The 139,469-nt window shown below is 49.4% G+C and overlaps 7 protein-coding genes and 2 long non-coding RNA genes across 15 annotated transcripts in view; 6 read left to right on the top strand and 3 right to left on the bottom strand.

Moving 5' to 3' along the window:
- FOSL1 (FOS like 1, AP-1 transcription factor subunit) overlaps nt 1-12,048 on the top strand; it is a 17,866-nt gene extending 5,818 nt beyond the window's left edge. For 2 of the 3 annotated variants that reach the window (XM_083478002.1, XM_083478004.1), the window contains exons 2-4: nt 3,988-4,239; nt 8,124-8,231; nt 9,400-12,048. In XM_083478002.1, the coding sequence (XP_083334128.1) occupies nt 3,988-4,239; nt 8,124-8,231; nt 9,400-9,888 (849 nt within the window). In that variant the 3' untranslated portion in view covers nt 9,889-12,048. The remainder of the gene's footprint in view (nt 1-3,987; nt 4,240-8,123; nt 8,232-9,399) is intronic. The other variant, XM_083478003.1, reaches the window with a different exon arrangement.
- Nucleotides 12,049-17,611: 5,563 nt separating this feature from the next.
- Nucleotides 17,612-23,668, bottom strand: CCDC85B (coiled-coil domain containing 85B). The gene has a single exon (XM_083478032.1). The coding sequence runs from the start codon at nt 20,213-20,215 to the stop codon at nt 19,544-19,546; it is 672 nt and encodes a 223-aa protein (XP_083334158.1). The 5' UTR covers nt 20,216-23,668; the 3' UTR covers nt 17,612-19,543.
- A 2,172-nt stretch (nt 23,669-25,840) lies between these two features.
- FIBP (FGF1 intracellular binding protein) lies at nt 25,841-34,042 on the top strand. The gene is made up of 11 exons (XM_083477995.1): nt 25,841-26,003; nt 27,233-27,400; nt 28,328-28,526; nt 29,483-29,609; nt 29,916-30,016; nt 30,388-30,521; nt 31,243-31,351; nt 31,694-31,757; nt 32,029-32,115; nt 32,521-32,618; nt 33,697-34,042. The coding sequence occupies exons 2-11, from the start codon at nt 27,316-27,318 to the stop codon at nt 33,764-33,766; spliced, it is 1,074 nt and encodes a 357-aa protein (XP_083334121.1). The 5' UTR covers nt 25,841-26,003; nt 27,233-27,315; the 3' UTR covers nt 33,767-34,042.
- A 1,574-nt stretch (nt 34,043-35,616) lies between these two features.
- EFEMP2 (EGF containing fibulin extracellular matrix protein 2) lies at nt 35,617-59,032 on the top strand. 4 transcript variants are annotated; one of them, XM_083477952.1, is made up of 12 exons: nt 35,617-35,641; nt 43,922-44,009; nt 45,890-45,938; nt 47,604-47,837; nt 49,839-49,961; nt 50,696-50,812; nt 52,905-53,024; nt 54,444-54,563; nt 54,857-54,983; nt 56,164-56,359; nt 57,601-57,805; nt 58,622-59,032. In XM_083477952.1, exons 2-11 carry the CDS (start codon nt 43,926-43,928, stop codon nt 57,760-57,762), a joined length of 1,332 nt encoding a protein of 443 aa, XP_083334078.1. In that variant the 5' UTR covers nt 35,617-35,641; nt 43,922-43,925; the 3' UTR covers nt 57,763-57,805; nt 58,622-59,032. The 4 variants fall into 4 exon arrangements, with proteins under 4 accessions (XP_083334078.1, XP_083334075.1, XP_083334076.1 ...); XM_083477949.1 differs by lacking the exon at nt 35,617-35,641 and adding an exon at nt 36,911-37,522 and having other exon boundaries at nt 43,918-44,009; XM_083477950.1 differs by lacking the exon at nt 35,617-35,641 and adding an exon at nt 37,362-37,522.
- Nucleotides 59,033-62,772: 3,740 nt separating this feature from the next.
- MUS81 (MUS81 structure-specific endonuclease subunit) lies at nt 62,773-80,627 on the bottom strand. The gene is made up of 16 exons (XM_083477938.1): nt 80,381-80,627; nt 79,557-79,704; nt 78,478-78,599; nt 75,423-75,521; nt 75,081-75,161; nt 73,684-73,772; nt 72,729-72,905; nt 71,781-71,885; nt 70,498-70,625; nt 68,952-69,064; nt 68,374-68,490; nt 67,393-67,488; nt 65,853-65,975; nt 65,020-65,123; nt 63,744-63,827; nt 62,773-63,394 (listed from the first exon to the last, which is right to left on the bottom strand). Exons 1-16 carry the CDS (start codon nt 80,492-80,494, stop codon nt 63,328-63,330), a joined length of 1,767 nt encoding a protein of 588 aa, XP_083334064.1. The 5' UTR covers nt 80,495-80,627; the 3' UTR covers nt 62,773-63,327.
- A 51-nt stretch (nt 80,628-80,678) lies between these two features.
- On the top strand, nt 80,679-85,247 carry LOC310694686. The gene is made up of 2 exons (XR_014519783.1): nt 80,679-80,818; nt 82,812-85,247. It is a non-coding gene; the product is annotated as an uncharacterized lncRNA (long non-coding RNA).
- Nucleotides 85,248-97,044: 11,797 nt separating this feature from the next.
- Nucleotides 97,045-104,569, top strand: CFL1 (cofilin 1). Of its 2 annotated transcripts, none has more exons than XM_083478041.1 (4): nt 97,045-97,276; nt 100,058-100,365; nt 101,635-101,711; nt 103,675-104,569. In XM_083478041.1, exons 1-4 carry the CDS (start codon nt 97,274-97,276, stop codon nt 103,785-103,787), a joined length of 501 nt encoding a protein of 166 aa, XP_083334167.1. In that variant the 5' UTR covers nt 97,045-97,273; the 3' UTR covers nt 103,788-104,569. The 2 variants fall into 2 exon arrangements, with proteins under 2 accessions (XP_083334167.1, XP_083334168.1); XM_083478042.1 differs by lacking the exon at nt 103,675-104,569 and adding an exon at nt 101,808-101,867 and having other exon boundaries at nt 97,048-97,276; nt 101,635-101,755.
- LOC310694690 lies at nt 104,335-113,396 on the bottom strand. Its single transcript, XR_014519790.1, has 2 exons — nt 105,418-113,396; nt 104,335-105,381 (listed from the first exon to the last, which is right to left on the bottom strand). It is a non-coding gene; the product is annotated as an uncharacterized lncRNA (long non-coding RNA).
- Nucleotides 113,397-121,174: 7,778 nt separating this feature from the next.
- Nucleotides 121,175-125,193, top strand: CD248 (CD248 molecule). Its single transcript, XM_083476881.1, has one exon. It carries the CDS (start codon nt 121,316-121,318, stop codon nt 123,485-123,487), a length of 2,172 nt encoding a protein of 723 aa, XP_083333007.1. The 5' UTR covers nt 121,175-121,315; the 3' UTR covers nt 123,488-125,193.
- The last annotated feature ends 14,276 nt before the right edge of the window (nt 125,194-139,469 follow it).

The following is a 139,469-nucleotide window of genomic DNA, read 5'->3' as shown; positions in this document are numbered from 1 at the left end:
TACCAACATGCCTCAGGGAAAGGCAGAGGCTACTGGGGAAGTAGGTCAAGGGGTGTGTGAAAAGGGCACTGGGTGCGTAATTCCGGGGGGTAGAGAGGCAGCTGTCTCCTCTCTGCCCTGGGGCTTAATGGCTCCACTGTGCGGTGGGGGAATAGACTGGGAACTGAGCTCTGCTGCAGTCCTTCCTTTGACTATGTGAGGTGACAAGTGTTCCTGAGCATGTGCAGAGGGCCACCATGCAGCCTCACACAGCTGGGATATGAGGGGAAAGGCAGATTGTTATCCCAAAGCAGTTCGGCTCCAGAGGTGGGAAATAAAAAAAGCAGCTTGTTCCTGCAAGATTGAGAGATGGTCACCGGCTTGGATGACTTGTCAAAGAGAGCTAGACAAATATCATGGGGAATAACGGTTAATAATGGCGGCTAGCTGCTATGGCTGTGCTCTCTCTGCCTCTGAGTAACCCTTGTTGGGCACTGCAAGCCGGGAAAGTTGCATTGCGCTCTGGTTCCTGTTTGGTGACCTCTCCCAGGCATCGAGATGGGACGCGGGTGGCGCTGTGGGTTAAACCACAGAGCCTAGGGCTTGCCGATCAGAAGGTCGGTGGTTTGAATCCCCATGACGGGGGGAGCTCCCTTTGCTTGGTCCCTGCTCCTGCCAACCTAGCAGTTCGAAAGCACATCAAAGTGCAAGTAGATAAATAGGTACCACTCCAGCGGGAAGGTAAATGGCGTTTCCGTGTGCTGCTCTGGTTCGCCAGAAGCGGCTCAGTCATGCTAGCCACATGACCCGGAAGCTGTACGCCGGCTCCCTCGGCCAGTAAAGCGAGATGAGCGCCACAACCCCAGAGTCTGTCACAACTGGACCTAATGGTCAGGGGTCCCTTTACCTTTACCTTTTACCCAGGCATCTATTTGACCACTGACAGGGCAGGATGCTGGACTTGCTGGGCAGTTGGCCGGATCCAGCAGATCTCTTTTCATATTCTCTGTTCCTTAAGTATCTTGGGCAGGCAAGGGCTCTGTCTTCCAGGAAATTATCTTGCACGAGGTTCATGGAAACGAATCTCCCATTATTGTGCAACTCTTCCTGGTCCTAGAATCATAGAATCGTCTATGGAAGGGAACCACGAGGGTCCAGTAGTCTAACCCCTTGCCACGCAGAAATCTTCTGCCCACGACCCTGAGGTTAAGAGTCTAGTGCTCTACCCATCGAGCTATCCTATGCACATGGTTTGTGCAGGAGAAGGTTACCAGTGGATTGGGCCCTGCGGGTCAAGTCTGCCGCTGTCCCGAAATCTACAGCCTGTGTTTAAAAAAGTTCCATATGCTCAGAGACTTTGCTTCTGTTCATTGGGGGATATAGGAAGCTCAGAGCACTTTAGATGTCCCTTTTATGAAGAGGCAGGTAGTGAGACCATTGATCCCCTCTGGTGAGGCTCACTGACCTCTCAAAAAAGCAAAAATTTGACCTTTTCCTGTTAGGCAAAGATCATAAGACGACCCGGATGGTCGCCAGATTCTGTGTACAGATCTGTAGGCGCAGACCATCCCCCAATCCAAACTAGTTCATTAAGAAAATCCCCAAACTCGGTTCCATGGGTGACTCTGGGTCATCTCTCTGTGGTAGCTTATCTTAAGTGTCTATATGCTTATTGCATTTATAACTTTTAAATTTATTGTTGTACATTGTTTTAAATGTTTGTTTTCCTTCTGGGGTTGTACCCCCAAGTGTGTTTTATAATCTGGTCTCCGACCGTAATAAATTATCTGTCTGTCTGTCTATCTATCTACAGCCTGTGTGAGATGGGAGAAGGGCTTCCAGATTTAAGAGGCCATTTGATGCCTGGGAGGTTCTGGCAACCTTGAATTTATTTTCTATGAGGGTATCCGTATAAGGCTATTGGTGGCTCCCAGTGGCTCTGCTGTTGGAAGGTAGCAAGCAAATTGCTTGGAATTATAATGGGGGGCTAATCTAGTTGCCAGGTTAACTTATGTTCTTATGCTATTTGATTTTTTATTTAACGTTTGAAAATTGATTGTACTGTTTTCACTGTTGTTGTTTGCACCACTGGGCACCTTTGGTGGGGTGGAAATTGAAGGAAGGAAGACATTCACATTTTCATTGCTATGATGAAGAGAGGCTTGTTCTCTTTTCAGAAGAAGCCCTTGTTATCGAAGAATAGAATTCCATAGTTGGGTCTATGTCCATCAGTGGCGTGCGGGTCAGCGGACTAGGTGGACAAGGCTAGTTCCCTAAATGTTCTCTTGGTGCTTCCTTCCCAAAGCCCAGGAAGCTTCTATCTGGTTTAGGGAGGGAGGTACAATACGCACACATGGGACGTTGTTGTGATGTTGTGACATTGTGACGTCACCAGGGCCGGATTTAGGTTTGATGAGGCCCTAAGCTACTGAAGGTAGTGGGGCCCTTTATAGGTCCAACAAATTGCCGCTGTTTTTTGTGTTGAATATATGCTATATGGTAATTTATGGACCTAATAGGTATCTAAAGCCGTTTGCACATATTGCCACGCAACCAGTCCATGCAGAATGTGGGCACCCTATTTTAGGGAGCAAGCTAGCAGGCGGGGCTCCTTACTTACATCATAGGAGCCTACACAACACAAAACACTGTTGCTGTATGTAGTTTTTATTTTATTTGTTTTTTATCTTATATTTTGGAAATGTACATCCAGGGTTTTTTTCATTATTTTGGGGGGGGGGGGCCAAGAGAGTGGGGCCCTAAGCTATAGCTTGTTTAGCTTATACGTAAATCCGGCACTGGATGTCACTCTTGTGACGTCACCCCTCCGATTGCCCTCACAAGCTGGTTCCCTCTGGCGCTAACTGTTCCCCTACGAAAAATTTCACCACACGCCACTGTTTATCCATGCTACCCTGAACATGCCCAATCTCGTCTGATCTCGGAAGCTAATCAGGGGCAGGTCTGGTTAGTACTTGGATGGGAGGATTGTAGAGGATCATCTATGCAGAAATATTTTGCCCAATGTGGGACGCGAACCCATGACCCATAGATTAAGAGTCTTGTGTTCTACTGACTGAGCTATGGGCCCAGTTGCACCTGCATGCCTCTGTGCTTGGTTTTGAAACTCAGCCAGTTCCAAAAGCTATGGAGGTGAAGTCAATGCAAAAGGGGGCAAGAGAAGCCTGCCTTTTAAAAAAGGGAGAAGTATGGTTTTTTAAATTATTTTGTGTAGTAAAATGGAGATGAGGTGGCAAAATACTTCTCTCCTCTGCCAGCAGCTTCACTGTCATTGGTCAGACCATCGGAAGGGAGGAGTAAATTAGTAATCTGGATGAGAATTTGAGTAGAGCAACCTTCACCAATGTAGTGTTTTGGACTACAACTCCCATCAGGCATGCAACATGACTGCCAGCCGCGGCTGATGGGAGATGTAGTCCAAAACATCTGGAGGGAACCTTATTGGTGAAGTCTAGGGTAACATGTCCAGCAACCTTCCCCTGACCTGGTGCCATTTTAATTTTGCTAAGCTCGTGATTTGCTGCGCCCCCCTGCTCCAGCAGGGTTAAAAGGGGGGCAAGGGGGGGACTTCCTTTTGAGGCAGGCATGCAAAACCTCAGAACATACAAAGCGCTTGAAAGAGTGCCTTTAGGCATGCCCAGAGTGCAGTCTCTAAAATGGCCAATCTGTTGCAGTCCAACTCATCTGGAAGGCACCAAGGACTCAGCTGTACAGCTGCAAATATAATGTTTTAAGTGCATTATACAAATGTGACACTAGATGGCGATGGTGAGCTAATGGCAAATTCAATTTTTCTTAAAATGCATTTTCACAGCGGTTTTTTATACATGTCTAGATTCCACCCAGGCTGCGAAAGGAGGCTGTACGGAGTGCCTTTTCCTCCTAGGAAAGTTTGTGCGCTCGTTGGTGGCTTCTGAGCTCCGGCAGATCTCTCTGCAGAGACACCCAAGCTCTGTTTGTGACCCTCTTTGTCTTCTTCCCCTCCAGCAGAAGTACCCGTCTGATCCCGGGGCTGGCAGCAGCAGCAGTGCCGCCGCCGGCTTTGTCCCCAACCTCAACACCATCACCACCAGCCACGACCTACAGTGGATGGTTCAGCCCACCATCATGGGCGCTTCTCCAGGAATCCCCCCTTACCCACGACCCTACCGTTGCCCGCACTATCCTCCAGGCATTCGGCCGGGTGTGATCCGCACTGCTGGGCCAATCCTGACACCGCGGAGGCGTCATTCGGAGCATGTGAGTATTGGGGGGTGGGCAGGGAGGGAATGTGGAAGGCCCAGTGGGTAGATGACAGCAGAAGGTTCCTGAAAAATATGTGAAGCTTAGTGCATTTGTGCAGCGACATTTCAGTGTGGCAAAGATCTGCTGTTGCCTCCTAGATAGAGGAGGTTAAAAAGGAGGGAAGAGACTCTGAGGGCAGGCTTGGAACATGCAAAGAATGCACAAGAGACAGGATTAAGAGGCCTGAAGCACTTAAAAGATTTTGGTGCCCCCATATATGTCAAAATACAGTGGTACCTCAGGTTACAGACGCTTCATATTACAGACTCCGCTAACCCAGAAATATTACCTCAGGTTAAGAACTTTGCTTCAGGATGAGAACAGAAATCGCTCAGCGGTGACAGCGGGAGGCCCCATTAGCTGAAGTGCTTCAGGTTAAGAACAGTTTCAGGTTAAGAACGGACCTCCGGAACGAATTAAGTTCTTAACCCGAGGTATCACTGTATAAGCAAATAATAAACCGCAAAATGAAATTCTATTAAAAAACAAAAAAAAACCTACAATAAGATGGATAAGAATCTTTGGTTTTGTATACAGTGGTACTTTGAGTTACAAACGCCTCAGGTTACAAATGCTTCAGGTTACAAACTCTGCTAATCTGGAAGAGTTACCATGAGTTGAGAACTTTGCCCCAGGATGAGAACGGAAATCGTGTGCCGGCAGCGCAGCGGCAGCAAGAGGCCCCATTAGCGAAAGCCCGCCTCTAGTTAAGAACAGTACCACTGTACTTCTACTTTATATTTGAAAAAATGTTCTCCTGCTTTTTCTTATGGCATTGACTTTGATCAGGTCCTCAGCAGGGTGCGGGGCACCTAAGCCGCCTAAGCTCTTAACTATCTACCTGTTATTAAATAATAAATAATTTTGATCAAGCTAGAAAAAACAAAATACACATATACCTAGGTATTACCGAAATGTATACCTACTGTTTCACTAAAGGACTTTTGACTTCGTGCGCTCATATACCAAAGACGCACTGCACCAGCAGCGGCGCTTGTCATTCACAACGATGCCGTGCATGCGAAATTAACTCTTGCATCAAAATATTATGTTACGTATTGTATTGAGCTGCTATGCGGCAGTGGGGTCAGTGGAACCTTTGACACAATGTTTCTCCTAAGTCGGTGCCCAAACAATACTTATAAGTTTGTGTGTGGTGGCGCTAATTAGGGGGCTAAACTAAATTTGGGGGTGCTGGGTGGGTCTTTGCAGCCCAGCGGCACATAGGCTAAAGAGAGCCCTGGTCCTCAGAATGAATATTACGTAGTACATCTGCTCCTATGCTTGGTAGAGAGAGAAGGCATCCAGCCTGCCTTGTTGCATAGTTCTTCCGCTGGGATTTTTTAATAAACTTCAACTGAGAAAAGAAACACTCAGCTGAGTAATTTATGACCATTAACGTTAAAAATCCGGCAATGAAAATTTCCCTGCTTCCCTTGATGCCCTAAGCCAGCCTTTCTCAACCTGTGGGTCTCCAGATGTTGTTGAACTACAAATCCCATCACCCCTAGCTAGCAAGGCCAGAGCTCAGGGATGATGGGAGTTGTAGTCCAACAACATCTGGGGACCCACAGGTTGAGAACCACATGGGTGGGCAAACTAAGGCCCGGGGGCCAGATGTGGCCCAGTCGCCTTCTAAATCCAGCCCGCGAACGGTCCGGGAATCAGTGTGTTTTTACATTAGTAGAATGTGTCCTTTCATTTAAAATGCATCTCTGGGTTATTTGTGGGGCATAGGAATTCGTCCATCGCCCCCCCCCCAAAAAAATTATAGTCCGGCCCCCTGATGAAAAACTTTGCTGACCCCTCATCTAAAGCATGCTCTTTGGGAAACATTTTACTCCATTTTGGAACAAGAATGTGCTTCTCAAGCACTTGTTGCCCCTTCATGGCCACAGAAACCATTTTCTTAGGTCTACTCCTATGAGGTTGGGCCCAGGGATGTTGCAGGGCTGTGTCACCCACACGAGGTGGCCATATGTCCGGAATTTCCCGGAGATAGCTGGGATCCGGCCATCGGAAACAGTGTCCTGGCGGAAATCGCTGAAATGTCTAGGAAAATTCAGATGTATGGCAACTAATGCCGGAAGTCTAGATTTCCCCTGATTTCCTTAAAAATAGCTCCAAAACTTCATTTTATTATGTTAGATTTTGCAAAAAAAAAAAAAAAAAAAAAGGTCAGCTTTGGGCAAAACTAAAACTTTGGTTAGAGTGTGTTGCTGATAATATGGGTGCCTTATTCCATTGCAGGGGGGTTGGACTAGATGATCTGTGGGATCCCTTCCAACTCTAGGATTCACCTTTATACATATATAAAGGTGAGGTTGGAACAGCCTGGTTGCAAGGTGTGGCGTCCTATGGGTGGACTAACTAAGGGGAGGGGAGCACAGAACATGATACAAGCTGACATCCTTTGAAACACCCAACTGCATGGGCAGACAGCTGGGATAGAAATTCCCATGTTAAGCAAGATGATAACACAAAGGGATGTACTCTGGGAAGAAAACCAGCCCTGCACATTTCAAAGTCTTCATGTGTACATAGCTTTGTATATCCTCAGCATGTTGATAAACTCAGCAGGCCTGCACTCTGGACATGGCCAAAGGCTCTCTTGTCAGGGTTGGATTAACCATTATGCAAAATAAGCATGGGCTTAGGCCAGGGGTCAGCAAACATTTTCAACAGGGGACCTGTCCACTGTCCCTCGGACCTTGTGGGGGGCTGGACTATATTTTTTTGGGGGGGAATGATCAGCCCATAGTGTGGGGTGGGGATTATGTCATGTGCACAGTACCCCTGAAATGCACCTGCGTCCAGCACTGAATGAACATGATCACGCAGTCTGTAGATGCCTCAAGAGGGCCTCTGGGCATGCACAGAGTGCAGGCCTGCTAAACCTTGGCACATGCAAGGAAAGTGCAAGAGGGCGCTTCCAGCAGAGTCCAGTCTCCAAAAACGGCTGAGCCACTAGTGTAAATTAAACATGGCCTGCTTTTTGATCTGCCTGGTGGGATCTTTCATAGCCGTGCAACAGGCATGGGTTTGACATCTATCTCTTTTTGATGGCCTGGAGAGGCGGCAGCAGGAGGGGGCCCTGTTTAGCTCTTTTCTGCCCATCACATAGCTGCAGAAGGGCACAGAAGCAGTACTGGAAGAAAAGGACACATATTTTCACTAGAGATTCGCTAGAGATTCAGGCCAAGATGCTGTTGGTGGACCATCTCAGCTGCGTTTCCGTAGGCACTTGCGCCCTCTGCTGTCCATGAAGCGCATAGACGGTACTCCAGTTTGGAGAGAGAGCTGCCTCCAGTCATAGACTTGTGGAATTATAGAGTTGGAAGGGATCCTGAGGATCATCTACTCCAGGGTCTCTCAAACTTGGGTCTCCAGCTGTTTTTGAACTACAATTCCCATCATCTCTGACCACTGATTCCACTAGCTAGGGATGATGGGAGTTGTAGTCCAAAAACAGCTGGAGACCCAAGTTTGAGAGACCCTGATCTAGTCCAACCCAATATGCAGCTGTCCCATCCGGGGATCAACCTTGCAACCTTGGCATTATCAGCACCAGCTGAGCTATGATGAGTCAACTTCCTGTTTAAATCAACTCAGTTCAGGACCATGTGGACTAGCAACTTTATTTCAAGGGGGAAAGGCCATAGCTCAGCGGTAGAGCACCTGCTTTCCATGGAAAAGGTTCTGGGTTCAATCCCTGCCATCTCCTAGGTAGGGCTTGGAGAGACTCCTGTCTGAAACTCTGGAGACAAAACTGAGCTAGGTGGATGAATGGGGTTTGTGATTTGGTGTGAAGCAGCCTCTGATGTGCCCGTCTTCTGCAGCTGACACCCGAGGAGGAGGAGCGGCGGCGGCTGCGGAGGGAGAGGAATAAGCTGGCAGCAGCCAAGTGCCGGAATCGCCGGAAGGAATTAACAGACACCTTGCAAGCCGTAAGTGACTCTCCCATGCTCTCCCTGGTACTTCTGGAAGATGGACTCTTTTATTTAGTTATTTAGTGTTTGCACCCCAATCTTCAGTCCCCCTCCCAAAAAAGGCTCCCAGAGCAGATTGCACAGAATCAGAACCAAGACAATCAATACCAACAGGCATACAATCTTCTTTTTTTTTTACATAATCCTATTTACTGATTTTTCACAAAGAAAACAAGAATCTTTACAAATTTTAACATAAGCCGTAAGTTACTTTATCCATTGACTTCCCATCCTCCACTTCCATGGTTTCCATAAGGTAAAGGTAAAGGGACTCCTGACCATTAGGTCCAGTTGTGACCAACTCTGGGGTCGTGGCGCTCATCTTGCTTTACTGGCCGAGGGAGCCGGCGTACAGCTTCCGGGTCATGTGGCCAGCATGACTAAGCCACTTCTGGCGAACCAGAGCAGCGCACGGAAACGCCGTTTACCTTGCACTTATCTACTTGCACTCTGAGGTGCTTTCGAACTGCTAGGTTGGCAGGAGCAGGAACCGAGCAATGGGAGCTCACCCTGTCATGGAGATTTGAACCACTGACCTTCGGCAAGTCCTAGGCTCTGTGGTTTAACCCACAGCGCCACATATTTACCCTTAAATGCTGCTTATTTCACCTATACCATTCAATGCATTCCACTGGACCTATTTGTCTTAATAATAAGATTGCTCCTATTTCCAGTCCTGTTCGCGTTTTCAGCTACCTATAGTAGTTCTTTAAATACTCAGTGGGAAGTTTCCAGTCCCCGCGAAATACAATTTACAAAAACAGACAGAGAGCCCTCTTAGTGAAGTGGTAGAAGCAATAGGTGGCCCCCTGGGCCTTCATACCTGGCCCTTGATCCTCTCCAGAGGCCCCAACCCTCCCCGGTCTTGCTTGGCACTCTCCTTGCCTGAAGTATCATCCTTGAACTCTGACCAGGCCTCTTGGTTCACCAGCTGTGGCGGCTGTTTTGCTTCTGGCCCCACCCACCACTGGCTTGTGGCCCCTGGAGATTGCCTAGAAAGGAATGTGAAGAGGGTCTTCTACACTCTGCCCTAGGGCGTGTTATTGTACTCAACAGTTCCCTTTTGCCTGTTTCTCTCCTGCCCTCTTTGAAAAAGTTAAGAAATCTGCATTTTCCCCCTCCCCAGGAGACGGACCAGCTGGAGGCTGAGCAATCTGGGCTGAAGAAGGAGATTGCGGAACTGCAGAAGCAGAAGGAGCGGCTGGAGCTGGTCCTGGAGGCTCATCGACCGGCCTGCAAAGTCCCTGAGGAGTCCTCGGGGGAAGAGGAAGAGGGCCAAAGCCGGCTGGGGACCCTCGCCCAGCTTCCGGTCAAGCGGGAGTCCCCGCCAGGCCCCAGCGCCCCTCGACGAGCGGCTCCAGTGCCGCCCAGCATCACTCTGCCCCCCAGCGGCCTGCTGGAGCCAGAGGCTCTGCACACCCCGACCCTGATGCCCACGCCGTCCCTCACCCCCTTCACCCCAAGCCTGGTCTTCACCTACCCCACACCGGGGGACCCCGATGGCCCCTCGGGCTCTGGCTTCCCGCACGAGGCCTGCTCCTCTGCCCACCGGCGCAGCAGCAGCGGCGACCACTCCTCCGATTCGCTCAACTCCCCCACCTTGTTGGCGCTCTGAGGACCAGGAGGGACACCCTGGCTCCGTGGCGGGACAGTCCGGAGAGCGGCGCCTCCAGACCGTTGTGGTTTCTAGGCTGCTTCTGCCCAGGGTTGGGTTTTTTTTTTTTTTTTTTGCTGCCAACGGGTCTCCTGGTCATCTGTATACATACCTCATTCGGGGTCCTTGCCTCCTCTGCTGGCCGGAGACCTCGCAGGCCTCTCGTTCTGCCGCCTGCGCCCAAGTGCTTGGAGTCAAGTTGCCGGTCCTCAAGAAGGACCAGACCATCTTCCCTCCCACCCTACCAGAACTCAAGTCATTCCTTGTTTCTCCTTGCTGGTGGCCGAGGCAGGACAACCATCTCTTTGTGGGGTGGGCTCTAGTTTGGGATTTCCTGCTTTGGCCAAGGGGGTGGAACTCAATGGCCTCAAATGTCCCCCTCCAATTGTTTTATGACTTTTCACAACACTTAAAAAACACACACACAACCCTTACCCTTGATATCCTAGTGGTTTTAGAATAAACAAGCCTTTTGCTGTGCACCTTTCCACTTCCTTTTCTCAAACTATTGTAGAATCTGCTTTCTTCAAAGCCCAGGCATAGAAACAATGATGTTAATCTTCCGTGAACCACCAAATTATTTCCCATCTCCTGAATGAGGTGGGATACCCTTATGTCGCCCAGGGGTGGAGCTGGTTGAAGACAGATTTTTTTTATTATAAACTCACATGTCCCACTGCTTTGCCTTGTCTTAATGTCTCATTTAGTTAATTTGGGTGTTGTTTTGCTCTTCTACGAGGGTGCATCCTTTGTCAACAAAGCCTGTGGCAAAACGAAGGCGGCAACTTCATTGGTTCGGAACAATTATCCTACTAAAGATGAACAGGAGGAGTGTTTGTTGTGCTGTTGGGAGGGCAGGAGGAGAGGAATCCCCTGCGAATTGATCAGGCAGCTGATCAAAGTCTCCTTTAGCACAAACCACAAGTCTGGGTTTGTGGAAGGGATTTTTCTGAGGGAAAATATGGGGAGCCTTATGGGCTCTGTGGATATCAGGGAATCTGGATCTGTCTATCCTGGGTACAGGAAAGTTTGCTTTGTAGAATTGAAAAGCTTGAGCTTTCTAGAAGACAAACACCCAAGTTCCTAGTCCTCATGAGCCGCTGGTTAAAAATAGAGAGTGGAGTCGAAATTCCTCAGATGTTTTAAAAATAACGCTTGGGGGTTTCTTTTTCTTGCCTCCCGGGAAAAGGTCACTTTGAAGATTTCTCCCAAAATATTGTCTGCCATCCCCACCCCCAGTTTTTCTCCCACAATACCCTGGGGCAACGCTAGTTTGGGGCATTATGGGGGATGTAAAATGGTAATCTGGGTGCCCACAGTTGGCAGACAAGATAGAAGTTCTGGTACTGTCGTGTGACAGGTGAACCCCAGATACCGAGAAACAGGATCTCCCCTCTACCTGGAGAAATTCAGTGAAATTTGTGCCCCCAATTTATTTGCCTGCACAGAATGGGGAAACATGGCAGGGCCAATGTTTTGGCAAAGGCTAAAAAGTAGCATCAGTAGAGGAGTGTTTTCCCTCAGCTTCTGTTGCCTATGCTCTGATAACCTCCTGTGTTAGATTACTGCAATGCGGTATACATGGAGCTGCCCTTGAAGGTTGTTCGGGAACTGCAGCTAGTGCAGAATTTAGCAGCTGGATTGCTGACCCCGGAGGCAAGATGGTCTGAGCATGTATCACAAATCCTCAAGGACCACTACCCACATGAACCAACTTGCACACTCCACATTGTGGAGGATGGCAACATGGGAACGGGCCTTTTCGGTGGTGGCTCTCTGCATCTGGAATGCTCTCTCTCGGAGGAAGCACGCCTGGCGCCCCGATTGCCTGTCCTCAGGAGCCCAGTAAAACGATTTCTGTTTACTCAGGCAGGCGTTTGGTTCTTAACCAGAAGAGTACCTAGTTATGTCTGCGGCCTCTTTTTGTGCTCATTGTCTTCAATGTGGTGGGATTTGTTCATATATATATATATGTGATTGTCTTGGATGAGCACTTTAGGCTTATTGCTATTTTTTATATTTGGTTTTCATGGCTTCTTCCTGTTTTTTTATTATGCAAGTCGCTTTGAGATGCTTCGGCGTAAAAAGTGACCAATAAAAATTAACACAAATATATATATAAAACACACGGCATGTGCTTTATTTGCAAGTGAGGAGTGGGGTGAGGATCTCCTTTCTTTGGGGGCTGAAGAGTGAACATCAGGATGAGACCAAAAGCCCATCCAGTCCAGCATTCTCTTTGCCACAACTAGATGCCTCTAGAGTCTAGGCCACCAGAGGAAACTGAAAGCAAGAGCCCCAGTAGCTGATACTCAGATACACTGCCTCTGCAGCTGAAGGTTTCATACAGCCCTCAATAAACTGTTCTTCCTGCCACATTTGCCTTGAAAGTTGCTTCTCTCAGCCTCTATACCCCACCCAGAAAAGGGGAATCTGACTTTCCTTGCTTTTCAGAAGCTGACTTCTGCCAAGTCAGTTTCGGGACCTTTTTCTGAGCAAACTACCACCACCACTGAAGAACGGGCCTGGCCCTAAATCAGAGGTGATCAACTTCAGGTCTAGGGGCCAACGGTGACCCTCCAGGACTCACTCTTTCTGGCCATGGGGACTCTATGGCCCTACCACAAACCCCACTACTCTGAAAATCTCCTCTGCAAGAGACTTTTGTGCTTTGGCAAATCATCTCTTTGCCCGGCCAGCCAAGAAAGGTTCCTTTGGGCAGCTCCCACCTGCAGTTGCACAGAGAGTGCTTCATACCATGGTGGATTTCCTCCACATCAGCTTGTGGAAACAACTCGGGGCTTTTTTGGTGGGAAGCGATATAGGTAAAGGTAAAGGGACCCCTGACCATTAGGTCCAGTCGTGACCGACTCTGGGGTTGTGGCGCTCATCTTGCTTTATTGGCCGAGGGAGCCGGTGTACAGCTTCCGGGTCATGTGGCCAGCATGACTAAGCCGCTTCTGGCGAACCAGAGCAGCGCATGGAAACGCCGTTTACCTTCCCGCCGGAGCGGTACCTATTTATCTACTTGCACTTTGACGTGCTTTCAAACTGCTAGGTTGGCAGGAGCAGGGACTGAGCTCATGCCGTTGCGGGGATTTGAACCACCGACCTTCTGATCAGCAAGTCCTAGGCTCTGTGGTTTAACCCACAGTGCTACCCATGTCCCTTGGGAAGCGATATACACCTTTTAAATTAAAACCGAAACCTTCTGCACACTCCACGGCGTGGGGCCACGGCAGATTCCTTCTCTCCAGCAGGGCGGGAACATCTGAGGTTAGAACTCACACACTCACAAGCCAGCCCTTTTTGAGCCTGGGGAGATCCAGTTGCAGAGCAACAAGCATGTCCGGTGATTGTTGAGGTTGACTCCTTGTTATCGGAGAGCCAGGATCCGGCCATCTGCTTCCTGGCTGGAGACCCTTTGTCTCCACTTTGGCTGGGCAGGAAGCAGAGGGTGGTGGGGGTTGTGGACAGGGGCTCTTCCTTGCTTGCTCTCTCTTTTCAGCCTTGCGGGTTGGTTCTTGACAACGGCAAAATGAATTTTTTTTTTGGGGGGGGGGACATGCTGACCAGCGCTTGTGCCATGTCCGCAGGGTGCCTTGTTCCCACAACGGCAAAAGTAGGAAACACAGAAGCAGTGGTACCATCAGAGTAGGGATCTGGGGGCAGATTCGGGGGGCCCTTTCAGCAGAATGGGCACAGGGGTCCCCAAACACAACAGTGCAAGGGCGATCGTCACCAACACAGGACGGTTTTACAGTGGTGCCTCGGGTTACAAACACTTCAGGTTACAGACTCCGCTAACCCAGAAGAACAGTGGTACCCAGTGGCGTAGCGTGGGAGGTGCAGGGGGGGCTGGCCACACCGGGCGCAACATCTGGGGGTTAGGGTTAGGGGGTGCAAATCCACGGGTTAGGGGGCGCAAATTCCTTGCCTTGCCCCGGGTGCTGACAACCCACGCTACGCCACTGGTGGTACCTCGGGTTAAGAACTTAATTCATTCTGGAGGTCTGTTCTTAACCTGAAACTGTTCTTAACCTGAGGTACCACTTTAGCTAATGGGGCCTCCCGCTGATGCAGCTGTGTGATTTCTATTCTCATCCTGAAGCAAAGTTTTTAACCCGAGCTACTAAGTCTGGGTTAGCGGAGTCTGTAACCTGAAGTGCCTGTAACCCGAGGTACCACTGTAATACCTTGGGTTAAGAACTTTACCTCAGGATGAGAACAGAAATCGGCGGCAGCAGGAGGCCCCATTAGCTAAAGTGGTACCTCAGGTTAAGAATGGTTTCAGGTTAAGAACGGACCTCCGGAATGAATTAAGTTTGTAACCAGAGGTACCACTGTATAGGCCACTTTCTGTAACACAGTGGTCTCAAGGCACTCTAAATACACATCCTAATATACAGAATAATAGAACTGCAGAGCAGAAGAGACCCTAAGGATCATCTGCTCCAACCCCCTGCAAGGAATATGCAGCTGTCCCATACGGGGATCAAACCTGCAACCTTGGCATCAGCACCACGCTCTAACCAATATAGTTGAAAGCCATACCTGCAAAACAATGGCAACTCAGCAAAGAAAGACGTGGGCACCAAATGCTTAGGGCAGGAATAGGCAACATGGATCCAGGGATGATGGGAGCTGGAGCCCAACAAATGTCTGAAGGATGTCAAATGGGCTTCTCCCGGCTCAGAGAAACAAAGTCCTCACCTTTGACCCCAAACAAAGTCCTCACCAAGACCCCAAAGTGCAAAAGCCACTGGTGGGCGGCTGCAAGGAATCTTTGGCCTTCCAGATGTTGCTGAACAACTCCCAGCCAGCGTGGCCAAGGGCCAGTGTTGGGGGGGGGGTGAGGAGCTGCCATTTGGCAGTATCTGGAAGGCCACAGGTCCCCCACACCTGCTCTATGGGAGAATGCTTGTTCAGGGAGGGAATACGCCATGTCACTTGTTCCATGTCTCTGATACACAAAATATGAGTATACACAGCTGACGAAGCCTTTCAGGGCGAAACAAGGTATTATTCTGGGAATCCTTGTCTTAAGTTCTTTCGTCTGATACCTGCAAACAACTACACTTTGCAAAGGCATATGTGGAACATTACAAAGAAAAAGTTCATTTTCTGCAAATACTGCTTCTTAAAGTTGTCGCGTCTGACATTGTATTCGTAAAGACATATGTGGAACACAAAAAAGCTTCTATTTGGACATTACGTATATAGGAACTGATCTACAGTACAGTGGTACCTCAGGTTAAGTACTTAATTCGTTCCGGAGGTCCATACTTAACCTGAAACTGTTCTTAACCTGAAGCACCGCTTTAGCTAATGGGGCCTCCCGCTGCTGCTGCACCACCGGAACACGATTTCTGTTCTCATCCTGAAGCAAAGTTCTTAACCTGAAGCACTATTTCTGGGTTAGCGGAGTCTGTAACCGGAAGTGTATGCAACCTGAAGCGTATGTAACCTGAGGTACCACTGTATTTGTATTTCCTGTTCAAAATGTTGGTCTTTAATTGCTTCTACTTAATTTGATAATGCGAAAAGAGGTATGTTTATATGATGTATAAAGAATTTATATAGTTAAACACAGCCAGTTATATTGTGGGTGCTATTGTTCAGGGAGGGGAGCAGCAAGACCACCAACCCCAAAGATACTAAGTGTGTCACGTGTAGAGAGTCGCAGACGTCAGCTTAACACACCCTCTTCTCCAATGGTCTCTGTGTTTAAAGAGCTCAAGTTGGCCTGCACGGTTCTTTGCCTCCTCATTTTGACAAAAGCTGTTGAGGTCCTTTTTGCAAAATCTAAAAAAACCCACCATTTTATTTTATTTTTAAAAAGGAAATTCACCAAAATCTACACTTCTGACATGGGTTTCCATCCAGGGGCACTGTTTCCAGTGACTGAATCCCGGTTATGTTTAGGAAATGCCAGACATATGGCAACCCTACCTCATTAAATCCCCCATAACAACCCTGTGAGTTAGGTGGAGAAAAGACAGGGACTGGCCCAAGATGAGTTTTGCGACCAAGTGGGGTCTTGAACCCTGGTCTCCTCGGTTATCTAACCACTACACTGCTTTAGGGAACCTACTGCATACTGTGGCTGAATGGACGCTGTAAATCCAGTCCTTCTAGGCTCTAGCCACTATACCACACTGCCATGGGGGAAGGGATCTTTTTAAGCCTTTGGGAGCTGCCTCAAAACTCCCCAGCCAGCAACCTGCCAGGAATGCATTCCACCCCATCTCCACCGGCCTCTGAGGAACATTTCTCTCTTATCCGGTTTTCTATCCAACCCGCCCCCCCCCCCAGCCCACCATGGCTGGCCTTCTCCTGACCCCGGTGCACTAGGATTAAGTTTAGTACTGGAGGAAGGAAGAAGCACAGCGCCCATTTCTCTCTTCCACACCCCTCCTCCCGCCGCCCTCCCTGAACAAGCAGCTGAAACGTGGGCAGGAGGACGGACTCTGCCACTAACTTCACGCACAAAACATGGGAGCTTCCAGACGGTTGCCGTTTCCGTGTGAGATGCAGTCATGATCTGGCAAATTCAGGTTTCAGAATGAAAGCCAGTACAGAATGAAAGCCCAAACCCTCCCCCCCCCGGTGTTTTCGTAAGAAGGGAAGTACAGTGGTACCTCGGGTTACATACGCTTCAGGTTACAGACTCCGCTAACCCAGAAATAGTACCTTGGGTTAAGAACTTTGCTTCAGGATGAGAACAGAAATCGTGCTCCGGCAGCGCAGCGGCAGGAGGCCCCATTAGCTAAAGTGGTGCTTCAGATTAAGAACAGTTTCAGGTTAAGAACGGACCTCCGGAATGAATTAAGTACTTAACCCGAGGTACCACTGTAACAGGGAAATGTGGAAATGCGGGATAACTCTTGAGTTGATGAAGTGCTGTCTGACCTCTCCACAAAAATCAGGATGAATGTTCAATAAACTGGCTGACTAGAATTGACTTTTACGGGGTGGGGTGTGTGTGGCATTTTGGTAACAAGGCATCCCTTGAGCTTCAAATCCATACAAAACACAAGGCATTATTCTCCCCACACCACCCCAGCTGCAAAGCTGATAGATGGGAGTTGTAGTTCAAAACATCTGCAGTGCACCAGGTCAAGGAAGGCTAGGCAAAATAGGAATAAATTGACCCTACACATGTGCAAAGTACTCTTAATAGTTTAGGGATAGTTTTCACACAAGCTTCCAACACAAAGCCATCCACGCCTACTCAGAAGTCACACAGAGTTCAATGCAGCTAGAATTCCTACAAAAATGTGTGCAGGAACGCAACCTAAATATGCTCTGTTTAGTTGTTAATTATGTTTTACAGAATGTGGAAAACCCCTGGAATTATTTATATATATATATATATATATATATATATATATATATATATATGCACTTGCTGTTTATTTAAGATGTTGTAAACTGCTTAAGAGTTTTGTTAAATATAAGCAGTACTGTATATAAATTAATTAATTAAGTTTCCCTCTATGGAACTACTAAGCACTCGAGGGGTTTAGACCTCCAGACAGCAACACACACTTGCACAAATTAACACTCTCTCTCTCACCCACACACACACACACAATTTGCTCCACACCGAGTAGCTGGCTGATAAAAGAGCTTAAAAAGAGTACCAGAAATCAGGACATACATGAAGCAGAATGAGGCCCTCTCCAAAAGTGACAATTTAATACATTTATTAACACCCTGAAAGAAAGAGGAGATTGCTCAAGTCCTGGGTTTCTTTTCAGGGCGGGAGGGGGGGTGTATCCTTTCCATTCTGAGGGTGACAAACATAAACATCATAAAATGGATATCCTCCGCGCCGTTTGCTACACCCTGGAAAGGAGATGGAGCAAGGAGACGTGGTTGGGGCATGGATGCCTTTTCCCCAGCCTCTGTGTCCTGTAGTCCCAGGATGTTGACAAAAAGAAACACTATTAACAGAGGCAGACGTTTCTTCCAGGTCTCTCGTGTTACACAGAGTTCTGTGCATGGTGGAAGCTTGCTGCTTTCACCACCATTTCTCCAACAAAGAGCAGCATCCCAACAATTTCTCATCCTCTCTCCACGGGGGACCATCGCAGCAGCCCCTCACGGAAAGGTTAAAATATCCTCCACCCTTCCAGCATATATCCTGCCACAAAGGGCCTAGTGTTTCAAGTGGAGGAGAGTTCCAAGGACCACCACGTTTAACCATGTTCTCAGTCAAAACTCAATCATGGAAGCTATTGCTATTCAGAAGTTCACTTTCAAGTTGCGGGGAGTCGTTGGCTCGGGGACCCAGCAGCCAACTCCCCCCTCCCCCCACGATCCCTGTTTATTCCCTAAGGAGCAGGAGAAGGGCGCATTTTCAAAAACAGGATAATGGTTCCTTTTGAGGTCCTACCCTCCAAAGAGAGAGAGTTGCAGCCTCTTGGATCCTGCTCCAATACGAGGTCCCCAAATAGTTTTTGAGGGGCCATTGTTGTCAAGGGATGGTGGTGTTCCCTCCAGGCAGTTCCAGTCAACTGAGCCGCTGGGTTCCTTTCCAATTTCAATAAATGAGAGGAGCGGGGACAGAAGCATGCAAAGTGGGGGGGGGGGGGAATTCCTGAAAAATCCTGCAGTGTGGACTCTCTCATCCCCTCTTGCACAAGAAACCTGCCTTCTTAGGCACTCCAGCCAAATTCAGACGCCACAAAAGCACCACCTCCAAACACCCCCCCTCCCTTCGAAGCAGCCAGGATCAAATTATTATCACTGCTGCTTTCCCCTATCCCCCTCCAACCCTGTGTACACACAGAATCGTGAGAGTTGCAAGGGACCCCCCCAGGGTCATCTAGTCCAACCCCCTGCAATGCAGGAAATCCAATTTGAAACCTGCTTAGCTTTGCAAAGGTCCTAGCAGTTTTATTGCTGCACAAGGAGGAGACGCACACAGTGGAGGATTTTTCCCGGGCAGGAAGAAAGAGGCTCATCGCCCACACCTCTCCTTTCAAGAGGGGAAGCCCACTGCCAGAATCAGCGCACCATTTCTAAATACTGCCAAGTGCAGCCATGGAATTGAAGACGCCCCTCCAAAAGCGTGCTACCTTCCCCCCCCTCCTTCGCTACCCTTGCTGTACCCGACCTTGCTAGATTGGAACAATTGCCCCATTTCCATTGGGACGATTTAGAAGTCCCTGTTTCTCCAGGGGAATGTTAGGATGTCAGCCACGGGGGTGGCAAGATGGGGGTGGGAGGGGCCCTCCAACATATTTTATGGCTTTATTTTAAAAAACGAAACACCGCCTTGTAATCAATCCAAAAGCTCTGTACACTGGCCAGAGTTATGGCTTTATATATTTTTTGAAAAAACAAGAGCTCTGTGTGATGTCGAAGCTTGCTGCGTTCACCGATGCAGCATGGACCACACAGGAACCACTTTTTAAGAAAACGGAAAAAAACCGGTGGCAATAAATTAAATGCATCCACCGTTGCCCTGCTTTGGGATGGGGGACGGGGACGGGCGGGTTCTCGTCTCCCCGAGGCGACAGGGGCTGGGGATGGGAAGAGAAGGCGAGGAAGGCCGGGCGCCCTGTCTTGGCTGACCCGAGTCGACGGGCCGGGCGGCGCGAGGGGTTCAGTCGTCGGGGGTGCAGGCGGGGTGCAGCTGGTCGGGGCTGCCGACGCTGCCGGTGCTGGAGCTGCCGTCGCCCAAGTCGCGGGGCCCGCAGGGCAGGTTGAGCTCGGAGGAGCCTCCGCCGGGGCTGGGGCTGGCGTCGGGCCGGGCGGAGGCGCACTCCTCCTCCAGGGCCAGGCAGAGCTCCTTGAGCTCCAGGTTGTCCTTGGCCAGGCGCTCCTGGAGGCCCTCGAGGCCGGCCAGCTTGCGCAGGCACGCGGCCACCTCGTCGCGCAGCACCTGCGCCGCGTGGTGCCCGAAGAGCTGCCAATGTCGCGCCAGGCGCTTGGCCTTCAGGCGGTCCTCGTCGAGGAAGCAGCACAGGTCGCGCAGCTCGCGGTTCTCGGTCTGCAGGCGCCCGTTGACGGCCTTCAGCTCGCGGATCTCGCGGAGGTGCTCCTGCAGCTGCCGGTTGACGCCCTGGATGAGCCGGCCGCGCTGCACCAGCGCCGCCAGCTTCTCGGCCTCCTCGTGGCGCAAGCGGCGCACCAGCTCCTCCTTGCTGCACACGCCCAGCTCGGCGTCGCTCAGCTCGGCCAAGGCAGGGCAGCAGACCCCCGGCGTCGTCGGAGGCGTCTCCGGGCTCTGGGGGGGTCCGGCCGGCGGCGCGGCCTCGCGGGCGGCGGGGAACATCGCCGGGGCGCACAGAGGACTCGCTCCTCCGCGGCGCGCTCACCTCCAGCCAAGGCGCAGCAGCAGCGACATCTTGCACGATTCTCCTCCTCGCCCTGTTCAGCAGCAGCAGCAGCAGCAGGACATCCTGCCCGGCGGCGGAGATTCCCCTCTCTCCTTCCTCCTGCTGCTGCTGCTTCCCCGGGATAACGGGACGCACGGACGGGAGGCCCGCCAAATGAGCGACGCCAAAAGCCGACGCGCTGCCTCGGCGTTGCAAATGCACGGGTTAAACGGTAGGGGAGCAGGTGCATGGTTGCGAGAGGGGCGCCTGCGCCGAATGGGGGCGGAGTGGGGTGGGGGTAGAGGAGAGAGAAAGGAAAGGGGGGCGGGCGGACATAGGGGAGCGTTAGCGGGTGTGTGAATGCACGGACTCCCCTTCTGGAAGGGGCGAGAGGGGCGGTGGCGGGATGCAAAGGCTGGCAGAGAGAAGGAAGCAGCAGCAGGAATGCATTTGCAGCAGCTTCGGAATCCCGTCCAAGCGCCCGGCCGGGCGCCTCCCTCCCGCCGGCAGAAGGATTAAGAGGCCGCGCAAATGGCTTTAATCCGGATTAATGAAGACCGCCGCCGCCATCACTCAGAGGCCCTGGCTTCCCTTGTACAAAATCATGAAGCCAGTGATCATAAGGCCGCGAGGCTCGGCAAAGCGCAGCACAAGCAAAAACCTTTCCAGAATGCAAAGGAGACGGGGGGGGGGGAGAGAAAAAACTGCACCCGCTTTAATTATGGTGGATTAACTGGCAGGACTCCAGCAGCATCGCATTCTCCCCTGTTCGTGTCTACTGGGGTGTAAACCCCGTTGACTTCAGCTGCATTTGCGGCTAGGCAGGTCCCGCTGAATTGACCCTATGCAGCTAGCTAGGATTTACTTCTGAGTGGACAGTATTAAGGTTACAGGGGCTCAGATTGAAATAATTGGTCTAAGATATTCATTATCTTCGTTGACTGTCCATGAGTTCCAAAGAGGAAGAAAAAAAGGTTCTCTGTCCACTTTCTCCATGCCATTTTGCATAATTTAATAAGCTACCTCTTGCTCGTCTTTTCTCTAAACGAAAAAGTTCCAAACGCTGCAACCTTTCTTCATTACGTAGTCGCTATACCCCCCCCCCCCATAATTTTGGTTGCCCTTTTCCAAAACTTTCCCGTTATCCTTTTTCAGGTGAGGCGAACAGACCTGGGCACTACAATATTCCGAAGGCAGTCGCACCATTATGATGCCTGCAGTTTCATTTGTAATTCCTTTCCTAATGATCCCTAGAGTGGAGTTTGCTTTTCTCACAGCTGCTGCCCAGTGGGTCAACATCCTCATCAAGCTATCCATTAGGACCCCCAAGGTCTCCTTCCTGGCCAGTCACTGCCAATTCAGACCCCATGTGAAGTTCAGTTTTTTGTGTGTGTGCCAACATGCACCAGTTTGCACTTGTATACATTGAACTGCATTTGCCATTTTGCCACCCCTTCACTCAGCTAGGAGAGAGGTCTTTCTGGAGACCTTCACAGTCATTTTTTTTCCAATAACCCTGTACGTTTTAGTATCACTAGCAAAGTTGGCCACCTCATGGCTCACCCATCTTGATCGTTTGTGCACAAGTTCCCAAAGCCAAATCTTTGAGGGAATTCCACTTTCTAGTCCTCTCCATTTAGAAAACTGTCCGCCTATTCCTGCTTGCTGCTTCCTCCAATTAACAGGTTCCTGATCCACAAGGGGCTTCCTGGAGAAGCTTCACCTGTTGAACTGTTACACTGACACACTGCTATGAATGGGACAGGAGTCCTGCCAGAAATTGTAGGCGGGAGGGAACAGATCCAAGATTCTGGAATGCCTGTGTGACGTGGGGGTGGGAAAAGCCTTTGTCTTCAGCTGGGTTTTTTGGCACTGGGACTGGTGCCATCAGATGTGGGGCGCGTCTCCAATGGGTCACATGCTGCACACCGCCCCCCTTTTGGAAGAGAAAGGAGAAACCCACAAACTCCATGGAGAGCAAAGTCAGGCACTGCTTCTAGGGTGCTTCCAGGGGCAGTCAGTGCAGGATATATTGTTTATGGCACTTGCTGGCTTCATTGAAAAGCTCTCCAAGGAACTTGCAGAATTCTAGAATTACTGGGGAGATGGGGCAAACCTCAGCGGTGGTAGTAGCAGCACCTTTGCATGCAGAAGATACCAGGAATCTCCAGGTAGGGTCGGACAGTGGCGTAGCGTGGGGCGGGTGCACGGGGGCAGTTGCCCTGGGCACAAATTTGTTCAGGGAGCACAATTTCAACACCCAGTGCTGCCTCAATACAGCTGCACGCTTCCATCGCTGGGCTCCGTTGAAAACAGCTTCTTCAAGTGAACCAGAAAGTGACCTCTCCAAACAATGGAACAACTCTCCTTTTTTTACTTCTGTGGCTGCGACCTCCTGGGTGATGCGGGCACCATTAGGCAGTTGAATGCGCATGCATACTCCGTCTGTTTCCCTCCCTCCTACCCAGCCTTCCACATGGCCACAGGCACTGGCAACCATGCTATGTCACTGCCTCTTTAGGAGAAGGAGGCACCATCCCAGCCCCAAAGGCCCGGCCCCTGCACGGCTTGCCTCTGCAGGACATCTGTCATGGAGGCGCCTCGTTGCACCCTCTTGCACCCTCTCAGAATCCAGTGGCATCGGAGAGCTCTGTTCACCCTCTGCACCCCACCCCTGGCATCAGCCTATTGATGCCCAAATGATTAAGGTTTTAAATGACAATTTTAGGTTATATTTTAATAATCGAAATTTAATATATATATTTAACTGCCGCTATATCTGAATTGATTCTGTTATACCCAATTGCAATCCAGTGTATTCCTGTTGTGTTTTATGATTTTTCTGATATTGTAAGTGAGCTGGGAACTGGTCTGTGACCGTGATAATAAAATTCAACAGATGGCAAAGCAGCTCTAAACTCTGCCATTTCACAACACCCAGAAGGAACTTCCTGAAGCAGCCTCCTCACTCTACCTAATGACAGGATCAGGTTCCTGTGCATTTCTAGGGACTGGCCTGTTGGTCTATGCAGAATTCAGATGAGCTTTGCTGGCTGATGGTGGCATGTAGACTAGATCACATTGAAAGAGAAGCATGTGAATGAACTCCGATATGAACCCCCAACGGTCATCTGGTCCATCCCCCTTCAATGGAGGAATCTCAACTAGATCATATATGACAGGTGGATGTCCAACCTTTGCTTAAAAACCTCCAAGGAAGGTGAGTCCAGCACCAGAGTGAAGTATTTAATTAGCCATTTCTGGCAGTCCTGCTCTCAGAGTGCACCTTTCATATTTCTGTATCTCATTATTCAATATTTAAGCTTACAGAAGATTCAGAAGTTTTCAAAGCCTAACGGCATGCTTAGCAGCAGGTATTACACAGTGTCAGAAGACATTAGAGAGAATCTAACATCTCAAGCTTAATGGTTCGTGGCACCATTTTAGGTGCTTGGGGAGCGGGAACAGGAGGAGGGCGTTGACTGCATTTGGGTTTCTCTCTCCAGTCCTAATGCTTCGGAGGCTAACTAATTTGTTGCATCATTTGCAAAGGCCCCAGCAGAGGCATACCTGGGCTCCCTTGTGGCCTTGCCAAGGAGCTGCATTGGTGGCCCCTATGCCTAGCATCCTCCATAAGGAGATATATCTGTGCCACTGAAGCTGGGAGAGACCATAGGCCAGAAACTCCAAAAGTGTGCTTTTCAGCATCTTTCGCACTGCGCCAGTGACTTCCTTCGCAGCCACTGGGGTCTGCTGTGCTCCTCCTCCTCCTCGATGGTCCATCTGCCTGCTTGCCCTCTGCTCACTGCTTTGTCTTCTGCCTCCTTCCTCCATTGCTTTCTTTTTCTTCCTGCCACCACTCTCTCCATCTTTCTTCCCTCTGAGCTCCGCTGGCTGCTCTGTTCACACTTCTAATAGTGCCATATACCAGCCACCGGATTCCTTTGCTGAGGCACCCAGAGGAGTCCGTGTGCCTTGCCTGGCCCACCCAGAGCAGCGGCCTGGGGAGTGCACAGATGGCCAGGTGGGCTCCTAGCCCAGACCCTCCTATTTTCCAGGAACAGTCTCGGATTTACAGAAGCTGACCCAGTTTCTGATTTGATCCTGGACTGTCCTGCTTTTCCTTAGGACGTCCCTATTTTCTTTGGAGAAATGTTGGAGGGTATGGAGTTATGCAACCCCCAAGCCCAGGAGATAAGTAACTACAGTATACAAGAACACATCTGAAGGCAGCCCTGTGTAGGAAAGTTTTTAAATGTGCAATGTTTTATTTTGTTTTCATATATGTTGGAAGCCACCCAGAATGGCTGGGGCAGCTCAGTCAGATGGGTGGGATATAATAATAATAATAATAATAATAATAATAATAATAATAATAATAATATTTCATCAGGGAAATGTTGGAGGTTATACTAACCAGGGGTCAGTAACCCTTTTCAGCCATGGGCCAATGCACCCTCCCTCAGACCATGTGGTGGGCCGGATTATATTTTGAAAAAAAAATGAACGAATTCCTATGCCCCACAAATAACCCAGAGATGCATTTTAAATAAAAGGACACATTCTACTCATGTAAAAACACGCTGATTCCCGGACCGTACGCGGGCCGGATTGAGAAGACGAATGGGCTGCATACGGCCTTAGGTTGCCTACCCCTGTACAGTGGTATCTCGGGTTAAGTACTTAATTCGTTCCAGAGGTCCGTTCTTAACCTGAAACTATTCTTAACCTGAAGCACCACTTTAGCTGATGGGGCTTCCCGCTGCCGCCGGAGCACGATTTCTATTCTCATCCTGAAGCAAAGTTCTTAACCCAAGGTACTATTTCTGGGTTAGAGGAGTCTGTTACCTGAAGCGTATGTAACCCGAGGTACCACTGTACTAACCGCTCCAAGCCCGATTGGAGAGGCATGGTTTTTGCGCGCCCCTCCCCCCGCGCCCGCACCCTTGGTGGAGGGGAACTTAGACAGCCCCTAGGTATGCCGCTGGGTGCCAGAGAATTAGAGACATTTGTAGAGGATAAGGCTATCAACGGTTACTGAGCACGATGGCCATGTTCTCCTTCCAGTGTCGGAGGCAGTGAAGTGCCTCTGAATCCAGTCGCAGGGAATCGCAAATCGGGAGCGTTGCTGTAGCACTCAGGTCCCGCCTGTGGGCTTCCTAAAAGAGGCATCTCGTTGGCCTCTGTGAGAAAGCGATGCTGGACTAGACGGGCCCCAGCAGCCAGGGTCTTAGAATCATGGAATTGGAGAGTTGGAATAAAGGGACCCCCAAGGGCCATCCAGTCTAACCCCACCTCCGCAATGCTTGCGTTCTTACCTCCGCGTTCGCAAATAAAGCACGCAAATAAGACACAGTGCTGCGCACCGAAAAAAAATGTGTTACAAGCGAATAAATGATGCTTCCAGCCCCGGAGAAGGTATAAAAGCAAAGCACCAATGCAGGCGTAACGAGGCTCCTGGTCCTCAGCCCATCGCTGCATCCCAGCGCGCTTTAACGCTTTGATGCCAGTTCCCAATACCGCGCCAGTCACAAAGATGGCAGCGAGGGCGCGTGCGCAGAGAGAGACTCCGGCATGTACGTGACCCGGAAGAGGATCGCTCCGGCGGGGTCATGTGCAAAGGCTCTATCCAACTCAGGGGCAGCTGAAAGGGAGCCGGTACCAGTTGCTGGAAGGGGGCGAATGGCCGGCGCGAGGAGAGGGGCTCGGCGCCCGGGTTCTCTTGGAGGGCGAGAGCCGACCCAGGTTTGCCGAGTGGCCGGAGGAATCGGAGCTGCTGGGTTTACTATGCAAAAGGGAGGGGAGGGGAAATGGGGTGGGTGGGGGCTATGGGGTTTGCTCTCTCCGCCACCCCGTAGGATTTAGTGCTGCAGGCTGGGTGACTCTGAACACGTGCAGAGTGCCAAGAGAAGGGGAAATGTGAAGGTTCTGAGTGTTTTCTCGTTTCCCCCACATAAATTCTGGTGCCACAGGCTGGGTGCCTCTGAGCACGGGCAAAGTGCCAGGGGAAGGGGGGAATGCGAAGGTGCTGGACTTTGCCATTTCTCCCCCAAAATGTCTGGTGCTCCTGACTAGGTGCCTGCGAGCATGTACAGAGTGCCACCTTTCTTGGGCAAAGCCATTTGGATCTTTTCCCAAGGGCAGTGTGCTTCTGGGGACGGGCAGGTTGTCTTTCTTTTCAGACGGGGTGGGCGGGCATGAAGGCTGAGTCCGTGTTCCTCACTCTACCCCTGCTGCAAAGTGCTGTCCTTTCTTCCTTTTTTATTATTAATTTTTTTTTATCCTACAGAATATAAAGTACAATAAACATTGAATACTCTTTCTCTCTCTCTCTGAGTGTATTTACATCTCTTCCTGTTGTGTGTTGTTACCACTCTTTCTGTACCACTCTTTGATTTAAAATGCACAGGGCAAATTACAATTCATTAAATTGTAAGGTTGGGGGGAAACAATAAACCAGCAGTAACCAAGGAAGTGACGGCCATGACGGTAGGATTCTGGGTCTGGGAGGCACCCTTGGGTGAAGATGGAGTGCTGTCAAATATGTTGGGTGTAAGCCATGACCCTTAGATGAGTATTACTCATGAACTGGGAGCACTGCTGCCAGAGGCAGTATGGTCCCATCCATTCTTTAACAGTCATGGCTTCCCCCAAAAGAATCCTGGGAACTGTAGTTTATTAGAGGTGCTGGGAACTGCAGCTCTCCGAGGGGGTCTCCTAGCAACTCTCAGCATCCTTAACAAACCACAGTTCCCAGGATTCTTTGGGGGAAGCCATGACTCTAAGATGTGGACGTGATCTATGCCCCTGAGCATGAGACCAGTTGTGGGGATTGTGGGAAAGGCTATTTATTGTGTCCTGGGCTTCCCAGAGGCATCTGTTTGGCCACTATGAGAACAGGGGGTTGGGACTATGTGGCCCTTTGGCCTGATCCAGTAGCCAAGCTTTCCTGATGTTCATTATTGTCCCGACAGCTGCCTGTCTGATCTCCTGAGACCCGGTTTGGGAAGTAGTGCCAGATCCCAAAGTTCTCCAAGAGAACTTGATTACCTGGGCCATGACGAGCAACCTGGACATCTTTGTGGGCAACACCACCCTGATTGATGAGGAGGTCTACCAACTCTGGCTGGATGGCTACACAGGTAAGGCTGGATCCCTGTTTTTTGTTCTCTCATTCATTCACAGGTAGGGTGTAATGGTTTAAGTCACAGAGGTGGATAACCTTTTCCAGTCTGAGGGCCACATTCCCTTCTAGGCAGACTTCTGGGAGCCGCACGCCAGTGGTAGTCACAATACCTCTCTCCATATGAATTTACCTGGACCCTGAGATCATCTTCTGAGGCCTTTCTTCATGTGCCTTCTCTATGAGAGGTCTGGAGGGTGGCAACACGAGAACGGGCCTTTTCTGTGACGGCCCCTCGCTTGTGAAATGCTCTCCCTAGGGAGGTTCTCCTGGTGCCTTCATTATGCGCCTTTAGGTACCAGGCAAAAAATGATCCTTTTTACCCAGGCCTTTGGCTGATTAACACCCAGTGCCTTTTAAAAATGTGTTGGGAGGGGGGTTATTGGGTTCGGCTGGCTGACATTTTTTACCTGGCGCCTAACGATGTCTTCTTCTTTGGCGATCACTCGTAGCCGAGTAAAATTGTCTTCCATAATATAATGAAGGCAGTAGCTGAACCTCTCTGGGGAGAGCATTCCACAAACGGGGAGCCACTGCAGAAAAGGCCCCTTCAACGGAACAAAACAAAACAAAACATAAACCCTGGAGAGCCAGTGCAGACAATATGGAGCTAGATAGACTCATTGCTGTGCCCTGACATAAGGCAGTTTCCTATTGTCCTGAAGGAAAGTGGGAGCAGAGAGTCATGAATGGGGTTATAAGCTGTATTTCTGGAATGGCGGCTCTCCAAGTGATTTGGGGCTACAGCTCCCTGACCCCTGGTCCTGCTGCTGTAAGTTGCAACCCCACTGCACCCAGAGGGGCCTGACAGGCTTCCCCACCCCCTTCTGTGGATTTCACCCATCACATGTTTCCGGATACGGACACTTGCCTCCTGCCCCCGCAGTGAACGACGCGGTGACGCGCCGCATCCGCAGCGGGATCCTGGAGCAGACGGGGGCCACGGTTGATGTGCTCCAGAGCGACACCATGGACCACTACCGCACTTTCTACATGCTGGAGCGCCTCCTGCACTCGCCTCCCAAGCTGCTGAACCAGCTGCTCTTCCAGATCCCCCCTTGTCGCCAGACCATGCTGATCGAGAGGTGGGGCAGGGCAGCTGGCGAAGAAGCCAAGGGTGGCGCGGGCGAGGGGGCAGGGATGTTAAGGGGGAGCCAGAGGGGGGATTGGGGCAGGATTCTTGGTGGAGGATCCCTTGGGGGAAAGGCAAAGGTTGGAGGGTGAGGCAGGAGTATTCATACATCAGCATGGGTTGATTGATCGATTGAATTTCTATGCCACTTTTTTCTTCTTTTCTATTTTTCAATAAAGAATACAGTCAAACCTCGGTTGCTGAACGTAATCCGTTCTGGAAGCCCATCCGGCTTCCAAAATGTTTGACAACCGAGGCACAGCTTCTGATAGGTTGCAGGAGCTTCCTGCACTCAAGCAGAAGCCGTGCCGGATGTTTGGCTTTCAAAATACATTCAAAAACCAGAACACTTACTTCCGGGTTTGTGGCATTCAGGAGCCGAAACGTTCCAAAACGGAGGTGTTTGGGAGCTGAGGTTTGACTGTGTGTGTGTGTGTGTGTGTGTGTGTGTGTGTATGAATTTCTGTGCCACTTCAAATGAATCCTGCAGTGGCTTACAAACAATAAATAACAATAACATGATACAACATCACCTGTGCAGAACAAACCATATAAAATAATTAACAAACCACCAATAAAACAATTACAATCTATGAAACGCTATTGACACAGCAGTTACTAATAATAAGCTGAGTCACAAGTACAGCAAAAGTCATAGGATTAACAGATCAATATGGTGTTTATCTATAAAGCAATATCAACGCTATTGACAAAACAGTAACTAAAAATGAGCTAAGCATCTCAATTACAGCAGAAGATGTATTAACAGATCCATATGGCATCTATAAAACAATATAGGGCAGCAGGGAATGATGGGAGTTGTAGTCTGGCTGTATCGGGAGGGCCACAGGTACTAAGCTTACCTTCTGTTGTCTTGTCCTCTTCCTTGCCTGCCCCTTCTGGCGGCAGGTATTACGCCTTCGACGAGGCCTTTGTACGGGAGGTGCTGGGCAAAAAGCTCTCCAAAGGCACCAAGAAAGACCTGGACGACATCAGCGTCAAAACCGGGGTGACCCTCAAGAGTTGTCGGCGGCAGGTAATCTCTCGTCCCTTTGTGGGTGGCAGGGGGACCCCATGGAACACCTCTGACTCTTTTCCCAGGATGCCTGGGCAGGGTGGAAATAAAAGGGCACTGCCTGGGTGTCAGAAGTGTAGGAATGTCGCACAGGGCACCTTTTCCCCAACCTGGCACCCTCTGGTTGTTCTGGACTACAATTCCAACCACCCGCTTTCTCAAAAGATTTATCAGAGGTTGCTAGTCCTGCGTTTCCCTTGGTGAGGCTGTTGAACCTATTTAAGCCTGTGGTGTCGATGAGGCCTGTCTGTTTCTGCTCTGTTTCAGTTTGACAATTTCAAGCGGGTCTTTAAGGCCGTGGAAGAGCTCCGCGGGTCTCTGGTGGAAAACATTCAGCAGCATTTCCTGCTCTCGGACCGGTTAGCCGGGTAAGGGGCAGCGGGAGGGCACTGTGCCCTGGGATTTTTGTTTGTTCATTTCAGTATATTTAAATATATTATCTTCCGATCTCAGGGCAGGTAGCAAATCAGTTTATGTTCAGGCAACCTAAGAAATGTGTCTAAAATCAGCTGTACGAAACATCAGACCTAACAACCTTCTATGGGGCCAGGCCAGCTCCTTACAGCAGCAGAGGACACTCAAAGGAGCCCCACAACATGGTTGTGTGAGGCCCTTGACTTGTCTAGGATGTTCCACAAAAAAGGTTTATGGGGTGACAGGGAGGCAATGGCTAAGATTTAGTGGAGTGGCTTTCTTAGTAGCATTAAACCTCCCCTCTATCTGTCCATCCGCCCCACAGGGACTATGCAGCCATCGTTTTCTTCGCCAACAGCCGATTTGAGACAGGCAAAAAGAAGCTGCAGTACCTGACGTTTGAAGACTTTGCGTACTGTGCTGAGCAGATGATTCAGAACTGGACTTTGGGGGCGGTGGGTGAGTTTTGGACCCACGTAGCAAGATTCTCGTCCTCGTGTTTGTGAAGCGGAAACTGGGAAGTTACGCCACCTTTCCTTATATCCGTCTTGGAAAAGATTTGTGGTTTGTCTGGAGGGAGCCAAATTGTGGGTCCAGGCATGCCAAGTAGGATGGGGAATCCTTTTTGATCTTCATCTCCCTGCTCCCAGCCCCACCACACACACATGCTCAGCAGGTCTACTTTGCAAGGTCAGTGGGGCCACCCACCTGTCAAAGTTGACTCGCGGGGGTCAGGAGGGAGATTGCTTCTAACTCCTCCTTCGTCATCTGACATGCAGGCAGCTCAATCCTGCTTCATCCAGCTGCATCGCTGTCTGGGGTCGTGGGTCTGAGTCCCACATTGGGCAAAAAGATTCCAGCGTTTTAGGGGGTTGGACGAGATGATCCTTGGGGTCACTTCCAATGCTACAATTCTGTGACATCGCCTATGACATCAGGTGTGGGGCTCCTGGGCATGGCTTGAAGGAAACAGTCTCACAGTCCAGCTGGAGAGGCCCAGCGGACTAAGTTCGGCCTTTGGGTCATCGATTCTCCACCGCCATGCTAAGCCAAACCGTGACTTAGCTCAGCAGCAGAAGGGCTGTAGAAAGAGCAAAATGTCTCCTCCCTGGGAGACCTGGGCATTTGTCCATTTGTGTCCAGCCTCTCTCTCCAAATGCCCTCTGTCTTGCCTTGGCAGATACAAACGTGGATGATATGGATGTCGACCTGGACAAGGAATTCTTGCAGGGCCTGAAGGAGCTAAAGATTCTGATTGCTGACAAAGACTTGTTAGATCTGCACAAGAGGTACCTCGGATGCAGCCTTGGCCGAGTGGGGTGGGGGCTGTTTGCAAAACAACCAGGACGTGGTTGCAGCAAAGGGGAATTTGGCACTTTGCCATTTGCTCTTTGAGGTTTCAGGGCTAGAGCCCGGGTTGTAGGGAGCCTACATCTCCTCCTAGATGTTAGACTACAACTCCCATCAGCCACAACCAACATGGCCAATGGCCAGGGACAATGAGAGTGCAGTAGCTTCTGGAGGGCCCCAGGAACCCCCACCCTGCTTCTAGAGCCCTAATCATAAGCCACCGTAAAATAAGACACTTAAGGCCTTCTCTGACCTCTCCTCCTTATTCCCTCCCCATCCAGTTTGGTGTGCACAGCCTTGCGGGGAAAGATTTCTGTGTACAACGAGGTGGAAGCTAATTTCAAGGTATGGCATGGAGGAACCCTCACTGGGATACATTCTTTAGTTTCGGGACCCTCTTTCCAGCAGCTCCTCCCTCCCTCCAAGTGGCTGATGCGAACTTTGCGCTTGATATTTGTTGGTGCACTTGGCCTGCTACTTCTACTCCTGGCCATCAGAGGGGGCTGTTGTCCTTTGGAAAATCTCAATCCCCCCCCCCCCAGACACAAACTGGGGTGGGGTGGGTTGGCAGCAGCATAAGAAGGCTCTCTTGTGACCCTTCCGTTAACCCTTGCAGAACCTCTCCCGAGCCCTGATCAACATTGCCTCAAAGCTCACCCACAGCAAAGATGTCCGTGACTTTTTTGTGGATCTGGTGGAGAAGGTAAGCAGTCTCCCCCCCCCCCATCTGAGCACCCCCTCCCGCCAGTGGATCGTGCCTGAATCACTGTGGATGGAGGCTGGGATGTCAAAATAAAAAATAAAAAATCACCAATGAATTAAATGATGATTAAATGTGTTTAGAGCCTAAGCATGCCTGCCACTTTTCAGAGTATAAGAAGGCAGGTCCTTGTCCCAAGGAGCCAACAATTAGAAAAAAAATCATATAGGGATAAAAAAACAGAGGTGTGTGGACCAGGGACAGGGGGCATGGCTGGGGAGGGGACGCGGGGAGGGTCCTGAGGGTCATGCAGAGAGACTTGGAGGCCCTCATTTGTTCCTCAGGCCTGAGGTCCTGTGAGATGTGCTGCCGCACTCTTGCCTTGACGCTTGTCATCTCCCATTGCAGTTTGTTGAGCCTTTTCGGTCGGACAAATGGAGCCCAAACGACGTGCGTCTCTTTCTGACACAGTACACGGCTTGTGCTCACACACTGGATGCCTTCAGGTTTGTAGGAACGCCAGCACCCAACCAGCTCCCAACACCTGGATTCTCCTCTGTTCCCTCCCTCCCCACCTTTGCCAATGAATTGTTTACTTTCACTAGTAAAGCCTTATATAATTGTCCTTTTCTTTGCCTTTATACTTGCCCTTCTTCCTGCAAAACAGCCCCCCTCCGTATTTTTTTTTTTAGGGGGAAAGATCCCACTCTCAGTCTTCCAGTAAAAACATTTTCTCCCTTTCTCACACAGGATCGCTTCCAAATAAGTTGTATTTAAAGCAGGTCCACTGACATGACTTAAGCTAGCCATGTCCATTAATTTCAACCGGTCTACTCTATAAGTAGGGCTAACTTTTGCAAAAGACCCACACCTTTTGAGTAAAACTGTGGGATCTGCTAACACAAGATAACCACCAGCTTGGACAGCTTTAAAAAGCTGTTCAGAAAGATGCTTAGGAGGTTGAGGTAATTTTAATCCATATTAGTATTTTAACTATTGTATGTTTTAAAAGTAGTGTTTTGATTTCCCCCCTTGCATTTTACCGCTTCAACTTTTGTAAACCGCTTTGAGGGTGTTTAATTTTTTGTTTTATTTTTTTTTACAGCCAAACAGTGTATAAATTTTATGACATAAATAAACAATAAAAGCTCAGACAAGTTGCTGGAGGGCAAGGTGATGCGCTAACTGCAGGATCACTGTGCCAGTATCACTGAATACCAGTTATTGGGAGGCAAGAGTGGGAGAGGGCTATTGTCCTCCTCTCATAAGACAAGCCCTGATGGATCAGGCCCATTGCCCATCTAATCCAGCATCCTTGTTCTCATTCTGGACATTAGATGCCAATGGGATGCTTGAAAGCAGGACCTGTGTGCCACGGCGACTCTCCCCAGCAACCGGTAGAAACTTAACAGCCTCCAACAGTGGAGGGGAGAACATAGCCATTGTGGCTGGTAGCCACAGATTAGCAGCCTTCCGTTCCATGAATTTGCCAAATCCCCTCTTAAAGCCATCCAAGATGGCGGCCATCAGGTCATATTGTCCTGCCATCTGGTTAACCTCTTTCCCCCTCTCCTTCTCCTGCAGGCATCAAGCTCTCTGGGAAAGATACATGGGGACGCTGAAAGCTTGCCTTCTGAAGATGTACCATGACTGAGCTCTGCACTTAGTTCTTTATTTTTTCGGGGGGGGGGGAGGGGAGGAAATCACCTTTAGGTGCAACAAGTTCCAGGCAAAAGAGAACCCGGAGCCCTTCTTCAGGGGAGACGTTTGCTGTTCGCTTGCTGGCTGCGGCTGTCCTGCACAGACACACACAGTTGTGTGTCCACACATGGCGCGACCACCAAGTTTCACTCTTTTCTCTCTACATCTTCAGCAATTAAGGGTTAAAACTGTTGTTGGCGTTGAGAAATAAAGGAGGAGTCCTCACGGATGTTGCTTGATTTGTCTGATTCTGGATGGCCTGACTGTGAATAGGCCCCATGGCAAATCTATCTATTTTTCCTTCTCTTGTTTTCTTGTTTTCCCCATGTTGAGTTACGTTCTCCATGCTTCCACAACCATTTGCAATATTTTGTTGCAAACTGTTCGCTAGCATTATGATGTAACTTTCCCCTCATCTCCAATGTTTGTATGCGATTCTGCCAAACGCCCACATTTTTGCAAAGCAATTTTTTTGCTAATATAATACAGTTGCGGGGTTTTGGTTTTGGTTTTTATTTTCATGAACCCATGGGCGCTTTCCCTCAGTCTGTGCATTTTTTATACACATAACTTGCCTGGACATTGCAAAATTTGGAGAGGTGCAGATTTCAAAGGCTGCCTGTGTTTCGCTTCTCATATAGTTTTGGAAAGTGGAGCATTGGATAGGTTCACCTTTTAAATGTAAACTGAATCATAGTCCCTCTCCCCGACTCCCACATTTCCTACTTAAGAGCATTTGATCTGAGGTATCTTGAATTTTCTCTTCAGCACATCAAACCAGTGTGCATCTTTACTACATAGGAAGCTGCCCAGAGCCAGACGCTTGGTGTATGTAGCTCAGGGCTGTGAACCCATGGGGTAGGGGGCAGATGCTTCCTTCTAGACCTTTCCTCCTGGCCTTTGGGACTCTCCCCAAGCCACCTTGTGTCCAGTGTGGCATAATGGTTATAGAGTGTTGGGCTAGGACCTGGGAGAGCCGGGTTCAAATCCTTTCTCAGCCATGAAGCTTGCTGGGTGACCTTGGGCCAGTCACTGCCTCTCAGACTAATCTACCTCACAAGGTGGTTGTGAAGATGAAATGGGGAGGAGGAGAACGATATGCACCACCTTGAGGTCCTTGGAAGATAAAGGTGATATATAAATGCAATAAATAAAATATTAATGACTCGTGCATGCCTGCATGGGGGAATAGAGTGCTGTGTGTGAAACTGACCTACTGTACATAGGTAAATTTGCCTGTTTCCCCCCCTTTGTCCCTGGTGGGTTCTGACTACTCTTCCTCCACCCCCACCCCCAATTTTTCAAATTAATTTTCCAAATTTATAACAAACCTATCAACAAATAAGAGAAGAAAACATCAAAAAACAAACAAGCAAACATAAATCCTAACTGTAATAATTCCACTTTTGTTAACATTGTTGGGTGACTTCCTCGAATCCCCCTGGCTGAATTTCCATATATATCATTGTAGCAGTTTTCCAAAACTAATTTCCCCTAAAATTTACTTAATCAATTAACCCCTTTTCTTTCTTATCATTTTAACTTTAAACATATTAATCTATAACATCACATATTTAAATCCTAAGCCAATCCAATACTTGCAAGTAATTCCATTTAAGTTATCTTAACATTTCTTCCATTCCTCCTGGTACTCCTCCTCCTTCTGGTCACAGACTCTTCCGGTCAGATCAGCTAGCTCCCAAAAGTCCATCATCTTCATCTGCCACTGACTACTTTTCCTTTTACATCCTGTACAGCCCTGTACATCTCACCCCCTCCTGCGCACCTGCCCTGCTGGAGGAGACAGAAATCGGGATGTTACAGGCAGGTTAATCGTGCCCCCCAGCCAGCTGCCTCCCTTCCTCATTCCTTTCTAGCAACCCTGCGGGCGGGAACAGTTTTCTCTCCACCATTGCACCTGGCATGGGCCTGCAAGGAGTTCTCTGTAGCAGAGGAGAAGCAGGAAGCCAGATTCTAGGCCTAGTGATCAGATGGGAGCAGGGCCTAGCAGTGAGGCAGAGCTGGTGGGGCAGAGTGGAGGGGTGGGGTGCCCTGCCTTTTACCCACCAACCCCAATTCCACTTTGTGGATATGGAGAAGTGCGGTTACTCAGGAGTAAAAGGGATTCTAGTTTCACAAGTTCCACAGGCCCAAGTTGGGGAGGCAGTAGGGACAGACTAAAGGTCGTGGTTCGGTGCTAGAGCATCTGTTTTTCAGCGATAAGGCCCTGAGTTCAGTCCTCTGCATCTCCAGGTGAGGCTTGGAGTGATTCCCAGCCTGACACCCTGGACAGTTGCTGCCAGTCAATGTTGACATTCACTGAGCTAGATCAGCCAATGGTCTGAACTGATAATGAGGCCTGTTCCCATATTCCTATTTAAGTCAGCATCGCCACCCATAAAAAACAGGTTTGTTTCATGTGTATGTCATGAAATTCTACTCAGTATTGATCCAGAGCAGAACTCCAGTGTATAGTTAGCAGGGTAAAACTTAAACATGTTGCAGGATTCCCAAAAAAACAGACTAGCGGCAATTATATTTCATCCAACAGAGCTTGACTGCTACTGAAAGCAAATGAGCATAATGGTCACAAATCCAATACATTCAGGATTGGCCCTGTCCATAAGAAATCCACTTACAGCAGACTTAACTTAAACTTACAATAACTTATAAAACTAAACCTTAATCCTATATACAGAACACCACACCAGAAAGAAGAGAGATGGAAAGAGAAAGTCTGGGGTCTGGGATTGCCACCATGGAAGGGCAAGGGAGAAACGGCGGTGGGGGTAGATATTATTGGCGAAGGATTTTGCGATGCGGTGATGCTTGAATCCCTTCCAATCTACGCCCCATCCCAAGGGACATGGGTAGGGTGAGCAGGGATTACCCACCTCCATCACTGGTGCTGTGAGCAATAAAATGTGATAAAATAAATGACAATAAAAGCAATTTTCAATCCAATATAAATTTATTTATATTGGGATTTAAAAACAAACAAACAAACAAAAAAACACTTAATATTTATTTCATTTCATTTGTGAAAATTTTCCCCAAAGCAGGTTTTTAAAAATCAAGTACAATGGCATCTAACATTTCCCTTCGTGCAGCTCCCTTGAAATGCAGTGGAAGCCATTCCTAGGGCGAAGATGTCCTCTTTCTGTCGTTGCTCACAGATTTCGTTACAGTTCTTCCGCTCCATCCATCGAAGCCCGCTCTTGCGCCTTGAGGACTAGAAAGATGCTTTTGCGAAGACGGCGCTCAGGCTTCCAACGCTGCCCTGGGCCGATTCCTGCGCCCCTGGGGCAACTGGCAAGAGGAAGGCGTGATACCCTGGCCCAAGCCAGATGGTCCCATGGCACCGGGGCGCCGACCTGAACGCGCGCTTTCTGCCCGGGCGTGCCTTTGGGATTCAACCCTGCTGCCCTTTGCAGGGGAGGCTGGGCGATGATGGCTGCGAACAGCTGGCCAGGAAAGGGTGTTCTCTGGGAGCTAAGTGGAACCAGATGTTGGGTGGAATCCTTTTGGCAACTCCGGCTGCCTGGCGGGGGGCCAGGAATTCAGCGTGGGGGGCTGGAGAGGGGAGCCAGCGCACAGTCTCCCAGGGAGCCCGCGCCTAACACTTCGCGCTCTGCACGCAGCCGGGATCGGGGCGCGATTGGAGAAGGCAAGAGAGAGTGCCGGGGGGTGCCAGGCGGCTGCCAGCGTGGTGAGTGACGGGATGTGGGGTTTGGGGGTGGGGAGGGAGAAGGGGCTGGAGGAAGAAGGAGAAGGCCCGGGCCTGAAAGAGAGAGAGAGAGCGCCAGAGGAAAACATCCCTGCGCACTCTCCCAAAGTTGGTGATCCCATCCTGGGGAGAGCCCAGATTCATTGCCGTGGGAGGTGCCAGGCAGGCCCCCTCTCACTGTGCCAAGCCAAAGATGTTTGAGGAGGGGGAGAGAGACCTGATGCTTCCTTTGAACTAAGTGAAAAGTTTCAAGGTGCCTTCTTACATCGGAGACAATGTAGGATCTCGGCTTCTCCAGGGATCACTTTGCTTGCCCCCACCCCCGGCACCCTGTGCCCCTCTCTCGCTGGGTGAAGGTGGCGGCTCCGTCTAGGCTTGTTTTGCCCTCCTGAATTGCTTCTGAAGTTTTTCTCCGCCCAGGGCCAGCCAGCCTTCCAGGACTGTCCAGCCCAGCTTCGGAAACCACAGAGTTTCTTGGGGGGGTACGGAGAGAAAAGCTGAAGGGCTCTGTGGCAGTTGCACATGTGAAAAAGTCCAAAATGTCTCTGGCGTGCTCTCTGCTCAGCTGGTGGGGAAGGTTGGCCTCTGATCTATAGCCTGTGCTAACCAATGTCTTACCCATACTATATATATATATATTTAAAGCGATGCCTCCTTAACAGCCAGGGCTTTCCTCAAATAAACCTGGGAACTGTAGTTTTCTAAGAGAGTTGTTAAGAGGCTCCTGTGCCCGTCACGGAGCTTCAATTCCCAGCTGTGGTGTACCTCACCGTAACTATGCCGGTGCAAAACAGTGTTAGGTCCAGATTAGGTCGTCATATTTAGAATTAGAATTAAATAAGAAAGTTTGCTGTCAGTGGTGCTTGGTAACATTCGACTTGGTAGGGCTGCAGTTTTAAACCCTGCTGTTTTCATCACAATAGGAGGACTTCATATAGCACTTATTTAGAAATGTGTTCCACATGTATATTAAGATCAGCTTCCTCAAAAATAGAGAACACTGCAAGTGGGGCAGAAGAGATAATATAGCAAATCAAAATTGTATTGATTGCTTTTAAAACTGCATTTCTTTTCAAACTGATTTCTTTTATTCCTCCCCCCCCCCCAAAAAAAAAGAATATATGATTCAGTAACTGGGCCAGCATCTTGGGAAAAGAGAAAGGTTGATGTACAACAGACATTGGGGAGTTATACACCATTTATGAATTGCATGTAGGAACAATTCCTTACATTTTGCTGAAACGGAGTGGAGAGGGGGCTTAGCCCACATTCTCTGCCAGGTGTTGTCCTCTGTGTCCCAACCCATGTCTTGGCTCCATGCTAATCTTAAACCAAGCTGCTTATTCGGTTCCTGTTTCAGTGAAAGTTTACATAACCCAGAAACCAAACCCTTCGAGTTTTTAGAAGTGGATATAATTTAAGCTCTCAAAATTGGTCGACTTATGGGTCGCAGTGCATTTTCATTGAGCTGTTGTTTAAAAATGCAAACATTTGATGCCATGACAACCGTGGGATAGAGGTAGGCCTCAGTTTCTTCTCCATTTCCATCTTCATTGTGGGTTTGCTATTTTTTTATAAAAATCACAGAGACAGTAAAGTCTCCTAACCCTCCACTCACCCAGATCAAATGTGTGGTTCTGGAAGTCAAAGGAGTTAGAGGAAGATTCTGGACAAGGATTCCAAGCCACCAGTACCAACACTGATACGTCACTTGTAAGAGCCTATTATGAAAGTGAGTTTTATTCTTGAGATCGGATGATAAAAACAAGAATGCACTAAAGGGAATGCCATTTACCTGCTCAGATTTTTGGGGTGTCCACGACTTAGTACCACCCTCATTAATCAAAGAGAGGATATGTCTCAGCTGGCTAGCCAAATAATATAGCTGTAAATTAGGTAAATCCCATCCACCCTCTAACCAAACAATAAACCATTCCCCCCACCCCGATTCTCAGAGATTTTTCATCAAAGGGAAATGGATTAATGTTTTTCTGCCAAATCCTAAACTGAGTAGAGGGAATTGATGTATTGAATTACTCCTACACATCCATTGCCAGAACACTAAACACACGAAAGCTTTTGAAATGTGAGGAACACTTGTTTCTAGTCGCATGCGGTTTTCCTCACTGCAAAAATCAGTTTTATTTTTTTCATTATCCAAAAGATTTCCTTTTCTAAATTAAAAGAACAAAGTATTCCAACCAACGAAAATGATTGTTTCATTTGATCCAGCATGGCTCCGTCCTGAAAATGTGAAGTAATAATCTGTTTATGTGCACCAGAGCAATTACAGTGTCTTTTTGCTTGTGCACAATGTCCACCTTTTTCTCTCGCTCCTGACTTCTAGGGCACCCTCGCCGTCTTCCCCCTGCCCGCAATGTCCCATATGAATCTCTTTGCTCTTTGTCTCCCACCTGCTGACCTGAGCTTTGCAAAAAAGCAAAGCTCTTCGGACTTCAGCTCTTATTTTGAGGGGTGAGTGAGTCACCGTTCTCACCAGGGTGGAGTTGGCACTGGGTGAGGAAGAGGCTTCCTGGGCACCAGGAAAAGTCCTGCACCCATGGGTGCCATCTCGGTGACCCCAGCTAGGCGCATTTGTCCCAGACAAATGTGCAGCCTTTGACTTGACGGTGGTGGAAAGTCGCTCGCCCTCTGTCCTCATTTGCCCCCAAGGAGACTCCTTCTGGTGACCTGGAACTCCCAGGGCCTCGTCTCTTTCTTGGCACCCATGGAGGTGCCCTATTCAAACATCGGCACCCCTGCTTTCCTCCGAGAGGCTGGCTGTCGCCTCATCCACTCTTCCTGCGAGACCCAGAGGATGCTTGATGATGGGGTTTAGCCATCCCCGAGGCAAAACTCAGCGAGTTGGCTGTATTTTAGGTATATATACATTAGCCCAAACAAGGGTTATATTTAGCACTGCCTGGAGACCATTTCTGCCTTGAAGCAACATTCAACACACGGGGCCCTTTCATCACCTGAAAGAGGTGCATTCCTGCAATAACAAGCCAAGACCCAGACCTGCATTTATTCCTAACTACTCCTTTGATACTGACTCAATTCTAGTGCTCAGGGGACGGTGCAATTGCAAGTGGGGAGGAGAGCTGTTCTTGCCCTCGGATCCTGTTTGCAGGGGGTGGGCATGTGATTGGCCCCTGTGCTGGGCGAGATACTGGTGTCTTAGTTATATGTTTTTAGGTGCCAGGCAAAAAACGTTCCTCCTAATTGGCCAGGCCTTTGGCTGATTAATATTTGACAGCCTTTTAAATGTGTTTGTGGGAGGGGGGTATTGCTATGTTGTTTTAACTGTTTATTTGTTGCTTTTTCCTTGTATTTTTATTTTTGAGATATTTTGATGAAGGGTGGTATATCAGTCAATCAATCAATGATGGCTCCTCTTCTTTATGCTAGGTTCCCCATCACCTCTCTGATGGAATGTTATCTCTGCCTTGCCAGGTTTTGTTCTGTTTTTAATGAAAGGCTGGAGGAGGAGGAGGAGGAGGCAGAGCTGGATTGGAGTCAGGGACTGGCAGGGAGTCAGGGGCCTGATCCGAGTCAGGGAGGTGACATGCCCGATATCTGCAACATGAAAAGGGACAAACCTTTTGGTCTACGGTTTTTAAAGCAATCAATACAATTTTGAACTGCTATGTTATTCCTCCTGCCCACCTTGCAGTGCTATCTATTTTTGAGGAAGCTGATCTTAGAGTATATAATAAAAAGCTAGCTGTTCTGTTTGGGATGGCACAATGGCTCGTTTCTGGAGAGATCCAAATGGAGCCAATACTTCTTTTTGGTATTCTGAAGTTTGGGAACTTCATTTAGAAAAGTTGACCAACAAACTATGAATTTCCAGAGGGAAAATGCGAAAAGGATAGATTTTCAGGGGTTTGGTTTGATTTTATTAAATATATCATGGTCTGTTACCTCCCTCTGCTTGTTATCAATGGATTGGGTTGAGTAAAAAATATATTTTTCCTCTTTTAAGATTAATCCCACCCATGACAGCAGTGGGTTTTATTTTATTTTACCTTTAAAAGTATACCCAGCCTTTTATTCTCTGGTACCAGCCTGATGTGTCTTTTTCTTGCTGTCGTTGTGGTTAGCTCAATAAAGAAACAAAACAAAATAGAGGAGTTTTCTGCTCCAATTCCAGTGAAATAATAAAGAAGGGTGAGCATGAGAGGGCCTTGCCATTGTCCTTCTACTGTTAGTAGCACCTGAACTGCAAATTTGGGAGCCCATATTTCATGCTAGGGTGCTGCTAGGCAGGGGATTAATATTTCAAATGGGTCTGTCAGTTATCGCAAACAGACCGTTGGCAACAGGTGATTTTTTTAATTAAAAAAGGTTCTGGATTTTCCACAAAAATAGTAAATTTGAATTAAACGGGGGAGGGAATTAGAGTGGCGCTTGTGGGTTAAACCACAGAGCCTAGGACTTGCCAATCAGAAGGTCGGCGGTTCGAATCCCCGCGACGGGGTGAGCTCCTGTTGCTCGATCCCTGCTCCTGCCAACCTAGCAGTTCAAAAGCACCTCAAAGTGCAAGTAGATAAATAGGTACCGCTCCGGCGGGAAGGTAAACGGCGTTTCCATGCGCTGCTCTGGTTTGCCAGAAGCGGCTTACTCATGATGGCCACATGACCCGGAAGCTGTACGCCGGCTCCCTCGGCCAATAAAGCAAGATGAACACCACAACCCCAGAGTCGGCCATGACTGGACCTAATGGTCAGGGGTCCCTTTACCTTTTATGTTGATGCCAACGCAGTCATGTGGGCACTGCGAACAGCTTGCATGAATGAGGAGAGCACCACTCCTGCAATAAACACCCCTCTGGAAGCAACCCTAGTCGCAGCCATCCTTGCTTCTACAGTAAGATATATTGGATTTCTGTTTTAAATCGCAGTGATCATTTCTAAATTGTTGCCCACGCATATAAAATGTTGATCTGCAGATTCTGAAGCTAAGTCTGGATCAGGAAGCTTGTTCTTCTAATCCCTGGGGGCTGGGAGCTCCCTGTACTTACTTTTCTGGGGTACTTCACTGGAAGCTGCAGGGGGGATTACAGTGGACTTTGCATCATACACTGGCTGATGCGGTATAGTGGCTAAGAGACTAGCTCATGGCTTGTCTGGAGAGAGGACATTCTCCCTAGCCACACCCCCTCTCTGCAGGCCACACCCCTCACTGCCACTGCTTTGCACCCTCCTTTAGTTCCGACCCCCCCTTTCCCCTAGCTCAGGGGTCTGCAACCTTTAAGACAAAAAGAGCCACTTGGACCTGTTTCCGAAGAAAAAAAAACTGGGAGCCGCAAAACTCGTCATTATAAAAATAACTTTTTTGTCACTTTTTTATTATTTCTTTGTTTGACCCCTCAGAATTACTCCTCCTCATAGAAATAAACATTAAATTAACAAGTTACCTTTTTGTGTGTGTGTGTTCTTCACTCCCCTTCAAAACAGTGACCAGCGTACATGCCCCTTACAATGTAGCGGGCGGGCGGGAAGGTGATGTCGGGACGGTGTGTGACTAACGCACGCACCGCCCCCATGCGACGTCACAGCCAGTATAGCGCCCACCACAGTGGGGAGTGTCGGGGCACACAATGTGCCTCCTCCCCTTGCTAGTATCCGCCCCGGAGCCGCGGCAAAGGTGTAAAAGAGCCACATGCGGCTCTGGAGCCGCGGGTTGCAGACCCCTGCCCTAGCTGGAATATACCGTAATTTTCTGTGTATAACACGCCTCCATGTATAAGACACCCCCTACTTTGGGGGACTCCAAATTATGAAAATATTACTATCCGTGTATAAGAAGACCCCCCCATTTTTAACATTCTTTTAAAGTAAAAAAAAACTAGTCTTATACACGGAAAAGTACGGTAAATTCTGCCCCTGCCTTTTGCTTGCATTGAAGGAAGGAGAGAGAGAGAGAGGTCTGTGTGCAGAAACTGGTCTTTTGCAGCCCTCTCTGGCACTGCATGCAAAGCAGGATCGTTTCCTTTAAAATCTCGTATTTCAATTTCCCCCCTTTTCTCCTCTACCTTATGAACAGCTCCTGAGAACTCAGAAGCCTGCCTATCCCCAACTTGGGTACAAGCACCTTGAGTTGCCACCTGGGCATAATATCCACCCATTCTTCTTCTTTTCAGTCCTGCTCAGCCCTGTAAAGGTTTTCTCTTGGGGAGAGATGAGCTCTGCACATGCACAGAGGCTCTTAGTGTCTCAGTACTATGGAGAGCAGCCAAAAAGCAGCCTCCCTTTTGGGACATAGAAAGGCGGTCACTTGGCACCCCACTTTGCGTCTTGCCTACCATTCGGGCAAATAACTGCTGCGTGCTGTCACTGCCCTTAACCTCTAACCGGCCTCCTTTCCCCCAGGCAGAACAATGAGGTCTGTTTCATGTCTCCTCTTGGCAACGCTTCTGAGAGCTGCAGTTTCACAGGAACTGGAGGAACCCGACACTTACACGGTAAATGGCCTGGGCCTCCCACCATGCCGGAGTGGATGCTGTAGGGCAGGGGGGGTTCCAGCTGCAACACAGGCATGCAGACATACACACAGAGGTGCGCCCAGGAGGTGGTTCTTAATGCTGCTCAGCTTCGATGCAAGAGATGCATCCTCATCTGGGGTGGAGCATGACAGGGGCTAGAGAGCCAGCATGGCAGTGAAAGAGGTGGACTAGGAGAACAGGGGGAACCTGAGTTCAAATCCCCACTTGGCCGTGAAGCTCACTGCATCATCTGCCACAGACTTTATCTCTCACCATGGCGTAACTCATAGGGCTGTTATTTGGGTAATATGGAGGGAGGATGCTACCTTGAGCATCTTGGAGGAAAGGCGGGCTACCAATGTCACATGTCACAGTGTGGAGTGCTTCTGTTTATAGGGTGCCAGCTGCCAAGCCAGCCATGCCTCCTTGCAGGATACTCCCATTCCATTGCCCTCCTACCCCCAACAGAGTTCCCATAAACCCTCAATAGTCAGTAAGCATTCCATGCTATCTGGGTATCTGGACTGCTTTGGAGCCCCGTCATTCCAACCCTTTCTGGTTTTTGTTTTCTAAATACAGTGGTACCTCGGGTTACAGACACTTCAGGTTACAGACTCCACTAACCCAGAAATAGTACGTCAGGTTAAGAACTTTGCTTCAGGATGAGAACAGAAATCATGCTCCGGCGGAGCGGCAGCAGTGGGAGGCCCCATTAGCTAAAGTAGTACCTCAGGTTAGGGACGTGGGTGGCGTTGTGGGTTAAACCACAGAGCCTAGGACTTGCCGATAAGGTGGTCAGCGGTTTGAATCCCCGTGACGGGGTGAGCTCCAGTTACTCGGTCCCTGCTCCTGCCAACATAGCAGTTTGAAAGCACGTCAAAGTGCAAGTAGATAAATAGGTACCATTCCGGCAGGAAGGTAAATAGCATTTCTGTGCGCTGCTCTGGTTCGCCAGAAGTGGCTTAGTCATGTTGGCCACATGACCGGAAGCTGTACACCGGCTCCCTCAGCCAATAAAGCGAGATGAGCGCCGCAACCCCAGAGTCGGCCATGACTGGACCTAATGGTCAGGGGTCCCTTTACCTTTACCTTTTACCTCAGGTTAAGAACAGTTTCAGGTTAAGAACAGACCTCCGGAATGAATTAAGTTCTTAACCCGAGGTACCACTGTATGTTTTTGTAGTTCTGCAAACCTTGGAGTCTGCCCCCCTCCTCCAGCCTGCTGGTCCCTCCCTCTTGGGTGTGGGTGGGGATGATGTGGCTGCATAATGACTACACACTAGGAGCCCTTATTAGTGTATAGGATGATATAACAATTTGGTGCAAATGAAGATGGCCCAACAGTCTCATAGAAGGGGGGCCTGTACCCCCCTCCACCAAACTATTTTGGGGGCACAGGACTGGGGTGCACAAAACTCTGGATATACAGTAATGCCTCTGAGCAAGCGTAGGCCGGAAAATAGAAAGGCGCTCCTGCCCCTTTAATAGTGCACTCCTTGACATGCCCTGTTCTACACTACTATTAAAGGGGCAGGAGCTCCACCCTATTTTGCCTTAGCAGTGGTGATGGTGGTTTCTAGGTCAGTGTTGTTTCTGGGTTAGAGCTGCACACATGCCAGGCCTTAGCCCCAGAATACATTTTCGATATGTTCTGTAATACGTTGGCTCTTAATGGCCACTAAATATTCATGGGTAGACCAAAAAGGAAGAGGACTTGCAAGACAGAAGATGGTGTTTTAAGCAGGACTGAGCGTCCTTCACCGGTTGTCTTGCGGTGTGGCAAAGGGGATGGTAGTCCCCAAGTCGGGGGCCTGATTGATATCTTTAACTCATTCCTATATGTCCTCCCTCTGCCCTAGGAATGCACTGACGGCTACCAGTGGGATGCGGAGAGTCAACATTGCAAAGGTACAGCCTGGCATTCCAGATAGCCATCTTGTTGAGGACAGGAATGGGGAAATTGGACAGTTTGGGTTTCTTTTGGTTCCTTAATCTTTCCATTTTAAGGTTTTGTGTTTTTTTAAAAAAGAAAACTCCTCTTGAAAATTTGTGCACATGCGTGAGGTCAAACTGTGGACCGAAATGCGTGTATTAGTATAAACGCACATGAAAATTGTTATAGTTTGCCTTCATACATGTTGTTTTCCCAGTTATCGTAATTTTTTTGCATGCTTTTCTCACTTTGGTGCACAATTTCCCCACCAAACATTTTCCCATGTTTTTGTGTGTGTTCCTTGGTTGAAGAACCACATTTTTAAACAAGGGGGGTGGGGACTGCGAATCTTGAGGGACAGTTTGGTTTCGGTTTGCATATTGGCTTAGGAAGTGCAAGTACAGTGGTGTCCGCATTAACATGTGAGCAGAGCAAATCTCTTCCTCGTACCTGGTTGGGGGAATAATACGCATTGTGGGAGGAAGGCTGTAGGTCAACCTGGGGTGAGCCTCCCATCCTCTTGGGTGTCTTTGTTGGCATCCTAGTGCCTAGAGACCAAGGATGGGGAACCTTGGGCCCAGGGACCAAATGTGGCCCTGCAGCACTCTCTTGGCTGGCCCTTGGGTCTCTCCCCAGCCACACCCCCTAACTGCCCAGGCTCCCCACCTTTCTTGAGTGTTTTTCTCTGGCCATAATGTGTCCTTGCATGCTGACGAAAACCTCTTTCTGGCCTGGGTGGAAGCTAGAGAGAGTCTGTAGAAACCAGCCTACAGGCAAAATTTACATCTGTAGCCCTGCCCCTTTTTACCTCTGTCCAACCACTGCTGTCCTGCGGCCCTCAGGAGATTGCCCAGAAGGGAATGTGGCCCTCAGGCTGTGGCACAGGCTGGGTAAGCAGCAGTGTTAAAAGCTCAGATACATCAGCCAGGCACCAAATGGCTCCTTAAACCAAGGTTTCAATCACCAAAACAGAATGTCTAAAGTCTTATAAAGTCTTATTTTTCAAAAGATGGATTGACTGTGATTGATTAACATCTGGCTGGTTCAGATGACAGCCTTAAGCCTCGGTTAAGAACTTTGAGAACTTAAAGAAGAAAAGTCCCTTGATCCAAAGACAGTCAACATATATATTGGCCTCTTCCGACTTCTTTTTTTTAACAGCGACTGCACAGTCGCTGCTCTGGCTGCACAGAGAAAGTATTTGGGTTCCTGGAATTCATTCCAATTGTGCAGATAAAATATAAGTGTTAGAATTCTACAGTATGTGGGATTAGTGTGTGAATACAGTCCAGAACCAAGATCTTAGATGATGGAGATGTCATGCGCCATCCTGGCACCCAGGCATCCTCACTTGGTCGCAAGTGGTTGGAAGCTAGGTGCAAAAGGCGCCTGGCTAATTTCAAACACTGGTTCCTAAGTGGTGACAGTGGCAAGGAGTTCAGGCATCGCTGGGGTTGTCTTGGCCTAAGGCCTCCACTGAACGTGGAAACAGCGTTGGCTAGGATGTCTCCCACAGCGAGCTGGAACTGACAAGAAGAAGGAGGGAGCCTGGGTGCCTACCTCCCCCCCCGTCTCCCCCTTATCCTGCCCCCACCTGATTCTGCTTCCTTCCTCTTCCTCCCACGCCACCCGCCTGCCAGATGTGAACGAGTGCGAGACCATCCCCCATGCCTGCAAAGGAGAGATGAAGTGCATCAACCATTATGGGGGGTACCTGTGCCTCCCCCGCTCGGCCTCTGTGATCAACGACGTGAACTCCGAAAGGGCCCCTCCTCCCAGTCCCCCCAGGCACAGGCCCCCCCAGCAGGCCCAGTACTTCGTACAGAACAACTGCCCCCAGGGCTACGAGCCGGACAGACAAGGATCCTGCATGGGTAAGTAGGGCGACAGCAGCAACCCGGAGGGCGAGGGAAGAGGGAGATCTCAGGGCACTGGGGATGTTTAGCCTGGAGGAGAGGAGACTTGAGAGGGGGGGACATGATAGCCATTAGATAGATAGATAGATAGATAGATAGATAGATAGATAGATATCTGAAGGGCTGTTGTCCCATGGAAGATGGAGCAAGCTTGTTTTCCGCTCCTCCAGTGAGTAAGACCCAAACTAACTGATTCAAAATAAAAGAACGGCGATTCCGACTAAACATTAGGAGGGACTTTCCAGTGGTAAATGCTGTTTGACAGTGGAACGGACACTCTCAGAAGGTGGTGGAGGTTTTTAATCAGTGGTTGGATTCTTCTTAAGGGACGCGGGTGGCGCTGTGGGTTAAACCACAGAGCCTAGGACTTGCCGATCAGAAGGTCGGCGGTTTAATCCCCGCGACGGGGTGAGCTCCCGTTGCTCGATCCCAGCTCCTGCCAGCCTAACAGTCTGAAAGCACGTCAAAGTGCAAGTAGATAAATAGGTACCGCTCCGGCGGGAAGGTAAACGGCGTTTCCGTGCACTGCTCTGGTTCGCCAGAAGCGGCGTAGTCATGCTGGCCACATGACCCGGAAGCTGTATGCCGGCTCCCTCGGCCAAGAAAGCAAGATGAGCGCCGCAACCCCAGAGTCGGCCATGACTGGACCTAATGCTCAGGGGTCTCTTTACCCTTTACCTATACCTGGATTCTTCTTCTTTCTTTGGCAATCACTCATAGCCAAGTAAGATTGTCTTCCATAAACACGGTTTTAACAGTGAGTCCGTAAGTGACTGTGGAGGCCAATTCTGGATCCACATGTCCTTCCACAGTGCGGACATTGGTTTCTGGGCAGGAGTTGATCACGGTGTGGATTTGCCAAGCGTGCCTTCCTCTTGGAACGTTTCTCCCTTGCGTCCTGAGTTCGAGTGTCTTCAAAGCCCATGACACCTTTGGTAAAGGCTGTTCTCCAACTGGAGCGCTTGCAAGCCAGTGCTTCCCAGTTGTCGGTGTTTGTACTACATTTTTTAAGATTTGCCTTGAGACAGTCTTTAAACCTCTTTCATTGACCACCAGCATTACGCTTTCCATTTTTAAGTGGTGGGCTTTCCTTCCTTGGAGGTTTTTAATCAGAGGTTGGATAGGGCCACCTGTCAAGGGTGCTTTAGTTGCGATTCCTTCATTGCACGGGGTTGGGCTAGATATCCCTTGGGAGAATTCCTTCTGACTTTACAATCTATGCAGACTGGGGCTCTTTGGGCAGGAAAAAGATGATGTGCAACTTAATTTGAAGTTATTGCAGTGATTCGGCCTATATCTGACATGCATTTTAAAAAAATGAGCCAGGAGGGGCTGGGTGTTTCTTGGGTGCTGTAGCGTCTTTGGTGAATGGAATGATAATGATAATGATAATGATAATGATAATGATAATGATAATGATAATGATAATGATAATAATGATAATAATGATAATAATAATAATAATAATAATTTTATTATTTATTATTTATACCCCGCCCATCTGGCTGGGTTTCCCCAGTCACTCTGGGTGGCTTCCAACCGAATATTAAAAACAATACAGCGTCAGACATTAAAAACTTCCCTAAACAGGGCCGCCTTCAGTTGTCTTTTAAAAGTAAAATAGTTGTTTATTGCCTTGACATCTGCTGGCAGGGTGTTCCACGGGGCAGGTGCCACGACCAAGAAGGCCCTCTGCCTAGTTCCCTGTAACCTTACTTCTCCTAGCGAGGGAACCGCCAGAAGGCCCTCGGCGCTGGACCTCAGTGTCCGGGCTGGATGATGGGGGTGCACTTTGATTCCAGGAAGTGCAAGCAGAGTGGCTGGGCACCCCCTGTCTCTCAACCTCCTTCCTCTGTGTTTGTCTGTCTCTTATGGGGAGCCTGCCCCTTCTCTCCCTCTCCCTCTCCCCTTGCTGCCATGCTGGAGCCCCAGCTGTGTTTTTCTTCTTGTCCCATTCAGATGTGGATGAATGTGAATATGATTCGCACGACTGCCAGCCGAGCCAGCAATGCATCAACACGCCTGGGGGCTTCCATTGCCAGTGTCCGGACGGCTATCGGAAGATCGGCACAGAGTGTGTGGGTCAGTGTGCCTGAGGACTGTGCCCATGGGGTGGTCCTCAGTTTCTGCCGGGGCTCCATGCAATGCAATGGGGCTCTGAAAGGAATGGGACATGTGGGTTCGCAACAAAATATTGCAGCGCAGAGGGCCGGCCAGCCTCTTCCTGTATATTCCATTTCATTCCCTCTGCCCCTGTCTTGTTTTTCATTCCCCCTTGGCACCAGCACTCATGGGGCATTCCAAAGCCATTCAGCCTGTGAAATATACTCGAGAGTCGAGAGTGGATTTCATGCTCTTTATTCAGCTCATAGTGGTGAGGAGGAATGGAAGTTCCCCCAGAATGTCTGCTTTATATACATTATTTACACAATGAGCCCCACGTGATTGGCTAATTCCGGGATTCTCCTGTAGGCCAATCAGGTTGCAGATTCACTTCCACCTGGAGCTGGATTGGGTGGCTCCTGTGGACCAATCAGACTGCTGCGTTCTGGATCCTATTGTTTTAGGACCAATCAGACTGCTGCATTCTGAATCCTATTGTTCTAGGACCAATCAGACTGCTGCCTTTTGGATCCTATTCAACTCAGTACATAACAGCCTGCTCACTCCTCATCCCTTGAGTTTCTCCCGGCCGAAAATGATTTCTTGCAGTTCTTCTGGGTAGGGACTCTGTTCATGCTCAGAGGCACAGCAGGGAGGTGGCGGGAGGGGGGCCAGAGCCGCTGAGGATTCCCTCTCCTTTCTCCCACTTGCAGACATTGACGAATGCCGCTATCGCTATTGCCAGCACCGCTGCGTCAACTCCCCAGGCTCGTTTTCCTGCCAGTGCGAACCCGGGTTCCAGCTGGCCAGCAACAACCGCTCATGTGTTGGTAAGCAGGGAATGTCCTTGTCCTGCCCTGGTCCCTCTCAGGTCTTCGATGCCCTGGTAGAGATGGCCACTTACCCTATTGGAGAGCTGCCGTTCCTTGCAAATCCTGCCAAATGCTGTGGAGGGAAAGAACACAAGCTTCATGTTCAGAAGGTCCCCTGTTCAAAGGACCACGAAGCACATGATGGGCAAGACCCTTCCGTGCTTAAGACCCCGGGGAGCCGCTGCCAGTCAGAGCAGGTGGTATTGGGCTAGGTGGACTGTTAGCTTGATCTGAGCTGTGGTTCGGCAGTCAAAGATCTGCTTTGCATTCAGAAGGTTCAATACCTGGGACATCTTCAGGTAGGACTGGGAGACACTCTTGTTTGAAACTCTGGCGTGCTGCTGCCAGTCGATGTAGAAAACACTGATCTAGATGGACAAAGAGCCTGATTCTGTATAAGGCAGTTCTCTACATTCCAAGGATTAAGGCCTTTGTTCACTGGCAGAAGGATGAGTTCAATCTCCAGTTTCTTCAGTTAGAAAGGATAAGGTCCCAGCTGATGGGAATGACCTCTCTCTCCCTGGGACGTTGAGAGCTGCTGCCAGTCAGAGTAGACAGTATAAGGGTTGGATGGACACATTGCCTGTCCTGGTAGAAGGCATCTTCCCTGTGTTCCTAAGAGGAAACGGCAGAGGCAAAGGAGGGAATGAATGTGAATGCATGTGGCTATAGGTAAAGGTAAAGGGACCCCTGACCATTAGGTCCAGTCGTGGCCGATTCTGGGGTTGCGGCACTCATCTCGCTTTAGTGGCCGAGGGAGCCGGCGTACAGCTTCCGGGTCATGGGGCCAGCGTGACTAAGCTGCTTCTGGCGAACCGCCGACCTTCTGATCGGCAAGTCCTAGGCTCTGTGGTTTAACCCACAGCGCCACCCGCGTCCCAACTACTTAATTTTAGTTACAGTCAGGCTAAGGATCCAGTAGTAGATAGGTAGCCGTGTTGGTCTGCCATAGTCAAAATAAAAAAATTCCTTCCAGTAGCACCTTAAAGACCAACTAAGTTAGTTCTTGGTATGAGCTTTTGTGTATCTGATGTGTATCTGAAGAAGTGTGCATGCACACGAAAGCTCATACCAAGAACTAACTTAGTTGGTCTTTAAGGTGCTACTGGAAGGAATTTTTTTATTCAGGCTAAGGAGTTAAGCAAGGCTGGAGGATCGTATTAGGTCCACTAGAACTCCCCATTTCACCTGCTGGATCGTTTTGACCAAGCTCTGCTTACCTGCTCAGGTAAAGATGAAGCAGGGCTGGAAGAAAACAAATTGCTTTACATGGAATCCAGCTTTCCATTTAGCTCAGTATTGTCTGCACTGACTGGCAGCAGCTCTCCAGAATTTCAAGCAAGGCTTTCTTGCTCCCCCATCCCGCTCTACTTGGAGACACTGCAGGGGATTGAAACACAGAACCATAGAATCACAGAATTGTAGAGTTGGAAGGGACCTCCAAGGGTCATTTAGTCTGACCCCTTGCCATGCAGAAATTGTAGCTCAAGAAGCCCTGGCAGGTGGCCACCCAACCTCTGCTTAAAAACAAGGACGGAGATCCCACCACCTTCTGAGGTCACAGAACAATAGATACACAAAGTTGGAAGGGGCCCCCAAATGTCATCTAGTCCACCCCCCCAAAATACTGGACCTTCTGCATGCAAAGCAGTTGTTCTACCCCCTAGCTACCCCTCTTCCCCATGAAGGGTCTTTGCAGGCAATCGCCATGGATTGCATCACTTTGCAAGCACCTGCAGTCAGCCAAAGGCTTCTCAGAAAAGCTGGATGTTTAGGAAGGATTTGAAGGAGGCAGTGTGCTGGGAGCAAGTTGCAGGACTGAGGGGTAAAAAGGGGAGTGAAGGAGACAGCCTGGAAACCCTTGAAGGGAACAGGAGGCCTCCTGATAGCTTGGGGCTTGCTTGTCGACAAGCCGTAAGAGGAAAACGCTTATCCCAGGGGTAAGGTGTGTGTTCCCTGTATGCCCCATAAATGCATAAACTGCCGCCAGCCATTTCCACCTGGCAATGGCATCTCAACCCCGCTTAAGCTTTTGCAACCTCTCCTCCAGATGTAAACGAGTGCGAGATGGGAGCCCCCTGCAAACAGCGTTGCTTCAACACGTACGGTACGTTCATCTGCCGCTGCAACCAGGGCTATGAGCTCGACCAGGACGGCTTCACCTGCAATGGTAGGTGGCTCTGTCTCCGCCCCATTTCTCCGCCCCCTTCTTCCTAGCTCCGCCTCTGCCCCTTCTGCTCCAGGGTTCTCCAACCTTGGGTTCCATGGATGTTGTTGGACTACAACTCCCATCATCCACAGCCGTCTTAGATCTTAGCCTTCTAATGGCATGAAACCCAAAGTTGGCACAGGGAGGATTCCCAAATCCTGAGACTTGACACACTGCCCGGTTATGGAAGAGCAGATAAGGAAGAGAGCAACAAGGAAGCAGCAGAGATCCTTGCTTTTGGGGATAATTCAGACTGAAACTCCCAGGTGTCAGAAAATGTTATTTATGCACGCCACGACTGCGGCCCGTGTTTTGTTAGCCCCAAAATGGAAAACGAGCGAGGTCCCAACTGAAGAAGAACGGCAACTTAAGTTGACAGATTATATGCAGCTTGCAGACTTAACATATAGAATAAGAGAACAAGAAGAACATATGTTTAGAGAAGATTGGAAAATGTTTATTGAATATATGGGAAGTAACTGTGTACAGCTGAAAACGCTGGCAGCATTAAGATAAATTCAACAGTGTAAAGAAGTTTTGACGGAGGCAATAATGGAATACTGATTGGTATAGTTTTTGTAAAATATGCAGGGATTTATGATATGTAAAATGAACCATTGAAAGAGAAGAAGGGAAGTCATTGAGATCTTAAAGATGTAAAAACGAATACTTTAAATTGTAAAACAGAAAATTTAATAAAAATTGTGTGTGTGTATACATATACAGTGGATGCTTGGATTGCGAACGTGATCCGTGCGGAATGCACGTTCACAACCCACAGCGTTTGCAACCCGCAGCGGCGCGTCTGTGCACATGCGGGTTGTGATTCGGCGCTTCTGTGCATTCACGACTGCTGAAACCTGGAAGGAACCTGTTCCGGTACTTCCGGGTTTCGGCGGTCCATAACCCAAAAAAACACAACCTGAAGGTATGACTGTATACAGTGGTACCTCGGGTTACATATGCTTCAGGTTACAGACTCCGCTAACCCAGAGATAGTACATCGGGTTAAGAACTTTGCTTCAGGATGAGAACAGAAATCGTGCTCCGGCGGCGCAGCGGCAGCTGGAGGCCCCATTAGCTAACGTGGTGCTTCAGGTTAAGAACAGTTTCAGGTTAAGAACGGACCTCTGGAACGAATTAAGTTCTTAAACTGAGGTACCACTGTATATGTATTTATGTATATGTACACACACACACACACACACACACACACACAAAATTTTTATTAAATTTTCTGTGTGTGTGTGTGTGTGTGTGTGTGTGTGTGTGTGTGTGTATCTGTGTGTGTGTGTGTGTGCATTAGCAGCAGAAATCCTGAAAGCAAAAACAAGCCCAGTGACTCCAGAACCTGTCCTAAATCTTCTCCCTCCTTCCCAGACATTGACGAGTGTAGCTATTCCACCTACCTGTGCCAATTCCAGTGTGTCAATGAGCCGGGACACTTCTCTTGCGCCTGCCCCCAGGGCTACCAGCAGCTGAGCACACGCCTTTGCCAAGGTAAGTGTGGGGCAGGCATAGCTGCCTCGGGATGGGGGTGGGGACACCCTCTGACGCCTGAGCAGTTGTATATAGAATCCTAAGTTGTTTGTGCGAGGATGTTAGACACAGGTCAGGCCCCTTGTGTGCCTTTAGCTAGGGGTGCCACTCGATTGAAAACATGTTAACTGATAAACAGGTCATGTTTTCCACGGTGGCTCCCCACTAGTGGAATGATTTCCCTAGAGAAACATGCCTGGTGCCATCTTATTTATTTATTTACTCCCTCTCCTCCTTCCCCTCTACAACCCTAGACATTAACGAGTGTGAGACGGGAGCCTTCGAATGCACAGAGTCCCAGAATTGCATCAACTTTCACGGTGGGTACCGCTGCGTGGAGAAGAACAGCTGCCAGGAGCCATATGTGCAAGTCTCTGAAAAGTGAGTCTGGGCAGGTCAGGATGGGGGGCTGGGGAGGGGAATGAGAGAGAAAGACCACCCTGGACCTGAACGATAGCAAAATCAACGTGTATTTCTGTAGCAAGTCCTGGGAAACAGCCCTTGCTTGTATACTTCAAAGGGAAGAAGTATTATGTATGATACTTCTTTTAAAAAACAAACCACTATTGGTTTTGAAAGTGAAATGAAGCCTCCAGAGGCAGTCTACCAGATGTATAGGTGAAATTACAAGGCTAGGCTATTGGCCTCATACCATAAATAGGAGATCAGGGTTAGCGTCACCACCTGGACGCAACTGAGGGGATTCTTCTGTACTCTGCTTTCTTAGGAACAAAGCAGGATTCCTTATTTGCACAAATGGAGCCTGCGACAAAAAGTTGCAGCGGCATGGAGTGCCCCCCCCCCGTGTGGCATAGCCTCCATCACAGCCAATAGCCATTGAAACCCTCTGTGAATTGGGCTGATGCTCTTTTAAAGCCTTCCAAGTTGGTGGCCATCACTGCCCGTGGAGCAAGTTCCACAGTTTGGTGATGTGCTGTGTGAAGGACTTGCTTTGGTCTCTCCTGAATCTTTCGACATTCAGCTCTCCTGGAGGTCCACAAGTGTTCTGAGAGGAGGAAAATGTTTCTCTATCTGCTTTCTCCATGCCATGCATAAAACTTCCACCGTGTCAACTCTTACTCGCCGTTTCTCTAAAGTCAGAAATGCTGCAACCTTTTGCTCTTGGCAGAGTCGCTCTTTCCCCTTCACCATTCTGTTTTCACTTTTCTGAACCATTCCCAACAGTAGCTCAGTCAGTAAGAGCATGAGACTCTTAATCTCAGGGCTGTGGGTTCAAGTCCCAATGTTGGGCGAAAGATTCCTGCATTGCAGGGAGTTGGACTGGATGTCTACAATTCTGTGGCACTGCCAGTTCAAACCCCATGCAGGTATATGTGAAATGAATATTTTTTGCCCTGCCGTGTGTGACCTTACACTTGGCTTACACTGAATTGTGCTTGTCGTTTCACCGCCCATTCACTTAGCTTGGAGAGGTGCTTTTGGAGCTCTTCACAATCTCTCTCTGTTTTGACAACCCTGAACAATTCAGTTCCTTTGGCAAGCTTGGCCACCTCACTGTCCTCCACCCACCCTCCCATAACCCAATTTTTTCCCGCTGTAGCCGCTGCCTCTGCCCAGCCACGAACCCGCTCTGCCGCGATAATCCGTCCTCCATCGTCCACCGATACATGAGTATCACGGCTGACCGAACTGTGCCCTCTGACATATTCCAGATCCAGGCCACAAGCGTCTACCCTGGCGCCTATAACACCTTCCAGATCCGCTCGGGCAACGAACAAGGAGAGTTCTATATCCGGGTGAGTCCCGCTTCCCAGCAGCAGCCAATCGGAGCGGCCCCTGCCCACAGCTGCAATCTTAACCGTTGATCTGTTATTACATATATATTCCAACATATCCCTTGTGCAGTAAGCCAGCAACTTCACACACCTCTCTCTGTCCAGGGAAACAAGAGGGAAGATCAGAATTCATGGGCATATTCCACCCAAGGAGGGTTTGGATCACAGTTTGTAAGGGATGTGGTCAACGAAAGAGTCCGAAGGGACAGATAGAAGTGCCATTGAAATTCCACTCAGTATTGATCCAGAGTAGATTCCAATGTATAGTTAGCAGAGTAAAAACTTAAGCTTGTTGCAGGATTCCCCCAAAATAGACCAGCAGCAATTGTATTTCATTCAGCAGAGTTTTACTGCTACTGAAGGCAAATGAGCATAATGGTCACAAATCCAATACATTCAGGATTGGCACTGTTCATAAGAAATCCAGTTGCAGCAGACTTAGCTTAAACTTACAATAAGTCTAAAAGCTTAACACTAAGCATACCATGCAGAGAACACAACACCAGAAGGACACCTATTTTTATAGTCAGCATGACCTTGACAGAAGAGATAAGAGAACCAGTTTAAGCCAGCTGTACTCAGCTTCTCTGAAGGAATAACCCAAACATCATGCTTATTTCTTTCACACAGAAAAGCTTCCAGAACCCTTTTGAATTAAGTCCAATAGGAAAGATCTCTGCACATCAGATCAATGCTTTCTGTACCTAGAAATGCAAACTGACGACAAGTGCCATTTTGCCCCTGGGCCTGAGATCCCCAACCTCTTCCCTGGACCCTATACAGTGGTGCCTCGCAAGACGAAATTAATCTGTTCCGCGAGTCTCTTCGTCTTGCGGTTTTTTCGTCTTGCGAGCACGGCTATTAGCGGCTTAGCGGCTATTAGCGCCTTAGCGGCTATTAACGGCTTAGCGGCTTTAAGAAAAAGGAAACAAACTCGCAAGACGTTTCGTCTTGCGAAGCAAGCCCATAGGGAAATTCGTCTTGCGGAACGACTCAAAAAACGGAAAACTCTTTCGTCTAGCGAGTTTTTCGTCTTGCGAGGCATTCGTCTTGCGGGGCACCAGTGTATGTGGAAAGGCAATGTCTGTTTCAAAAAACTCGCAGCTTGAACAGCTACCAGGCCCATCTCGAACAGACTAGGCCCTGGCCTGGCATTCTCCCTCCCTCTCCCCCAAGGCTCAACCTCCTTTTATCCCCCACAGCAAATCAACAACATAAGCGCCATGCTGGTCTTGGCCCGGCCAGTGACAGGGCCCCATGAATTTGTCCTGGATTTGGAGATGGTCACCATGAACACCCTGATGAGCTACCGTTCCAGCTCGGTGTTGCGGCTCACCGTCTTTGTGGGAGCCTATTCGTTCTAGCCAAGCAGCAGCACTTCCCCTTGCCTGGCTGAGGAGGGGAGGGGTAAGTCTGGCTTTTGGAGTGGGCAAATGAACCTTCATCCTAGGAATGGGGAGGGGGGAGAAAGAGAGCTGACCCATGGGTGGGTAAATAATGAAATAATTGGCTGGACCCCTAGATTAAAAAATGCAGGGCTTTACACACACTCTAGCGGGAGAGAGCCACCAGCAGAGTTTAGAAGAGTCTCAAAATTAAGTGGGAGTATAGCATGGGAATAATGGGCTGTTAGACCCTTTCATATATCCTGTTCAGTTTGCCAGCAACCCTTCTCTTTACCCCTCTGGCAATGAACAGACCGCACACTGCTAAGTAAGTTTAAAATGCTTTCCTTACAAAATCCAAAGGTCTGATTCATGTGTTGTTCCATGCAATAGCAAGGAACACACATGTAGAATACTGTTGGGTACAAAATGCAGAAGATAGTTTCAAGCATGCGGTCTGAGCTTGGAGTACATCTTTCCTGGTTGGTTACATGGCACGAAGAGAGTGAGGAAAGGAAGAGAAGCTTCACTTCTTCCCTCATTGGAGGTGAGGGTGTGTGGCTTAAGTGAGTCTAGGAACCCAGCTCTCTGGTTTTAACCTTTTCCTGCACTAACACCCTGCCTGAAAACCTGTAGAGCTGCTGCTTGAAAGCACTCTTCATAATATTTCAGAGATTCCAGATGTGAGCCAGTAATAGCAAGGAAATTCTGTGCTTTCAAGTTCAGCTCACAGCAGCTACCAGTTCTTATGGGGGCGGGGCATCCTAGGTCCCCCACCCCTGAGATCTTCTATATTGCAGTGCATGGTTACACTCTCTTCTTCCTCTCTCCATTGCAGAAACATCTGCTGGGTTGGGCTGTGTAAGAGAGGAACCGAGAGGCAAGAAGCCACGACCCTAGCGGCCAGGGAAGGGATCTGTCATGGCCTTTTGCATCTTCCCCGACCCCCAAGAAGCACCCATCATCACAACTGGATGAAGAGGGACCAGAGCTGCGACTGGGGGCCCAGAGCTGCGGCTTCAAAGACGAGCGCCACCCCCCCTCCAGAACCGCCCTTTGAGCCACCACCCTGCCCAGCAGTGGAACTCGTGCCCCCTTCTCCCACTGCCCCCTGCATCTCAGAGCACAGAGGGGCCTCCAGAACCTCGCAGCAAGGCTCCGTGTTTGTTTTCTGCTTAACAGAGTGAGGGAGAGAAAGACAAAACAAAAATTAGTAAAATGATTTTTTATGTGTGTGGAAAGGAAATGATTCAAATGTGTGTCTGGATGCTTCCCAAATGGACCAAGCGCTCCAGAATCTTTGGGGAATAAGCCTTGTCCGTTTCAGTCTCTTCAAGGCTCCCCAGCAGGTAGGAAGGCTTTCCCAGCCAGACACCCATCCTAGATGCTAGAGCCGGTCTAACCCCACCTCCAAAAGGATATTGTACTGCTAGGAAAAGTTGGAGCAGCTCCCATACGAGGAAAGGCTAGAACATTCTGGGCTTCTTAGCTTAGAAGAAAGGTGAGTAATTGGAGACACGATACTTAACGCCTGGTGTTCGGCAAGTGAATAGGGAGATGTTTTTTCTCCTTCTCTCTGATACTAGAACCCAATGGGGGGGGGGTCATCCAGGGAAGGTGAATGTTGCAAGAATTAGGACAGACAAAAGGCCGTCCTTCGCAATGGCCATACAGTGGTACCTCGGGTTAATAACTTAATTCGTTCTGGAGGACCGTTCTTAACCTGAAACTGTTCTTAACCTGAGGTACCACTTTAGCTAATGGGGCCTCCCACTGCCGCCACGCGATTTCTGTTCTCATCCTGAGGTAAAGTTCTTAACCCGAGGTACTATTTCTGGGTTAGCGGAGTCTGTAACCTGAAGCGTCTGTAACCCGAGGTACCACCGTAGTTAAACGATGGAATTTGCCTACACAAGTAGTAGTGATGGCCACTAACTTTTTTTAAAAAAAGGGGGGGGGGGTCAGAGAAATTCACGGAGGACAAGACTGTATTGTCGCTCCAAGATCAGAAGGCAGCATTTCTCACAAGCAGGAGAGAGCGCTACTGAACAAGTCCTCGCAGCCGAAGAGCTATAACTGGAACCTCAATCGTACCAACTTAGCTGCGATTCCTTCATTGCAGGGGGTTGAACTATAGATCACCCTTGGGGAACCTCTCACCCTTAACGTTCCGTGACTCTCAAGGCGCCGTGAATTTTCAGCAGGGACCACACATTCCATACAGTTAAGTGCCGAGAAACCAGGCGAAATGCGAATGTGCGCACCTGTTGCGCTCAGGTCCCAATTGTGGGCTTTCCCCAGAGACGTTTAGTTGGCCATTGTGAGAACAGGATGCTGGACTATTGCTTTGTCCTGCAGTCAGACTCTTATGGAGCCGCATTCCCACCAAAAAGGGCAGGGGTGGATTTGAACCAGGAGCAGGGGACCTGTAGCCCTCCTGATGCTGTTGGACTTCCAGCTTCTGCCCTGCTGGACCACTGGCTATGCTGGCTGTGGATGGTGGCAACCCAAGAACATCTGGATGGGCCACAGCTGTTGGGAAGGACCGCAGCTGAAGGATGGAGCATCTGTTTTGTAGGCCCTCTGGTTCCATCACCAGCATCTCCAGGCAGGGCAGGGAGCGTCCCCAGTCTGAGACCCTGGAGAATCGCCACCACTAAGAAAGTTGGGGTTCCCCTCTCCTGATCTGAAGCAAGGGCCCATCAGCACAGCTTTGCAGCTCTGAAGGGGGCAGGCCAGGTGACCCAGGCTGAGAAGCCCCAAAGGTAAGGCAGCACAAAGGTGAAATAGCCAAGAGCTTGACCTGGCATGTATTTGGCTCAAATCTCCCTTTGGCCACAGACTCACCAGGTGGGAGCCTCACATGAGGCGTTTGGTGAAGAGGCCAACAGCGAAGCAGCGTTTACACAAACATGCCTTGCTTGTGCTTTATGGGCACTGAGGCTCGGGCGAAGTGACGCTCCTGTTATTTTTGCATTTTATAGTTGAAATTTGTACTTGTAAACTGTCCCAAGGAATTCTGTGAGTGGACAGTATTCTGTCAACACTGGAAATGAAGGAATAGCTGCCGGGAGTGTAATTGGGAGGGGAAGATTACAGTGGGATAAGGACTTTTCCAAGGCTTTTGCACCCTGCTGAACCTGCCCCCGACCTCCAAAACACAATTTTATTTTCCTTAGGGAAGTACGCAAGTCTTGTTAATATTTTCCTTGTAAGAGAAGACAAGAACACTGGTGAATCAGGCCAAAGCCCCGTCTAGCGCAGCATCCTGTCCTGACATTGGCCAGCCAGATGCCCCGATGGGAAGCTCACAAACAGGATCCAAGTGCGACAGCAGTTTTCCCACCTGCAATGGCTTGTAGCCATTGCTAGGCTTATCAATGAGTTTCTCTAATCCTCTTTTAAAGCTACCTGATACTGTGGGAGCATATTCTATGGTCGAAACTATGCCCTGCAGAAAGAAGGGCTTTCGTTTGTCTTTCCTGAATCCTCCAGCATATTCAGCTTCATCGGAATTGAGAGCCAGTGTGGTGTAGTGGTTAAGAGCGGTAGTCACGTAATCTGGGAAACCGGGTTCGTGTCTCCGCTCCTCCACATGCAGCTGCTGGGTGACCTTGGGCCAGTCACACTTCTGTGAAGTCTCTCAGCCCCACTCACCTCACAGAGTGTTTGTTGTGGGGGAGGAAGGGAAAGGAGAATGTTAGCCGCTTTGAGACTCCTGAAGGGGAGTGAAAGGCGGGATATCAAATCCAAACTCTTCCCTGCTCTTCCCAGCAGGCATAGGGGGGCACAAAGAAGCTGGGGCAGTTTTCAGTGGGGAAATGGCACAAGAAGAAAAGACGAAGCACCTCCCCCCTGCCCCATGCTGGTCTTCTGCTTCAAACTGCAGCCTCAGAGGCTGAATTTCTTAAAACCAAATGGCTGTCTCCCCCCAAAAAAGCAGCACAGGACACGTTGCTCCTCCTATCAGGCAGGCAAAACCAGCCACTGGGCACAACTTGGTAATTCACCCAAAGACTGCAAAAAACACGCATATATTTCCTCTCCCCTGTGTTTAATTAGAACAGGCAGTCTAAAAATGGACTGTTTCTGACTCTGAAGTTTGGAAGGGAGGGGAAATCATAATATTTGTATTTAAATATTACAAATTCTTCCAATGATTGTGCTGAGGGGAAATACTGGAGACTGCTTCCTTTCCCGTTTTCTCCCATTAATTTCCACACAGAACACTTTCAGGGCATTTTGGGGGAGGGGGGGTGGATGAGCATTTTAAATATTTGCCCAGCATATCTTTTAAAACCTTTTCAGTTGCTTCCAATTTACTCACCTACGGCAAAAAACAAGAGCCCGCCCATGTCTTGAAACAAATTAAGAAGAGTCCTTAAGACCAAATCCCACTTCCAACGACAAAAGGTTTAATGCTTCTAGCATCTGAGGTTCCGTTTAGTCTGCATACACACCACATATTTAAAGCACACGGCCTTCCCCAAAGGATCCTGCGAGTTTACAAAGCTGAAATTCCCAGCACCTTTAGACAACAGTTCCCATGATTCTTTGGGGGAAAGCCATGTTGGTGCATACGCAGCCTTAGGTATGATAGGTTCATCATGGGATTTTGGAGTTGGAAGGCACCGCAGAGACCATACAGCCCCAACCCAGTGTTCAGCACATGACCCGCAATACAGGGTGCAACTCAATCCTGCCAGGCTCTGCTTACATACCTCCAGCCGGAGGAGCCCAGCACTGCGCACAGCAGTCTGGTTCCACTCTCCAAAGAGTTCCTGCCATAACGAAACTTCTCCTAATGTTCCTAAGCAGGTCTCTGCTTCTCGGCAATTACTAACTGGTTGCAGCCCTGCCCTCCGTCGCTGTGGATTTGCCTATAATTTCCTTTTAAAGCTGTCCCTCTCTAATTCCGTAAGAAGGTGTGCGGTGTCAAAAAGTACTTTTCTGGGCACCTCAGGGGTTGAAGACATAATAAGAAGAGCCTTTGCAAAACTAAATGTTACAATTTTATTAGAATATCGACAGATTTTTTTAAAATAAAAAAGGAAGAAAAAACCAAGAGGGATGAGACTTGGCAGGCCCTAATTTAGCAGCCAAAAGGGGCCCAAAATACCCAGTCGGGGTGCTCTTCCTCAAACAGTCTTGTGGGTGGTGTAACCGAGAGAGTCAACCTGGACCCCTCATAAGTTTGTGGCAAGGAAGTGCATTTTGGGCTAGTAAACATCTGGCACATAATGCTAGAGCAGGGGTGGTGAACCTGTAGCTCACCAGATGTTGCTGAATGAAAAAGCCTCGGGTTCCCTGCCCCTGTGATGAGGCAATAGGACAAACCCATCCTTTCCTTGGCACCCGTGTTTTACAAGGAGCAACAGTGCTGGGTGTCTCTGGGGCCAGCTTCCCACAGCTGCTGGCTGCTGAAATACGGTAACTGTGATGACACAACAGGCCTTCCTCTAACTCTGGTGGCAGTGGGGAGGCGTATTCCACGTTGGCTGGTGAATCGTTGGCACGCAGGCGCACCCACAGCCTCCCACTGATTCAAGGCAGAGGTCCTGATGTGCAGTACAACTGAGCCAAAGTCTTGCTCAAGGCAGGGCCCAAGTTCCTGAAGCAAAAGAGGAAGGAAGAGAGCAAAAGGACAGAGGTTAGGAGAGCCAACAACAGGACAATTGTCAAGGCAACGGGGCTCTCCGAGGTTCAGGCTACAGGGTTGGACCCTCAGGGTGTGGTTAGGACCGACCGACCCCTCCCTCAGTACTTTTTCTGGCCTCGTTTCCCAAAATCCCACAGTGAAAAACCCGTTCTAGGCTGCTGACTCTCTTCTCTGCTAGATCTCTGTCCGTTGCCTGAGCTCCCAAACCCACATCCTGTGTGGTTCTTGCACAAGATGCCTTTTGCACGCCGAAGCTCCAGGCCTGGGGAGGGGAGGGGAAACATGCAGCTCTGTTGCTCACCTCTGCAGTTTGCCGCATTTGACATCGCTCAGCAGCTGCTCTTGGCACTGTGGCGTTGGGCAAGAGGCGTAAGCAGCCAGGAGGCTGAAGGGAAAGAGAGAAAGCGGGAGAAGGGGGTCATGGATGGCAAACCGAAACCCATTCAGATGGCTTACAGCAGGGATGGGGAACTTGAGGGCCTCTGGACGGTGCTGGACTACAACTCCCACCACCCCTCATGACTGGTCATGTTGGCTGGGGCTGATGGGAGGTGGAGTCTAACAGCCTTTGTATGCCCTGGCTCAGAGCAAGGAAACCTGCCTTGTGCTAGGCCAGGCTTATTATGTCCTACTCTGATTGGCTGAAGCTTTCCAGGGTCTCGGGAGGTAAGAGGTACTTCCCCAACCCCTGCCACCTGAATCTGGGGGAGGGGGGACACGAAAGAGGTACACAGAAGTATGCATGGATAGAGGGAATGCCTCTCTTGTAATACAGTGGTACCTCTGGTTAAGAACTTAATTCGTTCTGGAGGTCTGTTCTTAACCGGAAGCACCACTTTAGCTAATGGGGCCTCCTGCTGCTGCCGCCACGCCGCTGGAGCACAATTTCTGCTCTCATCCTGAAGCAAAGTTCTTAACCCGAGGTAGTATTTCTGGGTTAGCAGAGTCTGTAACCTGAAGCGCATGTAACCTGAAGTGTCTGTAACCCAAAGTACCACTGTACTAGGGATCAGCCCAGCTGCGTTGTGGGAGATTCAGGAATGGCAAAAGAAAGGCTTTCTTTACGCAGTGCATAGTTCAACTGCGGAACCGGCTCCCACAAGAAGCAGTGATGGCCACCCCCTTGGATGGCATTAGGTGGTAGGCTGCTTCAAGGAGGAGAAGGCTATCAATAGTTATGAGTTGTAGCGGCTATATTGTACCCTCCAGGATCTGAGGCAGCCTGGGAAACACAAGTGAGAAGAGTGCTGTTGAGCTCAGCTCCTTTTTTTAGGGCTCCCCATTGGGGCATCTGGTGAGAATAGGATGCTTGATGGGTCTTTGGGCTGACCCAGATGGGCTCCTAGGTTTCTATATTAAGCTAGGCCAGGGTTTCCCAAACTTGGGTCTCCGGCTGCTTTTAGACTACAATTCCCACCATCCTTGACCACTGGTCCTGCTAGCTGAGGATGATGGGAGTTGTAGTCCAGCTGGGGACCCAAGTTTGGGAAATGCTGAGCTAGGCAATGCAGTAGAGGACAGCCTCCTCCACCCCAACCAGCCAATGACCTTGTGTCTTTCATAACCTGTCTCCGCACCTAGCTGGTGTTTTGTGTCTCTCCAGGATGGCAGCTGCCTTGTCTCCACTGATGCCGCTGATCTGCATGAGTTGCCGTGCAAAGACCTCACTCACTGTTTGGGCCTGGGAGAGGGAGGGGTAAGAGAGTTGATAATAATAGTAATAGTAGTAGTAGTAGTAGTTGTAGTAGTAACAATAATTTTGTTATTTATACCCCAGCCATCTGGCTGGGTTTCCCCAGCCACTCTGGACGGCTCCCAACAGAATATTAAAAACACGATAAAACATCAAACATTTAAAACTTCCCTAAACAGGGCTGCCTTCAGATGTTTTCTAAAAGTCAGGTGATAGTTTATTTCCTTGACATCTGATGGGAAGCCACTACCAAGAAGGCCCTCTGCCTGGTTCCCTGTAATCTCACTTCTCAGAGGGAACTGCCAGAAGGTCCTTGGAGCTGGACCTCAGTGTCTGGGCTGATCAAGAAAGGCGCCCCTACCTTCAATTTGCTCTACACACACACACTGGTTAAAAGAAGAAAGAAAGCAAGAGAGAAAAGGGAAGAATAGCAAGCACCCTTTCAGGACTGTTGGCGGTGCAAACAAGAGAGAACTTTGCAAATCAAACCCGCGAGGAGAGAAGATGAGGGGGAGACACAGCAGTGGCCTTTAACCACATGAGGAGTCACAGGATTGCAGAGTTGGAAGGGGGCATGGGGATCATCTAGTCCAACCCCCTGCAGTGCAGGAATCTTTTGCCCTAACGTGGGGCTCGAACCCACAGCCCTGAGATTAAGAGTCTCATGCTCTGCCGACTGAGCTATCATTGAAGTATGTGGAGTACATTAGAAACTACCTTGTTCTTCACGGCCCCTTCGTTAAACTCAGCAAAGGTCAGAAGCCGGCAGGAGCCAGCGCTGGGCTGCAGAGGGCGCTCCTGCTCCAGTTCCTCCTTGGTACAGCTCAGAAGGGTTTTGTCCTAGGGAAGACAAAGGAGGAACAGTCCTTAGCAGCTACAGGGCTCACAACCTTGTTCTCCTCCACTCTCCCCTTTCAGACTCACAGCACCACCTTTTCCTCCTTCTCCCTGCCTCCCAGCGCCCTCATATGGATGGCCAGCGTTTTCATTATAAACTCGCCAAACATTTGTTTCAGTCCTGGAAAACCCAAGTAAGCTCAAGCAAGCAAAGAACTTCTATTTCATTCACGCGACAGCTAAATGGGCTTGCCTGCTGAAGTTGTCGCTGGATTAAAAGGAACAGAGAAATCTCTGTTTTACTGAGTCGCATCAATGGTCCTCTTAGCCCTACGTTGTCTACAAACTTGGGCCTCCAGCTGTTTTTGGACTACAGCTCCCATCATCCTTGACCACTGGTCCTGCTAGCTAGGGATGATGGGAGTTGTAGTCCAAAAACAGCAGGCAACCCAAGTTTGGAAAAGCCTGCCTACACCAACCTTGGACTTACAACTCCCATCATCCCTGGCTAGCAGGCCCAGTGATCAGGGATAATGGGAGTTGTAGTCCAAAAAATATCTGGGGGCCCAAAGTTTACACCAGCAGCAGTGGATTTTCAGGGTTTAAGGCAGGGTGCTCTCTCGTAGTCCTGCTGTAGGGACTGAACCTGGGACCTTCTCCATGCAAATAATGTCCTCTGTCAATAAACTATGAGGGTTTCAGACAGGGTCTTCCTTTCCCAGCCCTACCCAGAGATGCTGGAGACTGAACCTGGGGACATCTGTGTGCAAAGCTGATGCTCGACCACTGAGCTATGACCCTTCCTTGAAATAAACCTTAATATGACGAGGTTTCACCAGTTAACTGAATCTCTGTAGAACAGATCAATCATTCTAAAAGGGGTGGTGGTGGACAAACCAGCCTCATCTTTGCTTCCTGGTGATGCACAAGTACATGTGGAGGCCGATGCTCCCTCCCAAAAGAGGTACAACCTACCTGTGTGATTCCAAACGCTTGCATTTTTAAAAATCTGACCATTAACTGAGTGGAGGTTGTTGTTTTTAACTGCCATTCAGAAAGGTATTTAAAAGCAATTAATATAACCTTAGCTGATTTAACATTGCGCCCCGATTATCTGTATGCTGGAGGCTAGGCGTAGGCCTGGATAAATAAGATCCAATCACAACACTAAATCAGTAATAGGAAGTGTTCCTGAGCAGATGCAGAGTGCTGCGAACACAGCACTAAGTGACTCCCAACCAGTCTTGGCACATCTTGGGAGAAAAGAAGCAGGGCAAGAGCTTAAGTCAAATCTTTTAAAACCAAAGGATAAAAATACACAGAAGAGGCAGGCAGTTACAGTAGAGAAACAAACTAAATGTGCCACTCTCCTGGGTGAGCAGCCCCGCCCCCCCCCCATTTCACCCCGCTCCAAACTCACCTCGTACAGTCTGGTCAGCTGACGCGTCATCAGGGTCAAATACACTGCGGATTCCCGTAGGTCCCGAGTGCGTTTAACAAAGAAGCCATCCACCACCTGGGAAAGACAACGGTTATCTTTTAAAAATAAAATAAAAATAAAAATCAATTTTTATTTGTTTTCACAATCCAGTAAAATAGTATCTATAACAGAGAGAATTGAAAAGACAAGAAAGAAAGCAAAAAAGGAAAGAAGAGGGGGGAAATAACAAAGGGGTAAGAAATGTTAGAAAACTTCTGGTTTTCCATCTGCCAATTACATTAAAGGTAAAGGTAAAGGACCCCTGACAGTTAAGTCCAGTCACAGAAGACTCTGGGGTTGCAGCGCTCATCTCGCTTTATTTGCTGAGGGAGCCGGCCTACAGCTTCCGGGTCATGTGGCCAGCATGACTAAGCGAATCAGAGCAGCTCATGGAAACGCCGTTTACCTTCCCGCTGGAGCGGTACCTATTTATCTACTTGCACTTTGCCTTGCACTTTCGCACTGCTAGGTTGGCAGGAGCAGGGATCGAGCAACGGGAGCTCACCCCGTCACGGGGATTCGAACTGCTGACCTTCTGATTGGCAAGCCCTAGGCTCAGTGGTTTAGATCACAGTGCTACCCACGTCCTGGCCAGTAACATTAGAAAAGGGTTATTTGAGACATTTGGTCCATCCTCTCTGCTTTCTGTTAAACCATATTGGAAAGACGATGGTTATCACGGCTGCTGGAAGCTGCCAGTCCCCTTCCCAGGTGCAGGCAGCTAAAGCCTTCCCTAACCCCCCAAATATGCAACCCTGAAGTGGTTGCCATGGCAGGGGACAAGTTAGGGATGGAGGCAGGATCCAGGGTGGCTGAGTGCTGGCAGAGCCTGGGGGAAGCATGCACAGCGGCAGCCCTACCTGGGCTTGAGGTAACACAGCTAGGTAGACTGAAGTACCGACTCTCCTGGGGAGCCCCTACCTGGGTGTTGGTCATCGCTTGCTGGAGAGTCTTTTCAGGCAAGCTGAGGTGTTGTGCGGAGCCCGATTCTTCCACCAGGTAGATGGGGTGAGAAATGCCACATTGCCGCAGACGGAACTAGGAAGAAGTGAGCAGTTAGTTATGAGCTGGGGGTGCTGCAGGTGTGGGCGTGGAGAAGCCTTCAGAGCTCTCTCTCTCACACACAAAACGACTGCTTTCCAGGGCTCTCGACACATGCTCAGAGGAACTCTCATCTAGTGCAATCACTTTCTGAAATGTTGCAGAGTGGCAGAGGGGGAGGGAAGGGAAGCAGGACATCTCCCTCTTGCTCTGCTGAGCAACCAGCTCCCTTGGGCTCTCCTCCTCCCTAAGTGCCACTGAGCAATGGCCGTTCCATCAGGCTGTGGAGCAGAGAAGGCAAGCAGGACTATTCCTTCAGCTGTGATGGGGCAGCTACTGCCTGTGGCTCATATCGCGGTCCCTGAGCCACGACCATTGCATCAGACTGCCTGATCCCAGTCCCTTCCCTTCACGGGGCTCCAGGCGACTACTCTCCCCACCCAGACACAGCGCAGCACCTTCTGCTCACGAAAGCGGCCGTCAATGATGCTGCTGCACAGGTCCGGCATCCGTTTCCGTTCTACCACGTAGTCCAGCACCAGCTCCCGAGCGGCAGGTGGCTGTGGCTGTCCTGGAAAACAAAAGAAGGGGGAGGATGGCGACTGTTTAAAAGAACGTCGATTTAGCCTCAACCTGGTGAACCAAGGGATAATAATAATAATAATAATAATAATAATAATAATAATAATTTATTATTTATACCCCGCCCATCTGGCTGGGTTTCCCCAGCCACTCTGGGCGGCTTCCAAAAGAATATTAAAATACTGTGATACATCAAACATTAAAAGCTTCCCTAAACAGGGCTGCCTTCAGATGTCTTCTAAAAGTCTGGTAGTTGTTGTTCTCTTTGACATCTGGTGGGAGGGCGTTCCACAGGGAGGGCACCACTACCGAGAAGGCCCTCTGCCTGGTAGGGAGAGATACAACCAGAGCCTCCTCCCACAGCGCCAATCAGCCAGCAACGCCAGCCACCAGAGGAATACAGGGCTCTCCAGGACTTCAGGCTCCCTACTTGAAGAATGGTGCAAAGGGAATGTGGGACCCCCTGCAAGCAAGGAAGATCCTCTGCCCCCGAGCCACAGCCTTTTCCCGAAGCATTGGCTGAGTTACTCAAGCTCATCTTGCTGGGGGGGGGGGGGTTGGATGATGAGATGACTCTCAGGTTCTGTGATTCAATGAAAGGCAACTTTCTAGACTTTAAAGCTTTTTCAAAATGGGTAATGCCCAGAGGCTCCAGCTTGGGCCCGAGACTGAGGGGGCCCCAGTGTCACATGACATGTCTTGTGACGTCACGTGCACACATCGTCGAGAGGGGACCAAGGGCCTGGCCCAGTGCCACTCGGCACCAATGGCTGCAGCTCCTCCACTCTCATGCTCAGGAGGAGCCTGTCACTGATGCTGCACCGTGTTTGGCCAAGGAATTGGCGCCTATGCTAATGCCCATCTTAGACTCTGGCAGTAGAAGGAAAGGGTAGGTAGGTGGAATTGTAATGATCAGAGGCTGTCACCCCCTTCCCTGCCTCTGTCCTTTCACCACCTGCCCCTTAGCTCCTGAGAGGAGGTGTGGAACTGCAGAGGGAGCGCTGAGAGGCCTACATGGTCACAGGGATGGAGTTGGAAGGGGACCAGAGCAATTCCTCCCCTTCCTGCATCCTTGGTGCAGTTGTAGGTAATTGAAAAGGTGTTCAAGGTACCAGACCCTGTTTTCCTAAAAAAGTCATCACAGGGAAGCAAGGGCACCAGGGCACGAACCTCCCTGGGTGACCCTGGGAGAGTCACTGCCTCTCAGGCTAACCTACCTCACAGGGTTATATGCGGAGGGGAGAGAACCATGTACGTCAGCTTGAGCTTCTTGGAGGAAAAAGGGGGCACATAAATGTAAAAAAATAGATAAACTGATGTGGGCTATCAGTGAAGTGGCAGGTTCAGAGGGAAGGCAAAATCCTGAGACGCTTTTCCAATGGACCCTCCTATCGCATGGCCCAAACCACCCACCACACTCACCTGCTGCAGGTAAGACTCTCTCCCTGGCCACCCAGAGGAAGTCCCCGATGTGAAGCTTCCGGATGCTGAAGGGAACATTGTGGCGCTGGAGCTCACTCACCAAATCTTGCTTCCGGGACGTGGGGCCACTAAAGGGGAAATAGGGGGGGACGGAGAGCAGCTCTTTAGAGCACATTTACACTGCCAAGAACAGCAACAAATCAGAGAAGTGGCTATCCTGAGATGATAATCCTGGTTTCAACTGAACTCTTCCCTTTAAAAAAAATTACAGCCACATTTTATTGTTTTTATCACAAAGGCACTACAAAATTGACGGACGTAACACAAGCTTATCTCGTCCTAATGATAAACGTAATTTGTTATCCAAAATATGATTTTCTGATCTACATAGGCAAAGAGACAGCTTCTACCATCTTCATCTGCTCTGTCAAACGCTGGTTATTTGCTGGTTATTAAGATCCACTTTTGCAGCACCAGAAACCTCTGATCGGCACCTATACCTTGCATGGTTTCTAGAAGCTTCCTGGCAGGCCCAGCGAGCCAGATCTGTATTTCCCAACACCCCCATGGGCCAACTTTGACAGGTGGGCAGGACCACACACCTGCCAATCATCAGGTGACACTAGATGATGGATAGGTGGGTGGTCCTACCCACCTGTCTAAGTTGACCTAGGGAGGTGGAGTGGGGGCAAGAGTAGCCAAAGAAGCAGCACCAAGCAGGACTGATCTCTCACTCATCAGCTGATGAACAAAGAGTTCAGCCCTGGTTCCTGCAGGGGACTGAGCAGGATTTAACCCGCTGACCATCAGCTGACGGGGAGGAGATCTTGCTGCTTTGGCTGTGGGTGGCAGTTACCAGAAAGGGAACCAAAGCATGTAAGCCCATGCAGAATCAAACCCCACCCATTAGCTGTCACCACCTGCCCACAAGAGTGACGGCTGATTGACAGATTGGCGTGGTTTGGGGAAATTAGCCTCACAGGCCAGATTGGACCATTTTTGCCAGTGGGCTGGGGGATGCCCACCCCTGCTGCTAGGCAGTCAAAGCATACTCCTGTCACGCAAACTCTTGGCTGGTTCCTCTGCTACTCTGTTTTTTACATGTCCAAACTGGAACCAAATTGGGAAAGGGGCATTTATTCTGGGTAAATTAATCCAGACATATGTGTTCTTGAGAGTGCCCCATCCCCTACATGTCAGAAACAGAGTCCCCACATTCGTGTGTGTGTGTGTGTGTGTGTGTGTGTGTGTGTGTGTGCTTCACTCCTGCGGTTGCCACTCACCCCGTGGTCTCAATGAAATCCACACAGAGGATAACATCAAAGTTCCCAGGGTGAAAAGAAAACTGGGGTTTTAAGAGCCCTGCCCTTGGCTCTCTGCAGCTTGACCTGAAAAACCAGCAAATTTATTTCGTTATTACATTTTAACCTGTGTTATCTATCTATCTATCTATCTATCTATCTATCTATCTATCTATCATCTATCTTTCAACGTATTAATTGCTTCCTACATAAAAATTCTCTTAGCAACTTACAGAACTTTATTTGTAGAGTTTATTTGCTGCCCTTCAGCTGAAAAGGCCCCCAAGGCAGCTCCCAAAGGTTCAAAAAGAGCTTTTTAAAAGATAACAAGTATAACAACAACAAAATACGCCAATACATTACAATTAAAAATGTAACAAAAACCCATATAACAAATCCAGCAAAACAGCAGCAAAAAAACCCTTTGACAGCAAAATCAACAAGTCATCCTAACGTGGGTTCACAAAATTAAAACAACAAAGCATTAAAAGTGCAATATTTAGCAGCTTACATTTTGTTCCTTCTAGCAGATGATGATACCATAAAATACGAATTATATAACCCAGCAAGATCCTATCTGGTGGAGTGAGCTGTGCGCTGCTCCAGCAGGGAGTGGATTCCATGGTCCTGATAACAGAGACAGGTCTCTGCCTTTCCCTTCCTTCCTTCCTTGTTCCTTGGATGTGCTGCCAGCAAAGTGTGCCAGAGGACAGGGCTGGCATACCACCCGAAATTTTTGGGGTATGGGGCGGTGGTGCTGATTGGGAATCAAGAGACAGCTCATGGGCAGAATTTGAAACAAAAGCAAACATGCTTGGCCAGGACAGAGCACAGCCTGCACACTAAGCCTCACCTGGGGCAGCTTCACTGCCTCTGCTACTCCCCTCCCCAAGAGCAGAAAAGTAGCTGCTCAGGAAGGAGGCTACTTACCTGGGCGAGGCATCCCTGTCCGAAGATTGCTCACTTTCATCATCTCCCTCCAAAAGCAGCAAGGGGTCTCCAGCATCAGCTGCCTCAGCTGCCAGCGAGTTGGAGTCCTTGTCCTTTGGCTCATTCAAAGCTGCCAGTTCCCGGGCTAAGGTGAGCCCTGCGTCTGTCAGAGAGTATCTGCCGGAGCAGAGGAGGGTGAGTCAAAATGGCCTCCACCCAGCCTCCCAGCCTCTCTCCCATCTGGTTGATGTTTCCAGAGTTAAAAGGCTGCTGCGCTTCAGCTTTCACTAGGCAGGTTCATGCTAAAGATGGTCCCACCCGCTCTATACTTGACAGATCATTGGGCTGCGCAGGAGAAAGCCTCCTGCAGGTCCCCTCTGATGAGGAGGTTTGTTCCCCACAATGCAGGAATCGGGCCTTGAGTGTGGCAGCACCTCCTGCCTGGAACCCCTTCCCAATGCATATCAGACAGGTGATGTCTCTGTTATCCTTTTGGTCAGAGACAACGGCTGACACCACAGAACAAAGCAGGGCTTTCCACTGATGGGGCATGTAGGCAGCAGGGTCCCTGCCCATTTCTCTCTCTGTGTGTGTTTTTGTGTGAAAGATGCCATCCCTTCTGGGACCCAAAGATCCTCCACTTTCGTCTTTCTCTTCTCTTAAAACTTTTGAGCACTTCATACAGTTGGATCGGAGCCTGTAAGCCAGGCATAGGCAAACTCGGCCCTTCAGATGTTTTGGGACTACAACTCCCATCATCCCTAGATAACAGGACCAGTGGTCAGGGATGATGGGAATTGTAGTCTCAAAACATCTGGAGGGCTGAGTTTGCCTATGCCTGCTGTAAGCAAATGTGTGGCTCATGCTAAAAGCTTGCACACCTCACTCCAATACAAGCTATGTGCTATCTATGGATTCTCCCTTACCTCCCAGGTAGCTGGTGCAACATCCTTACCTGGCTGGGATATTGGTCTTGAGGACCAACTCCTTGCGAAGCAGAGTGCTGATTGCAGACCAGGCAGTGTTCTTACTCCCAGGATCAGCCTGTTGGGGGAAGCAGAAGCAGCAACAACAATATACATAATCTCAGGAGAGAAAATGTCCTGCTGCAGCAGAACTTTCCCCTTCTTCCCACCAACCCACAAGGTTGGAGGGATCCTGATGCCTTTGAAGTGTTTTGCTGATTTTTTTAAAAAATGTATTCTAACATTTCTTGCAAACTGGTATCCGCATTATTGCGAGTGCAGGGTCATAAGGCAGACTAAGAACCAGATTATCACTCCAATAGGGCTCCTCCAAACGGCCTGTTTATTGTGCATTCATTCCGATTTCCTTGTGTAAAACTGACATGGTGTTAAACTAGGTTCGGTCATAACTGAGAACTCATTCCTACCTCTTTGCGGAGAGGTTAAATGGCAATGGTCATTCGCCCTACCATATTTTTCGCTGTATAAGACGCACTTTTCCCCTCCTAAAAAGTAAGGGGAAATGTGTGTGCATCTTATGGAGAGAATGCAGGCTGCGCAGCTATCCCTGAAGCCAGGAGAGTGAGAGGGATCGGTGTGCACTGATCCCTCTTGCTCTCCTGGCTTCAGCGATAGCCTCCCGAAGCCTCCTGAGCAGAGTGGGAGTGCTCCCGCTCTGCTCAGGAAGCTTTGCGTTGCTTTTGCTGAAGCCAGGAGAGCAAGAGGGATTGATCCCTCTTGCTTTCCTGGCTTCGCTGGAAAGCCGCTGCGCAGCTTTCCCTCTCTGCGCAGCGCCCCTTCAGCCAAGCAGGAGGAGAAATGGAAGGGGCTCCGCTTCTCCTGCCACTTTGCTGAAGGGACGCTGCGCAGAGAGGGAAAGCTGCACAGCGCCCCTTCAGCGAAGCGGCAGGAGAAACGGAGCCCCTTCCATTTCTCCTCCCGCTTTGCTGGAGAGGTGCTGAGCAGAGAGGGAGAGAACATTTTTTTTCTTGTTCTCCTCCTCTAGAACTAGGTGCGTCTTATGGTCAGGTGCGTCTTATAGAGCGAAAAATACGGTCATTTGCTTGCAGGGTTTTATAGGTCTTCCCATTAGCCGTTCATCCCTCCCCCATTTTCCCATGCATTTCCTCATCACTTTTCTAACCACAAAAGGTCAGCTTTTGAATCTTAAAAGAGTGGATTGTTGTACGAGGGTGACAAAGGGTTCTAATCCACTTCAATTGCACAAACATAAACTTCTGGGACACACTGGAATCTCTCCTGCAAAACAGTTAAGAGTCTGGAGGTATCCAAAGATTTTCTTAATTCATCAATCTATATAAGTTTCTTGTTCTAGTCAAAGTGACAACAGTACCAATAAAATAATACAGATCATACAGGAACTCACAAGAAAGAAAGATTTCTCACACAGCGGCTGAGCTGCTCTCTGTAATTCCGGCTTTGTCAGGAAACCCCGGGAGAGAGGATTCTGGAAGAAGGGTCAAAAAGGCAGGATAGATTTTACATTTCCTCCCAGGATTCCCACCTCTTAACACTGCCCCACCTTTGCTGACTTCTTAAAGAGGATTCCAAAACAAAAGCCACTCCCACAATCCTCCAATGTTCAGGTCTTCATCCTGCACCTGGGGTTTCCCCACAAGCCTTCTGGGAAAGGTGGGCTCTAGGTTCTCCCCCTCCCCAAATGTGATGTTTTTGAGCTTACTGTATTCTGCATCAGCTGTTATCTTACCACACTGTCCTGGTACAGAGCCACCAAAATGGCAAAGGCTCCAGAACGGGGATCTGGGAAGTACCTCCGGCCACGCTGGCGTGATACTGGTTGCTTCTTCTGAAAAAGGAAAACCAGGTGTGTCTTCTTCTGGGACTCCACCAGTCTTAAGAACATATGAACACAAGGAAAAGCCCTGCTAGGTCAGGCCAGAAGGGGCCCATCTAGCCCAGCATCCTGTTCTCAGTAGTCATTCAGGTGCCTCAATAGGAAGGCCGCAAACAGGACCCGAGCACAACAGCTTAGTTGGAAGAACCGAGGCTGAGTGGGAGGGACTTTCCTAAGGCGGGGGGACGGGGACGACTCTAGGCTTGGAGGCCAAATGTGACACTCCAGGTCTGTCTCTCTGGCCCTCAGGGCTCTCTCCAGGCCACACCCCTCCCCAGCTCAGCTGAAAGCTTTGAGGTTTTCCCCCCTGGCCAGAACGTGGCCTTGAACTCTGATGAGAGTCGGTGGAAGAAGATTGGAAGAAATTTAAAGATTATCTACAGAAATACTGCAAAATTAATGAATGTTAGAATGGTGCTGGATTAAAGTTAAGTGGTTTTTAGCAGCAATATTATAAAGGAATGTGTAAAAATGGATTGTTAACAGGTGATAACCTAAAGTTATAATATATTAAGATAAAAGATCAAGATAAAATCAAAGAGGGAAAGGATTTGCTGAATTAACTAATTGAACTGGAATACAAAAAAGGGAGGTGTGAGGAGGTCAGGGAAACAAATAAATGAAAGATAAGATATGGAAAGACTGATTTGTTTTTAACTGTTTTTCCTTTGTATTTTCATTTTCATTTTTTCTCTCTCTCTTATTTTTGTAATATGCTGAAACTTTAATAAATATCTTTTTAAAAAAAATGAACTCTGATAATGTTTCTCGCTTGCCTAGATAAAAGATAGGGAGATGTGTGTGGGGGGGGGTATAAAAACTAGCCTTCTGTACAAAAGTAAAAATTATTTGTTGCTCCGTCTACTTTCGCCTCTGGCCCCACCCACCACCAACATGTGCCCCCTGCCAGGTGGACCAGAAAGGAACCCGGCTCTCCATTGAAAAAGGTTCCCCATCACTAGCCCAAAGTGACTTGGTAAGCATGTGACAGAAGCAAGAGTTAAACCAGGGACTTCCTGATTCATAGCTAGTTCTCAATGCCCTTCTATGGGATAAAAGTGGGAAATCGGGGTGGGAGGTGGGGGAACTGACCCAATACTGTTCCATGTTTTCATGAGCAAACCAGGCCGGCTACCTTCCCTGACGGCTTCCCTGCCAGCCACAATGCCTCTTTTCAAAATTTGATGAAAGGTCTTTTCTGTTGCAAGGCCTTTGACCATTCGGGGAGGAGCAGAGCGCGCGCTTTGTAGGAGAGCATTTTGGCCGGCGGGCTAAGAAGCGAAATGGATAAATGTGCTTTTGGCACCATCCACTGGGAAAGCTGCCTGCCCCAGGACCCATGGAAATATGAAAGGCAGCTGTGCGTGGCCACTACATGATCCTCAGCCACACCTCTCAGAGGTGCGGCATAGCAATGTGGCAATCAAACTTTTTTTGCGGGGGGGGGGGGCAGGACAGCAGAAAGAACCAGAAGGCAGTAGCTTTTAAAGCTTGCACCATGTGGTTTAAATTGCACAACGCAATGGTAAGGATTTGCTGAACTAACAAATTGAACTGGAATACAAAGAAGGGAAGTATGAGGAGGTCGGAGGAAATAAGGGTATGGAAGTTGAAAATTAATGTGTGTTTTTAATTGTTTATTATTTTGTATGTTTATTTTTCATTTTTTTCTTATATCCAAATTTTTTAAATAAATATCTTATAAAAAATAATAATAAATTGCACAACGCAAGCTGTCAAGTTACACAGGACTCCATTTCAGGCCAGTGTTCAAGCAAATGATGAATAGATGAATTTTTACTTCTTCTGGTTGACAGCAAGAATGGGTATTAATCCATCCATGAAGCTGTAGCCCAAGAGGGAGTGAGAAACTCAGGCTTGGAAGCCAAATGTGTTCCTCTGAGCCTCTCCCTAAGCGACACCCTATTTATCTATCTATTTAGAAAATTTATATACTGTACTGCTGAATTATGACAGCATCTAAGGGGTGTGCAAGAAACTCACCAATACAGTAAGTAAATCAGAATTCAGTCAAAATCCCAGCTGAAATGTCTTCAGTACGTGCTGGACATTCAGCAGAGAGGGGGCCTGCCTGATCTCAGATGGGAGGGAGGTCCTCAAAATCTGAGTCACAATGCTGAATGCACAGCTCCTGGTGGATTTGAGGTGGGCATCCAAGCCATGCGGGGGGTGGGGAAGCACTAACAGTGACTCTACTGAAGACATCAATGATGAGGAAGGGATCAGGCGGTCCTTAAGGTATCCTGGACCCCCTTGTAAATTAAAACCAGAACCATGGGTGCTTTAGTTTGGCTGGAATGTGTCTTTAAACTGTAACAATGTCTCTTACTTGCCTGGTGGAGGATGGAGAAGAGTGTGGGTGTATTTACAGTATATAGAAAACACTAACTTTTGCATGGCTGAAATGCAGCCTGCTGTACAAAGGTTAGGAGTGATGCCCCTTTGTCCTCCCGCTTTTGACTCTAGCGCCACCCACTTGTGCCTCTGCAGCACCCACTGCTGGTTGCCAAGGAGAGAAGGCTTGAAAAGGTTCCCCAACCCTTGTTCTAGTCTATGACCTGCACCATCATTCAATGAATGTTTGGCAGCCCATTCTGATGATAATGCACATGTTGCATTCTCACCTTTAAGTGGTTGGCACAGGCATGGATGAGCAGACTTGGGTAATCTGCCAGCGCAGCAGTGGCTGGGACGATTCGTGGGAAAAGATCACAGCATCGTCACCCTACCCTAAATCCACTCAGCCCCACTCCAAGAGACGGGAAGAGGAAAAGAGGGGAAGTGGGCTGCCTCTTGAATTTAGGAGGAACTCGCTCAGGCAAAGAGAGTTGAGACATGGCCATACTAATAGTTCAATTGCTTGTAAGGGCAAGATATTTACACGGACCTTTAAGCACTGTCCTTTGTTTTGATCTGGCTCTGTGGCACAGAGGGCAGGCTGGAGCGCTCTGCTGCCAAGCAGCTCACCATCCGCTTGATCCTTCTGAGAAGAAGCTGTGGCATGCAGACCTGGAATTCACAGTATAAACTCTGTTTAATAGATGTTTAGTGGAGACTAATGAAATTCCAGCTGAGACCAATGAAGGAGATTTGCTCATATGTGCACTTCTCTCTTCCCCCTGCCCCCCCCCAGAGGGAGAGACAGAGAAAGAGAGAGGGGGCAAAAGAGCAAGCAGCCGTGAATGCATTAAAAGACTAAGCTTTCCAAATGCCAACATCCTGCTTAGCTTTTGTTCGTTTAATGAAATGCTACCAGTTTTCAAGGACTAGCCATAAGGACTAGAAACCTGTGCAGCTTTAGTGATAAATGAACATCCCCAAGGCCCAACCTAGATGATGCCAATTCCCATGCTGGCCTGTTCATATCAGCCCTAAACAGCCTTAGACAGCAATCCAATATGCAGCTACCTGGGAGTTAAGTGTGGGGCTGGCTTCTGCACAGACATGCACAGGATTGCACTGTGAGGCCTGCCTGCATCCATTGGAATTTCCCCTCATCACCTGACACCCTCCTTTTTGTTCCACCCCTCTGATGTGCAGGAGTCGGCTACCCAAAGCACAACATTCACTCTGCCAGCATGTAAATGTGGAACTTCCTTCCAGGGGATACTCACCAGGCTCCTCCTTGAATATGACTTAAGTGGCAAGAGAAGACTCTACTTGTTTCAGAGGGAAGAGCCAAAACACAGTGGAAGGGTACTTTCTTTGCATACAGAAAATCTCAGAGTCAATCCCTGGCATCTTCAGGTAGGACTGTATGAAACTCTGGAGAGCTTTTGCAAACCACTGTGGGCAAGCAATACTGTGCTACATGGACAGATAGTCTGACTCAGTATAAACCAGCCTCCTATGTTTCTATTTAAACCAGTCCTTTATTCAGTACCATGAGGACTGGAACCTTACTTTCTATTTAAGGAACAGACTCGAGCACACACTGGACCTTCACACGGCTGCCTCACCACTCACCTGTCAACACTGTGCCATCCTGGGCTTGGCAGTGTCTCTCCAGCTGCTCGTCTAGCTGGCGGCAGATGTGCTCACCAAAGTACTGGAGGATCCGAGCCTCGCGCCCGCTGCGCAAAGGGAGTGGGTATTTGCGGAGAGAGCTCAGCGCCTGAACACAAGGAAGAGGATTTATTGTTTTGATAGTAAGGAGAGGTGCACATGGTTTCCCCTGTCTCTTCGCTTTGACTAACAAGGAGAGCAGTTCAGGCTGGAGCCACAACCACTCTGTGAAATTTGAACTAACCCATACATATTCTCTTTGGTCAGTTCATAGTTGCTGATACTTAGGGCTGGATCCAGACTTCAATTTCAACCTGATACTCACTTTATTTGGGAGTAAGATTTCTCAGTATACAGTATATGTACAGGATTGCTTTGTAAGTGATACTTAGAAGATACATATTGAAATTAGTAACTAACATGGGTGGACTCCAAGTCAAGATCTTACCCATCATTTATGCATGTTTATCGATCCTGCTTGTTCAGCCAAAAACAGAGCTCCCATAGCAGCTTTACTCATAGGTCCCTGCCCGAAGGCTTATAATTTTAAGGCATAGCACTAGAGGAAAATGTATTGGGAGAGAGGAGGAAACAAACAATTTCAGATGCAAGTTATCCTAATGGCCAGCTGGGGAGAAAAGTCCAAGAAGTTTAATATTATGTGTTAGCATTATATTACTACATTATAAATTGGGTGCTGAGGGGAATCCAACGAGCGCGAAGGGGGATATGGGCGGAGCAAAACACCCGGAGGGCGTGGCCTGCCACTAGAGGGCGTGGCTTACCCGTTCATAGGCGCGTTGGCTCCTGAGGCGCCCGCGCTCGGCGGCCTGGTCGCGCCACTCCTGGAGCCAGCGCGTAAATAAGGGGTTCGGGACCCCCTGAGTGGGCTTCGGCATCTTCCGAAGGCGCCGGAAAGTTTCTCTTTTCTCTTTGACCCGGAACTCGACGGGGAGATGAAGCGGGGAAGGCAGAGCGGCCTGCCAGGCAGCGACTGCGCACGCGCGCTTCGCCCCCTAGAGGCCGACGGGCGGAACCGTAGACGCATGAAAAGGGAAGAGCGGCCGCTTCCGCGTTCCCGCTCTCAACCAGCCTTCTCTCCAGAGGCGAAAGTGAGAGAGGCGCCTGGGCAGATCTAAAATGACAGCCGCTTTGCCCGCGAGTCGGTGGGGCAGGTTGAGTCTCCCGTAGGCAACTGAGCGCTGGATTTGGCTCTGGGGAAGGTAAAAAGAAATACGACTCGCCTTTGCTCACAAAAGCCAACCAGACCCACCTGAGCCTCCCACCAGTAAGCATCGCAGACCTGTGAAGCCCCTCCTGCAATAGGGCATAGCTGTCAACTTTTCCCTTTTCTTGCGAGGAGTCCTATTCGGAATAAGGGAATTTCCCTTTAAAAAAGGGAAACGTTGACAGCTATGCAGTAGGGGTGTCATAGCGGGCAACACTGCAGGGTTGTTGCAAGCTACTGTACTGTTTCAGTCTCAGCCCTTCCTGCATTGGGGCCAATTACTACTGGAGTGCATTTTGAAGGGCCCTTGCAAACTACTCTCTCGGCTTCAGGCAAGCCTCCATTCCGCAGTACTCAGAAGACAGTGCACTGCAGGGCTGTCGCAAGGCACTCCCAACTACAGTCTCCAACCTGCAATCATGGAAATAATGAGATGCACGTGCGTTTGTATTAGCTGGGCTACTTTATGAATATGTTGAAAAACTTCTTTTTTTTTAAGGAAAGAGGTAGAGCAGAAGCACCCCTCTTTGCTGCGATCTGTTTTGGGGTGTGTGGACGCACTAAGAGTTGTATCCAGCATTAGCCCTACTTGGAGTAGATGCTCTGATCATAATGAACGTGATCCCACTTCGGCCAATTTGTTACATTGGATCTACTCTGAACAGAGATTAGTTGGCAGCAACTCTAAACGCCCAGTCACAATTATGTGGATATATTAGACCAGGCTTCCTCAAACTGGGCCCTCCAGATATTTTTGGCCTAAAACTCCCATGATCCCTAGCTAGCAGGACCAGTGGTCAGGGATGATGGGAATTGTAGTCTCAAAACATCCGGAGGGCCGAGTTTGAGGAAGACGGTATTAGGCTTTCCCATGGATTACTATGAGCTGCTGCTTCTCCCCTCTTTGGACCTGGGATACATTTAAACTGCTCAATCCCTTTCTAACAGGAGATGCTGCATGCCGTCTGCATGCAGTGCTGATGCTTTGTCACCGAGTTACAGTCCCTCCCATGAAAGGGAAGAAGCTGCAAATTATTTGTCCGTCTAGGCCAGTGGCATCTGCTTTGACTGGCAGCCGCTCTCCAGGGTTTCCACCAGAGAAGGATCTTTCTTTCCCATCACCTGCTACTTTGATTCTTATAGCTGAAGCTGCCAATTATTACTCTGCTCCTAAGTGCCTTTTCATGTTTACATAACACAGATTAAGATTGCTGCCTTATTAAGAGAACCTTAATATGCACTGCTCCGCTTTGCAAATTTAAAAAGACATCTGTGAACCAGGAAGGGCCATTTCTCAGTGGTTTGACCACAATTTTTGCATTCAGGAGATCCCAGAGGCTCAATCCCCAGCATCTCCAGGTAGGGCTGGCAGAGAGCCCTGCCTGGAGAGCTGCTGCCAGTCAATATAGTTAGATGGACCAGTGGGTCTGATTCTGTATAAGGCAGCTTCCTATGTTTCAGAATAGATTCTCTCTATATAATCTCCAAGGTGATTGTCATGGCCTCTGGCTAGCACAATAAATTTGTTGAAGGAGTGGACCTCCAAGGTGGCACATGGTTCATGAGACGGGGTTGGGGAGAGTAGATGGAGTAAGACTGAAATCATCCTTCCGCTCCTTCTGTCAGGTGTGTAGTCATCCTGTGTTCTTTGAAGATTGCTCATCAACAGGCAGGCAGAGGCATTATATGTGCTAAAGGTGTGGTTACACCTAATTCAATAAGAGGCAAGCCGCGTGAGCAACAGAGAGGTGCTGTGAAGTCAGCTGCCTGCAATTTGTCATAGCTCTAACACACCCTGCATGTCTGCCTGCAGCTTCCGAAGGGTCTTCTGCATTTGGATGTTTTGTATAAGATTTTTTTTTTGTGGTACTTGGTTCTTTCACTTACATGCACATTTATTGAATTAAATTAGAATGTGGAATCATGATTTATAATTTGGTACAGTATTTGGTTTTGAATGCGGAAATTGTATTGTGTTTCTTACACAGTGGGACCTCGGTTTTCGAATGTTTCTATTGATGAATGTTTCGGTTTACGAAAGCTGTAAACCTGGAAGTAAATGCTTCGGTTTTTGAACACACCTCGGAAGTCGAACATGCCACGCAGCTTCTGCTGAGTGCAAGATCCTGAGGCCTAGCTGTTGGCACCCGTGCACCACAGAGGTGATATTTGGGCTTATTTGGTGACTGTATGCAATCAATCTGTGCTCATCTCAGGAGCTCTCTTGCAACCAGTTTGTTTTTGTGACTGTGGAACCCAGTGCATAAATCTGTATTCATCTCATCTCAGGAGCCCTCTGCCAATCACCCCGTGCTGTGAGAAATGGATAAAAGCTGTAAAGCCAAGAAAATCCTTAACAGAATAACAATAGAGGTGAAGAAGGAAATTATTTCCAAACATGAAAGTGGTGTCCGTGTAAGTGATCTGGCAAAGCAGTTTGGTATTGCCAAATCTACAGTTTCTAGCATCTTAAAAAATAAAGAAGCCATTAAAGGAGCCAATGTTGCAAGAGGTGTTAAAACACTTACAAGACAAAGAACACAGACAATTGAAGAAGTGGAAAAATTGCTTTTCATATGGATAAATGAAAAACAGTTGGCGGGTGACCGCATTTCTGAGAGCATGATTTGTAAAAAAGCTTTAGATTTGCATGCTGACCTCATCAAAAGCACCCCTGGAACAAGTGCTGAGAGTGATATTTTCAAGGCAAGCAGAGGGTGGTTTGATAATTTTAAGAGGAGAAGTGGCATCCACAGTGTGGTGAGGCTTGGTGAAGCTGCCAGTGCCATCAAAGAAGAAGCCAACCGATTTGTTTTGGCATTTAAAGATTATGTAGAGGCAGATGGTTTCCTTCCCCAACAAGTTTTCAACTGTGATGAGACAGGCCTCTTTTGGAAGAAAATGCCAAAGAATACCTACATAACAAAGGAGGAGAAATCATTGCCAGGACACAAGCCCATGAAAGACAGGCTAACCCTTTTATTATGTGGGAATGCAAGTGGAGATTTTAAGGTGACGCCTTTGCTAGTCTACCATTCTGAGAACCCCTGGGTATTTAAGAAAAACAATGTCATAAAAAGCAAATTGCCTGTGATGTGGAGGGCAAACAGCAAAGCTTGGGTAACCAGGCAGTTTTTTATTGAGTGGGTTCATGAAGTGTTTGGGCCAAGTGTAAAAGAATACCTCCAGTACAAAAATCTCCCAATGAAGTGCCTGCTTGTTATGGATAGTGCTCCAGCTCACCCTCCAGGGTTGGAGGAAGAGTTGGTGGAAGAGTTCAGTTTTATCAATGTAATGTTTTTGCCCCCCAACACAACTTCTCTCATCCAGCCCATGGACCAGCAGGTCATACCTAATTTTAAGAAGCTTTACACCAGAGCACTGTTCCAAAGGTGCTTTGAGGTTACCTCAGACACAGAGCTAACCCTCAGAGAGTTCTGGAAGAATAATTTCAATATCCTACATTGCTTACATCTTATAGACAAAGCATGGAGGGATGTGTCTCAGAGAACAATGAAGTCAGCATGGAAGACATTGTGGCCAGAAGCTGTCCCTGAATGTGTATTTGAGGATGTTGAAGAGGATGCTCCTATTGTTGAGGAGATTGTGTCTCTGGGAAAGTCCATGGGCTTGGAAGTGAGTAGTGATGATGTTGAGGAGTTAGTGGAGGACCACAAGACGGAACTCACCACAGAAGAACTTCAAAACATTCTGAAGGAGCAGCAACGGGCGACAACTGAGAAATTGTCTTCGGAGGAGGAGGAGGAGAGAAGAGACAGTGTTCCTACTGCACTGATCAAAGAAATGTGTGCAAAATGGGTTGAAGTGCAAAGTTTTGTTGAAAAATATCACCCTGATAAAGCTGCTGTAAGTCGTGCCACTAACACTTTCAATGATAATGCTATGTCTCACTTTAGACAAATTTTAAAACACCGGAAAAATCCTTTTTGTTCAGATTTGTAAACTGCTAAGGGGGTGTATGTTGAAATATGAAGTGGTACATAAATTAAGTAACTCCTCCTTCTGAAACTTGAAAGCCTCATTATCACCTCACTTGCCAAAACAAGGAGCATCTACCAGTCACCCTGGTGCTCCAGCAGATGACACCATTGCTCCAGCTCTGAAAGAAGCCCCAGAGCTGGGTTCCCCGTGGTCCACCTCTATTATGCACCACCAGTGGGGGGCAGGGTGCTGACCTTCTGTTTCACTGCCTGCTTCAGTGACTGGTGAGTGCTGAGTAGGGATCAAACATGGGGGGGGGGGACCCAAGCTAGAGCTGTGTTTAGTAAAAGGGGAAAAAGACTGACGGGGGGATTATTGCAATGGTTTCATTTTTATTTATAATTGTAACCTGTCCTGGGACATTATGGCAAAGGGCATGTAAAAAATTAAATAAATAAAAGAGAGGCAAGGTTTTTGACGCAGCATGGCATTTGGTTAGGTTCATATGTCACCAGGGAGTAGGGATGAATTGTAGAAACAAGAGTCCACGAAAAGCCCAAGCCCTTGAAACTGATTGCAAAGTCAGATTGCAAACTTTAATCCAAGCCCTTCTTCAAGGCTGCCTTTAACAGCCTCACATCATAGTGTTTCCCCACAATAGCCAACCAGGTGACTCTGAGGCAATTAGGCAATAACCCACTCTCCCCCTTCATGACCCCTAGCAACCAGTACTTTAGGTTTACTGCCTCTGGACCCAGAAGCTTTATTTTGCAGCTAAATTTTAGCTACTCCTTACCTCCTGCTGCAAAGCCACGCAGCCCAGCACAGAAGGCTGATTTCCAAGACCGTAAGGTCAAGCCATCTTCTCACCAGCTGCTTTGCAGTCTAATCTGCTATTGCCAGGAATTTTGCCGCCACTATATGAACTCCAGGAATTTGTCAGCTTGTAAATTTATCCGCTGTGTAGACAGGCGGATGGATGGATGGAGATCCTTGCAGATTAGCCAGGCAAAATGGTAAAAGGGTGGAGGGGGCCAAAATGGGGAGTTTACAGGGGAGGAAAAATCTTAGTTCCCAATCCATCTAGACATCACTGCACGGAAAGACCTTCAGAGCCATTGGAATTAGGGTAGCCATGTACCCTATTTTAGAGGGCAGTCCCTCAATTTAATGTTTGTAGGGCTGTCTGATCGAAGTCTGGTTAAAAAGAAAGAACCATCAGAAGTGCGGGGGGGGGGGGTGCATGAAGTTGCCCATCAGAGCAGGCACACAGATTGCTCCCCCCCCCAATCTCAACTTGTTCCCCACTATGCTGAAACATGGGCATAGCTAGGATTTTGTTGGGGGGCAGGCTTTTGTTAGGGGGGGCAGAACCTCAAGTACTTTTATTGGTTTAGGGGAGGCAGCTGCCCCCCTTGGCTACGCCCATGTGGTGAAACACTTGGGGTTTCTATTATTACTCCTGCATTTTCACAGATAAGTAACAAGAACAAAACAACATTAAATGGTAAAACATTCCAAGTCTTCTGTCATTACAGGTGTACAAATTGAGAGAGGAGAGGTTCAATTTTTATACAGTGGTGCCTCGCAAGACGAAATTAATTGGTTCCGCAAGTTTTTTCTTCTTGCGAGTTTTTCGTCTTGCGAAGCACGGTTTCCCATAGGAATGCATTGAAAATCAATTAATGCGTTCCTAGGGAAACCGCTTGCCAGGCTGGCGGTGCGGAGAAGGGATTTTCTCCCCACCGCAAGCCTTCAGGACAGGTACGGGAACAGAGGGGAAGGCGCGCAGCGCTTTCCCTCTGTTCCCGGGGCTTGCGTGGGAGGAGGGTTTTTCCTCCGCACCGCCAACATTCAGAACAGCATTCTGAATGTTGGCGGTGGGAAGGAAAACCCTCCTCCCACCCCAAGTCTTCAGGAAAGCCATCCGAAGCTGGGCGGCGGGAGGAGGCGTTCCCCCCCCCCCGCCCGGCATCGGAGCTTCGTTCCGATGCCGGGCGGGGGGAGGAGGCGTCCCCCCCCCCGCCCGGCATCGGAGGTTCGTTCCGATGCCGGGCAGGGGGAGGAGGTCCGAGGACAGTGGGGAAGACACGCTGCGCTTCCCCGCTGTCCCAGAGATTTCCCTATGGGCTGTCGTCTTGCGAAGCAAGCCCATAGGGAAATTCGTTTTGCGAAGCGCCTCCAAAATGGAAAACCCTTTCGTCTAGCGGGTTTTCCGTCTTGCGAGGCGTTCATCTTGCGGGGTACCACTGTATAAAAAACTAATTGTCATACTTTAGTCCTTAACCTCCGCCCTCCAAAAAACAACCACCACCTACCATTTTTGTATTGGGCTGGAATGTAGTGATCCTCCTTTTTAATGTTCTCATACAAAATAAAATCCCACCAATCTAAAACTCTGGGTCCACTGAGCCCCTGCATAATTTCAACTGATGCATTAATCTTAATCTTTCTGGCAGGGTAATTAAATACTGTATACATATATGTACTGCAGCAATAATCTATTGGTAATGTTTGCATCTTTCCAACCCTGAGGGATCACCTGTCTGGCTGCTGCTAACAAAATGTAATGAGTTCCCTTGAAGGTAAATTAGACTTGCCCCCTGAGAACACAGGTAGCAAACACAGAATAGTATCATCTACCACTTCATTGGCCTATGATGGCACTAATTTCTTTGAATACTAGCTTCTAAAAAAAACCTCTCAGAGCTTCAATCCCTCTTCCCAGGGAATTCTGGGAACTGTAGCTCTGTGATGGGAATAGGGTCTCCTAGCAAACCCAAATCCACGAAATTAAAAGACGCCTTCTCCTTGGGAGAAAGGCGATGGCAAACTTAGACGGCGTCTTAAAAAGTAGAGACATCACCTTGCCAACAAAGGTCCGTATTGTTAAAGCTATGGTTTTCCCAGTAGTGATGTATGGAAGTGAGAGCTGGACCGTAAAGAAGGCTGATCGCCGAAGAATTCATGCTTTTGAATTATGGTGCTGGAGGAGACTCTTGAGAGTCCCATGGACTGCAAGAAGATCAAACCTATCCATTCTGAAGGAAATCAGCCCCGAGTGCTCACTGAAAGGACAGATCGTGAAGCTGAGGCTCCAATACTTTGGCCACCTCATGAGAAGAGAAGACTCCCTGGAAAAGACCCTGATGTTGGGAAAGATTGAGGGCACAAGGAGAAGGGGACAACGGAGGACGAGATGGTTGGACAGTGTTCTCGAAGCTACAAACATGAGTCTGACCAAACTGCGGGAGGCATGGAAGACAGGCGTGCCTGGCGTGCTCTGCTCCATGGGGTCATGAAGAGTCGGACACGACTAAACGACTAAACAACAACAAGCAAATCCAAGCACCTGTTGTTGTTTTTTAAAAAACTACAGTTCCCAGGATTCTTTGGGGGAAGCCTGCTTAAAGTGGTCTAATACTGCTTTATAGTGCCAATGGGGCCTAAGTAAGTTCCAGGCTCATTCTCCCACAAAACGTAGGCTCCCAAAAGTACCCAATTTACATTTGGAAATTACCCTTATGCAACCCTTCCACTTCTGCCACACCAATAGTTCAAAATATGTTAATGAATTCCTGCATTGTAGAAGGCTGGGCCAGAAAACCCTTGGGTGTGCCTTCCAACTCTACAATGCTATGATTTTATGAATGGGTTGCTTGTTCAGCAATTGCTGGATTCCAGATAGAATTTTTTTGGGGGTGGGGGCGACAACACCACTAGGCTGCATGATTTGACATTACTAGGCCGCTTGGAAAATCAGTTAGGCCTCTTGATGTGTGTGTCACATGTGCCAATCAGGGAATTTGTCCTTCCACCAGGTGAGTGGGAATGAGGCTCTAAAATTAATTAATAAAGAAAAGCCAGATGGCAGCAATTAGCAGAGCCCAGCCAGCAATCCCGCTGTTTATCTTACATCAGTGGAAAGAACAGGGCACAGGAGAGGCGGATGTAATGACTGGGATCCCATCTGCAGCTCCCTGTTGGGTGTTGCCTATTGCGAAGGTAACACACGCACGCACACACGTGTGGAAATCTCCAGGGTTTTCCCCTCCCCCACTTTCCCTTTCCCTCCCCCCCTCCAATTCTTTGCACGGCTTTTCCTTCCCAGGAGAGAAGGCAAAAGGAAACCCTGCAGTGCCCACCCACGGCGGCAGGGGGGCGCCCGCGTGCCAGGCGCTGCGCCTCCTCGCCGCCGCTCCACATGCCCAAATAAGGGCAAATCAGGTTGTGAGAATCAGGGAGGCGCTTGAGGGTTTGGCTCGCGCGACGCCTTATTTGGAAGCGAGAGAAGCGAAGAAGAAGGAGGGCGGGGGAGCAACGAGCGGCCCGGGCAGGGCGCGCGGAGAGGCAGGCAGCACCAACAGCAGCTGCAACGTGCACGCGCCTGGGTGTTGCAGAGAGGAAAAGGAGGGGGAGGAGGGAAGGACGCGCGCCCGGCTCGCCGCTACACAAGTCCCCCTTTGTCCCTTTCTGGTGCATCTATGCAAAGGCTTAGAATTGCGTGCATCAAAAGATGCTGAAGCCTTCCTTCCTTCCTTCTTTCCTTCCTAGAGATGGAGGGTGGGGGTGAAGGAGATTTGCTGCAATGCGGAGGGGTACTTCTCATTTCTCTCTCTCCCCCCTCCAAGCCTTCCTTGATCTCTGCTTCAAGTGCCTCCCCCCACCCTCGCAAACAGCAAAAAAAGGGGCTGCTGCAGTGGCTATCTGATCCACGCTCTACATCCAATGCACATCTAAAGTGCATACCTATCTCCCCCCCCTCCAAGAATCCTGCGAAAGTTAAAGGATGCTGGGAATTGTAGTTGTTTGAGGCAGAAAAAATTCCCCGGGATTCTTTGTGTGTGTTGTATTTTTTGCATGTGTTTTATATGTATGGTGTGCACCTACCCTGTGCCTCATCCTGGGGGTTCCACTTAAAACACAGTTTTGGCACAAACAAAGGGGTGTCAATAGCTGCAGGTGGGGGAGGCCTTGTAGCCCTTTCTCCCTCAATGAAGAACCTCTCTCTTTTTAATTAATTTTTGCAAAGGATAAGGAAACAGTTGTTGCGGCCTTCTCTCTGGCAGTGCAAACTGAGGCATGCCTACTCTGAAGTAAGGAAGGCCTATTTGAGTTTAGTGAGCTTTAACCCCAGGCAAGTTGAGTCCAAGGTGCAACACAGAATGAATCAACCGCCTCTCTCTTTGAGAATCTTTTTTAAAGGCCTTTTTGGAAATGGGAAAGAGCGGTGAAGATGCTGCAACATGATCTAGGTGTGTGTGTCTGTGTTCAAATGTGTCTACTCAGAAGTAAAGCCAATTGACAGCCAATGGGGCTTCCAAAGTATGTGAGTCCTCAAAAGGCTCAGTCCCAGCAAAAGCAATGGGTGCCTCCCAGCATCTTTGCCTGGCCCTCAGGACTCTCCCCAACCCTTTCTCCAGGCCTCACCCCTTATCAGTCCTTCCCCTTGCCCACATTTGAGTGTTTCCTGACCCCTGGAATGTGTTTGTGAAGAGTGGCAATGCCTCTTGGTGGCCTGGATGGAGAGGTGTGAAACCTGTGGCTGGAATGTAGTGCTCTGCTTTCCTTTGGACCACATCAATGATGCTAAGAGGAGGGTATTGCTGTCTGGGCAGTACAGGACCTCCATACACACGACTCAGGCTTGTGCCCCAGGGAGGTCAGTTCACTTGTTGTTTAGTTGTTTAGTCGTGTCCGACTCTTCGTGACCCCATGGACCAGAGAACGCCAGGCACTCCTGTTTTCCACTGCCTCCCGTAGCTTGGTCAAACTCATGCTGGTAGCTTCGAGAACACTGTCCAACCATCTCGTCCTCCGTCGTCCCCTTCTCCTTGTGCCCTCCATCTTTCCCAACTTCAGGGTCTTTTCCAGGGAGTCTTCTCTTCTCATGAGGTGGCCAAAGTATTGGAGCCTCAGCTTCAGGATCTGTCCTTCCAGTGAGCACTCAGGGCTGATTTCCTTCAGAATGGATAGGTTTGATCTTCTTGCAGTCCATGGGACTCTCAAGAGTCTCCTCCAGCACCAGAATTCAAAAGCATCAATTCTTCTGCGATCAGCCTTCTCTCACTTCCATACATCACTACTGGGAAAACCATAGCTTTAATTAAAGACAACAGTTCACTTAGGTGCTGCTATTCACGCATCGGCTTGGCTTCACCCCTGGAAGTGCAGACAGACGGATGCCAACAACAGTATGGGAGTCCATTGTGCAACCACTTTTGCTTCTGGCCCTGGGAAGGTTGTATGCAATGGAGAGTGGCCCTTAAAGTGAAAAAGATTCTCTGCCCCTACTAATATGCAGTTTCCTGGGACTAAGACCCATTAAGTGCTATGAATTAATCAGCAGGCTGTTCCTTTGGGCCTCTCTCTTGGAAAAAGAGAAGGATCAGGGAAACTATTGCTCTTTGCAAGTCGTTGGACTCCCAACTTCCATTAGTCCCAACCAGCATGCTCAGTTGGTAAGGGATGATGGGACGTGTAGTCCAGCTACATCATTGGAGCCTGTCCCCACCACAGGTTCAAAACATCCCCTTCCAACCAGCCCCAAAATACCGGCTCTCAGAGTAAGAAACAGCGATTAAACTGCAAAATAATAAACGAATGATGCATTAAAACCGCCACCATCTGTGCACTGTAGTAGGATTTCCAATCAATCAGAAAATAAAATGGGCCATTAGGTTTTATAAGCAGAAATCAAAATATTTGCAGATCAAATGACTATGAAAACAGGAACAGGAAGCAGTAAGATGAGCAGCAACTTTACTCAGTCAGCAATTCCATTGAGAGGGTCTAGTTACCATAGGGCAGACCCACACCATAGGAATGCTATAGGAAAATAAGGTATAAAGCACATCCAATGCACATTTAAGCACATCGCTTCAACCGGAGAATCCTGGGGGCCTGCCTCACAGAGCTACAGGTCCCAGCAACTGTAAGGAATTACAGTTCCTACCATTCTTTGGTGGAAGTCATGTGCTTTCAATGTGTATTGGATGTGCTTTCAATGTATGGGGTGGATCTGCTCGAAATCTACCATTTTAATGTAATTTCTTTTTCCAGGGACAACTTTTCTAAGCTTTGTGCAAGTGAGCCCTTTGTTCATGGGGCTGTAAAGAAGAAAATTTCCTGTACGTTGTAGGGCAGGACTGGGGAACCTCTTTGCGCCCCACCCCCCAGGCCTCATTAGGTCTTCCGTGCTATTTCCAGCCTCGCTGGGGGAAAGCATTATCCCTAACCACTGGCCATGCTGGCTGTGGGGGAAGCTGGAGTCCCAGCAACACCTGCAGAGCATTTTATTGGCTACTGAAGTCCTCACGGAAATTCAACAATGTTTTAGTTTGAATTTCTCCTAACATACACATATTAGTATGCAATTTTGCTTAATTTTTACAAAGGAGATTTCCCTTTATGCAATGCATTTTTGTGCACTGTTTTCACTAGTTCACGCACACTTTACCCCCATATTGTTTTGGAGAGTGTGCATCAGGCAGGTTTATCTAACAGTGCGAATGGAGTGGCATCTCTCTCCCCCCCACCCCACCTTCCTAGCACTGATGCTGTTGTGCCCTTCAAACTACCTCCTCTTTAAGCCGAGCTATTTTCCTGCTGGCAGATGTGGATCTTTTTTCTCCAGGCTTTTTATGTTTTCCTAAAATGGGCATATAATTTATGAGTGCCTACTCTGTCTCACTCGCTCGGCAATCGTCGGGGACCAAAGAATTTCCCTCGCCTTCTATTTCCAGAGCAAAAAATCTCTTCAGAATTTCCAGTTCGGTTTTCTCCTCTCTTTTCCCTCCTTATTCTTTTTAACCAAACCATGGGAAATTAAAACTGGAGGTGCTGAGGAGGGATGGGGGGTGGTTGGAAATCAAAGCACAGAACAAATGTGTTCCTTTTAGCTTCCCTCAGCCTTTCATTCCCCCACACCCCCTGCCCCAGCGTGTGGCTAGGATCTCTGCTGCGGTGGGAGGCTGGTTGAGTTATGCACATTCTAGTGCTGCCAAGTAATTTGAACGTGGGTGTCTTCATCCCAGGCACCTCGCAGCCAGTCCCTTAGCTCAGTGGTAGAGCATCTGTTGAAGTTCCTGGGTTCAAACCCCTGTATCTCCTGTTAGGGTTGGTAGAGACCCTTCTAGGAAATTGTGGGGCCTTCTGTCTGCACAGCAGATGCTCTGCGGTGACCCACGGCTCTTCCAAATCAAACAGGAACACAGGAAGCAGACTTGAACTGAGTCAGACCCATGGGTCCATCTAGCTCAGCATTGTCTACACTGACTGGCAGCAGCTCTCCAAAATTTCATAGGAGGGTCTCTACCACCTGGATTTTAATGCTCCTGTACTCCTCGTTTTGTTTTGTTTTGTTTTTATTTTGCTTTAATTTTCTTACTCTTTAAATGGATGTTTTGTGTGTGTTTTTTGCTTTTGTTAAATTTCCTCAGGGGCCCCTGTTAGGACCAAATGGTAGCATGAAAACGTTTTCATCAATAAATGCCCTTGCTCCATCTTACTCTAGCCACATGTTGCTTGAAGGATGAGGCCAGGAATTAGGTGTGCACAATCTGTAGACATTTGCCTCAAAAAGAATCCTTGACTGTTCAAGAAGCCTTGAATTCTATTAAACCCCCAAACATCCTTTCAAACGCACATTATTTTTATTCGACCACTTGGACTCCGTCTCCTATCCACCCCTGTGGGAGACCTACAAGCCTGCCCTAGTGTGGCTGGAAAAAAAAGCCCTTAACTTCCATTTTTAAAACTTCAAACAGTTTGAAGAGAAACTGCAACCATTAAACTGCAAGAGGTTCATTGCTATCATATGGGTTGAATGGGGAGGAGACAAAGCAGTTTTAAAACCCCACATGTCTTGATTGGCTTGCCAATGTTGGACTCTGTTAACATAAAAGCATAGAATTGTAGAGTTGGATGAGGCCCTGAGCATCAACTAGTCCAGTGTTTCCCAAACTTGGGGCTCCAGCTGCTTTTGGACCACAATTCCCATCATCCCTGACCACTGGTCTTGCTGTCTAGGGATAATGGGAAATGTAGTCCAAAAACAGCTGGAAAGCCAAGTTTGGGCAACACTGGCTAGTGTCCCGTACCCCCGCTGCAATGCAGGAATCGCAACTAGAGCACCCATGACAGTTGGCCATCCAGCAGCAACTGTTTTGTGAATTACCACTGTATATTACTTTTTATTCTTATTTCTTCCCTCCCCTTTCTCCTGAAGGAGTTCAAGGTAGCACACATTAGAAAACAGACACAACCAAAAACAAAATACCGTATTTTTTGCTCTATAAGACTCACTTTTTCCCTCCTAAAAAGTAAGGGGAAATGTGTGTGCGTCTTATGGAGCGAATGCAGGCTGTGCAGCTATCCCAGAAGCCAGAACAGCAAGAGGGATTGCTGCTTTCACTGTGCAGCGATCCCTCTTGCTGTTCTGGCTTCTGAGATTCAGAATATTTTTTCTCTTGTTTTCCTCCTCCAAAAACTAGGTGTGTCTTGTGGTCTGGTGCGTCTTATAGAGCGAAAAATACGGTAAGTTAAAACTAAAACAGTCAAACTGCTACTCCAGCAGAAAAGGAATAGCAGGCTTATGACAACAATTGTCCTCCAAAGGCCAAGATAAACAAATGTGTCTTAAACGCATGCCAAAATACTGACAGTGCGAAGGACAAGCATAAGCGATAGTATGGGTGAGCCACTTTAGGCTTGGCAAATATGGCCCTCCAGGCAAGACTTAACGTGCAGCCATTTGTGGGACTAGTAGTGGCATCTTCAAGGGTAGCCCCATGTAGAATGCACTGCAGTAGTCCAGTCATGAAAGGCTTGCTGAAACGCAGCTGTCCTGGTCCAGGAATGGGGATAGCAGGCAAACCAGCCAGAGCTGGAAATAAACACTTGCTGCTGAAACCACCAGTGACAGCAATGGATCCATGATCATTCCCAAGCTATTGTCTTCCTCGTTTCCCAGATATAGGAATTGCCTGTCATTAGCGCTATTGCTGGCATTCAGTTGCAGTTTACTGGCCTTCAGAAAGTGGCAGTGGCGTAGCGTGGGGGGTGCAGGGGGGGCCGCACCGGGCGCAACATCTGGGGGTTAGGGTTAGAGGGCGCAAATCCACGGGTTAGGGGGCGCAAATCCACGGGTTAGGGGGCGCAAATTACTTGCCTTGCCCCGGGTGCTGACAACCCACGCTACGCCACTGGAAAGTGGTCCAGCACTTGTACAGCCTCCCCTGATTTAGATGGAGAGATAGAGCTCCCAGGTTCCTGGAAGACTGCTCCCAACAGTAGCATAGGAGGCAAAATAGACGGACCCCCTGAGGGATCCCAATGCCCCCCAAACCATGCGGCCAAGATGCAGTTATTCCAGCTGTACTTTCTGGTAGGAGCAGAGCCACTGTAGAGCAGGGCCTCCAAGTCGCAACCCCAAATCGTTTCAGAAAGAAAGTGCAGCCAGTGGGGTTGAAAGACATGGAGAGATTGAGGAGAGCCAACAAGGATCTTGCTCTCTCCAGTCTCTCTCACAATAAAGGTCATCAGGCAGGGTGACCAAGGGTTTTCCATTGCCATAAAAAGGCCTGAAGCTGGATTGAAACAGGGCTAGATAATCTGCTTCACCTAGGCATGTTTGCAGTTGGTCAGCCACCACCCTTTCAACTACATAATTATCTGCGTCTCTGACCTCACTGATTGCAATACAAGCACACCTAAGCACACATAGGTAGCTCAGGATTACACTCGACGCAACCTGGTGCAGTGGACTTCAATCCACTATAGTTTGTGCTATGGTATATTTCTTGGTCTTTAACACATCACATGATCTTTGCTGGTTTTGCCACAGACTAACATGGTTGGCCATCTGGAGATAATATTATCACACCAAGAAAGGGGTGCATGTTGGCCTCCCTATGTTTGTTGAACTAAATCTCCCATCATTCCTGGCACTGGCTTGCTGTGGCTAGGGCTGATGGGAGTCTAGTAACATCTGGAAGGCCACAGATGTTACTCTCTCCTTCTTTACTCTGTTACTGTTGCTTATTATTATTACTCAGTGCTTTTTTCTGGGGGGATGCAGGGGTATGCATACCCCTAAAAATGTGAATCTTTGTACTTTTATCCATTTACTGTATTTATTTTTCCCAATTTGAACTATAAAGTGGTGATTTTCTTGAGTCAAAATGAGAGTACCACTAAACACTTTGTTTAGAAAAAAGGACTATTTACTTATTACTAAATACAGTGGATGCTCGGGTTGCGAATGTGATCTGTGCGGGAGGCGTGTTCGCAACCCACAGGGTTTGCAACCCGCAATGCCGTGTCTGCGCACGTGCAGGTTGCGATTCAGTGTTTCTGCGCATGTGCAAAGCGCGATTTAGCGCTTCTGTGCATGCGCAACCACTGAAACCCAGAAGTAACCCGTTCTGGTACTTCCGGGTTTCGGCAGGTAAAGGGCCCCCTGACCATTAGGTCCAGTCGTGGCCGACTCTGGGGTTGCGGTGCTCATCTCGCTTTATTGGTTGAGGGAGCCGGTGTACAGCTTCCGGTAACCTGAAAAAAATGCAACCTGAAGCATCTGTAGCCCGAGGTATGACTGTACAACATAATAATTCCTAGATAAAACACAAGATATTTCTGCTCCCTTCTATCTCTGTGACACTTACCCCCAGTCCTTTATTTCTGGAAAAAAGGTGGGGGAACTCACCATGAAGTTTGTTTTGTTTATTGCAGGTCTAGTCACAGTGCCCCCCCCCAACACGGGCAGTGGCTAAATGTAAAATGTGATTAATAAAGTCAAGCAGACAATGATCTGGATTGGAAATGGCCACAACTTTATAGATTACAGCCATTGGGTGTGTATCTGTTCCTGCACCCCCAGACAAAAAATATATATTTCATTTTTAAAAGGTAAGGGAACTCAGTTCCCGCGAGTTCCGGCTCAAAACGCCCCCTGATTGCCGAATGTGGCCCTCCAGAGGTTGACTAGACTACAGCTGCCAGGCTGGCTGGCATGGATGATGGGAGCTGGAGTCCCAGCAGGCGCCGGCGGCCGCAGGTTCCCCCACTCCGGCCTGTCACAATGAACTACGTTTCCCAGGATTCTTGTGGGGGGGGCAGTCGGGAATGGGAAAGGCCAGTGGAAAGGAGAGGAGGCCTTTTTGGGGGGGGGGGGGAGAGAGAGAGAGAGAGAGAGAGAGAGAGAGAGAGAGAGAGAGAGAGAATGGGGGGAGGACTCGGTTTCCCATGGCGCCCCGCGCCCCGGACCGGAAGCGGCTCCTCCTCGGGAGGCGCCTTAAAGCGGAAGCGTCGTGCCGGGGCGGGGCTGCAGTTCCTTTCGGGCCTCGCTTGACGCGCAGACGGAGTCGGAGCCGCCGCCTCGGAGAAGGAAGCAGCAGTCGACGCCGACGCCGCACCAGCAGCAGCAGCTCCGAGCGCGAAGAGCACCGCCGACGCCGCGCACACCTTCTCTCCCTCCTTCACCTTTCCCTTCGTCGCCTGCAGCACCATGGTAAGACCCGGCGCGGCCCCTCGCCTCCACCGCCCCCCCACCGCCCGCCCCACACACCGGGCCGCCATCTTGTCTCCCGGCCGCCATTTTGAGGGGGGCTCTCGGGGGCCCCTTTCCCCCCCGCCCCACCTGGCTTTGGCGGCGAAGGTGCCTCTGTGGCTCGATGTAGCGCCCCCCCCCCCGCTTAGCTCCTCGCCGTCCTCCCCCCTCGCCGCATTCTGGCAGTCACATGGCCAGTCACATGGGGAGGAGCTATTTTCTGTAGTGGGAGGGGGAAGGGAAGCCCCTCATCCTCCCAATCTCCTCCCCCTCCCCCCACCACACCCGACCTATATATCACCCTTCTGACGGGGTATGATGCTGGATGGAATCTTCTTTTTTTCCTTTTACACCCCCCCCCCCCCATTTTGTAGAGCTGGATGAGAGAGGGTAGAACCCAGGACCCCCATAAGTGTGGGGTGTGCAAATGCCTTCCGAACCTTCATTGCCCTTTCTTGCTTCTTAAAATGACTTAATTTGAAAGACTTGCGCAGAGGGAACTCGCTGCCCTCTTCCTTTCCCGGACCTCTGTTCTTTCCCTGCCGCCTCCGTCCCTCCCGCTCTTCCTCTCTCCCTCCCTTTTCAACAGCAGCTTCTCTCTACGGAGATGCAGGTTGAAAGGGAAGAGGGATATATAGAGCAGCCTATTGTGTGTAAGTCCCGGCGCGGGGAGGGGGGAGTCAAGACTTTCACGTGGCTGTGGCATTGCAGCAGTTTTATCCCCCACCCCACTCAAAAGGCCTGGATAAAACTATTTGCTCCCTCTCCAAAGAGCAGGTTCTAAATGCTGGCTGAATGTGGCACCTCTCCTAAAATGTCTATCAAATGACACTCTCAGGCTTGAGGTTTATATCCTTCCTGCAGCGAAGAGCTGGCCTGCCAAGAGACTCCTTAATAGTGCTGGCGAGAAATTCCTGGGCTCTTGATACTCTCACCCTTTTCTCCTCCCCTCCCCCTTGCCAAAATTGCTCTCTATTGCCGGTTGTAAAAACGCACCCCCTTTTTCACTACCCAAACTCTGAACTGGACAGGCTGCTTCCCTTGCCCGGGATTTGCACCCCTCCTAAGAGATCCCTTGTGGTTTCCCAGCTTCTGCTGGTGACAATAGATCTCTCCCTCTCTTAAGAAAAACCACAGTCCTGAGCACGCATCTCCTGAATGCTGCCACTTAACCTTCTCTCCTCTTCCCCCCTCCTCCCCCCCATCCCCTGCGACACAAGTCTACTTCCTTTTCTGGTGCTGGAGGCAGGAGGCCAAGCACCTCCCTCCAGACTGGCGGCTTTGGGGCACCTGCTGTCTCTGCTCTTGCATTCTGTGCTTTTCCCACCCCAGAAAGCTAGTGCCAGATTCCCGGCATCTCTGCTCCTGGCCTCTCCTGGGGGCAGGCATGGAACCTAGGAGATTTTTCTTTAAAAAAAACACTCCCTAGTTAGTTTATTTCCAATTCTGGCTGTTAAATTGCCCGTATATGCCACTCCCCATCCTGCCTTCCATCATCATCCTAACCTTAACCTGAATCCATTTCCTTCTATCTCTTCATTTTAGTGATGGGAATTTCTGACTCTGTTTAAAAGGTCAATTGGATGGGCCCCTTGGTGTGTGTGTGTGTGTGTGAGAGAGAGAGAGGTCTGCCCCAAATTCACTGTCTAGTCATTTGAAGAAGTCCTTGTTAAAAAAAAAAAGTTTTATGTGGCTTAACTCCAGATGACTCTGTGGGAGTAAGTTTCTTCACAGAACCTGCTCTGACCAGGATAGGGAAAGGCATCTAGGTTTAGGCTCTGGAATCTTGTCCATAACTGCCTGGGCTCAGTAGCCGGCCAAAATTTGTGGTTGCCTTAAACCTTTTCCTCTTCATTTCCTGTAGGGATGGAGAGTTTGAGGCTTATCTCCATTGCACATGTGCTTTGAAGTTGCCTCTGCAGTGCAAGATCAGGGAGAAAATCTCTGCTCCCCAGTTCTGAGCTCAGGAAGAGGGTGGGGGCTGGTCTGTGTCATGCTCTACTTCCGAAGCACTCAGAAGGGGGGGGGGGAATCAGTGATGGCTCATGCTTTACAGAGTTTGAAAGGATTCTTATGGCAAGTGAGTTTGCGGATCCATTTTTGAGCCTTTGCTAATTTGCATGGGTAAATGTAAGTTCTTCTGGATCAGCCTGGATGTCATTCTGAATAGCTTAGTTTGTTAGATCATCGAACTGATAACGCCAAGGTTGCAGGGTTCAGACACCGTATGGGACACCAGCATATTCCTGCATTGCAGAGGGTTAGACTATATGGTCCTCAGGGTCCCTTCCAAATCTGTGATTCTATGGATCAGACCAAAGGCCCAGTCAGCCCAGCATCCTGTTTTTCCACAGTTAAGCAGGCCATGAGGGCAACCTGGTGTTTCTCTCCAGTGACTGATATTCAGGCACAGTTGCACCTCTGAACATGGGCGGGTCCACATAGTCATCATGTGTGGGAAGCTAGTAATCTTGTCTAATCCCTTTCAAAGCCATCTGGGCTAGTGCACATCACCACATCAAGTGGCAGCGAATTCTGTAAATGAATTATGCACCACACGAATAAGTATTTTCTTTATCCGTCCTGATTCTCCTGCCATCTGGTTCATTGGATAACCCAGAGATCCAGTACTGTGAAAGTGGGAGGGAGTGCATCTTATTCTCTCTCCCACATGTGGAGGCTTTGGTGTGGCTATTGGCTGACTCCTTTCCCTTCTTTCTCCCTCCCTCCCTCCCTGGGCAGGCATCTGGCGTAGCCGTCTCCGATGGAGTTATCAAGGTCTTCAATGACATGAAGGTGCGCAAAGCATCCACCCCAGAAGAGGTGAAGAAGCGCAAGAAAGCTGTGCTCTTCTGCTTGAGCGAAGATAAGAAGAACATCATCCTGGAAGAGGGGAAGGAGATCCTGGTGGGGGATGTGGGGGACACCATTGATGACCCTTACCTCTACTTCGTCAAGATGCTGCCGGACTGTGACTGCCGCTATGCCCTTTACGATGCCACCTATGAGACAAAGGAAAGCAAAAAGGAGGACCTTGTCTTCATCTTCTGGTGAGGACTCCTTCCTAAAAACAAAACAAACTAAAGCCTACTCTGGGGCTACTGCCAGGCCACCCCATATCCCCTGCCCCCAGGCTCCCCCCCTTCCCGTACTCACGGAATCATGTTGAAGAGTAGTTCTTTTGGCCAAAAAAATGCTACCAAGCAAATGCAATCAGAGCAGAGGGTCTGGTGTGTTTGGAACCCTTTGTCGGAGGCTACTTCCCTGGCTACTTTTTCTGAGCTGGACACGGATTCTATCTGCTCCAGCCATCCCCCTCCCCCAGTCTAGCCTTGCTTCCAGATCTCATGAAAAGGCTTATTCAGGACCTGTCTTGCCACTCTTCTTCCCGGGTGTCAAACCAAAGGCTGTTGATGCCTTGGAAAGAGTTGACAGCAACCCGCTGGAGAAGATAGCAAGTGACTGAGCTTGGCTGAGGGCTCTAGGATTTTCATGGCAGAACTCGAGGATTTCACTCCGGGCACCTTAGTTCTTTTCAGAGTTGACAATGGGGGCAGAGCTGCTTTGATGTGGCTTGCCTGGAAGTCCTAGGGATAGGGGGAGTTCGCTGCCTCAGGCACCTTCAGTGCTTCCTGGCACTGTTGCCATGATAACATGGGGTTAAAGTCCTTTTAGGGAAGCATCCCTCCACATGTATGCACCCGCCTCCCATATACCTGGGATGCGGAGAATAGAAATCCCTTGCCAAGCAGTTCAGTTTGTGCCAATATCAAATTGTGGCACGGCAACAGCACAACCATTTTAAACACCCTGTATATCTCAGGTAAGGGGGGCGGTATACACAACTCAGGAATGAGAGGCAATTGTTGCCCTACACAGTGTGTAAGGAAATTTGGGCTGTCCTGTTGTAGTCTTCAATTTAAAAGGCTGTAGGTCATGGAATCTGTAGCACAGAACTGGGGAAACCTGGGCCCTCATGACGTTCCTGGGCTCAACTCACCATTGGCCATGCTGGCTGAGACTGAAGGCAGTCCAACAACATCTGGAGGACCACAAGTTCCCCCACCCTCTGTTCCAGCAGGTGAGGGGGGAAATGTCTTTGTCCCAGGATTCCGTTTGAGGAAGTGACTCCATTAGGCATATGGATGACGTGGCAGCTGCTATACCCTTAGGCATCTTCCCTCCTCTATCCTTGTCCGCTCCTTGAGCTGTTTTCACCCTGTTCAGACTAAGAAGGGAGAATATATATTTGTTATTCCCATGGGAATTGGGGCTGGTCACGCTCCTGATGTTGAGGTTGCTGTTTTGTCTCCCCGCAGGGCGCCTGAGTGTGCCCCCCTGAAGAGCAAGATGATCTATGCCAGTTCTAAGGATGCCATCAAGAAAAAATTAACAGGTGAGAACTGGTGCGGTTGCCTGTTTCACAGCAGGGGGATAGGAGTTGGGGACTGGTCTGCTGGGGGAAGGGCTGGAGCTCAGCAGTAGAGCACAGGCCTCTTATGCAGATGGCCCCACGCTGGAGGGGAGCTGTGTCTGAAATACTGGAGAGCTGCCAGTCAGTGCCACTGTAATTACTGTCTGTGTAGTGATTATTGTATATACTTGTGTATAAGCTGACTTTTTCAGAACATTTTTTATGCTGAAAAAGCCCCCCTCGGCTTACACTTGAGTGAGGGTTCCCTTTGCTGCTGTTGGCGGCGGAGGAACAAGCAGCCCGAAAGCAGCCCTTTTGGGCTACTTGTTCTTCCTCCGCCGCTGCTACCATTGGCCTTGAAGTAGGCAGGGGGACGGGAGGGGCTGGGGGGGAGAGAGAAGCCCCCTCTGCCATATGCACGCATGCACACACACTCACTCCGGCCCACCAGGAGGTTTGTGGTGTGGTGAACCGGCTTGTACTCCAATAAGTTTTCCCAGTTTTTTGTGGTAGAATTAGTTGCCTCGGCTTATACTCGACTATATATGGTAATTTTGTAAGACGCTTTTCTCTTGTGATTGCCTCTCTGCAACCATCTTGGAGGGGCAGAAACTGACCTTGTGAGAATCAAGTTGACACTGGCCTCTGCTTTCCTGTGCCATGGTCCCATCTGCAATAAGGCTCCCCCCTCTCCCAAAATGGAAAGAAGGCCTTCACTTGATCAGAAGTGGCAAATGGTAGGGACCAAAGTTTAAGGCTTGGTAGTGCTGTGCTCAGAGGCTCATAGAGCAGGGATGGCCAGGCTATGGCCCTCACACTATGTTGCTGGACTGCTATTAGCCCCAGCCAGCATAGGCAGGTGTGCTGGCAGTTGTCCAGGAACAGGTACCACCCTTCATTTAGAGGTTTGAGCCTCCCCAGCAATGTTTCAGTTATATCATTGTGGGTTGAATCCAGAATTAAGTTGGCAATGTTGAAATCAATGGGACAGATTTAGACATTGATTCAGCGCTATGCATCTTTGAAATGCCCTTAAAATGGCTGTTAACAATGTAGTGGTGAAATATTAATTTAATAGTAATTTATTATTTATACCCCGCCCATCTGGCTGGGTTTCCCCAGCCACTCTGAGCGACTCCCAACCAAATATTAAAAACTTGATACAGCAGTAAACATTAAAAACTTCCCCAACCAGGGCTGCCTTTGCTTCCTGAATAAACAGTTGATTGGGCTGAAACCCTACTTTTGGTCCCTTCTATGTTGCCTTCTCATTCACCTTCACTCTCATTGTCTGAAAACAGCATGCTAATTCCCACAACTGTCTCCCAACTTTGTACCGGCCCACACTTCTCCCCACCTGAAATTGACTTGACCGCTCTCCCCAATCTGACCCCCCTCCCTGCATCTGAATAGCAGCTAAGCAGGCTGAATGACTTTTCAGATGCTACAAATGGAGCGTTGAGACAAAGAAGTCCCATCTCTTCATAAGTTTCTTGGGCAGCCTTCGCTAGCCTGACGTCCCACAGATGTTTCAGGATTGCAGCTCTCACCAGCCCCAGCTTGCCGGGGACTATAGTCCACGATCTTCTGGAGGGTACCATTGGTGGAGGCTGTTCTTGAGAGCTTTTTCCAGCTGCCACCTGACAGTGACTTTGGCTGTGCAAATTGCCAGTGCAATTTGTGCCTGCTACAAATTGCAGAGGTGGTGAGTTGTTGAGACTGGGGAGCTGTGGTGGTGGACCAAATACAGAGATTGGGATTAAAGGGGTGGATAACAGATGTGTGGGTGTGGGGGAGGCATTGTTCTTCAGCCTTTGTTCTATCTCTAGTAGCTGCTAGTGGGGAAGGGGTTGCTGTTTGATCTGGGGATCGGCCTGTTGACTGGGCAGGAATACATGATGGAGGTCTGCAAGAGCCACTCATGTCCCCACCTCTTTCCTTGCAGGGATCAAGCACGAGTTGCAAGCAAACTGCTACGAGGAAGTCAAGGATCGCTGCACCCTTGCGGAGAAATTGGGCGGCAGTGCCGTCATCAGCTTGGAGGGCAAGCCCTTGTGAGCCACCCCCTCCCCCGTTGTGCCAGCGTCTTCGGAGCTTCCATATTATTGGCCCTGTGCTATCATTTTTTGGGGGTTCGGTGGGTGGGACGTGGGGTGGGTTCTCCGTTTTAGTTAGGTTCCGGTTTTCTGCCTTCTCACCTTTTTACCCCCTCTGGTGCTCCCTTCTCATGAAAGCAGCTGCAGCCCAACCTTGCGGCTGCTGTTAAAACTTGCCAAACCAGCTACAACTCCTTCTCCCTCTTCCCCGGCCCCCCAAACCTTCCTCTATCCTTCCTCCCCCTCTCCAAGCCTAGACTCTTAAGGTGGCATTCCTTGAGGCCCCACTTCTTGGCTGCTTCCTTCACCCCATGGGACCATTGGTTTCCTCCATTCCAGCTTTGGGACCACTCTCAAGCAGGATTCCACTCCTGGCCAAGGCTTGAAAATGGTGTGGGAGGGAGGGCAAAAGGAAGGGGGCACCTAAAGGCAGGGGTCTCCATGGCCCCTCATTCCAAAATTAGTCCATCATTCCCAGTGTGTAATTTTTTTTTCTTTTTTTGGTCTCTGTATGTGTGTTTTTGGAAAACAAATGTGGAATGGCAGCTGTGTTCCCGGCCCCCCCCTCCCAGTGACCCACAACCCCTCCCTCTTTACCGCCATAGTGGCTTTGTGCTTGTCCGTAGTACTGTGTATAAATGAGATATTGTGGAGAAAGTTGCACCCATCTCAATGTTGGGGGTGGAATTAACAAAATATGGAAGCAGCACCAATGATCTTCAATAAAAAAATTAAATAATGCTACCTCTTGCGTGTGTCTGTCTCTCCCCCCCCCCCTTTCTTTCTCACTCAACCTGAGCCTTGGGGGTTAAGCACAGGGCTGTGTGTACTTGGTGTTAAAACTTTCCTAATTCTCTGCCAAGAAAAGCAACCCATTCAACCTGTGAGTTGCGCCAGGTCACTAAATCTGCTTGTTGTTCTGACAAAATTCTACCTCTGCCCAGAGGTCAGACAGAATCCCCCCTCCTTTTCCTCCATCGGTACTAGAAACCTTCATCCACCTGTTTGCTTCCAGCATTAACCAGGTGATGCCCACATGATTTCTGCCCCATCTCTCTAGCCACAAGAGCTAGAAACTTGGGTTTCATATTAAATAAAACCCGATGATCATGAATCTAGAACAAACACTTAAAGGTTCTGTCTCATCTAAGACTCCTAAAGCAGAATGGATGGAACATCGCCTTTCCCTCCAAAGTCTCTCCTGAGGAAATGGAGAAAATTTAATGGAGGAAATGTTCGCCTCTCCTTGTGACTTGCTCACTGCTGGCTTAAAAAGTTAATAGCTTACCAAGCACTGCTGGGGAAACTTTCAGTAGTTAAACCTCCTCTTTGTAACCTTCAAAATATGCTCTTTCACGTTTCACAGAACTTCTTGCCTGCTGGAAGTATTCATGTGTGTGTGTGTACATACATATATCACAAGCTGAATAGAAAACAGGCACTTCCTCATTTATAACACAGGCCTATCATAGAAGGCTTTTAAAATAGTCTGGTGCTTGGACTTTGGTCCGTCCATAGGGTGTGGTGAAAGCACACTGGACGAGCTTTGTGCTTTTCTTTTGCTGCATTAAGTCTGATGCAGAAATGGTAACATCAGGAAGGTGCTATTGACACTTCACAGAGGAAAGTGAATTATATAGGCCCCAAACCCAAGTTACGAGAAGGGATTTTGCCTAAACTTGGGGAAGAACTTGCAGAGGGTATTACGTAGTTATTTGTGGGGAGGGGGAATTGCATCGGGAGATGGCCTGTTTGCTTACAGTGTTTTTAAGCAGAGTCTGCATATTCACCTGCTACAGACACTAGGAGCAGATCGCCTCCGTTGTCAACCAGTTGTGCTCCATGACCTTTTGGATCCCTTTCAACTCCTGGGGGTAATCAGATTTGTAAGAAGCGGATTGCCTAAAATTGTGACTTGGCCCCAGGCTGAAGTTTTTTGTTCTTTTTGATTGGTAGAGCATGAGACTTAGGGTCATGGGTTCGAGTCCTTTGTTGGGCAAAAGATTCTTGCATTACGGGGGGTTGGACTAGATGATGCTTGTAGTCACTTCCAACTCTCTATATAAATTCCATTGCTGGCTCTTGAAGGCAGCCTCTCCTAACCTGATACCTTCCAGATGTTTTGGACTACAACTCCCATCAGCCCCTGCCTGGGGCTAGTGCAGTATGCACTTGAGAGCACCAATCCCACTAAGAGGCAGGATTCTGTGCCCACCTAAGCCCTCTGCACATTGTAGTAATTGAGACTCCTGGAAGAGCTGCCTCCAGCCCCTGCCTCCAGTGCGGGCTCAGCTGCCTAGCTGCCTGCTTAGATCTCTCTCCTTGGGGTGTGGCTGGCCCAGTTACCTGCTGTCGGCCAAGGCAGACCAAAGTCCTGGGTGGGGTTCGCAGCTTTCACTGCCATCTCCTGTGCCTCCAGCATCCCTGAAGCTGAGTCATACTGGCACTGCTCAGTCTCTCCTTCCCAGCTGGGCGTCAGCCAAAAGAGGTTTGGGGCTCGGTTCAGAAAGGCAGCGCAACACCCAAGCTTCGTGGGGGAACGGGTGCTAGATTCTCCTTTGCCTCCTGCTCAAATGCTGCGGAAAGGCTGTAACTCAGTGGTAGAGCACCCCTTGGCCTACACCATGGGTAGGCAAACCAAGCCCCGGGGGCTGGATCCGGCCCAATCGCCTTCTAAATCTGGGCCGCAGATGGTCCGGGAACCGGTGTAGAATGTGCCCTTTTATTTAAAATGCATCTCTGGGTTATTTGTGACGCATAGGAATTTGTTTTATTCCCCCCCCCCCAAAAAAATATAGTCTGGCCCCCCACAAGGTCTGAGGGGCGGTGGACTGGCCCTCTGCTGAAAAAGTTTGCTGACCCATGGCCTACACCAAGCTCCAGGTTTGATTCCTGGCATTTCCAAGTAGGGGTGGACATTGTTGTCCCCCTGAACCCCTGCGGAACGGCTGCTGGACCACTGAGCTGGAGGAACCAGTGGTCCAGTTCTGTAACAGTTTCCTGGCGTTCCACAGCAATCCTGTCCTTCATCTCCACAGCAGGCCCATGAGGAATGTGGCTGGTCTGAAAGTGTGTTGGGCCCAAGGCTGTCCGGAGCCGTCTTAGCCCGGCACTCAGCGTCACACCTCCGTGGCGCAATGATTATTAGAGGCTGGATGTAATGGCCTTTCCACCCTTTTATTAGCTGGGGATGTGGCTTGCGTCACTTCCTTCAAACGTCGCTGCCTGTGGAGCTTCTCTGAGGGAGGCCCAGAGTCCCACCTTGATGGCACCACCTCTCGACCGTGGTTTCTTTTACTTTCATTTTAAAGCAAATTTCACGGCGAGGCTGTTTTCTACCTCTCTGGCACTGAAGCCTGGGAGTTTGCCTGCCTCTTGCACGCTTCCCAAAGGCATTTGTTTGGCCACTGTGACAGGATGCCGGGTCTTTGTCCTAATCTGGCAGCACTGGTTTCTAAGTGCTTGCAATTTGTACAATGTTTAAGGACAGAAATGACCGGGGTGTGTGTGTGGTATTTTGTTGCTTTTATAGCTGCTGGTAACTGGGATTATTCATAATTTGTGAGAGTGTGTTAAATATCTGCCATCAAGTGTTCATTTTTTAGACCGGGGGTGGTGAAGCCAAGGCAGCCTTCCCATCAGCCTCCCTGCTGACATGGCCGATGGATAGGGATGATGGGAGTTGTAGTTCATTAACATCTGGAGGGCTACTAGTTCCCCATTCCTGGTTTTAGGTGTCTGTCAGCGTTTGCAGGAGATAGCTTGCACATGCTCAGAGGCACTGCTGTTAGCTTCACATTTTCAAATCTGTCCTTTTAAAGTTCAGAATCTTTTTAAGAGCAAGTTGCTATTGATGGCTGTACATTGCTCAACTGAGACTAGTTTCCTGAGCGCATTTTGAAAGACCAATTCCCCCCCTATCCCTTTGCCCTAAAGCGAACTTGTGGTTAAGGAGTCTCAACTCTTCTTGGTCTCTATTCTTGATGACGCATATCCTTTTTTTCTCTTGCTGAGTGGTAGAGGCGGAGCTTAACTTCTAAATGAGTCACACAAAGACCCAGGCTTTTTGCGGGTGGGGCAGGGAGGATGACCCAGTTTTCTTTTTAAAAGTGTCTCTGAGCTTGCACAAAGTTCCTTCAGCACCAAATAAGTCCCTTGGTGGGACAAGGGTGTATGGCATAGGTGCCCCACCCCAATCTGCCATCAGACTTCTTTCCTGTTTGATTATTCTTCCTGTATTTTAATCATATGTCTCTTCCTGTGTAATTTCAGAACTGGAATGGGCAGTGTTTTATTTGATTCCCCCCCCCCAAACACCCCTTTTTCGTGGTTGTATGACTTGAGGGAAAAGAAGTGCTTCTGTGTAATACAAAATATATACAGTATACTTTATTTATGCATGTGTATATTGGATGTTTAGATGAAAATCAGAAAGGAATTGCTTTCTCTTTGATTCCCAATCACTACTGGTAACAGTCCGTTGGCACTAAAACAAAATCCATTGCATGCTTATTTGAGAGTAAACCCATCAAACCCAGGAGAGCCTATTTCTGGGTAGGCCTGGCCATTCTAATCTGAGGTAGCTAGCTCTGGTGAGAATGGTTTAGTTGGTTTAAATCCAAAACACTTTCATCTCTGCCTCCACCCATGGCTAGCATGTGGCCCCTAACAGATTATCCCAGAGGGAATGCAGCCCTTGATATATATATTTTAAGCAATTTTTAATATTTTTTTTGTTGATTGTCTGTCCCTGGGTGGGGCTTTAAGGTAAGAGGCTGTGACTAAGAAGAAGGTCTGAGAGTAGGAGAACCTTGTAATTTTGGAAAATAACTCATCAGTGCCCTTGTTTGTGTCAGGCGCATATATATGGATAAAACACAGGGCAAAGCATTTCTCCCACAGAAATAGGAGTGTGCATGTTCTGATTAAGCTCCTCCCCTTGCCCTCCAATTATAATTGTCATGGTAACTTAATTAGAAATTGGAAGAATTTGTTGCTCTTGAGAATGACAGGCAGGGGAAATGAGCTCATGCAACAGTCAAAAAGTGGGCTCTGCTGTCCTCTGCAGGCCAAGCATGGTTATTGCATGACTTTTCAAAACAGCTGAATTAATTTTTTAATTTTTTGTCATTGGCATCCATCTGTCTCAAGAGACAATGGAGCGCACCTCTGGAGGTGAAGTCAAATCGCTGCATTAGCAGTGCCAATGTGACCTGCCTAGTCTGCCGAGGACAAAATCGGGAAGTTTGTAGATAATCCAGGCTAGGGCCTGGAAACCAGACATCTTTCTTTCTGTTTGTTTTTTTGCAAGTATTATTATTATGCACAGTTATCCCCCCCCCCCAAAAAAAACCCCACAGGGTGGGTGGTAGGAAGAAGAGAGATTAATTCTGCAGTTCATTTGTTTTTTAATTAAGTGGATAAATTTACAGCACATTTTTGCAATGCACTTAAACTTTGTGATAAGGTGATTTCTGCTGCAGCAGAGAAACCTGGTCTAGCTGCAGGTTCTTCATTTACAAAAGGAATAACAATATTCCCTGCTGCATTTAAACCTATCTGCCTTGGCAAAGCCTCTGGGTAACTGTATCTGGTGATGAGTCACTTTTTCCCATCAGAGCAAGGTTCCACCCTGTGTTGATTCTGCAAATCAGGGCTGGGGAACATTTTGCAGCCTGGGGACTGAATTCCCTTCTGGGCAATTTTTTTTTGGGGTGTGTGTGTCACATGCTAGTGATGGGTGGGGAGAGAGGGAGAATCAGGTGGAGATACACATGCCACCCTTGTACAGGAGGCTAGTTTCCACACACACACACCAGTGCCTGTCTGCCCCCCACTCAGGTGAGCAAGAGGCATTAGCAGAATTCCAGGACATATTCTATCCAGGCAAAAACACTCAAGGAAGATGCAGAGCAGGGCCAGTGTGGGGTGTGGCTTGGGAAGTGAGGCTGAGGCCCTCTACTCCACTCCTGGTTTCTCTGGCTGAGTTGTTCATGCCTTTGTTCCAGGCTGTATTTTTTCCCCAGGGGTTCCAGTGTCACATATATTTTTTTAAAATCAAGCTTTACAGGCACTCTCTTCTCCCCTATGGAAAATAAACTGCTTCTTTAAAGTCCCAGTTTACCATTACAAACAAAACAGAAGCCTATAAAGTCTGATTACTCTTGCAGCTTCCTGCATTCCCTTCTTCCCAGGACAGAAAATGGAAGTTATTCCTGACAGAAGAAACCTCCTCAAACTGGAGAAATGAGATACTGGGGTCTTGAAATATTTCTGCCTCCTTGCATACACTTTTACAGTGGTGCAGTAGAGAGGGGAGAACACTGGTGAGCAAAGCTCTAGGAATCCCCACCACTCTGAGCAGAAGTGTTGACATCATCTGCCAGAGCGCCATAGTAACCGGTGGCCCCTCCCAGCTCTGGCAATTGAATGAGGTGATGATAAGGCTTTCAAGTTTGTTTTATAACAGCGGGGATGAGGAACCTTTCGCCCTCCAGATGTTGCTGGACTACAAATCCCATCATCCCTCACGATTGGCCACGTTAACTGGGACTGATGAGATTTGAAGTCTTAACGGCAACATCCAGAGGGCCAGAGTTTCTCTCTCTTGGGCATAATTTCCTCCTCCTGCTATAACTGAATAAAATTTATCCGTCTTATCCTAAAGTTATCTTGGCTTTGTTTACCTTCCCTGAACCTAAGGTTTGCGTATAACATTAAACTGCGGTTTGGCATTGTGTGAATCTAGCCCAACAGTTTAAGTATGGCTTTATTTGACGGTGATCAAAAGTCACTCATTAACTAAGCTTTGTAGTTTGCTTAGAAACCTCGGTTCATGTTAACCATAGTTTAGTGGTGCATGCAAACCCTTAACTATGGTTAAGATGCTGCCACTGCCCCACCCCTCCAATAAAAACGGTTCTGAATACTCAGCTGTTCCCGCTGGTGCTTTTAACTGTTCTGTGCTGTAATCAAGGCTTAAGTGAACATCTTCTGCAAGATGCCTCAGCGTTAAATGTGGCCAGTGACTTGTCCATTAAAGCAAATTCATTGCATTTCTAATTAAAAGCCTAAAGGTTTACATTTTAGGTGGCTGAAGATCTTTTAGCAGATTTCCGTTTGTTGTACATGTTGAAACCCAGGCATTTGGCAGCAAGCACTGCTGAGATCTGCATAGTCATGCTGAGTTTAATAAGCTGAGCATTGTGGTACTGCTACTTTTAATGGATGGAGTGGGAAAATGGAGCAGCATAGCTGCCAGCACTTATGGACCCTCCGTGGGCTATGGCGGCCATCATGGTGAGCACCTGCACCACAGACTTGAGCACCATGCCATTGTGTGCTTCGGATGGGGAATTTCTGTGTTCTGTTCTCATATAGGACAAATCTCCAAGTTCCAATTGCTGTGAACGAATATTGGGGGCAGCCACCTCTGAAGCCAAATGGTGTTTAGGATGCACTCCAAGCTAGACATAAGAACATACGAAGAAGAACCCCACAGCTGGATCAGGCCAAAAGTCTGGGGAAATGAGCTCCAGTTCCCATTTAGCAGTTTTGCAGAAGTCAGCCCTGGGTCATTTGGCTCTTTAATTAGTTCTCTTTTCCCTCCTAGAAAAACGACACGTTCTTTTAAAGTTTAAAGAACAAATAACTTCTAGTGCATGCACTTGCAGTTGCAGATTAAAATATACAAAACAGGCAGGTGATGCTTAAGTTGCTAATATGCTCCCCTGAGTTTACAAAAAAAGTTTGAGTTCTTTTAAAATAATTTAAGGTTTATGATTTCTCTATTTCCTTCTGAGGAAACTGAATAGTTCAGTGAAACGAAGTTTGTAGCTGGCATCCCGTTAAGGCTTTGTTCAACTCTAGGTTTTTCTAATTTTTTCCTTAAACTTTTTGATTTTTGTTATTTAGTTTAATTCTATAAGATAATATTTCTAGTCGATTACTTCTCGTTTCAGGGATTTTCACGGTATTTCATTTCTTTTGTGTAATTTCTTGGTTCCGTGACTGTCTTTTTTCTACAAGTTGCTAATACGTCTTACATAGATTAAGCCAGTGTTTCCCAAACTTGGGTCTCCAGCTGCTTTTGGACTACAATCCCCAACCACTGATCCTGATAGCAAGGGATAATGGAAGTTGTAGTCCAAAGACAGCTGGAGACCCAAGTTTGGGAAACACTGGATTAAACTGTTACAGACTAACTAAGGGAGACAGCCGCACAACATAACATACTTGCTGCTCTGTTAAAACTGTGATAACGGTATCAACTGAAAATAACCGTCACAGAGGTGTATGGCATCATAGAGTTCTATAGCTCTTGCAATTAGCGCTTTACATATGCAATTTGGAGATGCTAACATCCTGTAAAGTCCACCCGGTCTCATGTCCTGTTCTCACCATGGCCAGCCAGATGTCTCACGCAGGACCACAGCACTCTGCCCACCTGTGATTCTCAGGAATTAGTATTCAAAGGCATCCTGCCTTCAACAGTGAAGGTGGCACATATGAAATATGAAACACCCCCATCTGCATTGGCATTCCTCCTCATCGGGGTTTAGTGGTGTAGTGAGGCCACGGAAAGGTCCCGCTACTGCCACCTACTGGCAACTCTGCAATTCTGTTTCCATTGCAGCCTTCCACGGAGCCTCATATTTTTCACAAACTGCCATCAACCCTCCAACACCAAACCCCAGAGAGTCTTATCGGGGAGTGCGACTCCTTCAGACAAATTTGCAACCCCCAAATCATGAAGCCTGTGTATGAGAGGTCCTCTGCCCTTCTGCGGACTGCAAACAGCCCCAGAGAACAAGGTTAACTATTTCCACCACCCCACAAACATCACCACCCTCCCAGCGGTGGTGGATTTGTACTATAACATTTCAGCAGCTCCCTGTGCGACACCAAAATCCAGTGCCTCCTCATTCCTTCTGTTGTCCATCATTGTTCTGGCACCCCTTTGGCGCGCTCTCAGTTTGGCGGGTGAACCTGTCGTGCTCCCTTAAATGCCCTCTGCTCCCAGACCACGACCTTTCCGTTTAAAAAGTCAAAAAATTATCCAGTGATGGGCAAAAGCAGAATGCCATCCACAGACCAGAGTCCGTTTAAACCAGCTTTTAACTTTCCAGAGTTGTAGCCCTCTGCTCCAGAGTCTCCCTGACCATTTGATCAGCCATGCCATTCCCTCGAATGCTCACCCCCAGCTGGAACCCAGCAGAACCAAACCAAAAGACTCGCTGCTTCAAATTCACCAGCCGGCGTTCAAGTCTACTGAAGACCCACCTGCTTGCTTACCTGCATCTCTTGCTATTAATCGCTGCCCTCTTTTAATGGGGTTGTTTCATTCCATATCTTAATCGTGGATGATTATAATTTAACGCTTTAATGGGATGAATTTTAATTGCGCATTTTTTTCATAAGTGGCGGGGGTGTGTGCTTCAATCCCTTTTACATACTTGCAAACTGCTTAGCATTTTATTTGTAAACTACTTAGCAATCTTGGCATTAAGTGGCATATTGAGTAATTGATAATAGATTAATATTTACTAATTTCTATGCTCCCTGTGCACTTAGCTGAGTATTTAACTCTTATTTATTTAGATTGATTGATTAAGAACAAACCCCAAAGGAAGAGTTGTATTTTGCACCCTCTGCCTCAAGGTGGTGCCGTATTCATTGCCCCAGATTTTGAAAAAAAAATATATGTAAAGAGCAAGAGAGGATTTATATCTCTGAAAATTAGAATCATAGAACTGTAGAGTTGGAAGGGACCCCGAGGGTCATCCAGTCCAACCCCCTGCAGTGCAGGAATATGCAGCTGGTCCATACAGGGATCGAACCTGCAACCTTGGTGTTCTCAGCACCATGGTCTAACCAACTGAGCTATCCAGGCCTGAGCTATTCACCATGGCCTTTCTATTACTGTATACAGTTCTTTCTACTGAGCTGTCTCCACATAAGCCCTGCTCAGAGGAGGCCCAGGGAAATTAATACCCACAGCTAACTTTAAGTCCATTGATTTCAATGGGTCTGCTTAGTTGGATGCAACTCATAATATTTCTCATTCTCCCCCACTGTGTATTTTATTTGCTCCTTGGATCTCCTTTACCCTTTTCCTACAGGGAGGTACGGACCCCCACCCCCACCCCCCACCTCCATGCTGAAAAGCAGTACATTTGCACATTCATTCACAAATAATAATCCAGGACTGAAAAGACCTGCGGAGTAACTGAAAAATCAATAAAAACATTCTATTCAGCTTTGTTGCCACTGCCACCACAACGTAGCCATCCTTTGAAACTCGCATTTCTCTTAATTTTGCAATGCAGTTCTTCAGCCAAGTGATCTTAAAAAAACAGATACAGTAGGGTAAAGTGCATTTGGTATCTTTTGAATTTGGACTGGCTTTATGTATGTGCTGCTGTTGTTTTAAACCTATTATTATTATTATTATTACTACAAATTGTTGCAGATATATTGGAAAAACAAGAAACGGGGAAACCAAAATTAGCAGATGAACCCCTCCTTGCTGCTAAGGCGATATTTTAGTTTGAAAAGTTGATCCAGATTTGTGCAATTAATATGCGTAGCTGCAAACTTAGAGCTGATGAGCATAATTTCTGCTGAAATACGAGAGTCCTGGCATTCCACCAGCCCTTGAAGACACACCAGTTGAGACAAGCCTTCCCCCAATCTCCTGACCTAAACCGCCCGTGCTAATTGCTGCCTTAACCCTTGTGATTGTTATGCCGTTTTAATTGGCTTGTTTTACTGCACACGCTAATTGCAGATGCTTTGCTGTTTTGATGGAACGGATTTATTGAGTGTTTTAATTACATGGGTTAATTTTGTACTAGTAACCCACTTAATATAAACATACAAAAATTAAGAATAACAACAACAACAACAGAAGAGAAAGAAGAAGAAGAAAGGTGCTGTGGCCCTTGCAATTCTGTGCTGGACTTGCTTGCTAAATTTTCAATTTGTTCTGAAAAAGGATCACCTGCCCAAACCCCCAAATACAACGCCCAGATCCTGAACTCCCTATAGCAGATAGGAAGGGCCTACAGTATCTCCAGTGTTCCTTTGCGGCACTGGGTAGTAGTGTTGTAAACAAAATCTGCCCTTTTCCCCTTATGGGGTATCCAAGAGTCCATATAGAGTCCTTATATAGGTTACCTATTGGTAGGAGAAAATAACAGAGGCCAACCAGAGAATATTGAGAAGCAAAGCAGCTAGTAAGCTTGATCTTTATTGATCTGTTGCAACAGGGTGCTCCCCTCACTCGCAGGAAAGGAGGAGGACCCACAAAAATGCTGTGCAAGGGCTTATAAAGACTTTTGAAATTCCCATCCAAGACCACCCCTCCATACATCACACCTACATCACAGAAAGGGCGGTTTACATCAGGAATCTGAGTGGTTTGTTTACCACCTGTCTGACAGGTTACCTGTCTAAGGGTCACTTGATTGGATTGCCTGGGGAGCCTGGCCAGTCTTTTGTAATGATAAATACTTAGTTCCTGAGCCAGGTCACAGCCTCACACCCTATTCATATCTTAAATGTGTCCTTAAGACAGGGTTTGTGAAGGAAAAGACAATGCGGAGGCTTTTCCATTTTGACCTTGCAGAGAAATAATTGAGGTCAGTTTGGGAATCAAAAATGGTTTCAGGTCGGTCTTCCTGTGCTGATCTATGTACGTGTTTGGTTGGTACACTTATGAACATTGAACATATATCCAAGACCTCAAAATTCTTATCACAGTAGCCATGACAGCTGAGTTCTCCCTCCACTCTTGGAGGCAGCATGTCACCAACTGCTGGGCGTTACAATTGGGGAGAGTTGCCCTTGTGCTCAAGCCCTGCCTGCCGCCTTCCCATTGAATCCTCTGGCTGGCCACTGTGAGACCAGGACGCTGGACTACGTGGGCCTTTGGCCTGATCCAGCTGGCAGGCCTCTCCTTATGCTCTCCAGCTTCTCGGTGCGGCGCTCCAGAGAATGGTTAAAAAGCTGTGCCAACGGAGAAAGAAGTCACAAGTTCATCTCCGAAGAACATGACAACGTGCGCAAGAAACGTTTAAGGCATTCTGCAAAAGTGGGGGGAGGAGGAGGAGCACGAGGGAGAAGAAAACTATTTATTCTTAAACTCCGGGAGAGATCCAGGGACCTCCTCCCCCCGGCCTGCCGCTGAGGGACTTCCATCATGCCTCTGCGCTTATTCATTAATGTCCTTCATCTGAGCGCATACATTTCCCCCCAGCATATTAGCGACGTGGGAGCTCCTGACATAAGGACATGATGCGTTGCAAAGGACAGCATGTTTTCTTTCCCCGTTCCCCTCTCTAGCCCGCCCCATCCCCAAGGTTTTAAACAAGATGTTTAAGAACATTCGGCGAGGAAAATCAGATAATCCACATCATAAATTTTCAAACCCGGCCCTGTAGCAGCTTGACCTCAGCCACCACCACAAGCCCAGCCCAAGTAAAACGTCTTGCAAGACTGCCTCTCCCTGCCCCACCTTCCACTGGCCAGAAGATGCTCAGGGTATGGTTTTGGTGAGCCTCCAAACTGGTGAGAAAGCCAGCCGTCTACAGCTTCCTGTATACCCTATTTGTTAAAAGAAGGCTCTCTATAGATCTTCCTGGGAACATCCTTCCAGTTCCTTCAGCGTTCTTTTAAGTTAGGTTGTTGCTTGCCAGCAGGATGAAGCTGAACGATGCCACCTGGTGGTTGGTGAAATAAACAAACAATGTTTTTCAATGCACTTGAGAGTTGTTCAAGTAACACAGTTGATCCTAAAACATGATATCATGTGATTGTTGCATGCAGACTCCTCCAAGTGTCCCTGTTTTCCAGGGACAGTCCTGGATTTACAGAAGCCATCCTAGTTTCTCATTTGATCACGGAATGTCATGCTTCTCCTTAGACTGTCTCTATTTTCATCAGAGAAATGTTGGAGGGTATGGAGTCATGAGACCCCCGAGACAAGGAGATAAGTAACTATACAACCTTTAGAATTCATCTGAAGGCAGCCCTGTATAGGGAATGTTTATTAATGTTTTATTATGTTTTTATATATGTTGGGAGCCGCCAAGAGTGGCTGGGGCAACCCAGTCAGATGGGCGGGTTATAACAACAACAACAACAACAACAACAACAACAACATAAAATAGGATATCCCTATTTTCATTGGAGAGTGTGTTGCATGGAATGAATTACTGCTTTCATCACCCCCTTGAGAGACAATGACCCAAAGGAAACAGTGTGTGGGGCTTGCAAGTAATGAGAATAAATGTCTCTTGTTATTTAGTTATTTTTTATCCAACATATCATGCAATTGCTGAACAGATACTCTTCCGCTGATGAATCCCTCCTGCGAGAAGCTCAAGACGAAGCCTTCAGCAGCATGATTAAAATACAAGACTGGTTTGGAAGACGGTTGAGCTAAGGCAACCCTAGATTCTTAGGGCTGCAAAAATGACCCAGAGCTATGTTAAGAGAGCTTTGTATGGAAGAACTGGGCCAATTGCATACTGAAGCCATTTGGAATGCAAAGTAAGCAGGGTCTGCCTTTGAGAATCTTGGTTAGAGAGCAGGGGAAAAAAAGTTGCTTATTATAGGAAATGCACTACTTGGATAGAAGAGGTGTCTAGTTGTGAACTAGCTAGTTTAGACAAGAACAAGTCACAGGCACACACCACTTGCTGCTTTTCTTTCCTCAAGAGGGTAAAGTGTGACCTCTCACCTCCAGGTCTGAGAGAGAGTCGTACAAGGAAGAGGAAGTTGCAGACAGGATGCAACCTAAACCACAATAAGCAGGAAAAGGGAGAGATCAGCATAGAGATGGGTACATTATGGGAATCTGGGGGTTCCTCACTTTAGCCAGTGTGGTGTAGTGGTTAAGAGCGGTCCAGCACCGAGGGCCTTCTGGCGGTTCCCTCACTGCGAGAAGCCAAGTTACAGGGAACCAGGCAGAGGGCCTTCTCGGTAGTGGCGCCCTCCCTGTGGAACGCCCTCCCACCAGATGTCAAAGAGAACAACAACTACCAGACTTTTAGAAGACATCTGAAGGCAGCCCTGTTTAGGGAAGCTTTTAATGTTTGATGTATCATAGTATTTTAATATTCTTTTGGAAGCCGCCCAGAGTGGCTGGGGAAACCCAGCCAGATGGGCGGGGTATAAATAATAAATTATTATTATTATATTATTATTATATTAGTCTCGTATTCTGGTGAACGGGGTTCGCGTCGCCGCTCCTCCACATGCAGCTGCTGGGTGACCTTGGGCCAGTCACACTTCTCTGAAGTCTCTCAGCCCCACTCACCTCACAGAGTGTTTGTTGTGGGGGAGGAAGGGAAAGGAGAATGTTAGCCGCTTTGAGACTCCTTAAAGGGAGTGAAAGGCGGGATATCAAATCCAAACTCTTCTTCTTCTTCTCTTCTTTATCTTAAATCCATAAAAACCCCTCTTTTGCAGGCTGGGTTGCACCCAAACTTCCAACTCGAGGTGTGTCTGAGGTTGCCCTCATTGCAAGGGCCTGAGACAAAACAGGAGGTGCTGCCCTGCCCTGTTGCCTGTGCCGCCCACCTTGCCCCCTCAGCTGTTGGCAGAGAAGCGGTGCCCGCACTGATTTCTGGTGAGATTGCTCCAATTTCCTATGAGACCTCGCATACGCTGCAAGATCTCATGCGATTTTGGCGAGATCTTGACGGAAATGGGCACAATCTCACCCCAGATCAGCACAGACGCCCGTGCTGCTTCTCTGCCAGTGGTGGAGATGGGGGGGGCAGAGAAGGGTGCCCATGGGGGTGCTGCCTTGGGGGGTGGCTTCTGCTGCCTGGGCCCCTCCCCATGGCTGGGAAGGATGGGGGGAGAAATTCAAGTCAATTCACACCCACTCCTCCAGATTTCCCACCTCCTGGAGAGACACACACATACACACACAGAAGGCTACATACATGCATATCACTTTCTCCAAGGATCAGAATTATAAGCAGGATCTGTTCCAACAGAATTAATTTGCGCTTGGAAAAGCACATAAAGCTGAAAGAGCAAAAAAGTGGGAGAGATCACCACTCTTCCTCCTTCCTTCTATGCGCTTTTCAAGGGAGAAACAGGATACTGCCACCCCCCCACCTCATGACCAAGTGAGCAGTGATTTGTGGCAGGAGCTCAGAGGCTTTGCAGGTGCCACTGCACCCATGGGCACCACGTTGGCGACCCCTGCTGCCGAGGAGACGCTTTCAGAGTTCCCACCCAGCTCGGTGCTTCCACACGGTTTCGTGCTGCCAAAACCATTTTAACAAGGCATTCCTGGAAGGGCAGGAACAGCGATAACAGGCAGGCCTTGATTTATGGGGACACGCAAAGCAGAGAACAGGGTCTCTCCCTGGTAAATAGGTGCAGCTGGGGAACGATGGGCCTTAGCCAAGCCAGAGACATCCCATCTGAAGGACGACTTGGGATTGTGTGTGTGTGTGTGTGGGGGGGACCTCCTTTCCTCCTCCCCTGCACACTTGGAATGGCTGGGAGAGGCCTGTGTGCGGTTGTGCGAATAAAGGGAGAGAGCCAAGTCTCTGCACAATGGAGATAGGAGGTCGAGGGAAGGCGGGTGGGTCTGGTGGGTGGGTGGGGGGCTTCTGCCAGCATCAGCTTCATTTCTTTAGCAGGCCTTTGCATTAATTGATTCAAGGCTGGCAATAACTGCAGGGTTCCTCTCCTCTTCCTTCCCTCCCCAGCAGCCCCCCTCCCTGCAATATATGTGCTCCATCCCATCCCTCCCCCCCCAAAAAAATCTCCCCTGCCGTTTCCCACGCAAAAGGAATTCCACTTATTTCCTTGCTGTTGACTAGGGACACCGACCTCCCTGTGCCACATCTGCACCTTCCCAGTCCTCCCCCCGCCCCCCCCCGCCTATCAGTCTGAATGGAGAGGCTGGAAGAGGAACACATGGCAGCGTGTGAATGTGAGTGCAGTGAGGAACACCCCTAAAATGTGAGCCTCTGCTGGTTGAACTGGAACGCTCTCTCAGCCCAAGGGCCACGTTCCCTTCGGGGCCACTTTCCAGGGGCCACATGTCCCTGGGAAATCTGTGTACATTTTTTTTATTTTTGTACCATGGGCTGTACAAAAACTGACAAACCTAGACAGCATCTTAAAAAGCAGAGACATCACCTTGCCAAGAAAGGTCCGTATAGTTAAAGCTATGGTCTTCCCAGTAGTGATGTATGGAAGTGAGAGCTGGACCATAAAGAAGGCTGATCGCCGAAGAATTGATGCTTTTGAATTCTGGTGCTGGAGGAGACTCTTGAGAGTCCCATGGACTGCAAGAAGATCAAACCTCTCCATTCTGAAGGAAATCAGCCCTGAGTGCTCACTGGAAGGACAGATCCTAAAGTTGAGACTCCAATACTTTGGCCACCTCATGAGAAGGGAAGATTCCCTGGAAAAGACCCTGATGTTGGGAAAGATGGAGGGCACAAGGAGAAGGGGACGACAGAGGATGAGATGGTTGGATAGTGTTCTTGAAGCTACCAGCATGAGTTTGACCAAACTGCGGGAGGCAGTGGAAGACAAGAGTGCCTGTCCAACCACTGTCCAGGGGGTCACGAAGAGTCGGACACGACTGAATGACTAAATAACAACAACAGCAGGCTAGAGAAAGGTATTTGCAACCTTTCCAGACCCCCTTTAAACCCAAGCCTACATTTGGGGGCTGAATCAGTATAGCTCAGTCATTAGAGTAAGAGACTCCTAATCACAGGGTCATGGGTTCCAGTCCCATGTTGGGCAACAGATTCCTGCATTTCAGGGGGTTGGACTAGATGACCCATGTGGTCCCTTCCAACTCTACAATTCTATGATCCAACGCTGAACCAACTTGTCTATATCTGCTTCTGGACTTCTCATCCTGCACTCGCAGTACTTCAGCTGAGGTCACACTGGCTCAGAATAAAGTTGGACCTAGTGGTTAGAGCAGGGGTGGGGGACCTTGTGCTCTTTTGCCTGTGGCCCCACTCACCATGCGGCCCTTGGAAGGTCACCCAGTAAGGAGTGTGGCCCCCTGTCTGGAAAAAAGCTCCCCACCTGGGTTAGAGAGCAAGAGAAGGGGCTGGAGGAAGATAGAGAAGAATTGAGAGGGTCCGGGCTGCTTTTGCGAGTCTCTCTCTGCTAAGCAGCCGGGGCAGGATTCCGGGTGGGGGTCTTTCTCCGTCTGTCTGTGGCCTCCCTGTCTGCCTGCCTGCCGCTCTCCCGCCGCGGCTGGAGGTTTCCTTCTTCCTCCTCCTTCTCTTATTCTTCCCCGACTCCGGTTCCCTCCTGGCAGGGGCTCAGATCGGCGCCTTAGAAGGGCAAAGGCGGGGAGTGGGACGCCCGCTCCGTCTGCGGCTCCTCCCCATCCCACCCTGGCTGGGAAAAAGGGGAAAGGAAGGGGAATGGGGGGCCCCCGGGCTGTCAGAGCGCTGGACGGCAGCGGCGCGGCAGGGCAGGGCGATGCTCCGGCGAAGAGGAGGACGAGGACGGCCCAGGCCGCGGCGGCTGCTGCTGCTGCTGGCGCTGCTGCTTGTAGCTTGGCGGCTTCCCGGCGCCGGGGCGCAAGAGGCGCAGGCCGCCTGCGGCCCCGACGGCTGCTACGCCGTCTACTTCCAGCGCCGCAGCTTCCTGGACGCCTGGCGCGGGTGCCGGGAGCTGGGGGGCAACCTGGCCACGCTGAAGTACCCCGAGGAGGCGGCCCAGGTGGCCGAGCTGCTCCGCGATGTTCGAGGGGGCGGCGGCCACGCGCAAGGCCCGCAGCGGCTCCTCTGGATCGGGCTGCAGCGCCAGCCGCGCCAGTGCTTCCCGCAACGGCCGCTGCGGGGCTTCACTTGGACGACGGGCGACCAAGACACGTCCTACACCAACTGGGCGCGCTCGCCTAGCAGCGCCGTCGGGGGACCCAGCTGTGCTGCGCCCCGGTGCGTGGTGCTGGGCGAGCTGGACCTGCAGTGGCTCGACGGCTCGTGCACCGTCCCAGTCGACGGCTACCTCTGCCGCTTCTCCTTCCAGGGGATGTGCGCGGGCCTGGCGGAAGAGGAGGAGATGGAGGAGGAGGAGGAAGGAGGAGGAGGAGGTGGAGGAGCCTCGACGGTCGCCTACAGCACCCCGTTCGGCCCGGCCAGCGGCGCCCTCCGCTACGTCCCCTTCGGCACGGTGGCTGCCGTGACCTGCGGCCGGGCAGGGCCGGCGGTGTCGGTACTGTGCATGCAGAAGGAGGACGGCAGCGTGGCCTGGTCCAAGGACGCGCCGCTGTGCCGGGAGGCCGTCTATCAGCACAGCTGGTGCGAGGGGGACAACGGTGGGTGCCAGCAGCTCTGCCTGGACGAGGGCTCGGGCTACTCCTGCGAGTGCCACGCCGGGTACTTCCTGCTCCCCGACGGACACTCCTGCGCCTCCCACACCCACCACGACGGCGGTGCCGACGGAGACGCCTGCCGGGGCCGCCCGTGCCAGTTCGGCTGCGTGGCCGACGGGGAGGCGGCAGACGGGTACCGGTGCCAATGCCCCGCGGGCTACGAGCTGGGCAGCGACGGGCACCTGTGCGAGGACCTGGACGAGTGCGCAGAGGCGCCTTGCGAGCACCAGTGCGAGAACACCGACGGCTCCTTCGTGTGCCGCTGCCACCTGGGCTTCAGCCCGTCGGAGGAGGAGCCCGGCCGCTGCGCCGACACCGACGAGTGCCAGATCCCCGGCGTGTGCCAGCAGATGTGCGTCAACTACGTCGGGGGCTTCGAGTGCTACTGCACCGAGGGCTACGACTTGGAGCCCGACGGCATCACCTGCAGCCCCGCGCCCCACCCACCCCCGATGGCCACCGCCCAGAGCTACCGCGGAGCCGGCTTCCTACACCACCTCGACGACGGGCTGGGTTTGGAGATGGAGGGCGAGCTCGAGGACGGCGTAGAGGAAGAGGATGACAGCGATCACAACCTGGCCCTTTCCGAGCACCTCTCCGTTTTCCAGGACGCCAGAGTCGCCTCTCCGTTCTTCCCCGCAGACCCCCGCCTGGTTCCCCGCATGCTGCCGGCCACGGAACCCCCAAACCCGAAGTCGACCGCGCCCCTTTTAGACGCCAGCCCCTCCTCCCGACGTTCTCGCATGCCCCCCAACTCCACCCCCACCGCTGCTTGGGGCCTCCCCCCTGCCTCCCGATCCCCCTCCCCGTTCCCCGTAACGGACGCCCCCCAAGACACCCCGAGTCCCCCTTCACTGCTGGCGGATCCCACATCCCCGACGGCCCCGCTCGCTCCGACGATCGCTCCGCCTCCCCTCCACCGCCGTCCCGTCTCGGCTGATTCGCCTGGTGAGGAGGAGAGTCCCGCGGTGGTCGGGGGAGTCCGAGCAGCGCCCCCCACTTCTGCTCCCCCCGCCACTCCAACCCCCGACGGGGCGCCCGGGCGGCAGCGGAGGGATGACCGGTGGCTGCTGGTGGCGCTGCTGGTGCCCATCTGCGTCTTCGTGGTCATCATGCTGGCACTGGGCATCGTCTACTGCACCCGCTGCGGTGCCCAGGCCAAGAGCCGCAGCGTCACCCAGTGCTACCGGTGGGTGATCAGCTCGGCGGGCAAAGGGGCTCCCCCGACGGCCTCCAGGCCCGGCCAGCCGGCCACGTGCAGAACCAGCGTCTGAGCCCTAGGCCGGCCAGCTGCGCTGTGCCCCCCCCCCCCACGCCTGGCTGGCACAGAACACTCCGCTGCTCACAGCTGGCAGGAAAGCTGGATCCTCAGAAAACCAACACCACATGTGGCCAGTTATATCTGACCACAACCAGGAAACGACAGAGGCCTCTTACTTGGCTTGGAGCAACGTAGGAACCCGGTCATTGGTCCATCTGGTTCAGTATTGTCTACACGGACTGGCAGCAGCTCTCCTGGGTTTTAGATGGGGGATAATTCCGGGCCTGCCTGGAGATGCCACTACGGATTGAGCCTGGAACTTCCTGAAATGTGGGGCAGATGTTCTGTCCCTGAACTACTGGGAAGAGAGCCCAGGGACCCAGGCCAGGCCAGCTGGAAGGCTGCTGTGGCAAAGAGACTCTTGACACTGGACCAGAGCTGTCCCTCCCTGGCTGGGACACAAGAGACGCCATACAATGCTGGGAACGTCTGAACCAGGAACTTTAAGAACAGGGGTCCCTCCAGATCAGCACTGGACGGGCAGCGCCTCTCCAGGGTTTCACGCAGAATCCCCCCTCCCCCTCCTCCAGGGGCACAGTTGGGCAATCTGAGACTGAAGTTGGGGGTCTTGTGGGGATGGGGGCGAAGCCTTCGGCAGATGGAGAGGCGTGCGACTTCAAAACGTAACCAGTCCTGTTGCATTTGCGCTCTCTGCCAGGGAGGCTCGCCCTTCCCCAACACCTTGGGGGGCAGGGTGGGGGGGGGTGCAGAGTTCTCTCTGATCTGCCACACAGAGCACACCCTGCTAGTTGGGGACGCACTGTCACCTCAGGACAGGGGTGCCGACTTGAATAACATATTGGGGGGGCCAGGTAAGCCTTGCCCCACGATCACAAGACGAGGCACGCACGCACCATTTGAATGGCAACACCCAGCAACTTTAGGGGAGCCCAGCCCACTCAGATATTTTATTGGGGTGGGGAGAAGGGACCTCAGGCCCCTAGGAATGGGCTCCTTTGCCTCAGGATGCCAAGGACCCCTTTAATGCCCCTGGAGTGCACACAAGCTAGGAAAAGGGGTATCTAGCTGGGGGAGGCTGGGCCCACACCAATGCCTCTCCCCCTCCACGCCACCCCCTTGTCCATCTGGTCAGAGGGGCCGGAGGGAGGAGGGACACTCTTGGGCTGAAGCCTCTGGGTCACAAGAACCTCTCTCATTGCAGGCAAAAAACTCCATGCCCTTCTTGAGTTGGGGTGTGGGAGGAGGAAAAGGCCCACGCTGGGATGGGACCCCAATTCATGATTTGCACCCGCCCCTCCCGCCCGCCCCCTTTGCAAAAGAAGTGCATTCCAGACCCACGCAGTGGAGGGGGGAGGCAGATTCAGAAAGCGCACTCCAATGAGGAGGACAGATTTTTCCCAGGTGCCAGCAGGGCGCTTGTGTGTGTCTTGTTGCAAAGAGGCGAGGTGTGGGGTGGAGGGTGGGTAGAAGGGAGGAAGGAAGGATGGAGGGGCCGAGGTGGGCTGGGGGTTGGAAACGCAGATCTCTGCATGCCAGGAAAGGGTCTGCACTGATCGTGACTGCTGATGTACTTTTCCTTTGTGGGGGAATTGTTCCCCCTTGGTTATTTTTTCTTTTTCTTTTTTTTTCGTTCCTTCTTCTTTTCTTTCTTTCTTCAGTGTGTCCAATAAAAGGGCTGGCGCCTCCACCTGGCTGGAATGAGAGGAGAGTCTTATGAGAACAGTTGGTGGTGGTGGTGTGGGCGGGGAGGAAACGGGGTGGGGGGTAAGAAAGAGAGAGAGAGTAGCTGAGAGGATCCCATATTTATAGCGCTCAGGGCAGAATTAGGTTAAGGTGACCAGATTCAGAGCAGGGAGAGTTCTCCTAGGTTAGTGGGGGGCTGCAATGGTTAGGGGGTGGCAACAGTGACCCCTTTTAGAGTCCTGGGCCGGCTGGTAGCCATTGGTGGGACATGAGGACTAGTTGGCTGAAGAATAGTAATATGCCAAGTGGTAGGGGGATCAGGAGATCTGGGTGCTGGTTCTTTCTCTGGAAACCAAGTGGATTCTGGTCAGTTAAGAGGAGGAAGGGGAAGGTGAGATTAGTGACCAGGGGCACCTCATCAAGTCTGGAATCATCATCATTATTATTATTATTAAATCCCTATACCACCCTCCACCAGAAAACCACAAGGCAGTTTACAATATAAATATGCAAAAATACATACAGTAGTAAATGGAGCTTAAGGGAGATAAAGGTCCATGCATTCTAATGCTATATATAATATATTGACAAGGGGGGTTGGGAACCCATGGAAGAGAGGGACAATAACTAGTGGGCTGCTTCTTTTTTTTGCAGAGTGGTGCCAGTGGGATCAGGCTCCAGGGGAGAAACAGCAGAGGAGAGAGAGGGTTGTGCCTCTCTCCCAGACCCCATAATTTCAAAATTAAAGACCTGGTTTTCCAGAAACATCGACCACAACTGACACAGCGACCTCCCAGGATCTTTCCCACGGCTTGCCCTGTTGATAGCCCCTAGTTTTGGAGAAAGGTGGGGGGGAGTCTGGATGGTAACTTGGACCGCATCCCATCCCCCGGAGGTCTTCATCATCATTGTCTCCCATATCCACATGCACCCGTTTTCTGAAGTATTAGCAGCCCAATTAAGATGGAAGTCAGGGGAAATGGCGACAGGCTGCAAATAGGGAACAGTGGACTTGGTGAGAGTCTGTCTAAGCTTTGCACATTTGAGGAGAGGTAGTCACTTTGCTAGTGTAAAGGGACCACACAGAAAACTGGCTTTCACGGTTTGCTGACTTGCTGTGACTTCCAGGCCCAGAGAAGCCATCCTAGAAATCAAAGCCAGTAAGATGTGACCCCCCCCTTTTTTTTTTGCAAAAACACATCAGATGTGTCTGTTCATGTAGCTAGCTGGAGGTGAATGGAATACACTCCGCTCATGCCTAGAGGCTTTCTGCCCTTTATGATCCTTGAGCTGCTTGCAGAACTGAGCTTGCTGTTCATGACAGTTTCTGGGGCAAAAATTAGGTTCACCCCCTAGACTGTGGGTGCTGAGGGCGTGAGCAAGCCAGAGAAACTGAGATCACAACAGATGAAGAAGCCCACCCCCTCTTCCTATTCCCAGCCCACCCCCAGCAGGATTGCTATAACACACACACACACACACACACACACACACACACACACACACACACTCCTGCATGAGTCAGCCTAACCAAGTCTGGCTGTAGTTTGCATGGATGGGTGTGGTGGCAATGCAACTCTTGGCCTAATTTTGGGGTGGGGGCTCGATGGCTGTGGGGCACCCAACAAACTCTGGAATACGTTAACCCTTTGTGGTGCTTAGAGAGGGAGATCTTAGAACTTGTTCAGCAGGAAAAAATTCCTGGACCTTAAGGAAACTGAGGAGATGGGGGGATCTGTGAGGTTGTAAGGAATGTGTGCTATTAGGGGGGCGCAGATCATGCCCCTCCAAGCCCCTCCAGTTAACTCATTCCTTCCCATCCCTCCTCTTCATTGTCAGAACGCCAATATTTTTTGGAGTGTGCAAGTGTCGGGTGTCTGGGGACACTTAGCTCTCCTGCTCTGTTATTTCTCTCCCCCCACAAAACCCGCAAATATCTCCCCTTAAACCAAGCGTGATACAGAAAAACCCCCTCCCCCTAAAAGAAATAAGAAGAAGACCCAAGCCTCTCCCAGGCAAATTCAACATGAGTTAAAGCTGATGATGTGTGGCTAGAATGAGGAGGCCCAGTTCCTGCAGTTCCTGCAATTTCTTGGGGGTGGTGTGGTGTGGGGGCACTTGGCAGGAATGTGCTTGCCTTGCACATGGTGCAGAGAGGGTTAATATCAGCCTTAGGGTGGAATGTGAGCTTTCTGGAGACTTTTAATAAGGAACAGATGGGGCAGCGGCTGTACACTGGAAGGGATGGGCTGCCCCCTCCCCACACAGGCCCCATCCCAGTGCCCCCATCACCCTTCAGACCTTATAGGGGTGCCATGGGTCCCTCTCCCCCTCTTAAAGGGGCTCTGTGGCTACAGCATCTGCACCACAGGCAGAAATTCATCCAGTAGAGCTTCCTATCTCTATGGACAGAGGCTGCAGTTGCACCCAGGGCCTGCTTGCAGGCATCCCAGAATGGACCTCTGGTTGGCCACTGTGAGAACAGGATGCTGGACTGGACGGGACCCTTCTGGTCTGATCCTGCAAGATTTTCACCCCCCCCCATTGTCATACTTTATTGGGGAGACACACACTGCACCGGTTAAATTTATGCCTGCTGTTGCAGCAGCTGTTAAAAGGCACGGGAACCTTGATTTCAAACGGGCATGAAAGTGTTTCCAGAGTTATTTGGGGGAGTAAGAGGTTTGGAAGTCTGGATTTGTTCTTCCCACGGGCACCTGGGAAATTCAGCTTCCCATAACGGGCGTCTGGCCACATGGGCATAGCTGGAGGGGGGCAGCTGCCCCCCAAATCAATAAAAATACATAGCAAACTGAGGCTCCCTCCCCAACAAAAATCTTGGCTATGCCCATGTCTGGCCAGCCACTGTGAGAACAGTGGAGTAGATGGGCCTTTTCCCTTTTTTTGTTGTAATTTTTTTTATTTGATTTAAAAATATATCTATAAACATATAACAAAATCAATTAAGAATCCATTAAATGAGATTACTCTGAATCTTGAGACTTCACCCTATCCCCTCCATGGTTCCTAAAAACAATGTTTACAACTACATATCAGTTCATACCCAAATTTTCCATCAGTCTAAATTGTCCATAAGTTTTGTTACTTTACAAGTGTGGTTAAAATCCTGCTAATGCTTTCATCTGTCCACAATTATAGATGGGCCTTTTTCCTGATCCAGCAGTCAAGCCCTTCTTAGCTTCTCATGAATTAATGACTAAGTGGAAGTCGAGGAAGGGCACTCTTTGCATGCTCAGGGTCACTGTTGACATTACCTCACATGTTCTGGAAACTGAGCCCTGAAATAGGGAAGGGTGTGGAAAAGGGGTTACAAGGCATTCCTTTTGCACCCTCCCTTCAGTCCTTTTCACTGATTACATTTAAAGGCAACTCCCCATTTACGCAGGGAAATCACGTATATTGGGAACACCACTGGAAAAGCCTGCAAACACCCTCTAAACCTCTGGAAACCTTTGAAAAAGCCTTTAAAAAAACCCCAAAACTCCACCAAACACCAAACTTTGACCATGCCCCTTGTGGGATGGGTTTTAATGGGTAGGAGAAGAGATATCAATTGCAAATTGACCCTCCATGTGTGTGGCTTAAAGAGAGTTTCAAAATCCCATCCTTGTCAGCAAAATTTAAAAGCGTAGGAATTAAGCTGTGGTGTCTTCTTTTGAGCAAGTCCAGTCAAATGAAGTAAGCTGGCCTTCCCCTTCTTACCCTGCTTAACAAAGAATCGGGCAACAACCTGGGAAGCAAGTTTAAAAATAAAAAATTACCTTACTTTGTAATCATGCATTGGTTGACAGCAATGGCAGCAGTAAAAACTATGCAGGCAAAATACTTCTATTTACAGTGTAACCAGCTTCAGGCATGTGTCTAAAGCTGTAGCAAGCAGAGGTTATGTTCAAATCCAATACACGTTCAAAGGAAGAAAAAGAGAAAGTATGACATGTTCCTTTGGGGAAATGACATCACACATAGTCCTCTCTACCAATTGCGTTTCTATGGTCTGAGTATCTACCTATCAGCCGTACGGCTTTGTGGACTTGTTCCCTTCTCATGCTAACTAGCAAGAATATGCATTTATTAGTTTTGGCTGCTCATCTCCCACACCCCTTGCTTCCCTGGATGGAGAACAGAGTGTCAAAACAAGCCTACTATGCAAAAGGTAAAAGTTATATCCACTGCCCTGCCCAACACTGGCATGTGTGCCCCTGAAAGTAATGTGGTTCTTGGGCCGGAAAATCTTCGCCACCTCTAGTCTACTCCATCCTCTGGCAGCTGCCCTTCAGAGTCCCCTTACCTGCCAGCTGGTCCATTTTACCTGGATGTTTCAGGGATTGCACTCGGGGCCTTCTCAATGCGAAGTACAGTGGAACCTCGGGTTACAGACGCTTCAGATTACAGACGCTTCAGGTTACAGACTCCGCTAACCCAGAAATAGTACCTCGGGTTAAGAACTTTGCTTCAGGATGAGAACAGAAATCATGCTCCAGCGGTGTGACAGCGGCGGGAGGCCCCATTAGCTAAAGTGGTACCTCAGGTTAAGAACAGTTTCAGGTTAGGAACGGAACTCCGGAACGAATTAAGTTCTTAACCCGAGGTGCCACTGTACATCTTCTTCCAGTGAGCTATTATTCCTCCCCTGAGAGCACATATACCAGTAGCAAGTGCAACATAGCTATGCTTTCTGATGCACAGGGCTGCTGCCAGCACCTGCCTCCTTGGGGCAGCTGCCAGGGCCCAAACACCCCACCAGCACCCACCATTTATCCTTCCCACCTGTACCTGTACTCAGCAGCTGGATATCAGAAACCACACACCATTTTAGCGATGCTGCCCCAGGGCATTGTGGGTCATTGAAATGGCAGGTGTCCCACAGTAAGCCAACTCTGGGACTTCTCTCGCCTGTTGCCCACAGCCAGAGATTTGTTGTCCCAGGGTATTGTCCACGTGGAAGGGTACTAGTTTAATTCTTTGGCTGAGGGCCTTGCCATGCCCACCTCTTATCATTCGCCAGTCAGCCTGTGTTTGGTGAGAGCCTGGGTACATCTGCTAATTTTACTGAAAGGTGTGTTTTCCAGGCCAGTTTAGCACCAGTTTAGTTGAGCCTTTAAAAAAACAACAACACCACAAGCTCTTGCTCAAGTGAGTCCCAGGTTTACCGTAATTTAACCCAGTGGCTTAGCGTGGGGGGTGCGGGGGGGGCCGGCCGCACTGGGCGCAACATCTGGGGGTTAGGGTTAGGGGGCGCAAATCCACGGATTAGGGGACGCAAATTACTTGCCTTGCCCCAGGTGCTGATAACCCACGCTACGCCACTGATTTAACCAGCTCTGCTGTCCTCTTTTCAATACCAAACCCTCAAATAGCAAGAAATTAATTAATGACTGGTTTTTGTGGAGGAAGCATGTGGAGAGAGCAAAGCACTGTCCTGCAAGTTTCTGAAAGAATGCGGATGGCTGGCTGTTTTCTACCTGACACTGGCGGTCTGGGGTTCGAATTCTGTCCATTCCCTTCCCCTTCCAAGTTACTGGTCGCCAAAAAGGCTAGAACAGTGTGAATAAATGGGAGGTTCATAAGGAGAACCCGGTGGCTCGGGCCAGTGGCCCCACTCGTCCAGCATCCTGGTGGCCAGAGTAAAAGAGTGCCTCTGAGCATGTACAGAGGTCTGCCAACCCCAGCGACCTCCCCTGAGAGGAAGACAAAGAAGGCTGCAGAGGCTCAATCCCACGTGTTTATTTATTCTGAAACTTCAGCTGAACCTTCCTTTGGCCTCCTCCAACCCCCTGCCCCAAATTTGGGGAGGGGAATCCATCGCTCAGGGAAACGCAACACCCTCCCCCCCCCCAATTTCCTGCAACGGGAGAGTGTGCGTTGAAGACCCTGGGCGGGCGTCCTTGTTAACGGGCTTTGCGCTCGAGCAGCGCTTGGGTGGGAAAATCAGCCATCCGGCCCACACACAGACACTTGCCGAGGGACGGAGCCAGGAAATGGGGTGGGTGGGCGAGGCCTGGGAACTAGGACGCCAGGGTTCCCTTTTAGGGTCTGCGAGCAGCAGCAGCAGCAGCGCCTTGTGGTTAGAGACGAAGGTAGGTCAAAAGAGGTGACGCTATACAAGATGCTGCAAACAAGATGCGGGAAAGGGATAAGGAGGGCTAGCTGGTTTGTATGATTGCCATATCCCTCCCTCCATCTTCCCATAGTTGGGGCATCTTTCGTGGCTTTAACATTGGCAGAAATTCAACAGGTGCAGCTCCCATCCCATATTGGAAGTGAAGTAGAACCAGCACACTTGATGAATTTCTAAATAAATACAGACGTTCCAAATATGACACCCCCTGTAATTATTGCATGGTAGGGATGTGCTGAAAGTCTGAGTCTGCCCCCCCCCCACTTTATTATATTTATAGTCCCATTTTTTTTGCAGGGAGCTGGAGGTGATGTATGTGATTTCCTCTCTCCCCCGCCTCCCTATTTTACTCTCCCAACAACCCTATGAGGAAGACCAGGCTGAGAGAGTGCCTGGCACACTGATCACCCAGGAAACTTTTTGGAGAAGTATGGATTTAACCCCATGCCTCCGACAGCCCCAGTCCAACACGGTAACCAATTACAGTGGTACCTTGGGATAAGTACTTAATTCGTTCCGGAGGTCTGTTCTTAACCTGAAACTGTTCTTAACCTGTAGCACCACTTTAGCTAATGGGGCCTCCTGCTGCCGCTGCGCCGCTGAAGCACGATTTCTGTTCTCATCCTGAACCCGAGGTAATATTTCTGCGTTAGCAGAGTCTGTAACCTGAAGCGTATGTAACCCGTGGTACCACTGTACAGCACACCGCTGGCACTCCAGAGTGGCCACCTGACCAGCTTTGGGCCCGCTCCTCTGCCTTTAGCCGAGGCTCTCGTTGGAGAAGTTAGCTGGGGACTTTCTACTGCTTGTTGTGCCAAATCAAAACAGCAGAGGAGCGGGGGCTAGATGGGCAGTTGGCAACCCTGTTTCTCAGCCACTGCTGCATGCACATGTGTGTGTGTGGGGGAGGAGGTGCATAGTGGTTAGAGCGCTGTGTGGCAATGCTATTCCTCCATCTCTGGGTAGGCAGCTCAGAGGTGGAGAATCTGCTTGGCAAGCAAGCAGAACGCCAGGGATCAGCGAGGGACTCCTGTCTGAAACAACGGAGAGTCACTGCTGCCGGTCAGTGCAGACAGTACTGAGCCAGATGGACCCAAGAGGCTGACTCAGTATAAGGCATCTTACTCCAGCCCTCCGTTTCCAGGCAGGGTGGAGGCCACCGGCCGCCCTTGCTGCTCGCTGGCTGTTCCTCCTGGCCAGGGTTGCTGTGAGGTCAGGAGGAACGCTCAGTCCTTTCTGCTGCAGACGGCCGTGTTGCTGTTAGTGACCGGGGTGGCCCCCACCCAAATGGTGAGCCGGGGCGGGGTGGGGGGGGGTGCTGAATCCAGCCCACAAGATGGTCTGCTTTGTCTCATGTATTCTCTCCTAAACCTCTCCCCCACAGTTCAGCTTCTTCTTCAAACTTTTTTTAAAAAACAAATCCCAGTTTTGTCATTTCAGCCTTCCTGAGAATAAATGGAGGCTGGAAGCACTGGATTAGGAAGGAGCAGCTCCCACCACTAGGCACCACTCCCTCCTGCAATGCCCAAGTTCCGTCGAATGCCAACCAGAAGCTTAATCTCTCGCATTTATATATGCCCCACTTCTCCAAGTTGCTGGGGGGGGGCACTTCTTATCCTCAAAACTACCCTATATGGCAGGTTAGGCTGAAGGATGGCAAACTTAAGGTTCGCAGAGCTGAAGGCAAGCCATGTTGGCTGTGTGTGGATTTGAACCCGATACCCCTTGGTCCTAATCTAAACGCTGTGGGGCTTGTAAGCCTGAACCCTTCAGACTTCAAGCATATGTGTGGAACTGGTTCTGGTGAGACTGTGATGGTGGGCACAGAAGGCACTCTGTACATTCTCAAAGACACTACTTCCTATTTAACAGGGCTTCACTTTATATTGAACTTGTCATAAACAGCTGATTTGGAGCATGGAAAGGTTGCCTCAGTACCTCCATCATGCTTTACTTACCGGTAGGTGGAATCCCTGGTGCCCCTGTAGTCCCTGAGTACCAGAACCAAACTCTTCCAATGGAGACTACCAGAGGACAGTGAGATGCCAAAGGCAGGCTCTCACCTGACCAAGAGTAGGCTGGCAGCTCTTGTCTCGTTCAGTGTGGGGCTTGCAAGGGAGTAGAGAGCTTTCCAGTGGCTCAGACCTATATGCTTTCCATTCTGCTGCTCTTAACAGCACCCCAAAACTGCCCCTGATGAGGACTCCTCACCTCACTCCAGAGCTGTCTCTATGGCTCTATGGCTATACCCCCCCCCACAAGCCTCCTTTTCCCTGGGAAACATGGCGCCAGGCCTGGGAAAGGTGGTTGTGTTTCGCCTGGAGGTTCCACATCAGTGCGCTGAACAATAATTTAGGAAGGGGTCTGCCAATTCATACATGCCCCCCCATAAGATATCTCAACAGGGAGGAAAATGGGAAGGACCACTGAAGATAGTCTTATCCCTCCCCCACAAACTTCTATGCCTCTCACTGCTGCAGGACAGGTATAAATTCAACAGGTGAAGGTGGCACGCCCATCTCTGTGTGTGACAGCTCAGGGCTGGGGGCAGTTGCATGTCTGCCTGTCTTGACAGGAGCCAGGATGAGTCCCTTAGCTGCCTCCCGTGCCCCGCACCCCAAAGGGAGTAGGGTACAGCAGTTAGAGTGAAAATGCTTCAAGCCAGGACATTTCATGGTTAAAAGCGGGGGCTGTGGGCCTTTCTCCCTGAGAACTCCTGGGTCCCAACAGACGATGACTTGAGATATCAAACACATGGAAAGGGCTCATCATTCAATTCCCCGTTTTCTGGCTGAGATGGTGGCACTTAATTGTTTTAGAGCAGAGGGAGGTGGAAGATGATCTTTTTTCTTTTCTTTTGCTGCCCCCTATTTTAAAGAGGGAAGTGTGGGGCTTTACGCGCGGGGGGGGGGGGGGCTGGCAGTCAGGACTCCTGGGTTCTTTCCAGCCTTTGTCCTGCAAAAGCCATTTCCCCACTTGGCTCTGCCCCAGGCTGAGAGGGTGGGAGAGACATCATCGTGCGCCACAGGGGTTGGGGTTGGGTGTGGGACACTGAGTTCCTTCTCTCTTTCCTTCTCTGGGGGAGTGGAAGCCCCCCCCCCAATCCAGACAGCTATCTCAGCCCCTGCTGCTGCATATGGGACCCTAGACCAGCCCCATAAGAATGGGGAGGGGTTGTTTGCAGGGGGAAAGGAGATGCGTGTGTGTGTGTGTGTGTGTGTGTGTGTGTGTGTGTCTTGGACTGGAGGGTATTTTTTCAGAGGGGAGTGAATCTTTACTTTTCAAGGGTGGGGACTGTGTGCCAAGGAATCTCCCCCCCCACCTCCTTTGCTTAGTTTGCAAGAGGTGCTGGGGCTCAAATTTCAGAAGCCCTCTGTCTGGCCTGGCTGTGATGATGACCCAGCTGCAAAGGAAGAGCACCCTCTGTTCATGCTTGTCTTCCCCAAGCAATTTGCAAAGAAAATGCCCATGTTTCCCTGGTATTGCATGCAGGTTCAAGAGCTGAGTTCTGGGAGCTCAGGGAAGACTATTGGACCTCACTCACCCAACCTGGCAAGATGCTACCATATTTAATAGCGGCACAAAGCAGCAGAAAAGAAATATACAGTGCTACCTCTGGTTACGTACTTAATTCGTTCCGGAGGTCCGTTCTTAACCTGAAACTGTTCTTAACCTGAAGCAGCACTTTAGCTAATGGGGCCTCCAGCTGCCGCCGCACCGCCGGAGCACGGTTTCTGTTCTCATCCTGAAACAAAGTTCTTAACCCGAGGTACTATTTCTGAGTTAGCGAAGTCTGTAACCTGAAGCGTCTGTAACCCGAGGTACCACTGTAACAGGTTTTACTTTCCCCAAAGTGTGGAGCTGAATTGACTGGAGCTGGAGGGCAGCTTCTCCTCTTGAATTTCTGCCTGCTGTGACTCTTATTTCAGCCTGGCAGACTCTTATTTCAGGAATATCCTAACCCAGATGCAAAGTAAATAGAGCCAAAAGGGTTCACTCCATGTTAGGGCTAAGCCCCCAAATGCATGGGTGCCTCTTTCTGCCTCCATCCCACCCTGGTTCTCATCACTGAATTTCTCCACCTCTTGCCTTTTGAGTCTTGGATTGATTCTCTGCCAGAGATGTCCACAGACCCAGATTGCATCCCTCCCAACATGACCTCCAGCCCTTTCAAGCACCAGCAAGGCAGCCCCCACCCCATGTGAAAAGGGTGGGGTACCTGATGCATCATCATTCCCAGCATCATAGACTCTACCGAGCCAAAAGCTGGCGCTGCGGTGTTGCTGGGGTCAGACTGGGAAGGGAGGGTTATCAGCAGAACAGGAGACTGGACTCAGCTACAATTGGCTTTATACGCCTTGTTTATGCATTCTAACACTGCGACAAGAGATGGCGCTGTGGAGTTCTGTTTTTTGCTAACCTGATTTCCCATACAAAGTTTGCAACTCGTTTATCTGAAACGCTTCTTGGATGTGTCTAGATCCAGCCTGAGTTCTTCCCCACCCCACCAAAACAACAACAACAACAACAACAACCCAGTCAAAGAGCAAAACAGTGCAGCTTTAAAATGATTGACATGATGTTTCTCCAGTGGAAAGGTCCTTTGGAAAGTACTTAGCCACAGATTGCACTGCAGAATTGACCTTTGGAACCTCTTGCTTCAGGATGTTGGGGTCACCGCTGGCAGGATTAGGAGAGGAGCTGTACCTTTGTGATCAAGCATGTTCTTCCTCCTGCAGAGTCCATCTCTAGCTCAGTATTGTCTACAAGGGCTGGAAGTTGCTCTCCAGGACTCCTCAGGGGCCCTTTAGCACCTCGAGTGTTTATGGCCGGCTGGGATTTGTCCCAGAACTCTGGTCATGCCTCTTGGGTCAGTCACAATCTCTTAACCTGACCCACCTCACAGGGAAGTTGTGGGGGTGAAATGGAGAGCGAGGAAGAACCATGTGCAGCTCCTTGAGTTCCTCAGAAGGAGGGTGGGATAAAAATGAAATAAACAAATCAATAAATCGTGGCAGCTTGACACAGTGAAGTTGCAATCACAGGGTTTGCAGCTATGTCTCACTTAAACCACACACACACACACACACACACACACACACACACACACACGGAGGCTGCATATGCACCATACATTGAAAGCATATACACAACCAAGAATCTTGGGAATGATAGTTTGGTAAGGGTGCTGGGAACTGTAGCAATGTGAGTGGTAATTCTGCGTATGCAGCATACATTTAAAGCACACACAAACTTGGTTTTGTGTGTGTGCTTTAAATGTTTTTTAAATGTATGCTGTGCATACATGCACACACACACACACAGGCACACAAACACACACAAGGAAGGGTGGGAAACCTGGGCAAAATGTGCATTATTTTGTCAGCTCTAAAGGGGTGGAGATCTGCAGGCTTTTGCAATCAGGGCTGGACCTCAAATGGATGCAAAGTGGAATTGGATGGGGACTGTATGATCTCATCCCATACACTTAGCAGATACGAGCAAGGAACAAACAGGAAAACACACAAGGCCTAAAGATGTGAAATGTGAATGAAGAACCACAGTTCTGTTCTCGCTGGCTCTCTGTGCAGAGAAAGAGGGGTGCATGTGGGGGGAGGCAGAGTGTCACGCAACCTGGGGTCCCAACAAGAGTGGGAAGGTACACTGCTAAGCCCCGATCCACGCAGCCAAAGATTTCGTGACTCTTCTGGAAGGGCCCTGCGGGTATTCTCTAAGGGCTGGTCCACAGTAGAAGAATTTATGAAGCTCAGAGCTGAGTTGCAGCTAATTTAACCGGCAGATGACTGGAAAGAGCCTGAGTAACATCTGGGAAGCAGAGTTGGCATTGTCAAAAAATGTGCTGTCTGTGCACTCCGTTCAGGTTCTGCTGCTTCGAAGGAGAGGGAGCAATGTCACCAACTCCGGAAACTGGTTTCAAAGCTGGGAATCATATGGCGCAACCGTCAAGGGCGGCTCGATCTCTGAGCAAGCACAGAGTGCAAATTCATAACAAAGAAGAGAGTGACTTCAAACATGTGCAGAGCTTTTATTCTGCACCATGGCGCAAACACAACTATGTTTCAGGAATTGAAGAGTAAAGGGATGCTGGTCTGAGCTCCAAGCCCATCTCGTTAGCCGCTGAGCCAAATACCATAATTAACTGCCAAATATCCATGCTGAAACTTTAGGTAGAAAACTGAGCTGGAAACAGACAGTGGCATTAAGTAGGGCTTGGCTTGTGAACCTGTCAGGCTAACAACATTAGGCTCCTACACAAGAGCAGAGGGTTTCCTGAGCATGGGCAGAGTAGCTTTCCATCACTGGCCCTTACACCTGTGGAATCAGAGGGAACCGTTTTCAGGATAGGGGAAATAGCATCGGGGTGTAATGATCTTTTCTTTCTTTCCTCACTTCCTTCAAACCCCTTTACAATCAAGGACCTTTCCTCCTATATCAAGGATAGGAAGCCAGTGACCCTTAAGATGTCGTCTTCATCCACTTTGACCAGCAGCACCAATGGTCGTGGATTATGGTCAGAGTAATTAATTCAGTAACACCTGGGGGGCCACAGATTCCCCTTTCCTGTTCTATAATCACCGCGACACTGTTTACCATGGGCACATTCATATGTGTGGAGCAGAGCTCAAGAGTGGCAATTCAACATCTCTGTACTGAATTGTCATGGGTCAAAGTGGCAGGTGGGGGCTCTTACATAGAATCATAACATTGCAGAGTTGGAAGAGACCCCAAGGCTCAACCCCCCTGCAATGTGTTGACTGTGAGTCTTCGGCCTGGTACCTTCCTGGGACGAAGGATTCCAGCAACATCTGGAAGGCCACAGGTACACTGGCTGTCAGCAGGGCTCCCAGGTTCCACCAAACACGCTTACCTGGAGATGCCAGGGTTTGAGGCCAGGACTATTAGCATATAAATGGTTGGGCTTTAGCTACGGCCCTCCCACAGTTCTTGGACAGGAATCCCGGGATGGCTTTATAGCTTAGATAAATTCACAACAGCTAATTTTCTCAATGGCCACTAGCCGTTACTGCCCTCCAGGTGTTTTGGGGCTACAACTCCCATCATGCTGTTTGTGGCTGATGGGACCTGGAGTCCAATGATGGGCCACAATTTCTCCATCCCTTCATGATGACAGGAGCAAGCCCAGCAGTAAATCAGACCGTGCAAGTTGGAGTTAACTCTTTATTAGCAAAACAGGGGAGTCAGGCCTAACGAGCGCAGCAACCTGTTTCCACTAAGTCTTGCCCCCCAGGAAGCAGTTGCTGCGACTGAAGGTCGCTGCCTAAGTCCCCTCCTCTCTAGGGTTTTCCCCAAAGCAATCTGAGACTGTGCCTGCATGAAGCCAACTTCTCCTCCTCCCTCTTCATGCCTCTCCTGGGTCTGAGAGACCAGGGACAAGGGGAGCTTGTCATAGCAGGAGGGGAAGACACCCTCCTGACGTATCTCTGCCTCTTGGCCTCCCTCCTCTCCTGCTTCAGCTTCCGCCTCTGATTCTAGTCTTCTCTCTGCCACAGACTCTCCCTGCTCACTAAAACCTGGTGCCTCTTCAGCTTCCGACCCATCCCCCCCTTCTCCCTCTGACCACTCATTGCCACCCCCCCGGGCTCTGAGCCCCCTTCCCTTGGAGGGTCCTCAGCTGATTCCTGCCGCCATTCCTCTGCATCCAACCAGTCCATGACAATACGCAGCATCCAGGACTGTTGCTTTTCTGTCCTGCTAGTTGGCTTTCCAAGGGCACCCGACTGGGGATGGTGATGGTGGTCTATATTGGCCTTTGGCCTCTCCTTAGGTTCTTACAAGGGGAGACTGCTGGGAGGGCCTCTGCTTTTGCAAGTGCAGCAGATCCCGGTTACGGAGGGGGTGCCTGCGTGGGCCCATGCAGCCAGGGGCCCTGCATTCTGCACCGTGGGTGTGTGGGAAAGCCATTCGGAGCTTGTGATTAGAGCCAGGTGGATGTGGGTGAAGGGCAGGGCTTGTGCTTTCCCCCCACCGCCCCGCCCCCTGGGAGGTGAGTCAGCCCGGGAAGAATCTGATGAGTTCATCCCTTCTGTCCCCGCAGCAGGAGCCCCACCCTGGGCCAGCTCTTTGTTCCAGAGGCCATGAGCCAAGATGACCCAGAGGAACAGCTGGGCCT

This window comes from Podarcis liolepis, assembly GCF_965112155.1.
Source record: "Podarcis liolepis genome assembly, chromosome: 15".
NCBI classification, from domain to species: Eukaryota; Metazoa; Chordata; class Lepidosauria; order Squamata; family Lacertidae; genus Podarcis; species Podarcis liolepis.
The sequence above is the reverse complement of the archived record's forward strand: the minus strand, read 5'-3'. Positions and strand labels throughout refer to the sequence as shown.

Coding starts and splice junctions, on each gene's coding strand:
- CCDC85B (XM_083478032.1), bottom strand. CDS start 20,215: ATGTTCCCCGCCGCCCGCGAGGCCGCGCCGCCGGCCGGACCCCCCCAG.
- FIBP (XM_083477995.1), top strand. CDS start 27,316: ATGACGAGCAACCTGGACATCTTTGTGGGCAACACCACCCTGATTGAT. Junction 30,017..30,387: donor CTCTCGGACCGGTTAGCCGG/GTAAGGGGCAGC, acceptor TCCGCCCCACAG/GGACTATGCAGCCATCGTTT. Junction 31,352..31,693: donor TTGTTAGATCTGCACAAGAG/GTACCTCGGATG, acceptor CTCCCCATCCAG/TTTGGTGTGCACAGCCTTGC.
- EFEMP2 (XM_083477949.1), top strand. CDS start 37,261: ATGATGGCTGCGAACAGCTGGCCAGGAAAGGGTGTTCTCTGGGAGCTA. Junction 45,939..47,603: donor GGAGAGTCAACATTGCAAAG/GTACAGCCTGGC, acceptor CCCGCCTGCCAG/ATGTGAACGAGTGCGAGACC. Junction 54,984..56,163: donor TATGTGCAAGTCTCTGAAAA/GTGAGTCTGGGC, acceptor TTCCCGCTGTAG/CCGCTGCCTCTGCCCAGCCA.
- MUS81 (XM_083477938.1), bottom strand. CDS start 80,494: ATGCCGAAGCCCACTCAGGGGGTCCCGAACCCCTTATTTACGCGCTGG. Junction 70,626..71,780: donor GATTTCATTGAGACCACGGG/GTGAGTGGCAAC, acceptor TTTCCCCTTTAG/TGGCCCCACGTCCCGGAAGC. Junction 65,124..65,852: donor AAGGGGCCGTGAAGAACAAG/GTAGTTTCTAAT, acceptor TCCCTCTCCCAG/GCCCAAACAGTGAGTGAGGT.
- CFL1 (XM_083478041.1), top strand. Junction 100,366..101,634: donor GACCTTGTCTTCATCTTCTG/GTGAGGACTCCT, acceptor GTCTCCCCGCAG/GGCGCCTGAGTGTGCCCCCC. Junction 101,712..103,674: donor CATCAAGAAAAAATTAACAG/GTGAGAACTGGT, acceptor CTTTCCTTGCAG/GGATCAAGCACGAGTTGCAA.
- CD248 (XM_083476881.1), top strand. CDS start 121,316: ATGCTCCGGCGAAGAGGAGGACGAGGACGGCCCAGGCCGCGGCGGCTG.